Genomic DNA, 103,938 nt, shown 5'->3' with positions numbered 1-103,938 from the left:
CCTTTCGAACATTGTGGTAGTTTATTCAAAGACTGGAAAGAATTGGAGGGTGTTGGTTTTGTTTTCTACTTGACAAAGATTAATTCCGTGACGTAAGTGTTTGCTTCCTTATATTTATGTATCGTTAATGCACTGAATGAATACCAACATGTGAGAGATGGGTGTGTAAGACATCTGCTTCACTGCCAAATTATAAAGTGAAAGCTACATAGGATTGGTCGTTTCAATACGTAAAGTCAATAGCAACCTGTTTCAACAATTTTCCTTTCAAACATTCTGCGTTTCCCTCGCATGTGCAGTACCGGCAAGGCAAGAGATAGAATTGTTACGTTGTTTTATGCTTGATTTGTCATTCCGCAGTCATGTCTGCCTCCGGGCTGAAGCGCTTGTCGATTTGGCTGCGCCTTGTCTGATGCTACAACGAGTGATGATGAGATTCTACCGATACCGGTACGGTTGTGTAGACGTGCCTAGTTTTTACAGTTTTGAAACAAAATCTTATAATTAACTGCAAGTCGCTTCGAACCAGCAGTAGAAAAAGGCCGGTAACAGAATAACAAGTTTCACAACAACAGGAGCTCTATAAAATTTTATCACCGGTTTAAATTCTTCCTGTTGAATCTTTCACTTTGATGTCAACATTAGAGTTCCCGATTTCACCACTTTCGTTTTATCCCTATATGACCTATGACCTATGACCTATGACCTATCATTCATATTTTGCTGGCCCAGGTTTTAATTAAGTTTTACCAAAGTATATTGGTGAGCTTGTAAAATTTTAATATGTGCTGTTTTATGTGGACTCGCTGGCGCTGTGGTGGAAATTGATATTTTACTTTCATTGGCAAATATGGGAGGGCTTTTGTGACGTAAGTACTTACTCAATTATTTCTATATCTCGTTAATCTACTGAATAAATTCCACCATATATTAGATGTGTAAAACATTTGCTTTATTGTCAAATTTTAAAGTGAAAACAACGTTTTCATATTTTTCATAATCACACAAACTAGGCTCATAAAATTTACAGCAGATCATGCGTTTTTCACTGTGTTACAAATAAGTGTGATGTCGCATAAACGACTCCATAAATTTGACAAAATACCATTGTAACACATTTACACCTTTTTATTGCGTCACGTTACCAGTTTGCACTTTGCTAACACAAGACCTACGCTCTGAAATTGTCATGTTGCTACAGTATTAGTTACAGTTGCTACTGCTATAGTTGCTGCTGCAAACAATATTTGTTCCAACAAGGTGACACAATCTAACCAGTTTGCGATGTTAAACTGTGGAATTATATTAAATTATAGGCTGAACCATTTACAACGATTTATTTCAAGGCGTAAAACCTGATTTTATTAATATTTTTACACAGTAGTTGTGGCAATTACTGACAAACAATACAAAATCATATAAAACCATCTAAGGCAGCTTTAAAATTACAAGAGCGTTTTACAGCAAAAGCGATTGCGTTATATTTTAATCGAACACAAAAGATAACCGTTACTGACTTTGCGAATTACCGTAAGTGAATCACCCTCACCATTTACTCGGGCTTGGGACCGACAACCGGACACACATGTCCAGCAGGCTGGGTTATGGCGTCGGCTACGGTCAAGTCCCTCTCCATGTTAAAATAGCCCGGCACGTCATGTGAGGGTAGATTCATATTTACAGGCAAGTTAAAGTAAACAGACCCGATATTACCGGGGTGCGAAGGTGATTCTGATGGAGTTTGTTCTATATTGAAGTAAATATGATCGTCATCCTGGTGACAGGCTGCTCTATGCATAGATCCTGAGGATTCTTCTGCAAAGGTGAATGGTCTCGTATTTGGCGATATTTCTAAGTCCGAGCGATTGTTCTCCAATATTTCTAGCTCCGACTCTTTTCTTATTCTCTTTTTCTTGGTGAAACGAAAGCAATGAAGCGTCACAATTACCAGGGACAACAAAAAAGCGAACGCAACAACGAAGATGATTATTACAAGCAAGCTAGTATCAAAACCTGACAGTTTGGCCATTGACGTGTGAGCTGCAATGACCTGAGTTGACCTTTCTGCACTGGGAAAGTCATCAACGCCAACTTTAACTTCAACTTCAACTTCGGTGATGTTATCTTCGAGCGGAAATTCCACAACTTTTTCCTGATGAAATTTCTGGAAAATTTGTGACCTTGGTGTGATAAGAAATGCAACGGTTGACGTTCTTGAGTCAGAAGTTTGTATCCAGTCTATAAATGTTGGTGCATTTGTGCTTATGAGTCCATTGCCACTTAGAAGGAGCTCGTGTAAATGCCTGCAAACACAAAGTAGGTATTATACTGAGTATAAACAAATTGTAAATGCTGATTGTTACTTACAATTATTTCTCACCTCAGATGACTAAACAAACCATCAGGCAGAACTTTGACTTTGTTGTTTCTTAGATCAATGCTGTTCAGCATCGGCGTTTCATTGAATGCTTCTGATTCGATGTTGGAAATTCTGTTTCCCTTTAAACTGAGTAATCTTTACAGGAATATTGAAAACAATTGTGAATACATATTAACTACGTCATCATGAAGTCAAACCAAGTCCAACCCTCACCTTAGCTTGGTCAAGTGAGCCAAGTCATCGTCATGGATCGCTTGGAGCTCATTGTTGTCCAGGACGAGATTCTCAAGGCACAAAAGATTGCTGAAAACTCTTCGGTCGAGTTCAGATAACTTGTTATTCTTAAGATTGAGGCTTAGCAGACTTTTAACGCCTGCCAATGTTACATCAGATAAATCATCTTTTGATTTGAATCATTAAACATTGTACGTAACTTTCAGCTCTTCATAGCGTCGTTAATACGGTTGTAGCTTACCTTTAAAAGCTTTTGGTTCAATTACAATTATTCTATTGTGAGAAAGGTCGAGACGTTTCATTTCGGTTTGGTGAGAAAACGTTTCAGCTTTTACGACTTCCAACAGATTTTTTGAAAAACTCACCACCTGCAATCTCTTATATTGCCCCAACACCTCTAAACATAATCGAGTTCGTGGGGACAGTCACTAATTTTTATACTTTGTGAAAATCTAACTGATGCTCACCAGGACTCAAAGAAGCAACGCAGCTGTCGTTCATATAAAGCGATGCGGATTTGCTTGGAGGAGCTTGCGCTTTGATCTCATCCGGTCGAGGAAGCTGAGTGAGCTTTGTGAGGTCACACCACAACGTCATATCCCGGTAGTCCAGTGCGCAGCTGGAAGTAGAAATAGGCCTATGTATACGTATTTGAACATGTGGTGCATGTTTGCTTAACAATATCGAGTTAGAAACCACAGCAGTACATTGAGCCGTCATAAAAGTCGAACAATGCAATCTGCTTAAGACTTAAAAATACTTAAATCACAGAAGAGATTAAAGCAAGTTACAGGAAGGGATTGCTCATTTATGCCAAGCTGAATGATGCTTACCCTTCATATGTTGTCCTTGGGTGAGCCAGAGTGCATTTCTCTCCTTTCTGTTGCTTGTGTCTCTCATTCGAGCCGCTGACCAGACACACAATTAATCCCAGGTGTGACAAAGATTTCAAAATCATTTTTTTGTTTGTTTGCGAAAACTGAAATCTATAGACATCAACAACTACGTATAACTTACTATCTTTTCTCTGATAACTATTATAGGAAGGTCGTTGTAAAACTGCAGCTTCTGCTGTGAAAATAGCATCTGTCAGATAAATTAGTCAGTTTCTATACAAACCATAATGTTTGCAAAGTTTTCAAATACTTTGACTAATGTTTTTATTTCATGACAAGCCAGAAAATAGAGTAATAAATTAATTTCTGAAACGTATGTTGCAACAAAGGTCGCATCAGAACATTTATTTGAACAAATTTAAGTTGCTGGGCAAAGGACAGAAACGCAAATAAAAAGAAGGCGGTGTATGCTATTTCGGTTGTTTCCAACTACCAGCAGGAGCAACGTCGACAATCGGCAACGAAACGCAAAATGCCAAATGCTGCAACAAAACATTTTTCAGCCAACGTCATATTTCATTTTGCGCTAAATGTCAGCCTGTTGCGATATTTTTAATCTATATTAAAACACAATTAAACACAAAATACGCGAAGACCTTCTATGAGAGTCACCTGTTCGACCTAATAATTTGCCATCTACACTTTCACATATTGTTTACTTTGTCTCGCATGGGCGAGGAGTAAAGTAACCTAACGTCAATGGAAACAGTAACAGACCGACAGGCTTTGCTCATTAGCACATTTAATACAATAGAACAGAAGACGTAAAAACTTTTAGACCACTTTTCCAGACAGGATGGCATCGATTTTAAAAGGTGCAATTTACATTTCCTTTCTGTATTGAATCGTCCCACGCACAGCATAACAGCCTACAGTAAACAGCTATAGTTTTCTTCTATAGTATGCAGTGGTTTGTTCCTGTTTCTGAACAAATATTTAGTCAAACCAGCTATTCGAATACATATAAAATAATAGCAATGAAACGTTCTCAATATCGTAACAGTATAAGAAGTCATCGGCATTAAAAAGTAAACTATACAGTGCATCTGGATACTTTAGTTAAGGCTTCTTGAAGTAGTATTAGGTGCCATCGTCAATCTGGTCATCATTATAAGAAATTGTTGAGGGCAACAAATTTTTTATAAACCAGCTATGTTCATCGCGGATGACGAACTCGCGGCAAAAGGCGAAGTCGCCGCACGGACTTTTTGTGATGCTCGAACACTTAAAAATAAATATTGTTTGAACAAAGCTCAGGGTAAATATTTTCTTGGAAAAATGATTTTATTGTTATCATTGAAAACGTCAAGGGTTGGGCGGTACCGAAGCAATTAAATATATTGGACTTGCCATAAATATATCAGCATTGCAGCAAGTGAAGCAATAAGCCAAACATGGCTTGTATTTATACATTTATATATTTGTTATTGAAATCTGTTTTGCTTTCAACTTGTATGCAGCCTGTTTGTAATGTTTGTGCAATGATTTCATTTTTGCAGAACTAGTTCTTTATCTATCATTTAATTTTGGCATAACGTTATTCATCACACATACGCACACATAACGTAAAAACAAGCTAAGCTTTGCAAGTACTACTAGCGACAGTTTGTTTATTGGAATGTAAAAACAACACAAAAGCTAATATATATTCATGCACAAAAAGCTATAACTTTGGAATCAATGATAAAAAAAGTTTTATTTGAAAGATTTGAAGTAAAATGGTTTGAATTGAAGCAATGTGCAAACGGCGACACAAAACGATTGAAAAATAAAAGTAACAAATTCATATCGCAAAAAATACAATTTTAGAACTGTTTTAAAATCAAAGGCAAATTACCAGTCTGATTTTACCAACGTTAGCATCCAACTTCATCTACATTACAGACTATTTAATGCATAGTGGCTTTTATTATATGCAGTTTTAGCATGAAAATTTCTCAAGACATCAAGACATCAAGACACCGCTGGAACACATAATGCAGTTACTAAGTGCAGTTTCTATAGTTTGATTAAAAACAAGGCAAATTTGGAATGTAATAATATTGGTGAAAAGCTAATTTGAAATGAAACCTACTACAGGCGGTGGATGACATTTTACCGCCATCCCAACATCTTCGTCCAAGTAATTTTGTTCCCGGTTATCAGATTGATAAGAAGAAGATTCCTGTTTCTTTTCCTCGAGATAATCATTAATGTTCCCGGATGAGTTTTTCTCACAATCCTCTTCCTTCTCCTCTTCACTATCTACTGAAGAGTCCAGGGACTCTTTCTTCTTCATAAGACCCTGCTCGCTATCCTGTCTCCTCCTTGTTTCATCTTCAGGACGCTTGCGACGAATAAAAGCACAAAACGCAGCCAGACCCAGCAGCAAAGCAGCCGATACAGAGACAACTCCAATGATGACGACGGTCGGTGTATTTGCATCAGAATTATCCTCATCGTGAGCTTCCCGCTCGGTAGAATCACTTACTGTCGACTCATCGTTTATCGTTTTGGTTGTAGCCACAGTGTTATGAGTGATCTCGTGATACCTGATGTTTCTACATTCGTCGGTTACGAAACTTTGCAGGAAGTCGTTTTCAAAATCTGCCGACTTTGTTGTGTTCATCTCCGGGTAAGATGTTGTCGAATCAGATGCATCGTCATCGCAGAGCTCGTTATAGGAAAGATCGATCAGGTTTCGTCCGGAAACTTTTGCCGGAGAATGACATGTCAGGGCAAAGTATTCTCCAGGTTGATATTCTGCCTTATGACGTATTTGTTGCAGATACATCTAGGGATGTATGTGAAGCAGAATGAAAGCAAATTAGAAGACGAAAACCATAAATGAAGGAAAAGATAAAATGTTGAACGTAATTATGTTTACCCATAAGTCTTTCAATCCACATGAGCACCTCCAGTGGTTGTTTGCTAACTCATTTGCCATGAAACTGTCTTCGTTGTTGCGCAAAACATTAACAACCATCGATGGTTGAATTGTTGTCAGTCTATTGCCACCGAGTTTCAGTTCACGCAAATAACTGCAACGCATTACAAGCTCCATTTCAGCTGTGTTGGTTGATAAGTGGCCACTTAAAAATAAGATAAAGGCAAAAACCCTCACCACAGGTCTTTGAATAAACCTTCAGGTAAAGTTCCGAGTTTGTTGTCTCTTAAATCAATCGTCGTCAGCATTGAGCTTCCCTCGAAAGCGTCGTCAGCGATTTCTGAGATTCTGTTTCCTTGCAATACGAGCGTTCTGGGTGACAAGACTCAAGTTCAGGTTCAAGTGACAAGGAGTCAGCAACTACGTTAACACACACGGTCAAGGGTGAGCAGCCAAGCGGAAAGTTCACCTGAGTTTGCTCATTCTATTGAAATCTCCGCTGCTGACCCCCTCAAGTTTGTTGCCGCTCAAGTTCAAGGTTTGCATTTCTCGAAATTGGCCGTTAGTTTTATTCCAACGCTTTATTTTGTTCTCGGAAAGAGTGAGATGAAGAAGCCGCTTCAAGAAGTGAAGAGATGTTGCATCGAGCAATTGGAAGCGATTTCGATCCAGGAAGAGTTCTTTAAGATTTTCAAGATTGCTGAACACCATCGGGTCAAGCGAGGTCAACCGGTTCTTCATAAGATTGAGTCTAGCCAGTGTTGTCAATCCTGACAAAGCAGAAACTTAAAATATCAAAACGTTGAAAATACTGAGTTATACTTAATTAGGCTGTAGAAAGATTGCATATTGATGTTCATAACGTAATTTAATGAAATTTACTGTAAGTTTAAATGTAACTGTAAGTTACAACTCATATAAAAGCATTTCCATGTTATCAGCATGTTTGTGTGAACAAAAGAAAGGCGAAATCCCCTTTACGCACAAACGAGAGGAATTGTATTTTCCCCTTCCAGACAGGATGGCGCCGCTAATAAAAAGGTACATTTACACTATCCTTTATTTATGTCGTTTTTATTGCCTCAGTGCACAGGCAACAATCGACAACAAATAAAATAGTATTCTTTATGTGGGTAGAATAAATATCTCGTTCCTCTTTCTGAATATGTTATTGGTTAAAGCAAGTTGACTGACGTCGCGGCAAGTGGCGATCTCGCCGCACGTCGGTGAAAATTATTATCAGGAAAAAATAAGAAATGTTGCACCAGAGATGAACTATTGAGGAGATTAAGCTTCAAGTTTAGCAATTGACCAATATGCTGGTAAATATAATACGTATGGTATTGCAAAACCCTGTGGATGTATACGGCAGTTTACAAACTCAAACCAAACTCAAATTTGATGAAAACTTAGACTTATTATCACACCGCTTGAATCAACGTGTTGACCTCATTACTTCACCATCTCCTTCTGCATTGGAATATTCATAGGTAGTAGTGGCACGTTTGTGATATAACAAAGTAGCCTAAATTTGCACCATGGATGGTTATGTGGTGAAGCACAGACTACTTATAAATTAAAATTATCATTAGTCGTCCGGATGAACTCTGAAATCCAAGTGACTTTATCTTGTATGAAATCAATAAAAACCTTTCATATGACAAGCATCATATCACGTAAACAAGTGAGGTAAAAGGTAAAACACAACACGCAATAACACAGATAATAACAATAGGTCTCGTTTAATCTTTGTAATACTAACTAATGTATTGTGATGTAAAATTCTGCTAGACTGCATTTTTGCAAGTACTCTATTATGTTCACCGAGTGTCAATAAACTAAGTCCAATGAATGGGTTTCAGAAAGTGGAAATTTCTACTGCGTGCGACGGTCTTGTTATCGACAGAATCAAGCACCAATTGCAATTGATAAAATTCAAATATTTGTAGAACCATAAATAGATATGTCTCAGTTAAACAAACATTAAGGTTGAACAGGTGCTTTTTATAGTTATTGCTTGTAGACGACCAATGAACTGTGCTGCTGTAGAACATTTCACTTTTATTGAAACGAAGTGCAACAAAGCTTATACCATTTGCCACAAATAAAGTAAAAAACCATTGTTTTCACTTTTGATAATGAATGAAACTTCTGCAGTAGCGCTGGTAAAATTGAATTTTAAATTCATTTTATGTGACATTTGTTAATAAATGTATCTCAAATGCAACGTCAACAGAAAAAAGACCTTCTGTGTCATATTTTATACTCAATTTTGAAAGGTTAATTAACTTTATATTGGTTGTGTCTTGCACCACTTTTGTTAACTTACAGCAGGACGCCGTTTATAAGAGAGATGACTTCACAGTGCACACAACTGTACGTGAACAAAACTATACGTAGTAACGTTTTTTCAGAATAAGTAAATACAGCTGCCGCGTATTCTTCGCTTAGCTTTGAAGGTCTGCCAGCAATCAAAAGTTTATTGACTGAAAAGTAAATAATAAAATAAAAAACCATCTTTTTGTACTTGCGCAAAGATAACATTTACCACAACTATAAAACAGCAAATTGAAGTTTAGTTTTTATGAAATATAAGTGCTAAGCGGTGTGTTTATAAGTAAGGAGTTGAACTTTACGACTATGGAAATACAGTACTGTATAAAAGGATCAAAACATGGCAAAATGAACGGATAATATACACATTTACACTTGCCTTAAAAACGAACACAAGTTACACTTCACGTTGTACGTACACCGTCAATATCTAATTCTAATTTACATATAATTCGTTACAGATTACTCAATACATATTAGTCACATTTATATACGGTTTGAAGTTAACAGTTTCCCGAGACACTAAAGCAAGCTATGCAGTTTCTGCTTGGAGTTACGTATTGTTTCATTAGAAACGTCACAAAATCCGGCTTGTAATAATATTGTGAAACGCTAATTTGAAATGAAACCTACTACAGGCGGTGGGTGACATTTTACCGCCATCCCAACATCTTCGTCCAAGTAATTTTGTTCTCGGTTATCAGATTGATAAGAAGAAGATTCCGGTTTCTTTTCCTCGAGATAATCATTAAAGTTCCTCCTACTGATGGAATCGGGGTTGCTCCCGGTCGAGTCTTCCTCACAATCATCATCTTCCTCCCCTTCAATATCTACTGAAGAGTCCAGAAGCTCTTTCTTCTTCATAAAACCCTGCTCACTATCCTGTCTCCTCCTTGTTTCATCTTCAGGACGCTTGCGATGAGTAAAAGCACAAAACGCAGCCAGACCCAGCAGCAAAGCAGCCGATACAGAGACAACTACAATGATGACGACGGTCGGTGTATTTACATCAGAATTGTCCTCATCGTGAGCTTCCCGCTCGGTAGAATCACTTACTATCGACTCATCGTTTATCGCTTTGGTTGTAGCCACAGTGTTATGAGTGATCTCGTGATACCTGATGTTTCTACATTCGTCGGTTACGAAACTTTGCAGGGAGTCGTTTACAAAATCTGCCGACTTTGTTGTGTTTACCTGCGGGTAAGATGTTGTCGAATCAGATGCATCGTCATCGCAGAGCTCGTTATAGGAAAGATCGATCAGGTTTCGTCCGGAAACCTTTGCCGGAGAATGACATGTCAGGGCAAAGTATTCTCCAGGTTGATATTCTGCCTTATGACGTATTTGTTGCAGATACATCTAGGGATGTATGTGAAGCAGAATGAAAGCAAATTAGAAGACGAAAACCATAAATGAAGGAAAAGATAAAATGTTGAACGTAATTATGTTTACCCATAAGTCTTTCAACCCGCACGAGCACCTCCAGTGGTTGTTTGTTAACTCATTTGCCATGAAACTGTCTTCGTTGTTGCGCAAAACATTAACAACCATCGATGGTTGAATTGTTGTCAGTCTATTGCCACCGAGTTTCAGTTCACGCAAATAACTGCAACGCATTACAAGCTCCATTTCAGCCGTGTTGGTTGATAAGTGACCACTTAAAAATAAAATAAAGGCAAAAATCCTCACCACAGGTCTTTGAATAAACCTTCAGGTAAAGCTCCGAGTTTGTTGTCTCTTAAATCAATCGTCGTCAGCATTGAACTTCCCTCGAAAGCGTCGTCAGCGATTTCTGAGATTCTGTTTCCTTGCAATACGAGCGTTCTGGGTGACAAGACTCAAGTTCAGGTTCAAGTGACAAGGAGTCAGCAACTACGTTAACACACACGGTCAAGGGTGAGCAGCCAAGCGGAAAGTTCACCTGAGTTTGCTCATTCTATTGAAATCTCCGCTGCTGACCCCCTCAAGTTTGTTGCCGCTCAAGTTCAAAGTTTGCATTTCTCGAAATTGGCCGTTAGTTTTATTCCAACGCTTTATTTTGTTCTCGGAAAGAGTGAGAAGAAGAAGCCGCTTCAAGAAGTGAAGGGATGTTGCATCGAGCGATTGGAAGCGATTTCGATCCAGGAAGAGTTCTTTAAGATTTTCGAGATTGCTAAACACCATCGGGTCAAGCGAGGTCAACCGGTTCTTCATAAGATTGAGTCTCGCTAGTGTTTTCAATCCTGTAATTACGAAATATTATGAAAAAATAACATGGAAACCTTTTTGTGTCTTATGACATCACAATAATAGTCAACGTCATTTTACTTTCCGACCTTTGAATGCGTCTGGATGAATGGACGAGATCTTGTTCATTGAAAGGTCAATATCTTTCAGTTTGGGATGTTGAGAAAAAGTTCCGTCCGAAACAAATTTGAGCAAATTGTCGGAAAAACTTATGGATTGCAGCCGCGTGTACTCCCTAAGTACTCCTTAAATGCACAATTTTAGTTGCCATATCAACAGAAATATCTTTCTGGTGGAGCAGCAGCCGAAGATTGCAAGCTCACCTGGGTCTAAGGAAGCGACGCAACTGTCGTTCATGAAGAGGTAGGAGGATTTGCTCGGCGGGGCCATTGCTTTGATCTTGTTAGGGCGAGGAAGCTGGGTGAGGTTTGTGAGGTCACACCACAAGGTCATGTCTCTGTAGTCCAGTGCGCAGCTGCAAATACGAAAAGTGCGATGAGATAAAAATTGCCACGTAAGTGAAAGTAAGCTTGAGAATGTGAATGAAAAGAAGATGATGTAATGCGGTAGGTTAGATTGCGACACGAATTAAAATGTGCTCGTATGACGTGAAACGTTCTGGTAGTATTTTGTTTGAAAACATCGTTTAATTCACAAAACGTTTTTAAAGAAACGTCAACTGGGCAACCTGAAACCGCGCTTTGACTTTAATTCAATTTGATGTCTGTGGTGTAGTATCGTGTGTCAATTGACTCACCTTTCAAAAGTAATTCTTGGATCGTTGGGAGTGCACTTACGACTTCGCTTTGTCGATTCTCCAGCACTGGCCCTGGCCCACACAACGAAGAAGAGAAGAAAAATGAAAATGTGCATGGACTCGAGAAGACGCCGCATCTCAACTTGAGGCTGAAAAATCCCGAAGCGACAACAAAATTATAAAAACCTTTAGCTGGAACAGAATTCCGTAGAAAATTATGTTTTTTCATAATTTGCGGCATTGTTTGATTTAATATGAGCTCGGTTTGCTTTTGTCGTTCCATCACTGTTTGTATTCCTTGTTTAAATTAGAATACTTCAAAATTTAACGGAGCGTTTCAGGCGAAAGACGAGTTTCGCCCAATGTATTTTCAGTTCTGCTTTTTCTCTTTCAAAACCCACAGTTTAAATCTTAACGGTTGGCGCGCGATTATTTTGTATGATTGCCACCAACCTAATCTCCCTGAGTATAATATCTATCTTTTATCGACTAAGTAAATACAGTCAACGCTCAGCGATATGTTAAGCCCAACTCCAGCTGCTGTTTCATTTGTTCCATCGCTTTTAATACTGGCTGCTGAGTTCTTTTGCGTATTTTACATTGCGCTCTAATTTGTTGCAGTCTAGGGCCTAGGCTTTGAAATGTTTTTTCTGTCCTTTTCATGTCATGAATAACTGTTTATGACGTAACAGATAAAGTGTTAGTTGCACTTCTAAAGTTCCATATTCGGAAAGTTTCTGCGTTGCGTAGTTTTCTTGTTTACAAACAATCCATGTCCCTGACTTTACAACGTACGGCGCTGAGCCGCGTCAGCATTTGTCAAAGGCACATTTAGACACAGACTTGCGCAATACTTGGGTCGATAATTTGTCTGGCTCGAAAATAGAAGAGAAACATGAAGAAGATAAAGAGAAAAAAGCACCTAGCAGAGCATATATATATAAAGGTCGTGCTGAAAATCAAACCTATTCATCTTTGGCAATAAGCTGTAACCGGTGTGTGGTAGTCTGGTGGCATTTTTGAAACTGCGAGATAAACTTGACTCATATTTTTGGTACATGGATTAGATTTCGTGGTTTTGTTACTTTCGACACCTTTGTTGTTTCCAGCTGAAATATCCTATTTATTTAATAAACCTCATTTTGTTCCAACTCACAATAACCTGAGTGGAAACACTATAACTGCCACATATAGATGACGAAAATGTCTTCAGTATAAGATATGGTTTGACTTCAGATTATTTATTCAATCAACTACACCATTGACAATTTCATATTCGTCTTCACATCACGCTTGTAAAGTGTTCGTATTTGTATTGTCTTATGTATTGTATTATTGTATTTATAGTGCTCGTGATTCTCGCTGTGCTGTGTCTTTGTGTGCTGCAACTATTGACATAAAACTAAAACTATCCAAACTAAATAAATCGCTTTCTGTGTACGCAGTACAAAGTAGTTGCTTCTAACCTCATCAGCAATCTTTGTATTGTGTTTGTTGATCGTTTGACTTGTTCCTGTTCTGCTTAATTTTGTGATTTTTACAATTTTTATTACTTCCTGACATGAAAGCGAGTTTTATGCCACGTCGTCGTATTCATGAAGTGTTTTGTGATCAAGTTGTTTTTTACAATCTTCTACTATTCGACTATAAACTGAGCAGCAAACAAGAACATCGTCATCTGCAGTTGCTATAGTGTAATGCTATAGTTTGAGACAATTATTTTGATCTCTGTGAAGCACTTTACAGAAACTTGTTTACCATAGCAATAGTGATAGTGATGCATAGTGATGCACCATAGCATGCAATCACGAGTGAAGGAAAACTTGTTTAATTTTAGAATAACCGTTTAAGGAACCGAAACTAGACAAAGTCATGAGACAAAACATAGAGGTTTTCCTCGTCTTTGTTATGGGTCGTTTGTTATGTTTATAGGTAGCAAAGGTTGAGCCAGCTTGAATGAATTCCTGTCGCAATCCTTGTTCTTTGTCTGTTTGCTTTAGTTAAAACGATTTTTCGTTTCTCTTTTGTTTCTTTCAAAACAACTCAACTGGCCAAACAAGTTGCCCATAATGGTATGTAACAACCGCAGATACTGATACCAACGTAGTCGTAGTGGCTTGTTTGGTTAATTTGGAAAAAGTATTTTCACCACTTCAAGTACAGTAGTTGGATAAACATCCTCATGACAGATAAATTCGTGTTGTTCATAAGTAACCAGGAAGCCAGCATCAAACTGGAAGATCCTTTATGGTCCCATTTAGTAGAAAATATTTCGATCGGATCCGTTGCCAAAAAGTGTCGGCAACATCAGCTGTCTTGGGTCCTAGATGGGCTTTTATATTTGCTTCCTCCCACACAGAGTGATCTTTTTTCAATTTTCGTCACGCTAAATGCCATAGTATAAGGTTGAAGATGATGGTGACGCTAAAGAGTAAAATGGACCCAATTCTATCCTTTATCCAAATTTATTTATTTCTTTTTCTGTTGCAAACACACAGCACGCTCACATTTATCTTCGCTTTACGATTTCGTTTTTGCAAAACCGTAATATGATTATTACCGCAAACCTGATCTTGATCTGATTATTAAACAACAGCTTGTTATAGATTTAAACTTATATTGGCACCTTGCAAAATGCTCGGTTGTCAACGTAGACGAAATGTTTTTGTCAACTTATCTTTATTTAAGCCCAGTCCTGGCCAATAATTAAGTATTAGAGCTTAATAATGCTATAGCATAATAATAATAATCGTGCAATAATAGTATTGTATAAATGTATGCACATGTAAATGTACATGTATAATGTAAATGTAAATGTGTATGTAAATGTGTATGTAAATGTGTATGTAACGATTATACATAATGCAATAATAGCATCATGCTTTCATCTTGCGTTAAGGTTTTATCGCTAAATTGTTATCAATGCAGCAATTTTGCCGCGTCACCAAAAAGCGAGACATCTTGTCAGTTGTCGTTTCGTTGAAGTTTACGACCAGCAACAACTGTGTTGACATTTCTGCATTTGTTGACATTTCTCCTGATAACTTTTGTTGGCTTCTCTTAACTTGGTTTATCGCTATCGACTTTCTGGTTAATAACTGGTTTTAACGTGGACCAACGCATACTACAAGAATCCATTGTCACTAGCACAAGTTTTGTTGTTTTAGAATCAGCATAACATGTCATTCATATCACGTATCATTCATATCACGTTTCATTCATATCACGCCAGTGCATTTATTTATGTTGCTTGAAAACTAGTTTCATGACTATCAACTTTTTTACAAGTAAGAATATCACCTGCCAATATTTGAAATTATTCTGGTTATAGATTTTGACTACAATGTACTGGTTTTTGTAGTCAAACTTTTGTTAACACAAATTCCTCCAAAACAAGCAAATGTGTTTATTTTGCAAACTAAGTCGTAAATGCTAAGCCATGGAATAATTTATTATCACGTAATACTAATAACTTAATTTCTAGATTGATAAATGATTGAGAGTTTCAACGCAAGCACAATCCTAAAAACTTCACATATCATTAATTATTAACAGTTTTGATATTTTTAGAACATGAATTTTGCAAAAAAAATCCAGACAATTCATTTGCAGAATAACTGATAATTACAGTTTTTAGTAATTTCGACGAAGCGATTTTATCAGCTTAAAACTTGGTCATCTTTGCTTTGTCGACCACTGAGGTCAACAAAAATAAACAAACTTGTGTGATTCGATTCTGATCCTTTAAAGTAGATTTCAACAACTTTTTTATTCTTTATTCTATTTTCAAAGTTTATCAAATTGGTTGCATTGCTACCAACGTTCTGTTAAGCCTGATGCTGTTGTTTGTTTATTTGCTTCACAAACAAGGTTACAAGTCACCAGCTTCGAACACGACACGGCAACTACCAGTTGCTCAATTACTATTAATTGGCTCGTGCAAACAACACGTCTAAATAAAAATAATCATACAAAAAAGAAAATATTTATACAAGGAATGATAAGTAGTAAAATATTACAGTGAAACAATAAGTTCGCATTCTGACCAGCAGCACATGAACCTGAAAGAAAATGCTACAACAGCAAAAGAGTGTGCAATTGTTTTTGTTACTTCTACTAACTTTTGCAGAGTATACAATATTCAAGGCTCGGGTTCCAAATAGCGACTGTCAGAACAGCGACTATCAATAGAGCGACCACACGACAGCGATTCATTTAAAACAGCGACTGCCACAACAGCGACCTCACTTCTTTTATTAAATCCAAGGCTTACGCGCACACGCACTTCCATCCCCCACACCTCTCTACACACGTATGCACGCAGAAACAGGCAAATACTGCGTAGTGAAAGATTGAAACCAAAAGGGACTTTAAAACAACATTTTATTTGGACTATCCATAGTCACATGAAGTCACATGATTTAAAAAGCAATAAAATAAAATAAAAATGCAATAAAAATGCAATAAAAATCAAGACACGTTTATTTCTAAATTGCGAGCAAGGGCTCGAAGGAACTGCCGCAGATCATACTGGCCTCGATTTTGCTGTACAACAGTGATTCGTGTGTTCATTGTCACGTATCTTTTCATTCGCTGAGTCAGGTCTCTGCCTTGTAGTAGCAATGATAAACAACAAAAAAATTTGGAAAAATGGAAAGCCTAGTTAAGTCGCTATCATAACAGTCGCTGTTTTAATGCGGTCGGTATTTAGACAATCGCTGTTTGGAATGTCGCTCACTTGATTACGTCGCTATTATGAAGTCACCATTATGACAGTCGCTGTTTTGACAGTCGCTATCCGGCCTGGATGCCAATATTCAACAACTGCTTGGGTGGAATGAGATAAAATCTTTGATAGAAGTAAACTTAAACAGGCAACAAAATTCAAACTTGTTGTAGTTTGTACAACACTTTTACCCTAAATGGAAGCGGTTCTCTTTGAAGGTGTTTTCTTTTCTCTAAACTTGATTGTGTAGAATATATAAGCAATCACCACTGCTGCGATTGTGGTGGTAACAATTATGATAACAATGATAATGGTTAAAGGCACGTCACTGGTTGTGATGTCAGTTGACTTCACAGTGGACGTTTGAAAATCTAATTTCTCAAAAGTCTCCGGAGCCGGTATCGCTCTCACCGCCCTTAGCGCGGGATGTTGGACGACTTGAAGAGTTTCAAAAGATGAACTGGACGGCTTGCAGTCGACTGACAAATAACTTTCGATTGGATCAAATTTACCTTCTACTGAAGATGAAGACGTGTTTGTTGAGGGTGTCATTGTTGCGTCGGTTGTACCAGGACAGAAATCTTCTATCGACAGGGTCGAGAGCCTAACGCCAGCAAGTTGTTGAGGAAAAAGGCATTCTACGTCAGGAATATTGTCTCGTTCTTTCATGTCCTTAAGAAATTTCTGCGCAAGTCAATAAACGTGAGTTTACTTAAACAACACTTTGAAAGGTAGAATACTGAGAATACTCATTAAGTACCCAGTATTCAAACAGGTTGCAGCTGCAGTTCCAGTTGTTACTGGCCAGCAGTGACGTCATTGGTTTGGGGTTGTTTTGGATCACATTGATCACAAATTGGGGTTCTATTGTCGTTAACCTGTTTCCGCTTATTTTCAACTCCCGTAACTTGCTGAAACGTATACAGCAATATTTGTTAAGTCACCATAGCAACATGCATAGATAGAGTCTCTAAGAGCAATACCATAAATCTGTGAAAAGGTTTCGTGGCAGTGACTCCAATAAATTGTTCCTAAGGTCAATCGAGGTCATCAGTTGTTTCCCTTCAAATGCATTTTCTTCGATGTGTGATAGTCTGTTGTTCTGCAACGACAAAAACCTGCAAAGGAAAAGCGATCTCAATTAATTCTCTGAACCCCAGTCTCTTGTTGACCTTTTTAAACGCAGACTAACTTTAGTGCCGGCATATTTTTGAAGTAGGATGAGTCAATAAGAGTCAGATGGTTGCCGTCCAGGTTCAAGACCTTCAAGCGAGGAAATCGATGCTTATAGGGTTGTATGGAGCTGATGTTGTTCCTCGCTACACTGAGGTCCTTTAGCTTGCGCAGTGGAACAAACCAGCCCATCTCCAGAGATCCAAGATGATTCTGATCCAGGAAGAGCTTTTCCAACCAATGGATGTCCTGGAAGACTTCGGGATCAATTGAAGTGAGTTGGTTGTTTGTCAGGTTGAGCAACATCAATCTCGGAGCTCCTGGAAAGATCAAAAACAGTTGGATTTCGAAATCTACAAAATGTCGTTGTTGCTTCCTGCAGCTATTATTGTGGTTCTTACCCTTAAAGCCTTGCTTATCTATAAGTTCAATTTGATTGTTGGAAAGGTCCAGTTGCTTTAGTTTTTCTTTCCTGGTCAATGTGCCATTTTGTATGCTCTTGATGAAATTGTCTGAAAGATTTATTACTTTCAACCGCTGATACTTGCCCAGAACATCTGTAAAGTAATAACGAAGCTTTAGTTTCACTTTTCTGAGTTCACAAAGCTACAAATGATTGCAAAATTACCCGGTTCTACGTAATCCACACAGCTGGCATTCATGAGCAACACATGAGACTTGCTTGGTGGTGCGGGCGAGTTTATGCTCTCTGGTGGCGGCACTCTCGTCATATTGGTCAGGTCACACCACAACGTCATGTCCCGATAGTCCAATGAACAACTGTTTTAAAACAATTGCAACATCTTAAAGCTGAAATTATATAATTTTCAATAAATAACTAAGATTTGGCTTATTTTTTTGGGTTTATATTTTACCCGTTCACTAACAAGCCACACAGCAATGTTAAGTTTTGCTGAGAGTTCTTTGACTGTACGAACTCAGATTAATTCACTTTGTTACAAACCTGCCATACATTTTCTTGCCATCATGTCCAGTGCACTTTTGGCCTTGAACCGACATTTTTATGCAGCACAACATTTCCCACGTTGCAAGTAAAAATAATGCTATTATATTTGCCTTGGCAACCATTGCTGCAGTTACGACAATGTGCTCAAAAATACAGAAAACCTTAAAAAGTCTATACAATTTTCAAAACTTAAGTAAAAATATTTAAAATTCTCGTCCACAAAAAATTCTGCCAAGGAGAACTATTTAATTATTCTCGACATACGAATAACATCTTTTGCCTATAACCTATGTTCTGTACCCAGCTCTGTGTGTTATGTTATGTGCGCTGCTGCGATAGGAGAATGTTGACTTTCCGTTGCACCACTGTTTATTATATGATTGTCAATATTTGACTTGTGGGACCGAATGTTGACGCATTGTACGCCTCTTTTTTATATTTTATATTTTAAGTCACGTCTTTTATGATTTGGAGTGGAAAATTACTGGTTGAGTTGAATCAGCTTTACTATGTCAACTTGTTGCGATAGCTACAAGTTTATTTTATTTTCTAAATTAACGTCTGCCATAGCGATAGCTGTAAAGTTTACTTACCACACTATGATACAGACACGGCATCATTGTAATTGCTGTTTTAGGTTTAAAAACCTAAATAACACAATTTGCTTTTGTTATTACCTACTTTATGCAAGTTTTATCTTCTTGCTTAATTCTCAATGTCTTGACAATGCTGCCTTCGTTCACATTCTGCAGTCACATGATATAAAACTTATTAAATAAATTGCAAACTAAGTGTAACTTGTTGATTTCGCAGCTGCAGGAATAACGTACAAGCAAAGAATGCTCGATGTAAATTCTATGGCGGCAACTACCTTATCCTTGATGTGACTTTGTAGTTGGAATGTCTTTGTCATACAGTTTGCGTTGTTGCACCTATTTAGCTTATTGCAAAGTAATAGATGACTAACAGATGAAAGTAAATACAAAATTAGATTATTTCTACCAAGAATAAGTTTTTGTTCAGTGCAAAATATTCTGCTTAATGCTTGAGCCATTGATAATTAATAGATTTAGTGATTAACCAATTTATAAACATATTGATTCCAGGATTGATTAATATTTGACTAAATTATGCTGAGTTACCTTTCCCAGTAACCTTATTAACATTTCCCCAATCATGCGCTGCAGTGTTTTTGCATAGAACAAAGAACAGTAAGTTGCAGAAAGCAAATATTTTTGTTTGTGAAATGAGAGAATTATTAGTTGCTTTTTAATTATTATTATTATTTGCTTTGGCAGATTATTTTACAGATTAAGTTGCATAACTCGCTGACAAACAAACAAACAAAGTTGTTGAAATGCCGATGTAGCACAGAACAATGAATAGGGTAGATGGCATGTAGACATTGGCAGGTGACAAGAACAAACAAACTGATGCGACTTTAGCCCGAACAATTATTATTACCAGTGATGCTACAACTTATATTTGCATAAAATGTCAGACTTTGATTTTCTTCCTTTTTCGATCCGTGCTACCTGTGCTGCGCAAAAACAGGAACGAATTTGCAATGGTTGCAAAAAAACCAACTATACTCTCCAAATTGCATGTTCTGTTCAAGTAGCGCGAAGGTAGACTGTGTACAACTGGTACATTATGCTGCCGGCAAGAATTTCCACAAGAATGATAGGGGAGGTGGGAATGAGTATCTTTGTGCATTTGCAAATGGACATCATTAACATGAAAAATAGAAAATTTTTTTCGTTTATACGTTTTCAATATTTTCTGGCAAACTTTCTGCACTCGCTGCTGGTCCCCCCCGCTTATTATTAGCGACGCTGAAATAATCATTACAAACAAATTGTCTTTGTTAGCAAAAAATTTGAGGAGGACTACTTTGACGTCATTCAAACTTTTCTTTTTTTGCAAAGTACGTTTTGATCTGTTCTTTGTTTTGGAATCTGATCCCTCATCAATTTTAAAATTTATTGTTATTGGTGACCTTTACAGAGAAACGAAACATGAAAAAGGAAATATTCACAACATAAATAGATTAAGATTTGGCAGAACAACTTGCATAACAGTGATTAACCGCACATACAGACTTATTGTTGAAAATTTGATGTAATGCGGAAGAATAATGATAATAATGATAATGATGGAATGCATTTTGGCACTTAAACATTGGCACGTGATACAAAGAAACAAAACATGTCAGGTTTAGATGATATTCTACACAACTCGTCTTTCCTGTGTAACAACAACGAGAACTTAGCTCCTTAGAATGCCACCATCATTCTTAGACTTGTACTTTGTTCGCTAAGTAGTGCAAGGTACATTGGGCACATATGTTCCCGGCACGCTAGGAGTATGATAAGAAGGCGGCGGAGACGGGTATCTGCTGTGGTTTATGGCTGTGTTGTGGCTTGGCCCCGGGCAATGCCAATTGACCGGCATGGTTTGGTTGGACGTCACCACAGGATGTCTCCAGAAGTTTCCACAAGCACACGCATGAAAAGATGGACTGGCAACTGGATCTGGTATCACTATAGGTTGGTTCGGATTGGTACCATTGCAGTTACCTCCATGGTTTGAAATGCTGCAGTAAGTGTGGTTAGATGGAACCGACCAAGCTGGTGCTTGAAGTGCGTGGGCGTTTGTTTTAATATGCGCACACCCTGGCACAGCCGGGCGAGCTGTTTCATAATTATATATTTGCTTTGGAATTGTTTGCTCGGGGTCGCCTCGGGTATGAGTGCTTGCCACTACCGCCTTTGGCTGCGTTTCATCGCCGCAGGGCCATGAGTGGGGCCTCGAACGTCTTCGCTCTCTGCTGGAGTGGTTCAGGGTCGATTGGAAGTTGCTGCTTGTGACTGATCGACCTGTGTCAGTCAACGTATTGTACGATGACGCCTCGAACGTTTGCATGCTTGTGCTGTGCTGTAACGTGCAGTCGCACCTTGAGTGGCCGTTGTTGCTGGAAGTGTTTGTTGAAACAACGCTTGCTGTGGCTAGGTTCTGGTGATTTGCTTTTAACTTTTTTTTGACTCTCCTGAAATGCCAAAACGAAAAGACGGAAAAAATTATGAAGAGAAGTAGCACCGCAGACAGCGCTGCAATGATCGTGTTGTCCAATGTCCACCCTTCATTGGCTCCGTTTGCTCTTCCTGGTTGTTCGACCTCCTGCGGCTGGGGTAGGTCATCCATGACCGCCTCTGAAGGGCTACGAAGATCATCGGCAGATATCCAGTGACGCAAAGGCTTATTCTTCGTTAAGGTTTCTGTTGATGTTGTTGTGGCGAGTGTGGTAGTTGTTGAAGATAATGTTGTTGACATTGGCGATAAAATTTTAAAAGATGTTGGCGAAGTTTTTGAAGGAGTCGAGTCTTCTTCGCAGTTGTCCACATTTCTTGATAAGTCACATCCATCGATGCCAATAAGATTTCTATTTTCCTTTGCGAGTTCTCGTAATCTTTTCCCTTTCATCGACAGAGGGCTCTGACATTCTATGTCGAGCGTCATGGACCAGAATTCGTTGCTTTCCAGTTCTTCCAATAGAAAGGTCTAACATAGAAATCACAGAATTCATTGTTGTGATATGCCGGAGAAGAAAACAAGCTTGCACCAAAACCTGAAGTTCGAGGCTTGATAAAATTTTGATGCTGACGTTTCTTCAGATGCTTCTTACCTGATACGACATGATATTGCAGTCACAGTGCCATGGGTTGTTTGCTGTGATGGAGGAGTTTTCCTGATCAAAGTACTGTCTTCCGTCGTTCTTGTACATCTTCCGAAACCAACTAGCTTGCGGCACTTTCAGTGAATTGCCGCTTAAGCGAATGATTTGAAGCTCACTGCGCATAAAATTTGTTCATTCTTGCTCTCAAATAGCACTTTAAGAATTTAATGAAAACGTAAATTTTTTATCACCCTGCATGTATGGTATCGTCTGCTTTAAAGTTGACTCTTTTATTTCCCCCCCCCCACTTACGTTGCGTCAAAGACAGATTTCTTCAAACATCGAAGGGAATTATTTCTGAGATCAATTTCAACAAGATTTTTATATGACCAGTCGTCGATAAAAGCTGTCAGATGGTTATGTTGCAAATAAATTCGTCTGAAATAACAGGAAACTGGAAATAACTGGAAACAACTTGGCTTAGACAAGCATTGTGATGATTTGTAACACAAATGGTTTATTTACAATATATGCACAAGGTTATTAGCTGGTTATACTTCCTTGTTTCCCGGTAGTGTCACATACCTCAAATTGGTAAGGCCGGTGAAATGGTATTTATTGAAGTTAATGATCCGATTTCTACTTAAATCAAGTTCTTCCAGCTTTTCCAGATTTTCAAATAACTTCTCAGGTAGCTTCTCGAGCAAGTTTTCGTTCATCTTCAACACAGTAAGATTGGCAAGATTTTTGAACGTTTCTTGGAAAATACTTTCGAGCTTGTTGTGACCGAGATGAAGTTCTGTAAGGTCCACTAAGCCTAAACAACCACAAAAACAGAACTTGAACCAGCTTTAAATTTGTAATATTGACACATGAAATAGCCTGGAGAGCTTGACGAATAACTCATGCTCAGTGAAGACGCATTGATGTGCATCCTTGTGAATATTTAAGCATGACGTCGATGTGAATTACTTCCTGGTTGCAGGGCGTCGAAGCAGAACCGACGCTTGACCTTTAACCTGGTTTGAGCGGGTATTTTCGGCCAAACCACGATGAAATATGTTAACTTGGCTGAACTCACCAAATCCAAACTTGAACATTTGAAGGCGAAGAAGCAAAAACCCGAATACGTTAAAGCTTTCATGGCAGTGACCGATTGTTAAGTGCGGTAAAAAAATAAAAAAATAAAAATAAATATTGAAAACTTGTTTCTGGTTATTAGCAAAAGTGTCTATTCTTAATGAAAAAAGGTCAACCTAACAAATGATCAGTCTAAAAATGTTCCTTAAATTACAGGAAATGCTGCTACTTGAGAAATGAAAAGCTAATAATTGAACAAAATCAATATAAAAGGTCGTTTGAAGCAGAATTCGCTATAAAGTGAACTCGCGCATTCAATGCAAACTCGAACCAGAGTCGAAATGGTGAGATAAAGCGTTTTCAACTGCTTAGTGACATGCTAGACAAGGGGGTCATCTTACCTTGAAAACTTCCGTCTTTAATACTTTTAATGAGATTTTGGGAAAGATCCAACTTTTGAAGATGTTTCTGACTTGCGAAGGAATTTCTTTCCAACTTTCGGATTTGGTTTCCTTTCAACACGAGGGTGGTAAGATGCGTGTATTTGGCGAGGTCATCTACAAGCAAAATATGAAACGTTTTACTTCGGTGATTATTTGCTGCTAGCTCTAGCGTTGCGGCATCAGCATTACGTTTTGACACATCTTAAAGACTTCAACCGGTAAATTATAGAGTTTAAGGAAGTAATGAAATAGCCAGTGAAACCACTTTTGGTGCTTTAGCTACCAACTTGGTTACATTTCTCCCGTAAACTTTCATCGTTAACAAAAGGTAACTTTCGGTGTCACGGGTTTCCCCTCGCCTATCTTCAGCATCTGTGACGTAATCCTAAAATAAATCTCACCTTCTTTTACTTTCCGCACGCAGCTGTCGTTCAAGTAAAGAGAATAAGATTTCTCTGGCGGTGCACGAAATCTGCCCGACAAAGATCCTGGGTCCGGGATCGATGTAAAATTGGTGTCAAGACACATGAGGTGGAGGCGTGTATCTTGGAAGCATCTACAGTCGTCGTGTACAGAAAACGTTTTACAATCTGCTTCGCAATTGTTGCATCTTACTTTGCAACGACAACACTTAAATGATAATAATTTTTAATCTATAATTTCACGTCTTACCTTGTGTTCGTTGATGTGCTTTTGCACATTTGCTTCATGTATATGCACGGAAGTGACGTCAGCAGTAGCAATCCGTAACACAAACACAAATCCCTTTGAACGTGCATTTTACGCTGCTGAGAGGTTTAATTTTTTAAATAAAACTTCAAGGTCACTCTAAATACTTTGACCTGCAGATAAAACAAGCAACTTCGTTTAAATGTGTCTTTTCGAACAGAATTCATGTTAATAACATGCTCACATTCACCACCCTGTCAACTTTCCGCAACAACCTGGAACAACCTGAGGCAATCATTGCCGTGTTAGCTAGCAGAGTTTCACATCAGCGCGCACGACATCTTTGCTCACTCTCTGCGGATAAATATTGACCACATGACGTTACAAACACAACTTCAGTGAACCGCGGCCAGACAGCGAAGCTAACTTTGGAGATTTCGCGATTATACAAATAGAAGAAGCGAAACTTTTGTCGTAAAGCGACCGTGACAGCGATTCTGTCGACTATTTGTTATTTGAGACATGCATTGTTCTTCCTTGCTTGGTTATTCTTAGCGTAGTTACGCACAAAGCTTAACTTAGATCAGCAACATTTTGCAAATCAAAGCGTTTCTTGCCGGACAAAATGCCAAACTGTTTGCTTGCAATGTTGTTTAGTAAAAGCCATAAAGCTTCCTGACATTTTAATTGCAGCGATGTTTCTTTCCTTAATTCCTTTCCTTCTCTTACTAACTCATGTTAAAAACTTTAATAACTATAAGTTGAACTTGATGACCACGGGAGCATTGGCACATCTCGCAACTCAAGCTCTTGAAAAAAATGTCGAGACATCTCTTCCCGCTCTTTTCTCCTCACATCTTTGTCTGGAGTCGAATTCTCTGACGTCATTATGCAAATCTTAAAGGAACTATGATCAAAATATTTCTTGTGAGTTATTTCTTCACTTGTGGCAGGTGCTGGTTCTTTCTTACTTCAAGTTTACTTGTATTGCTTATATTAGTAGATTTCGTTTCACGAAGACTAAGACGCTTTTTCTTGAAACATCCGCCTCTATAGCACCGGCATACTTGTTGTAAATAATGCTTCAAACGTGTTCAGGCAACGTTTCAATCTCCTACATCACGAGGCAGACTCGTGTCTACTCAACTCGGCAGTTCGCGCGCTTTCGTATTTAACCGTGTCCAGTGTAACTACAGCGCTGTAGTTGCTGTTTTGAAGTGAGCTTCTGTTCCTTGATTTAGCTCGATTTCTTAATAGTTAATACACCCTCAGTTAAATATGTTTCGTTCATCGAAGGACGTGATGAATCCTTGCGGTGGGTTGAAATTTGAGTTGAGTAAACAAGTCGTGGTTGATGACATCACTGTAGTCGCATCTTTAAGATCTTAAAAATATTTTTGACGTTTTTGCTTAAATTTATAATTCACTGCTTAACTTTTAAGTTAGATTTTAAACAATTTGATTTCTGTAATAAGGGAATTTTATGTTGTTTGCAATTGAACTTCGCCTTCGTCATAAATGTTAAGTGGTTGGTTGCTGTTATAAAGCGTGTGTTGGCCCAAGACGGTTTATTACGTAAAACAAATATTAACTGCGGAACCCTGCCCGGCCTTATAAGAAAGCCCCCAAAGTATGTATTTCGCTGTTAATTTAAACCTCCTACGCTCCTCGTGGTTCTCATGCTGCTACGTCACGTACGAAAATCTTTTGTTACATTAAGCTAATTAAGATAAACCATTAAATTAACAATTAATCAAATATTTGGTCGCCGTGCTAACCTTCCATCGTTATAGCGCCATTGTATTAAGTTAACAAGTTACATGTTTTAAGCTTCCAGATCTTAACATTATTCCCCGATCGTTTATTGTTCATGATATTCATTGATGTTTTGTCATAATGAGGTCAGCAGCAATTATTTTCGCCTCGCTACAGTCAATGGCTAAAAATAAACGGCACGATATGAAAGCTATAACGACATCTTGTGTCAAGGCCAGGTTGTTTTGTGTTTCCCCTCTTTGGCGCTAACTTATTCATTTCGACAAATGTGTTGTGATCTGTAACTGCTTTGACTGGACATTTGTATGAACAGAGAGTTAATGGTTTAATGAAGAAGACAGAGTTTGTTCTTGACCAACCTTTAGTAAAACCTTGTCATATATTTTAATAATATTTGCTTTGATTTTATTTGCTCTTAGTTGAAATGAGTAACCATGCGTTAAAAAGATTTTATTAAAAAATTGTAAAAAGAAATTGGCGCAATACGTCGAACACTTAGTTTACAAACAGACAAACTTAAACAAAACGTGATAGATAATAACGGTTTGATGGACAGCACCGAGTTCGAGAAAGTGAGAAAGACGTAGACAAGGTCGTGTTGTGTGAATGTGCAAATGTGCTTTCGGCTTCACATTTGCAGACACTTATTATAATTATCATTTCAAGCGTGTCATAGTTCCTGTCCCTACAGCTATTTTCGGAGCTGGGACTTGAGTGTAGGTGTAATAGTAGAATTACGGGTTTAGTTTTAGTGAGCTACTGCCTTTTGTGTTGTGCTCGTACCATAATGTTGGTCTTGTTAATCTTATTTCTTAATCATTAAGATTGCGTTAAAGTTGGATGAACTCTAATTAAAAGTTGGATAAAAGATTTTGCTGCTATCGTCGCATTTTAATCGACTTCAATGCGACCTCGAGCATGTAAAGACCTTAGTCCATGTTAAAATATCCACAAATCTCCCCCCCTTTCACCAAAAGCGGCATCTTCGGTGTCTCGCTCCTGGTTGTACGGTTCAGGTTGAAGTAAATTGTGGTCATGGGTGTGCGGTTCACATTGAAGTAAGTTGAACCATCGCTCAAGCTCTGACCTGGGTAACTCGCTTCGATTTCTTCGTCCCTTTCCTGGAAGCGAACAATTGCTTGTCCACTATTTGGCCGCTGTTCTTGGTTTATGTCGTGATTGATTGATCTGTTAGGAGGAGCGGTCGCAGCCGCTTTTGCTTTATTCTTTATAAAGTACTGCACCTGCATCGTAATCGAGAAAAATATAATCAACATCGCAACCACGCCTAGAGTAATTCCTATTTTCTGAGCAATGAACAGGTTTTGTTTCTCCTGAAACTTGTCATGATGAGTTCCTGATTCATCTTCTCCCATTGTTCTCTCCTCAGCATCCGTGTCGTTCGGAGGAGGAATTCTGGAACTTGAAACATTCACTTTTGCTGGTTCCGCGATACTTGTCGACGTTAAAGAAGACGTTTGAAATGATGAAGAGGAAGAGGTAGAATTTGACCGAGGATGATGAAGATGACGACCAACTCGTTCTTTCCCGTTCGGACAGATTTCTTCCGATGAAAGCGAACTCAACTCTCTTCCAGTGAGTGCAGCTGGAGACGCGCATTCCAGCTCAAAACATTCTTTTCTTTTCGTTTGCTTATTTTTATCAAAACTTTTCAGAAATGTCTGTTAAGAACAAATGCAGAGTTATTTATTGAACCAACTCAATAAATCCAGGAATTTATACCCAATAATTCTTTATGGTGCAATCACAAGTCCAAGCATTGTCTCCAAAGATGTTTCGCTCTGGACAACTCAATGCAATATTTCGTGAAAAGTATTCGACCCATCTGCTGGGGATTGTAGTCAGTTCATTGCCAGCCAGCGATAAGGTTCTGAGTTCACTGAAATATCAAAAGAATATTTTTCAATTTTTTTGTTTGATCTGAGATTAGTTTAAGACGAAAGCACGAAAAGCCTCACTTTAGTCCCTTGAACGCATCTGGTGCGATGGTCTTTAGCTTGTTGTTACTTAGTTCCAGTTCAGTGAGATTTGCCAGCTTATTGAAAGCGCCATGGTGAATGAAGGTCAGGTCGTTTCCTTTTAATGACAACGTCCTAAAAAATACGTCATACACGTGATGAACTAATCCATGAGAATCAGAAGGTGTCGTAGCAAAAACTTACCTCAACTGAGGCAAGTTGAAAGTTGTGTCATTTAAAGTGGAAATCTTGTTCCCAGCCAGGTTTAAGGCAATCAAACAAGAGAGATCTCTCGCTGGAATGCCTGCCCAGTGCTTGAGCTGATTGTCCGACATCCCAAGGACTTTGAGCTTAGGCATGGAGCTGAAAATTTGGGAATCTAAACTCGTCAGTTGGTTATAATTTAGAAGAAGTTCTTCTAAACTTTCCAGTGATGCAAAATCTGCGGCTTCCACTCGCGTCAAGCGGTTGTGGGAAAGATTTAGGCGCGTCAGCTTAACGGCGCCTGCGTTTACACGGAACATATTATCCGCGGAACATAGAACACGGATTTTATTCATGTATATAGAGAGCTTGGACACATTACCTTTAAATGCGTTGACTTCAATTTGTGAGATGTGGTTGTAGGAGAGATCAAAAATTCTGAGTTTGTGAAGCGACGACAAAGTTCCGCTTGCAACTCTCTCGATCAAGTTGTCAGAGAAACTTAGAACTTCCAGCTTCGGGTAGATGCTCAGTGTGCCTTGCGTAGAACAGGAACTGGTAGCATTTGAATTTGTTTGACAAAATCTCGAGACTTGATAGTTGTCTCACCTGGATTTAAAGTGACCACGCAACTGTTGTTCATAAAAATCACAGGAACTTCGCCAGGTGCTGTCAAAGATTGGATTTCTTCGGGAGGTGGAAGTTGACGGAGATTCGTCAGATCACACCAAAGATACTTGTTCCGAGGGTCCTGGTTGCAACTAAATTAAAATCAGAGTTTTGTGATGTAACAAAACTGATGTTTTCTGATTAACCAGATCGACACTCCCGTGAACTCTGTCACCGTCCATCAAACTTCAACAAGCATTGTTAAATGCTTTGCGGTACATCTCACCCTTCGTATGTGATTCTTTCGTCAGTCGGAGAACATTTCTCCTGCTGGGCGCTAATTTCTGATCCCACATAGCGCAAGATAAGAAAGATGAAAGCAAGAAGGTAAAGCGTTCTTGAAGTATGAAGTGGCATTGACAAGTACTCGGTCTGTCAGAACCTTTCAACCAAATTATCGTCAAGGAGATGAAAATCTGATGTACTTTTGATCCCAGCAAAACTTTACAACTTATAAGCTATCTTGTAAAGCTGATTCATTTATCGAGTTAATTTGCTCCAACCTACCCTACCTGTCATTCACCTGAGGTCTCGCTTTATTTGTTCCTTAAACTTTTCACAAATAGCGCAAACATTGAATATGGAAATTAAGCTGAGCAAAGCATCTGCCTTTGAGATACCTCACGTTAAACGGTTCAAACTACAGACGTTTACACTTTAAAGAAGTTACAGAGTTACCCCTTTTCTTCTACTGTTTTTCTGACACTTTTAAGCGGAACTGAAACCACTCATACAAAGAACTCTGAAGCCAATAACGCAGGCGTAGCGACCTATAACCGAGCTTCTTCAAATATGTGTCAACCTGATTTGTTACTCCCTTTATTACCTTTGTAGAACAAAGGAGTCAATACAAAGAGATTGTTTACAATGTTCGATTTAAGGTACAGTACGCGTACAGCACAGTTGTCGAATCTTTCTTTCGACTTGTTTTGGTAATTGCTGGCTCATATAATTAACTGAAATGATGTGATTTGACACACTGGGCCTAACGAAATAAACAGAATAAGTTCCAACACATGTTGTATTCCAACACATGTTGTATTTACTTAATACAAAACTGCACTCTTAATAAAAAAAAAACAGAAAACAGTTTGCGATTCAAAAACACAGTAGGTTTATACAAAAATAATCATAAACAGGTTTCCTCATTTCGGAAACAAAGCAGTCAAATTTTGTGACTATATTTCCTTAAATTTTATTTCATCGATGTGGTTGTTTAACTGTGAATGCTTGCACGCATACTGCTCTTTGGTGCTTGCCATCTCAGAACGCATCATGCAACGAACCAGAGTTACCATCACAAGCAAACACAAGATAACAACAACAAATGTGAAATTCATGATCACATAAAGTGATTGCGTGTCTCTGTGTGATGCGTCGTTGCTCGTGGTGGAATGCTCAAGTAGTGGTGTGTGCTTTGACCAATACCTAGAACAATTGTGCGTCGAAGACATTGATGTAGATGACTTGTCTTCTTCATTCTCTTCATGGAGGATACAGTCACCCGTAGACCTGATGTCCTCCTCTCTCAGACTTGTGAGATTTCTGCCTGAGTGCTTCAACGGGAAGCTGCAAACCAGGTCGATAGCCATTGTTTCGTAAACAATCTTGTCACGCGACTCGTGAAGAAATTTCTGCAGCAAAGCACATGACGCATTTTATATCGACTGTTTTGATCTCTGTGAATTTAGGATTATACCTAAGATTATTTAGCAAAAACAAAGTTTCCTTACCCAATAATCGTACATTCTGCAATCACAAATCCATCGATTGTATGACATCACGGATGACGTAACTGGAGGGTATGAGTATGCTGCATTGTTACGTATGACGTTAATGAACCAATCACGATAAGCCATTGAGAGGCGGTTGTCGTTTAAAACAACTTCATGAAGAAAACTGCAAATTGTATTGGAATAATCAAAATGTTTACTTTGACGATGCGTGTTTGATTTGGATTCGAAAACGTCACCATGCAACTCATGTGTGGTCAAGAACCTTGTTTTCGACACTTACTAGCCAGTGTGCGCTCACCAGAGGTCTTTGAATATGCTCTGATGTAACTTCCTAATGCGATTCCCACCGAGGTCAATCGAGGTCAAATGTTGACTTTCAGCGAACGCACGAAGAGGCAGCTGCTTCAAAGCGTTGCCTCGTAACGACAATTTCCTGCAAAAATCAGAAGCTTCTGCGTTTAAATTGCAACACGCATCAACTCCACTGTGATACTCACTCAAGCTTGGAGATATGCTGGGTATATTGGATTCGTGGTGATTGATTTTGGGCTGGAACATTCTCCCTTGAAGTTTGCTGTGACGTCATCCAAGATGATATCTTGTTATAGGCGACACTGACGACTTTTAAACTTGTGACGTGGCCAAACCATCCGCCATCAATTGTCCTCAGTTTGTTGGAAGCGAGGTTGAGTTCCTGTAAATTGCGCAGAGCGGCTAAAGCTTCAGTTGGCAGGGAGGACAGGTTGTTATGAGAAAGGTCGAGGATTTTCAGTGCAATGGCTCCTGCAGCCATAAAGCAGTGTTATGTTGGTGATCGTTGGAACTAATCTTATAGCCAATATGCATGTTTTGCAGCTGCTTGATTTATACAAGGGGTCATAAAACAACGGATAATTTGCAATTTTTTTTATTGTAAACTGATCTATGAGCTTTGGTACCTTGAAAGGCGTTTTTGTTAATCTTTGAAATGATGTTGTTCGACAAATCAAGGACTTTTAACGTTGTTTGTTCCGCGAATGTTCCGTTGACCAAATGACTGATTCGATTTTTTGAAAAACTGATCATTTTCAATCGATTGTACAGACCGAGCACATCTGCAAAGTATGACGTCACCATCCAAATCATCGACAAAACTTTTAAATTACGATAAAAGAAAATTTTCCAACCTGGATTTATGAGATCAACGCAGCTGTCGTTCATAAAAAGCGATGCAGATTTGCTTGGAGGAGCTTGTGCTTTGATCTCCTCTGGCCGAGGAAGCTGAGTGAGGTTTGTGAGGTCACACCACAACGTCATATCCCGGTAGTCAAGTGCGCAGCTGAAAGAATGAAAAGTTTATCCTATTTCATGATTAGAGACTCAGAGAGAACTTTACGACAATTCACAGAAGACAAAAGCATGCGCTGACCCTTCGTATATGATTCTGGGATCTGATGCTGTGCATTTTTCTCCATCTTTAATCGCTGAAACCTCGATAAGTATGATGATGGTGAAGATGATGACAATAGCGAGCGCGAAAACTGAATGTTTCATGATGTTGAGATGATCGCTTATTGATCATGAACATTCTAAAGCTGAATATATCTGCACAATGCACAACATCAACATAACTCGATTCTAATCGTCTAAAACTTTCCTGTTTGAACTCGAGTCATTGAACGTATTGAATTCGCTTATCCGTGCTCAATCGGCCTTGTTTATACAAATTGAATTTAATTCTTGTTAAACTGCTGTAGCTGTAGTAACCATATATGCCAAGTTTGTTACAGACTGTTCCTGATTGCTAAAATATGTTTCTTATCTTACTTATCACAACCAAACATTGACCACTTTTAAAGATAGAAAGCAAATAACAACACTTCGAACTCATATATTTGTTTGCCTTCCATACTTGTGCAAATATTTTCAATTTATCAGTCGTATTTCTGCAGCCTTGTCTGCACTAGTCGCTCTACCTTGAGCAGTAAACAGCCATAAAGCTAGGGCAATGTATGAAACTATGCTGTGTTACGACATGTCATAATATTTTTGCTATCTGGTTATTCAGTTTCAGTTCCTTATTTTCATGCAATTAATATACTTGTATTATGCGACCATAACAGCTACAAAAACTCTTTCAACGCTTCAAGCATAACCACGAGAAGTCAATGTTGTGCTGCGGCGTCATGACAACCACAAATGCATTTGTTATTGCGCATATCATCCCACACAACGTGCACAGCAAGACATGTTGAGCGGCAAAACTTGCAAAATAAATTTAAGTAATAAAGCGCCAGCGGTAATTTCTTAAGTATTCCGTGTCATGTCTGTTTGTTCTGTTCTTTCTGTTCATCTTAGCTGTGTCCACTTGCATGCTCAAGCATTGTTGGACGTTGGTCAGAAGAAGAAGAAATTAACAAATTGAGGCTTTCTCTGCTCCTGCGTTATCCAAATACTTTGAAACTAAAAACCTTCCATGCCTTGGCTTAACATGTCTTTGGTTTGTTTTCCCTCCCACACAGCTGGCAGCCAAATAATCACAATAGTTTTGTCAGGTCTTTTCGCCCAGATACCGCCTGTGAGGTTTGCATCTGTGCAACGCTGTCACGTGTTTCCTTCAAGGTGAAAACTGGTTGTCAATGTGTGAAATTTAGACTTGTTGTTTGAGTTGCTGCGTTTTGTAGGATTTGGGTCGTAGTAGATGGTTATTAATTGTATCTGGCGGCCGTTTAAGAATATATCGGAGTCTGAATTAAGTTATTAACTGTGCTTTGTGCTTTAAATACTTTTGCGTCGAAAAAGTTTAAAGTTTTACTGGAAGCGCTATTTGTAACTTCACGTAAATATGTCGTCGTTGGAAATATTTCGTATTTCACATTTTATTAACATTTTTATATTTCGGTGTGGAGTGCAGCGTTGCAGCAATCAGGAATGCTGCAACTAGAGGGCGATAAACAAAGGGCTGGATCGCTTCAAGCTATGATATTTGTTGTCGATTACTCATCTGTATTGTTTTCGGTGACATGAAAGCAAACGTTTATGACGATTTATTCGATCTCTTTAAAGCTTTCAATCAGGCACCAAGCGGTGAATTGACGAGAAGGTTGTTGCTCTCGTCGTAAAGGAAAATATTGACCAAGAACGCAATGACGTAGAACTTTTGATTTATCTGCTTGAAACAGGAACCCTAATATGCACTAAATATTACCTTTGCTTTCCACTTGAGCAATAAAATCACATCAAATTAAATCCATATGACATTTTAGTTTCTTTCAAAGCACAATAAAAGTGACGTAATAGTAGTCAACATTAGGAGTCAGGACCGCGGGAGATTGGTGCACTGAACCATATGAACGCGGAATAAGCAACTTCATTTTCAATTCTGCACGTTAAGCCACATTAGTGACGACTAAATTTTTTCTAAACATAGAGTAAGCGATGTTATTCCACTTGGCACTGGATGCAACTGGTGCAATCGTCTCGACCGCGATTTGCGCGTGTTTGTCGTTAAGCAGTTTCACAGAGTTGAATTACTGCCAGACCCAGGTTAAAATAGAGAAAAAATACTTAAGACGTCGAGTTATATCGGTGTTGGTTAAAAAGAAACCTTAGATGACGTAATAAACGTATGAATGGTGAAGGGCTTAGAATCGTGATTGCGTTCATTTAACCTGCATTTAGGGAAAGTCTCAAGCTTGGGGAATCCCAGATGTAGATACTGGGGTAGCGGCTTCAGTGATTCGCGCATTTGCTCGACAAATATGGAAGAAGCGCGTTTGCAACCACAAGTCCTGCAGCATGAGAAATAAATTGATGTTGTCTGAATAATTCGGTGCTCGCCCGTCCATAATTGTTCCACATCACTGAGCTCCATGACTTCCCTGCTGTCTTATTATAACGATCCATGGCAATACGCTTGTCATCTTATGAGGCCTTAAACCTCATGCGGAGGGAATTCACGTCTGTTTGCATCTCGTAACTATTGACTCCACTTTTCGATTCCAAAGTACCATATAACTCTTATTATTGTAGTTATATTGTCGTGGTACTTGCTATAATATTGCGCAATCTTCGCAATTATGCAGAAAAACATTAAACACTGCGTCATTATTTTATCCCGTTAAAGATCTTCAATGATCAACTCCTGCAAAAATATTTACAAAAGAAACAAACAAGAAAGAAATGTTTGTAGATCGAGACCACAAAGGCTATAGCTCGGCAACCGTTGCTCAAACAATAACGAGGTTTTGGTCGTGCGAAGACTTGCCTCGGTCGGAAGATGAATATCAGTTATCGTTCCGCCTACTACCTTCGACCTTAGAATAAACATTGTTTTTTAGGTTTAAGTTTCAACTTTTATTGCTTTCTTTACTTGTATTGGGAATATTTGACCAGCACCATGAGCGACATGTGCGAGCTGATACGTTTGTTCTGCGCTTTTAATGTCATTCTCGCGAAATAGCAACGGTATCAGTGATTAGTACGTGTTGTATTTTCGACAGAAAGCGGCCGCTGTGAATTGTATCCGTAATCACTCAACCGTGTCATTACGCTTTGTTTATGACAGACGTCATACATCACCCGTAGTTTGTTGACGGATTTTGCGGGGAATTTATCATTTTACGGCTTCAAAAGATACGCTTTTGTTTAATGTCGCTTTAACGGGCGCCAGATGTGGACCAGCGCGGAAAACACCGAACGGTGTCAAAATGAGAATAACCGGTTTTTAATTTAAACACTTGCGTTACGCTTTTATTGACAATTAATTTGTTTGAAGGTCAAGGAAATAGTTACAAAAAGTTTTTCGCTATTGTTGTGATCTTGTCGTCACTACTCCTCGAACTTCAGTTGTTTTGCCAACAGCGGACAAAAATTTATTTTAAATTTCCCCGATTTAAAAGTTTGTTCGAGTTCTCTTCACGTTTAACTCAGTGGTTGTCCGGCTTTTTACCTCCGTTGCCCCCGACCCGGTATAAAAGATTTAGCGCAGTTGAATGTAACTCAACATAAAGGTTAGCAAAGAACTAATTCGTGAAAGACATAATGACGCTTAAAACGTGTTTTGTTGTCAGCAAGAAAAAATCTTGATTATGCAAAGCGAGTGGCGAGCGAGTGGCGGTTTCTTCCATGCTCTTGCAGCAAGCAGCACCCGCTTTCATGCATAGAACCATAAAAATAAAACCCTTTAATAAAACATTCCGCGCTTTATGACAAATTCATAAAAATTGGCTCAAATTTGTTTGACATTCAATATCTTTCACCACACAAGGAAGTGACTTCGTTTGTTCTTTATATGTCATGGCTCGTAATTGAACCTGCTATAAAGATATATTGCTATATTGAACCATAAAGTCCATTTCTATGCAAATTAAATTCAATATTCTCATATTCAGTTGTCAATTGCAATGAAAGTAAGTCACATGACTGTAACGACAGTATTTGATTGGTCAAGGCCTTTGACCGCAACTGTTGACTTGTGTACATTGTATATCAAAGAGCTTTGGTTAAAGTTATGTTTATTACAAAACAATCGCACAGTGTTGCATAAATTAATACAAAGAAAAAGCAGTTACTGGAATATTCGCAACGAACAAAAATTACGCGAAACACTTGAAAAGCAGCATCGTGTTAATTTGGCACCGGATCCGAACAAAAACTCACAAAAAACGAACAATGCATAAACAACAAAGGGCGCGAAAATCCTATTTCGGTTCATTCCCCGACGCTGGAAAACAGTTTTGAACTGGGGATTCCCCTGCATAGATACTGCAGTATCACGCAATACTTTACTCTCAACCTGGTTCGGTCAACAAGGAAGCAATTTAAAGCTCCATATTAGGGAATTGTTGGATGGCGTTGCTAGTTATTTAACGCACAAGTTACCAGGTTGCAAAATTTAATAAAGATTTAAATCAAACACGAAGAACAAAAACCTGTGAATCTGGACAAAGAACATGACACGAAAATAAACACTCAGTTGCAATAATTGAACAATTGAACACGCGCAATGAATTTGCCGAAGTAAATGCGTTCTTTAAAAAGTTAGAAATTATAATCGAACAAAGCGATTTCAGGGATTACGAAAAAGTGAGTTTTAATCTTGAAATAAAGAAAAATATGCTGATATTTATGGCAAGTGACAAGTTTACCATTAGATGGTTGACTTTATACTTTTGCATGAGACGATGGGACTTCCCCGCATGTTTGTCTCCGTCTCAACCTGTTCCCGGGAGTATATTTGACCGATATTGGAACGAGTGATGTTAAATCATCCCCACAATCGCATACGTCATGAATCACGTCATCTTTGTCGTCATGTTCGAAGAAGGAATGAGCGCAAAGAAACGAGGGATGGGCTCACAGAGCAGATCAGTTTTTGCCACTGGAGGCGATGCAACGGCGCTTCACCTTTTTGAGCCCTTAAAGCTCTTTGAACATCTTTTAGATATTTCACGCGACTCTTCATGACGTGGTTTCCGTTGAACACAATGCGTTTGGCGTTCTTTCAACGTCACTTCCCTGGGGTAAAAATGTTGTCGTGAGCGGTGACGTCATCTCCTGCGGGTTTATGCTCTCATAATCGTTGCACAAATTTGATTGGCTGGCAGTGCTTCTGTGGGGTTGGTTGTTGGGCGGAGGCGTAACACAATGTTTGGGACTTTTGGGGAATGTTTCGTGCGGAGAAATCGTTGAATCTACGGAGTTCCGGTTGGACGCTCCGTCTCCAAACGAGCCTTGATGAAAATTCGAGGACCCGTCAGGTATCATCCTCGGATGATGCTCATCCAAATACAAACTCCCGCTGCATCTCTTGCACACGCTGCCAGGGGTGATGACGTCATCGCGTGAGCTGGCCTGGTTCAAGTTGTCGTCTGAGAGGGTTGTGCTGGCGGTCCTCTCACTCAAACGCTTAATCGAGGAGTCTCGATCCGGTCTCTCGACCCGTTTGTTCGTCTTCATCCTGCAGCAAACCGCTGCTATGCTGACGATCAAAGCAACCGCTACGATGCTGATGAAGATGGTTTCAGTTAAATGCTCCTTGACGAAGTATTTGAGCGTTTCGATCGTGCCGTCACTCTCGTCATCACCTACGTCATTACCTACGTCATTGTGAGGAGATGGGGTTGGCGGGGGACTTGTGGTTGCCATAGTTCGCCGGGGCGGGGGTTGCTGGGACGGCTTTTTCGGGCACTCGGGATATTTTTGTATGTAGGGGCAAGTACCGTTGGGTGAAAGGTCACTATCGGACAACTCCATTAACATTCGACCTTTCAACCGCGCGGGGGCGCTACATTGGACGTTTAAGATGGAAGCGAGCTCGGGTTCAGAGCGAAGTTCATTTTGCAGGAAAATCTACAACAAACATCTGAATGATTTCTCTTTGCTTATGAATTGACTTCGTACAACATCACAAACATAAACTTACCAAGTATGGCTTGACGTCACAATTGCACACCCATTCGTTGCCTGACGTCAGCGAGGCGACGTCATCCAGCCTGTCATCGTCTGCTTTGAGTCCACGGAACCAATCAGGTTTCGGGGTTTCCAGTTGATTCCCGTTCAAGCGCAGAAGCGAGAGAAGTTTCCTGTCAGAGCGACAAGGTAAAATTTGATCAAGAATCCTAGTCAATGTTGGCGGGATTTGAGCGCTTCATTTCCGGCCAACTTACTTGTATTTAAATCGGAACAAGGAGTCGTCCAGGCACTTAAGTGTGTTGTTGCTCAAATCGATCTCCTCCAAGTGGGGTACGCTGGCCAGAGTCGCCCCAAAGTACTCGAGCTGGTTGTTGTGCAGATTCAAGACACTGCATGAAAACTCAGACTTGTTATTTTCGACAAATTATAATTAATAAAATTCGCAAAATGCTAAAAAATCTTCCAAAAACTTCGGCTTACCTCAGCTTGGACACTCCGCTAATCTGCCACGAATCGAACCTGCCCAGATGGTTCCCGCTCAAATCTAACTCGAGCAGATTTGTGAGGGCGGCGAAAGTGTGCGGGGAGATTGCGGACAACCGGTTGTTGTTGAGCTTCAATATTTGCAGGTTTGTGACGTCATGGAAAACGTCATCAGAGAGGGTGGTAAGAAGATTGTGGTCAATGTGAAGCCGCCGCAATTTGGTCAGACCTTGAACGGAAAATAGTAATTTTTGTTCATAAATGCCGTCCTTTGCTGGCGAACATGACAAATTGCATATTTATTATAGAGTTACATTTATGACACAACAATTAGATATCGATTAAACGCTTTTGCTAACCTGTGAGTGTTGAATCGTCAAAACGTTTGATTTTGTTCTTAGAGAGTTGCAAGCTTTCGAGTCTGTCCAATGTTATGAAGACTTCTTTAGGAAGTTCCTCGATGTAATTTTCGCTCAGCACAAGTTCCTCGAGGTATATATACTTCACTATGATGTCTATTATTAAAGTAGCGCACCGTTATTTTAGATACGTCATTCTGCGCTTAGTGGCACTTTAGTTTAGCCGAGTTTAAGCCTCGTAAAAAATTCCAAGCTACTTTCTGTATGGGCAAATTCTAAATATAGTTTGTGGATTTGTGAAGATTTTGTTTCAAGAAATTTTCTCGTCAATCTGACATTTACCTTTGTCCAAATGATCGACGCAGCTCTGGTTGAGATAGAGAGAATAAGATTTCTCTGGAGGAGCTCGTGCAAAAATTTTCTCTGGTTGGGGGATTGTGGTAAAGTTGCTCTGGTCACACCATAACGCCATCATGGTCAGGTTCAGCTTACATCTAAAGACGCCAGTTATAGAACTCCATTATAAATTTTTCATGACACAAAAATAAAAATAACGAATGTTGCAAAATTTACCATCCGTGGAAAGTTTTATTTTTCATTTATAAAAGTCGATGAAAACAACGTTTATTTGAAGCTTATTGTAGATAGTTCAGAATTAAATAAAAAGATGAAAGTTGTAAGTTTTTGTACATACACTGTCCTCGTGGGTCGATGGTTGCAATGCTTCGAAACGATTTTGATTGGGTTAGAAGTGGAGTGACGTAAACACACAACGAGCAAAAAGAGCACGCAAAAAAGTCTCACATTCACCATCTTATATTATTCACAAATACTTTAGTGTTCGATAAATCCTGCAACATATGAAGAACCAGATGGTTGCGAGAAGCTTTAAATGAATTAACAAACAAGTTTCGCTTCTGCCTAAAATACGATGACGTCATTCTGTTACGTGTCGGTTTCTTCTAAGCTGGCATTTACGTCAACAATGACATTATTGTCCGACTGATTTCAATCTATATCCAAGTTTAATCTCAATTTTCTTTCTCAAATTTTTCTCAAAGTTGCAGGTACTTTGAAATATCTCATCTCTTTCAGCGCCACAGAGATTCAACTGTTCGTTATTAATGGATTTTGGAATTTCTTATGATTTGCAATTTCTCGTGATTTGATTCGAATTATCTGTTAAGTTTACAACAACACTAATGAGGCAATAATACTTAGTTATTAGCTGCTGTTACATCTATCTCTGGCGCAGAAAGCGTAAATACATCATTGGCGGTCTGGTTGTTACTCAAGGAAAAGTAACTGGCAGTAGAGGCGGCAAAAAAGTCCACGACGTTATTTTTAGCCGATGTCGCTTATTATACCGCTTATGTTATTGAGCGCATTAATATGCGGTTGGTGGAGCTTTGTTTGATCTTTATCAAATATGTCAACAGTTTGATAACAGTCAGCCGCCTGTTGCGTATCCTTCGAATAAAAGTAAATATTAACTTTTAGTAACATTTTTGCAAATCAAAACTAGAACCCCGTCAGCAATTCAGCTTCATTTCACGATAGCAACATGCTATGCTGCAAAGACTCGTATCTTCTGGATGAAAATATTAAATGGACCCCGTATAAGTATTTGTCTTGTTCACTCCCCACAGATCGTTAACTTTGTTCGCGGCGAAAACGTTTTCTCTCATGTTGAAAGATTTCAGCGAGAATTCAGTTTCTACTCCATGAATGTTTTAAAACGACGAATTTTCAAGTAAACAACTTCGACTCGTTAATAACACTGGACAACAGCAAAATTATTCCTCAAATGAAAATAAACTGCCTAGACTAACTTTGGGACGCTGATTCCAAATCTGAAATCAGAATTGGTCTATCACGTCAGGTTTTCAAGATATGAAAATTCACGAAATTCGGATTTTGCATTGATTGGCACTATATTATAAGGTTCTACAGTACAAGGTATTGTGCAATTTTCTTTCCCAGCGAATTGTTGGTCATATTATGTCACAATGCATGTTATGTAAGATTAATATTGACATTATTTTGTAAATGCAATGTTCTATCTTTTCACAATTAATGCATTCTTGAATGTTCTTGGCCATGACTATAGAGGGGGGGTAAAATCGAAGACTCTGTGTGTTTTTGCACTGATGTTGATTCACTCATGTATGAGCTTGGCCACCAACACATCAGCACTGAGTGGAGACTGTTCATTGATTCTAGCAAAGCTAGTTTGAAAGCTGTCCTACTGCACAATGGGAATGAAAAGCCTTCTGTCCCTATTGCTCATGCTGTCGATTTGAAGGAGACGTACGAGTCTATGGAAACCATCCTACGGGTCATTAACTACCGGGCTTATAACTGGAACATATGTGGAGACCTTAAAGTTGTGTCACTTTTTCTCAGATTGCAGTTGGGTTACACCAAGCATATGTACTTTCTCTGTTTGTGGGACAGTCGAGACGATGCAAACCACTATGACACAACTGAATGGCCAATGAGAACGGACTACATTGTTGGAAGATATAATGTTAAGTGCCAACCCCTAATTGATCCGAGCAAAGTGTACTTGCCACCACTTCACATTAAACTGGGCCTGATCAAACAATTTGTGAAGGCAATGGATTTCAATGGAGATGGATTCCTGCATATAAAAGAAAAATTTGGTGCAATACTAAGTGATGCTAAACTGAGAGCTGGAATATTTGTTGGCCCCCAAATACGTGATTTGATCCGTGACCCAGTATTTCCATCCAAGCTTAATTCAATTGAATTAAAAGCCTGGAATGCATTTGTACAGATTGTACAAAATTTTCTTGGGAAGTACAGGGCAGAAAATTACTCGGAACTAGTGGACAATTTGCTGGAATCATACCGCGAAATGGGCTGCAGAATGTCGGTTAAACTGCATTTTCTTCATTCACACTTGGAATTTTTCCCGCCAAACCTGGGTGATGTGAGCGACGAGCATGGGGAAAGATTTCACCAAGACATCTCTGTGATGGAATCGCGGTATAGAAGTCGATTTAACCCAAACATGATGGGGGACTACTGCTGGTTTCTTCAGCGTGAAACTGACACTGAACATACTCGAAAGAGCAAGTGTATAAAGCACTTTTGAGGGAATATAATGTTATTTTTGTCTGATTTAATTATCCTGGGTTGTGTTAAATTGTGCAGTATGATAATGCTGTTATTTTCAATAGAAATTACTGGGTTGATTACATGTAATGTTTTGTTCCGCTCAGCCAAAATTAGCCAAAATCACAGTTATGGGTTGTCGTGAGCATATATCATATCTCAAAAACGTGACGTGTTAGAAAAAATCTAAGACCAGATTTGGATTCAGCATTGCAAAATTAGTCTAGGTAAACTTGAAATGAGCGAGGAATAAAAAATAAGTTGTAAATTGTTGTCCAGTGTAATCTGTCGAATGTGTTCTCATAGAAATGGTTTTGTCAACCGACATATACTTGTCGTCCCTGTACATTTGTTTCTTTAACAGCAGAAATCGGGTCAATTTCGAATAAAAAATCTACACCAGCGGGAAAATTCAGTAACTTTGCATTGAGCTTGATGCGAGTTGATTTCGGTTTAATTTTAACTACAGGGTCAATTAGTCGTTTACTCTGAGAATAAGCTGCACTTTCAAGGGAACTTAATTCAACGAAATGACAATAAATCGAAATACAACTAATAGTTTGGCTTATCGTCGACAACGTGGAAGGACAATGCTAACGGCTTCGTATCCTGTCTTAATAAAGTCTTCGACGAAATGTATTTCTTATATTTACGATCTTGGCCCCTTGGTGCTTCCCCTTTTGTCGACCTTTTAACACGAAGAAGTTTTACTTCGGCGAGTTTCTATGACGTCGTGCGTCTCGTTTAGTGCAACAAGTTGTTCATCGTCAAACAAGCTTGGGTTGTGTGAGCTGTCACTTATCGAGCTCGTTTCTATACTTTCCACTTTCTGGGATTAACTTTGCAGTTTCTTCCTCATTTCAGACTCGCAATCGCCACCACATCTGTGAGACGCATCGCTGCCGATGTCTCCACCGCGCCACAAATTCTTCATAAAATTTCCACAATTTGTGTTTTCCTGCCACAGCTCCCGCATCAACTGTGGTGAAATGTTTGCGCAATCTCACGTTTCGTCGGCACCAGTCAACTCACTGGAACAACTTCACTAATCACTTGTTGTTTGTTCTTAAATAACCCGCCTAAGGGTTTCCTACGCTGTAGTAGGCGACTGTGTGAAGTGCGCGACGACCATTGTGATGTCATATTACTCAGCGACGAAAGAGGAAAAGATCGCAACGACCATGTAGAAACGAGCTTTTCCCCTTAAAATTCTCTTTTTATTTTGAATGAATTTACCGACAAACTCACGCGCTCTCAGACGCGTTCAAGTCACGTCAAGCACACTCATTAACTACGACTGTGAGTAACCGCCGGTGATTTCACGTAACTTTTATTGAAGAGTCACAATTCTCTTTTGAGCGATACAAACTCTGCATAATTTGCGCGATTGGCGACTTTTGACGCGTGTAATGTCAATCTAGGTAATATTTATCGCTCAAAGCAACATTCAAACCAAGCTATAATTGACTGTCTTACCTGTAGTTGGAGTTACTTCTGTTGAACTAAACCGCCGTTTCTAAAACAATGTTTAATTCGGAGTTAATCAGCCAAATAGCGACTTGGCTTAGCGCGTCGATACTTAAATTTCGCATCTGTTCCGCTTCATCGAAACTTTGGTTCCGCTATTGCTAGGGGATTGTCTTTCGTCGTTTCTCTTTGCTATAGCGGGACTTTTAACGCGCCTAAATTTAGCTCTGTGACGTCATAATACAACAGAACTAATCCTATATGTATATTAGAGGTGTTTTTTTGGTCGTAAGTCAGGGTTCGAATCACGTTGAGATCGCCAGTGTTAAGGATTCATATTCAGTTAATTATTACCTAAATGCTAAATTCTTATCAAACCAACTACACTAAAGTCTGTCGCTATATATTACATGTTTAAGATTTCGATGATTGTACACGTTGGACAACGGCAAGCTTTAAAGCTGAGTGATTGCCGCCAAAGCCCGATTGCTTTCAGATGCAGAGCAAAGGCGACTGCGCAAAAATGATTCTTTCCACCTTGAATGCGCGTCTTGTCTTTCCCCGAATCTCTACCAACAATGGGGGGTTTCTTTCGAACTCAAGTTGTGCCAACAATAGGCAAGCGAAGCGATATACGCGACGATAATTCCGAATTAAACACTTCGCTGCATAAACGGCAACTGACGCTACCTTCAGTGGGGGAAGTCCCCTGGTGCTACTACAATCCGATCGATAAAAGCGGTTGAGACGACGTAATTTGAAGAAGTTTTCACGATTCTGTAATTGATAAATTTTAAAATAACTTTATTGCGACTGTCAAATAATTTGCAAATATAACTGTCAATTCTAACTCCACATCTCCATGATAATATCCTTTGGTTGTAGAAGGGAAGTGATAACGAGCCAAAGTTGATCATTAACTAATACTCACACTTCTTACTAGGATGTGGAATTGTTGCTGAAATTTCACGGAAGGTCAAACATCTTTGTTAGTTAATTATCGAATTGTTTACGACATAGACTAATTGCTTCGTTAAAACAAGACAGAGGCCGGATTATGTTTATATATTTACTCTATGCTGATAGTTATAATTAATAAGCAACTTGGGACTTACTCCTGCGTATTTGGTCGCTTGAAATCGTTGTTTATTTTGATAACGTTGTTTGCTCATTTAAATAGGTCTAAGTTCTTTGAAATATGAATTTAAGCCTTGAACTGACAAAAGAAAACATTATTTTTTGTTCATTTATTACGTTTTCTTTTGCTCAAATATGTACCAGCAGTTCTTAGAATTTTAACTCCACTGTTTGTTTAGATATTTATAGAGCCCACGAAAATCCCCTTATATGATATGACGTCATGTTTTACTATAAGTGGCAGTTTCTAGGCAGACTGGGTTCTATAAACTTTTATTTACACAATTCTTTTGAAGGTTGCCTTCTATGGGGAACTTGGAGTCAACTTTGTGACCTGCAGTGGGGGGGTCTTGAAATACAAAGAAACTTGACTGGATTATTTCGCCAACGTTGAAAAAGTCACGAATTAATCCGAACAATCAAACTCGCTTTTCAACTGATGGTAAATATTTAAAGGAAACTGAAGCAGAAAGTTTACTCTGCCATTGTGACGTAATCATCACCTTATTATTTGTGAATAGATATACTTGACAATATGACTTCTCTACCCTATAACGTATTTCATTGTTATTAAGGCTGAACTTTCTCTTTGTTATTTATCTACGATCAAGTTCTGTTCACGCAAATATATGAATTAATAAGATCTTTTATCGCTAGTTAATAATAAATTAATAACGCTTCTATAACCTATTGATGGTTATTTCAAGATATTTATTGTTTTTTCTTGGAAAGCATTATGACATCATAGCGCAACTACTTTGCTGTTATCGATGTCCTCATTTGACACCCCGTGGTCGAGAATTGAAATGACGTCACTGAGCACCTGCTCATAGCAAGAAAGTAAAAAGCTTATTTGGCGATTTTTAAATTAACTTCATTCGAGATTGTTGCTCGATTGTTCTCATCACGAGCGAAAATGTTTTTTTCTGGAAACTGAAAATCAGGAACCAAACGTCAACATCCATTGAAATACGCCGCTGGTGGTCGAACCGCGGTAACCCAGGATATTGTAAAACAAAAAGCCGAATATAGAATAACACTCTAGGGTTAACTATTATTTTTAAAATCTATACACAAGCTTTCGCTGTTAGTGTAGTATGACGTCACTATTGCGTTTATTGTTTCCAAGCAGACTTTAACCAAGAAACTTTGGAAGAGTTGGCGCAGAAAAATTACAAATAAAAGCTACTGCTATAGAGCGCCATCCAATGTTCCGCGTTTTGTTTTACTACGTATTGATTGAAATAGAAGAATACCTGTCAATTCTTTTGGCGTCATATCCGCTCCCTATCACCGGAATGCTATTTCTGATCCCTTACAAGTCTTGATCACATGAGCGCATTCTATTTTTTGCCAAAAAATGTCAGTTTCTGCTGTGCAACGTCATAATGCTCAAATGCTTAAGATCAAATGCACAAGTCTCAACCTGATCGAACTCTTATCACGACACGCTAGTGGTCGCCAACGAGTTTATTATGAGATAACGGTTTCCGGATATTCATCTCATTACAAATGTGCGAGCTGGAAGCAACTCTTCCTAAATCGTATTACGTCATCAGCTAGTTTTCGTCACCACTTTTGACCCGACAAAGATGCTTTTTGTGACAGTAAGGCGGCAATGCGACACTTGGATAATGAACTTGATATCAACTTCGATATGGTTTGTGAGCTAACAATGGTCATGAGGGTTCATGTAGGATTGTAGGGTCAAGTATGGAGAGCTTGCCATGGCGGGTCCGCTCAAGCGAAACGAAACTAAAGCTGCGATTTTCGGTTCAAGTTCAAGGCAAATATTTTAGATCAACGCTTCTGCATATCTTCGTATTCCAGGCATGAAAATGTCCGTTTCACTGAACAAAGTTCTAGAATGTGGTAAGCCCTCAACTGAGGCCGCATATTTTCATGCAAGAGCAGATTATATTTTATTGCTCCAAGCCAAAGCAAATATTTTCAAGCGAAGTGGCTGGTCCTGTTTTTGTCTCATAATCTCGAAGCTCTTGTCCTAATAAAGCCGATGGCGAAACAGTTGTTGTTAATGGTCCTGATTATGTGAATGTTATTCATCGGATCTGTGAGGAATTCAAGATATTACTCAGTTCATTGGCAGAAGTTTCCTTTCATAGCAGTAAGAAGGGCCACGAGTTACAAATAGCATTCACCAAAAACTATGACAACGGGAATTTCTTGTCTTATGCAACCTCGCAAATCGCACTTTGGTGAAAGTTTAAAACTTGCTACAATTTTAATATCGATGAGAATTTGCGTATAAATTTGATACTTTGAAAATGCTATAAAATATCAGGAGCTTTTTATAACGTCGCAATGTTCAAATCCTTTTCTTAGCTTTGTCGTAAATTTAGTTTTGTTTCAATTGAGCACATTTTAACTGGGTACCAGCACCCGATGAAACTTGGTCATCCGGGTTCTTTTGAATAATTTTGTGGCGGGTATGACGTCAGCTGAGCTCAGTCCACGGCCTGTTGTTGATTTTCCTTAAAAATTAACCAGATTAAGTAAAACTGGAAAAAACCGTAAAACGAAATTCATAAAATCGTCAAACTTCTGATAATCCAGAAACAGAATACGCCACAATTTAAAACTGAATTTTATTTTATTGAGCATTGTTAGGAAGACATCGTAATCGAAAATGCTGTGGATTGCGCATGGATTGGATTAGAAATAAAAGAAAATACAAACAAACAAGTTATAAAAATAAAAACAGCTGGAAGCGTTAAAAGGTCGTTGTAAAATCAAGGCATTTGTTAGCATTCAGTTAATGCTGGTTAGGGCATAGAAAACATAAAAATCTCGGTGTAATATTCAACTTTCATTGGTATTTTTTGATCGTTACGTTTAACCAACACAATATATGAAGAGAATCGCATTCACGGATAATTAGCAACTGCACATTCGGAACTTTTCAACAAAGGTAAAATATAAAATAGCACCATGTTCTCAACACACATTTGGCGAAAACCTTATACGTCATTGATGACGTAACAGCTTCACTCTTTATTTGCCATTTGTCCTTCGCGTTTACAGTACGATACGTCATCACCTTGTCACAATCTTTTACCGAACAAAGACAGATTTTGATTAAAGCTTCAAAGTAGTTTGAACTTGATTTTGGCACATTTAGCGCGAGGAGAAGTTAGAAAAGTGCATGGTTGGCATATACAAGACATAACCTGGAATTTTAAAACATTTAATGTCATAATACCCTGTGTGACGTGGACTTGGTCTATCCAACCTCGGACTCTACATGTTTAGTGACGTCATAACAAAAACGTCATGTACGGGGTCAACAGTTCACACCGAAGTGACGCTTTTGAATGGCAGCTGGCAGTATGACGAGTCCTGGAACTCGCAGTGGACGTGATGCTTGCCCTCGGAGGGGCCGAAACTTTCCTCCGATATCGCGTCCATATTGTTGGGGGGCTGCTCTTCGGAGGAGTAGCTGAATGTCCCGCTGTCCATCCGCGATCTCCCCCACGGCAATTTGGGGCGGGTATGGTCGATGAGCGTAGTTTGTGATGACATAGATGAACTTCGCGCCGAATCTGTTCCCGTTTGTGACGTCAGAGAAGATCTTGCTCCTGGTTGGTCCCCAAATCCACTGTCGTTATCGTCATTTCCGGAACTGTTTCTTTTTCTTTCTTTACCTTTAGATCTGCGAGTGACGTAGCCTCCGGTTAACAGGATGCAGAAAACACAGACGACTATTCCTCCAGAAATGATCACAACGTTATTCAGGGAAAGTCCCCCTGTTGGCGGGCCCTGGAACAGCGGTTGATCCTCTGGAGTTTGCGGAGTTGTTGTCGATAAAGTTGCTGTGCTTGACGATTTCGTGGATGTGGTGGTGACGTAGGGACGGGTAGACGGAGCTAGGTCATCCTCGGCGCCAACATCTTTGACTATCGGATCGCTGGAGTCTTCATCGGGAGGAGTTTTGTTTATTTGTCCGGGGCACTCTTTGCTGGACTCTGCCGGACACGCAGCGAACTTCCCGATGAGGGAGGACATTTTTTTTATTTCTTTCGCGTCAGGAGGCGAGCACCAGATGTCGAGCATTTCCTCCCATTCATCGTCGTCAATTTGCTCATTAAGGAAGTCCTGAAATGATGTCATAATCATAATTCGTTGACAACAAACAGGTAAAGCGACGTCAATCTCACCTCGTATTTGTGGCTGTTGCAATCGCACAGCCAGGGATTCCCCGAAAGCGAAACTGCATTCTTTCCAGGTCGGGGCTGGCGTTTGATCAGATCTCGAAACCAATCTTCCTTCGGTTGCTTGAGCTGGTTGTCGTTCAACTGGATCCGAGTCAAGTGACTGCGCAAAAACAAGGGAGTCAACTCGTGACGTCATCGTAAGTGGTTGGTGTAAAACACACGTCACGTCCCCTTACGTGTTATCCTTAAAGAAGACTTTATCTAGACAGGAGAGATTATTGTGACTCAAATTTATGGACTCGAGTTTTTCCAAAGGCACTAAAAAGTCTTCATCCAGCAGCGAGATAGAATTTCCGCTCAAGTCTAAAGTTCTGTGAAAATATAAACTCATCAATCGCTTTTCATCCCGGTTGTTTCAGACTTTAAGGTTCTTGGGGCGCATATGAGGCGCGTACCTTGTATCGCGCGTATTATCGCCCATGGTCAGCGATTTGCGCGGAACTAACTGAGTACACAACAATTAAACATTCACCCAATCACAGTTAACTAAAGTTTAGTTGCTTTGTTTATTTAAGTTGATCTGTGTCGTCACAATGCAATAACTCACTGCAATTCGTTGAGGTTGATGAAATGCCTTGAAGTAACCTCGGTCAGCTGATTGCCTGATAAGATCAAAGTCTGGAGCAGAGTCAATTTGCGAAAAGCTTTTTCGCTCAACTCCGCGATGTTGTTGTTGGAAAGATCCAGAACCTCAAGGTGACTCAGAGGAGCAAAAACGTCCTCATTAATCTCAGTCAGTGAGTTTCCACTTAAATTGAGGACTCGGAGATCCGCTAAGCCTGAACAGAAAAGGGCGGGAAATTTGAAATTTGTAGAAACCTTTTGTTTGATCACAGAGTCCGATCTGACATCAACCAACCTGCGAACGCATCGTTGTCCAGAGTCGAGATTTTGTTCCGGGACAAAACGACCTCACCAAGTCTCCTGCATTTCTTGAACGTGTTCGCGTCGATGGTCGCAAGGTCGTTGTTGTCCGCGTTGAACGTCCTTAGCTTTGAGTAGTGGCTCATGGTTGCTGCGAAGTCATCAAAATATCATTGATAAGTTTTTCAAGATAAGTTACTGATGCTTTACAAGCTCCCTGTGTACAAGCTATGTCGAGACAGATGTTTACATCGAAGAGTTTACTTCATGGCGCAATGCACTTATCACATGAAGTAGTTAAGTTTGTTTGCCAAGATTCGAGAATTGTTTAATAGACTTGTCACGTGGTAGACGCCCACGCATGTTAACGACGTAATAAACCACATATTGGAAGCCCGTGATGCGAAGCAAAACTTTCTAACACGGAAGGAAAACAAAAAACGGAAAAAATATACTTTCGCAAAAAATGCTCCAGTTTCACTTGATAGGTTTTACCTGGGTCTATAGACATCAGACAACTGCTGTTGAAATGCATGATCTTTGCGCTGCTAGGTGGAGCCTGGGACTTGATGAGCTTGCTCGTGTGCTTGTCCATTGGGTGGGGCACGGCAACCAGGTTGGAGTCGTCGCACCACATGCTCATGTCTCGCCATTTCACAGAGCAACTGAAGAAGATAATATGAGTTGGTTTCCACCACAGCAACCAGATGTATTAATTATATGACATTTTATGACGAAACTATGGTGATTGTTTTAAATGAGAGACGACGCCCATGGTGAAGTGAGCCAATACAAACATCGCAGCTTCGGAGTATTTGATCGTCGTCGTAACTTATAAATGATTGCTCAAGTTTAACTCAAGCAAATATAAATCAGCAGGTTATGATTCAAAGGTTGTTTTGCAAAGTAAACTCGATGCTGATTGGTTGCAATAACCAGGATGATTTATGAAGAAACAAACATCTTATCTCACTTTTTGTGACTTTTTCCCTCTGCGCATCTCACTGGAGCTTGGATGCTGAGTTGGACGAACCAGACTTCCAACACCACCGTAGCTAGCACGTGCTTTAGAATGACAATCTTGCAAATCACGTCACAGCGCATTTTTCCTAACTGGGGCAATGCGCAGTCAGCAGGCAACGTTAGTATTTACATGATGATATCTGCTCGCAACCAAAGCTATGACCCTGATGTAAATAAAATAATTGATATGATGTGAAATTTTCCTCGTGATTATTGCCAGGGTTTATAACTCGGTGTAAAACTCTACACTTATTGTTCCAACCAGACATTAAAAAACTAACATGTTTCAACTGTGGTTGATAATGAGTAAAACATTAAATTTCTTTTCTTATCATTGCACCGAATCAGACAACCAGCTTTCTATCTATCTTTATGTTCCTTGCATAATACATCTGGGCTTGCGACAACAGCGAACAAGCCTTAACCCCAGCCCTAGTCTCCATGCTCGCCGAATAAACGCTAAGTAAGACAAAATATCACCGCTAGTTGTTCACGCTCGCTTAAACCTGTATCAGAGCTAAACACAGTTGGGTATCAGACAAGTCACTAAGCTAAGCGAGCTAAGCCCGGTGCAACGCTGCAATGAAACCACGAAGCTCGTAAACAACCTTTCGCTTTTTTTCTTTGTCTCGTTTCTTTGCCCTAACTCCTGCGATATTTCCCTCTTTGCTTAGAGAGAGATTATTCTGACCTGCTTTCTTAGCCTGTCTTATTTTGTTTGCTTGCTGTGCTATTTTGTTTAAGATCCTGTTTAAACAAAAAATCTTTGTTAGCGCCCAAGTCAAGCGGCTGATTGCGGTTCCTCTTTCAGCAGTTGTGCTCAGGTTGATCTTGTTTGTGGACATTGCACCGCAAACTTTTTAATGAACCTTTTTGAAAGCATGAATCTACATAAGTCATTTGTTTGAATTCTGTTGCAATTGTTCGTTAATAATCGACATCTCAGTAAATGTTATTTTGAGTTAAATGTGTAACTGACACCGCTTGAACAAGCCGCGAGCAAAGGTTAAGACGTCATCGCTTTTCAAATATGAATCCAAGTTATAGAGACAACAAAATATCTGAGCATGTCGGATTTTCATTGTAACTGAAACTTCATATTACAGTCGAAGCGTCTTATCTCTTTGTCGATTGAAACAACGACGTCATTACACCTATGTCCAAGCGACAACTTAAGAGACGCTTTCAGCAGTGAAATATTTTCTTACTCGAAAGGACTCAAATTTCTTGCGTTTTGCATATTTCTATATTTGTTGTCGAGGTGTTTTTCAACGAAGTTTTAACCATTTGCCAAAACAATGAGGCACAAAAACGACCACCTCAGCAATTCGATTCGACTCAAAATAGGTCGATCTAAGATCCTGACTTGTATATGAGGTCAAATATCTGCGCATTTCCGCAATGTTTCACCAAACAAAGTTCAAATGGGCTTTTAATAGTTTTCAATACGTTTAGTATCTGCCAATAAAGACGCAATATTCTGCTAATATCTTGGTGTGGTTGCTGAAGAGAACGTTTTTGGCAAGTTGCAGGAAACTTTGCAGCAAACTGCAGCACAATTTTAGGATCGACGAAAGTTATAAAAAACAGATTTTTATTGCGAAATTTATTGCGCGTTAGTAAAACTCTTTACACTTTCATTTTGAAATTACAGCCCTTTTGTGTAAAGCTTTGTGTTGAAACAGCTTAGACGTGATTGTATTTTCGCCCGTCCGACCTGTAAGTCGCAGTGGAAAATTACAGCGAGCGAGAGAATTGCCGCTCGCCTTTCGGAAATTCCCCTGTGACGTTTGCTTAAACACCAAAATCAGAGAAAGATTTGTAGCTTGAGAAAACAAGTGGCGGAACACGAAGGTAGCTGTGAAGAGAAAGTAGGATTTAGGCCGAACGTCGCAGGGATCAAACCTAATGGGATGGAACTTTTGACAAACGCGTTAATGTTTGTGCGAACCCAGTGCAAATATGCTGAGTTTCGTCCCATAGATTAGTTTAATTCTACTTTGAATATGTTTGTCGCACTTGGTCCTAAAAATAACATTTATTTAAATCACTTTCGTTTTGGCCCCATTGTAGTTATTTGATATAATAAATACTTTCTTACCTAAAACAACACAAGTAACATTGACAATGACGTTGTATGAAAGACCTTTGTAGTGAAAGTTCTTAGAAGTCGCGCCAATGTTTGGTTGATTTTTAAAAGTTTGACACAAACCACTTCACAGACTTAATCCTTATTTTCCTAGCTTTTGAAAAGTTTTAAAATGTGATTTTAATGTCAGAGCTTTTAAGTCGAATTATTTATTTTATGAAAACTGAGATCTTTCTCGCAAAAGCAAACCTTCAATTTTCGTAGAAAAGTTTGTTTCGAAATGTTTTGCCAAATTTTATTTTTTGTTGGCATAATATTTTATTAAAGTTAGTTCCTTACAATTACAGAATTTCTGATGCTCAAACTTTCTAACAAGGTAGAAATATCCCATTTACAAACATATCTCTCTCGTCATGTGCGTAATTACAATGCCGCAAGTTGGCGTTCTAGAGCTATCCACATGAAGTTCTTTTCACTTACGCTCAGGCGATGACCCGGGTTCTAAAATGTTTTTCATTCCGATTACAAATTTTTCTTATTGTGCAGGAAATATTTCTAACACGCACTCAATCTGGGAAAAGTATCCGAGTGGTTGCAACTATCTGCGCTTGAACAAACTCACAGTTTGTGGCCCGATATGCTGAGACATCGTTGAGTTCAAATTGTTGGTGTTTGTTGGTGTTTTTTATTGGTGCTAAGTGGTTTAAATATTTTTTGTTGTAATTAACAATTAACTTTTGTTTTAGTTAATGATCAAGCTTTCGGACTTTGACGCTTTTTCCATTCGTTTTCAGTGAGCTTCTTCTTTGACCAGTCTATAATGAGGTTAGCTCTATATTTTTCGCTCCCAACAGCCAGTGGTGAAAAATAAACAATACAGCAGAAGATTCTGCACAAGATTCTCAGACGCTGCGTTTGCTCGTGACCGACCCGACCCACATGGGGCGACAATAAATGCTTTGATTACGAAGTAGGACGTATGAAGAAGCTTCTTTATCAATTCACTTTCATAATTACTTCATACTAATTAGCTACAGCAATGTTGTTGAATCCCATGCGACTGTGAATTCCTTCTCAACGACTTGTTCTAAGAAGTCACACAAAGTTGTAAATTGGAACGTGTGGCGTTGCCAAGAAAATGGCTTCATAAGAGCAACTGGCGCCCAGCCACGCCAGCCAAACGCGATGATTCCGTTCAATGTTCTCCTCACAACTTCTTCTAATTTCGTAACGTACAAGTTGTCAAGAAATTTGAATCCGCGAAGCTCTGTAGTGCTACCACGTGCAAAGCATTCCAACAATTTTTGCTCAGAAGGTGGCGGATTGATATTTTTCTGTTCGATTTGCGCAAACTCCGAGCTCTTTAATCAAAACTTCTCGTAACGGGAGAGTGCTCGGTTGGACCCGAGTTATTGTACATCGCCGTCAGATTTAAATTGAAATTCCCATAAATTTGCGCCAAATAGTTGTTGTTTTCCAGCCAGGCTCAACATTTAACCTTATTTGGTCAAAGCGTTCTCAGGATTAATCATTCCATGAAAAGTTATAAATTGCCCATTGTTAATCTGTCGCACCCAGCAATGTATACCAACACAAAGCTGACGTAAGATACCCCAGCCTAAAAAGACGTCACGGTAAACCCAGAGAAAGAGTTCTCGTGACGTGACGCGCAAGGCGGGCGCCCTTCAATCACTCGTGCTTGGGGCGTGGCTTCTGGCAAATGGCAAATGGATCGAATTAATCCTTCAATGAGACTTATCACCTCGCGTCCTAATTTGGTCGAACTGTTGATCAAGTCTCACTTTCTTGTGCGAATTGGAATTTCTTTTCATTATTTCGTTGAAAGGAGAATTCGTCAGCTGCTACATCCAGGGTTGTAGTTATTTGTAGTTCCCGCGGTGAAACCGCATCTCAGCATTTTTAACCTGAGACTTCCCTGCTTTGCATAAATTAACGCGGTTCAACTTCGTTCACAAGATCAACCTAAAACAGAACGAACACAGATAAGACCTAAACATGTTCCACATCTGCCTGGTAACATCACGGCGACATGAATTTGCTGTAAGTTGAAAGCAAGCAGAGTTCGAGAAGTGAACCACAAGCAATGTTGGCGCTACCTCTGCACAGCAAATGTATATTGAATGTCGCGGACCACTTCAAAGCCACGACGACAACGACCAGTGACGATCTCTGTCCAGTTTACTGAGACTTTAGACTCCGAGTTGTGTTTAAGCGGCCACAAGCAGATGTTCCTGTGGGAGGATGCCTGGTGTCGATCAATCCCCGTTAGAGCTTCACTTTGTCAGGATTAATGTGTTGGGAAGTTTTTGTATTTTTAGCTGAGTTCTTGAGGAGCTTTCTCCCAGACAAAGTGTCCAGTAGATTAACAAAGTCGAATTCAAGTTTGTTTGAATGAGGCTGTGACTGGAAGTTCACGATCAATACAGAAATGACGTAACGTTCACGCAAAATAATCAGATTCATGCTCGAGAGGAGACCAAAATGCGTGGGAGAGGGCGAAGTGGATGCAATTGTGTGATCTCTGGGCGGTGTATTTTGGCCGATAGGGAGGGTTTATAGACGTCGGTGAAATCGCGACACGGTCTATGAACTTGGCTTCTGCATTTACTTTGAATTATCGATCGAATTGTTGACTCAACCGATGACTTAACTTTTGCAAGTTGTTTGTTGTCCACATTTCTCCTCCACACTTCATTATCAGATAATGGAGTGCACGACAGTAAATGGCTAAACCATGTTCCCACGTTGTAGAGATTCGCTTGCATGCCAATGGTTGAAGGAAACCAAATAACTTCGCCCTGTTGACTGCCCAAAATATTGGTCTGTACCAAACAGAGTCTGATAAAGTTCTGATAACTCGGCTCATTTACGTAGAACATGGTCTCGAGTTCATGTATTTTGTTCAGTGTTTCGCGACATTTATCCTTAACGTTCAGAATATTTGTCGAAGCGGACGGTCTTTCCACAACGTATGCAGTCACATGACTTTTCACCACAAGCCAAAGCCTGATTTGCCATCTGTGTTATGCCGAGTTCCTTGAATGGAGTTTCTTTCTTGTTTCGAATTCATTTTTTGTAAATCAATATTTTTTAATCTGATTATGAAAAACATTATTCATCATTATCATCGCTTTGTGACGTTTAATTCACATCAATATACATGAATAAAGGAGGGTTATTTGACAGTTCATCAATGTAGCTCTTGTATCCGTTGCCTCTATATTCCGTGCTTTATTACGTCATTTAGATTATTGCAAAATTTATTGATGCATTTATAGATTTGTCGTGTAAATTACGCCCTCATGCGCCGTTGCTTGATTTAATGTGATTTTGCGAAGTTTTGAATGAGCTTGCTTGACTTTGATAAACTGGAGTGACCCCTGGTTGATTGTGACGTTGCATTTTTGCAATGGTCGTTACAAAATCCCTAATAATTGTGGAAGCATAATTAGAACAAAGTTGCAACGAAAATAACTTTTCATCGTGTTTCATGGCCGGAGCTTCCGGGAAATTTAACGATGGATAATTGGACCTCACCCCTCAATATTTCTCAAAATATCAACTCGGGGGATCTCCCATGCGTGCCGCTATTTCGCGCAAATGTTTGTCATGTTTTGACGCAATTTTGCAAGATTTGCTGCTCGTCGACCGCCGCTCGTGTTTATGAAACAGCTGCGGAGTCACGATTCGTCCCAATCTTGCATCACGTCTCTCTCTCTCTGTCTCCACTTGGGTTCAATCTTTTGCTGCTTTACTCTCCTATGCTGAACGTTACTGCGGGGAGATATCTCACAAAATAGCTTTGTAATGTCACAGTGCTTAATGAGTGACGCAACAGTGTTAAAGCAGGAAAGTAACAGAGGACAGGGTGAGTGTGTAATAGAGCGTTGTAGTCGCGCGCACAACAACTGATATTAATTCCACATTTCATGACTCGTGCTTGTGGTCAAGTTCAAGAATCTTTCCCGGCCCAAGTCACGAGAGCACAATGCAGTGGTCGTCGCTTCGAGGCTGTAAGGGACGGGTATTCCCCTTCATCGGCTGACCGCCTTCCATGTTAAGATGACGTAACACGGAGAACTGTGATGAAACAAAACAATGTTAAAATACTTTAAAATTATTCCATTGTCACCCGATTCAATCCACCTCACCTGTGCGAACGACAGAGTGATCGCTCTGGGATACACTGTCCATATGACGTCATCAGTACACGGGGGCTGGGTCAAAGAACCCCTGTAACGAACCGCAGCTCCAGTGACGTATTCTTCGGACCGGTAGTCGTTCGATCTTGCGGTGTCGCCAAGCAGACTGGAAAAAACAAGAAAAACAGTTTGTGACAGTTTGAAAATGTGGAAAGAATTGGACGCTTGAAAGAGACGAAAGTTTCGATCGTTTTCAAAGAAATTATTCTAAATATAGTCGCAGGACGCCAAAGTCGTTTTTTAGTTTTGAGATTGTTTCAAATACTCCGGTATCCGAACGTCATAACAATTAATATTCGTAGTCTGCCAAATTTCGATGCGTGCAGAAAAATATTTCCACTTACTATTTAAAATGTCCTTCCGGTGACTTCATTACTGACGTCATATCTGCCTCCTGGACCGTATTAATGTGACGAAGTAGCTTGGACCAACGTCGGTTTGGTTGAAAGTAACGTTCCTGGAAAAAATAAAGTTTTTAAATCCGGAGAATGACCGTCAACATCGTTATTGTTCTGAGAAGTTATCCGATGATTCAGCGATGGCCCTCAACTATATATCAACCTGCAACATTGACGCAAGAACAAAAATAACTCGAGATAGATGCGTTGATATGATGCGACCGCGCCATGGTCGTGACTTTACTGATCAATTAAAGCGGTTTTGAGCAAAGCACGAAGCTATTTCTGGTTTACCTGAAAATCGTTCGTGATTTGGGGGGTTCGTTAACTTTGCGGTTGATCGCGCGAATATTTCTCTTGACCGTCGTTTGTTGCATCTCAAAGTTAACCCGATTTTTTACTGAAATGTCAACATTTTCGTCGCTGTTTTAACGACTTTTATTTCTAAATTAGTTCGGGTCTTTTGTACCGGTGGCCGTGTTCTCAAATATGCTCGTTGATATTTCGATTCAAGAGTTTCTCATCCAAACGTCGTTAAAGTTTACCACAAAATATGCGTCAGTCGCCAATTTAGATTGAACAAACAGCCATTAAGACGAGTATTTGGAATCGCTGTTTTGCGAACGTCACAGAATTGACAAACGACACCGATTGTTACATTACTTGCTGCGATTATGATTGAACAATCGCTCCGTTCAAAAACATCGAAAATTTTTAAAACAGCGAAAGTAACCGAACTCTTTAGATCTTATCATGTGAGATTGTGATTCTGTTACATTTGTCGGTTTGGTTGATTGATTGTTACGTCACAATTGACACTTACCTGGAGCATAAAGGACAGCGCGTGTCGCTCTTCTGTCTCCTCCGCGGGATGGTGGAAGATCTGCAACTGTAAAAAAAAGAATTTAAATTGCCGGCATCTTTAATCTGTTCCATTATATTGTTACGTCACGTGCAGAAACGTGTCCCTTGTGATCACGTGATTTGTTGTCAGCAGCCGATTTGAAATTTCACTTTCAATCAATTAACATATTTCAAAATGACTTCGCGTTTTTTAACCATTAGGGAATTTCGATGGTCACGTGGCGCAGTGGAAAGTTTTCAATCGAAATAGAATCACAAAGAACAATTTCCATTTTCTTTATGACGCAGCGGGAATAAAACAGCAGCAGGAGCGACAAAAAAGCGACATTAACGCGCGTGATCTGGAAGTTGGACACGAAATTCTTTAAAAATCTCGCGCTCTATTTGCTCTCGACCTCAATCGTTCACTAGAAATGAGGTCACGCGACCAAATTATAAATATTCTTCTTATAATTTATACAGTTATCGATAGTACTGGGAAATATTCTCCGACGAATTAAGCACGGGTTCGTGTCTTTATCGACGATCACAAAAATCGCGATGTCGCGACCTTTCTTGATAAACATCAATGTTTATGTTGAAAGAAAGCGAGAAGGATAAAATTGTTAAACCCGACCAGACGTGACTGGTTCATCATCTCGCCGAAGTTTTTAGAACCGCCCGGGGGTGCTTGTGTTTGGGATATCATGAATTCCTCTGGGTTATGTTTGAAAAAGCGAAATCTTTGACACAGTTTTAGGTCCTCACCTCTCCCGCGTAAACTTTCCCGCCAATCGAGTGCTCGGATCCTCTGTATCCGCTGTCTCCGAACTTTATATGGATTTTTTCGACGTAATGCTTTACGTCACTTCCGTGGAAGGTCGAGTAGAGAGACCGCTCAGGTTGGAGTCGAATTTCAACTGAAAATGAACAAACGCTCTCCGTTACGTAATAAACAAGCTTTGTTGTCCTTGGCTGATTACTCAAGCGTGTCGAAACCGTCAGGTCCCCTGATGACGAGTTGTTAAAGTTGAACTTACGATTTCTTCCGGTGTTGTGGACGACCCATTGAACTTCCTCGCTGTGCTCAGTCCCCCAAGAGGTCACAGTTGAAAGGTCATTGCTGCAGAATCGATTGGTCGTGATGTCCACGTCGACCGGTGATTGGTGACTTCCACCGCACGTCACGTACTTGTTCGGCCAATCGCTGGGCAGCACTGAAAAGGCAACGACATCACTGAAACTAGTCCAAAGGAGAAAATCATCAAAACTGACTTGTTTTAACTCACGTGTATGAGCGTTGTTCGGGAATCCCCAGCCGAAGTCACTGTCAGGCAGATCTAAGGCAAACAACACGAACGTTTGTTTATTAAACACTGGAATGTTTATATTCGTTCTAATTAGTCAGGAATGTGATTATCCTCATTCGCATTAAACTATTAAATGCAGTCGTGATTTGCCATTATTACATCACAAACTCCGGAGTGTGTCAATTATCAACTCACCTCTCTCGCAAATAAAGAACATTTTGACGCTACAGAGGTGGTCAATCCACTTGCCTCGCTCGTACCCAATCAAGCCGGGGACTCCCCGGAGCAACATGGACATGCAATCCTCCCCCTCCCCACTGAACCGCCGCCAGTCGTTCGGTTCGAAGCGACCCCAATTGCTGTAGCCGGGTTTCTAGAAACAGTTTGTTGATCAATTTTTTGTTTTCACGTTTTTTTGCAGAAAACTTGACAAATATTTATGAAATCCTTTTTTGTCAAATCACGAGTTTTTAAAGGAGTATGATTGTGACGCCACAAAAATATCCGCTGATTAGTGCGGATGAAGCTGGTGACGTGAGCAAGTTTGCTTCAACAAATTTTCTTCAACTCTTCTCATATCCTGTTTTCATGTTGCTTGACTTTGACACATTTCCTTTAACATTATTTATGTGACGTCACAAACACATGCCAAAGTGTATAATGGTCCTTATAAGGTGTTGGCATTATGAACGACAAGTTATGACTTGAACCAAACTTGTTCATTTTGCCAACATAATCGCATTATTATGAGGTTTACAATCACTATGTTATTACATAACAATATGCGACAACTTATCTGGGGCAATCTCTTGTCATTTCGTGAAGCAAATCAGACATCAGTGTTATGTAATCAAGTCTTATGACGTCATACAAGCCAAATTATGCGGCAAAAGTGCCACAAAATGCTAGGAATTTGTTGCAGAAACACACACAAGTTGTTGTTTTGATCTGACCCTGAGTGCCTGACCACTTATCGGACGACTTATAAGGTCCGGTAAAGAAACTGTATCGCGATGTCGCGAAAATCACTTGTTTGTTGTTGCCGCTCAAAACATGATTGTGAGGTCATAATGCGATAAAGCCTTGACATTAAGAAGATTTCATAGATATATCTGTACCTTTCCCCTAGTGTGGATGGGATCCCCGGTCGCCCATTTCCAGCTCCCCTCCCGTTGGTCGGTGCCTCCGATCGTGTACCCGATCTCAAAGGGGGGTTGTCTTCTCCAATCCTTTGGTTGATAATTCCCCGGGCTTCGGATCATGTCGCTCAAACACTCTTGCGTCTCCTGATCCGGTATAGTGGCCAGTGATGCCCGTGCGCTCATCCATTTTGCTCCCCACTTCTCACACTTTACTTTGGCTTCGTCGTAATTCGCCTTTTCGTTGAAGAGTTGGTATTCCTTCCCGTTTATAATCATAGACGATTTGCCGAAACATTCTAAGCAGAAAATGTAATTGAAAAGTTGTAAAACGCTATGAAAAAAATCCTGGAATCATCTTTATTTTGAGCTTATTTTATGGCTTCGCAGAATGCAGTCACAACAAATTGCTCGTGTTAATATTTCGCGCGCGCTCAAAACGTTATTCACTTTCAAAAACTGCTGCTTTAATGTCACGATTTTCATAAGCGAGGTTAATTTACAAGGAAATTGCCAAACAGCCTCCACCGATGATATCGAGATAGCCGAGTAATTGAGTCGCCCGCAGCAAAATGCAACTAAGGCCTTTCATGTGTTTTGATGCTATGAGAAGGTCACGATTATTATCTGGCTGTTAAAATGTCTTTAAAATTACAAGCTAGCGAAGGTCATTATCGAAATTGTTAGTTGAACGGTTAACTCGCCCGAATAATTGTGATGTCACACTATGCGCTTGTCTCAATACATGCGTTCAGGTGCGAGCAAGTAAAGTTGGAAATAGTTAGACGAAATGGTTTGAAAATATTTCTCGGAAAAAAAAAATTATTTTAAACCAGAGTTCGTCGAGAAGTAAACACATTGATTAAGATCGATCGTCGTCACCTGCCACAGCCATAACTCGCACTCGTGCGACCCCGAGTAAGTATTTCGTCATAGTTCGTGTAAAACTTGTTTCTTACCTTGACCTCTGTGCGTGTTCATCCTTCTCACTTTATCTGCTGATTTTCCCAAACTTGTCAAACAAACCAAGAGAAGAAATGACGTCATAAAATTCCTGACTTCCATGATGGGATTTGCTTCTTGAATCTCGATATGTCGCTTGTGAACCAGATAATAGGTTTTACCAGAACTGAGTCAGGCGCCGCTTTATATATACCCGCGACTCGAAGCATTTTTTCTAGTTGTTGATCGTCGACGCTCGTGATTGGTGGGCTGCCAAATGCAGGGTTGGTCACATGTCTGTGGTTTATGTGATCGAAAGCTGCCATAGAGCTCATATCTTTTCGTCTCGAATTTTTATTCAGAGTCTGTTTCAAACCACTCTCGATTCTTTAATTTTCCTTCGCTCGAATTGAGGCAAGTTTCTTGAAACAACTCAGCAAGCGGTCACCGAGCGAGATATTAATTTTTTTATGGGTTTTTGTCAATATTTGAGAAGACATTATAACTTATTTGTGAAAGTTAATGCCGTGATCATTGCATTGCTCAATAAACCCTTTTAACAAAATTATTTGTCCTCTTCTGCGCCAACGTTTCATACCTGATATAGTGTCAGGTCGTATGTGATGCCCGTCCGGTCTTATTGTCCTCAAAATGCTATCTTGGGTGGAATGTAAGTGCGCTCAAGATGTTTCGTAGGACTTAGAGTGGAGACGAGAGCCTGTTCAGACAAGTCCAAGTGTTCAAATTCTGCAGGTCTGGGTGAAAACCCGAACTATTTTATCAGCCAGCTATAAACATGCTCACACTAATTTCCTCAAACTCGTAAGAACTAAACCAAGAACACTAAAATAAGGCCAAGTTTTCCCCCGGACAGTATGAGATCAAGCCAGGAATGTTATGGCGAGTACTGTGCAGGCTTGGTACGACCATTATCCTGGGACCGATAAAGTTTTGCACGACCGATGATTTAGTTAAGTGTAAACATATATGAAATCGTTTGCATTGATGGGATCATTCGGATAATTTTGAACTTATACCAACGATGATGTCATTGCGTCATGGAAATGGAAACGTCGCTCTCCTGCTGCTGGTGTGTGGAGAGCATTGATAAGAAATCAAATGTAATCGGTAGAGGTTGATATCAATGTGTGTAGGCGGAGTCTGTTATGACGGACTGCTGTTTCTGGATTCATGAACCCTGTTGATATAAGAAATGTCCAGCCAGTGTGATGTCACATTCCTCGCCAGTAACGCAATTTGGGAGTATCTTGTAACGTCATTTGAGAATTTCAAAAATTTGAAGTCAAATGTATGTTGATGTGATTCTAAAATTGTTGCTGCGTACTCTGCCTGTGGTATCCTCGCCCGTTATTGGCTTGCAACGTTTTACGTCACAATCCGGGTCTTTTCAACCTTCTACTCCCGGATTTCCACGACCGTTCCAGATTTACAGTTTTTAATTTTCACACAACAACGTACTTAATTCCAAATAATGATATTTCCGGGCATATCCGGCAGCTTCAATAAACATCGTATAAACGTGATTTTCGGGATAACTTCGCTCGAGCAAGTGCTGTCGATTACGAGAAGTGCTATATTTGGGGAATTTTTGCAAAGTCATAAATCGAAATATTCTCCAAAGCCATCAGACGATTCCTATAAACTTGTCGATTTTAGTTCTGAGAATTATGAAACCAAGGAATGACTCGGGGACTTTTCAAATGAGAATGTTGGTTTGAATAAAATTTCATTGAAATTCTTGGGTAGGGTCGATCACAGTCACTTTCCTCTATTTGCAGATTGCTCTGGTTTGGTTTGTATGAGAACTCATTGGAGTGATAATCCCCAGATTTTCCGAAATTTTATTTCAGGATCAATAGATACTCCGACCCCCATTTCATTCTTGGATTTCAATACCGGCCAATTCTCCTTTGGATCGAGAAACTGTCTCAAACGATGTTGTGCTAGAGAAATGATCAACGCTTTGTTTAATTAGTCGTTTTTATTGACATTATAACTCACAGAAATGTCACCAGCAATCTCGTTAAAAAGGAGTGTTTAAAAAAACACTTTGGCAGCGCCCGTCGTCTGAAACGTGAGATTTGAAACCACATTTCTTTAAATAACTTGCGTCGTGCGTGTCTCTGCCTGTGAAGGCTTGCGTGAAATCTTACGTACGTCAACCCCCAAATTAATCTCGTGTTCCGTTTTCGCATGTTATAAATAGCATCTCACAATGTTTTTGAAAACGTGATAGTTGATGTGTTAAAAATTAAATATCGAGACATTTTAACAATCAAAGTTGCGCACGTACGTTAGTTATTCATGTGCTTACTCAAGTATATAGCTTTTTTTCAAAGTCTAAAATTATCAAAAAAAATCAACAAAACTGCCAATTTTAAACCACAATTAATTACAGCAATAGATCGGGTTCCATTAAATTTTTTGACGTTGAATAGTAAATATAAATTTTGCGACAAAAAAAGGTTATGAAAACATAGACATCTTATTTAAAATCGTTAAATACCAACATGTTCAATGACAGAGCAATTCTGAATTATTTTAAAACATAATTATTAAGATGCAAGTAGGCTTATAACGCAGTTTGTAGGTCAATCGAATTGAAAATAGTCTGCTTATTGCACAACACAGTTTACTGCTTGAATTGCAAGTCAGGTCGGACACTTTCCAAGATTTTTGCAATCTGACTTACGCCCATCGTCATTATGTGAATTATAATTAGTGAGAGAAATAGGACCGTTGACACGTCTTTTGCTTTGTAGCTGCGGACATGAGTCATTAGATTTGTGCAGCTTATATTTTTAACCTACTTCTGTGTAATAAAACCCAAAAAACTGGTCAGACATTTTTGGTGTCTTATTATTTTTGTAAACGTTTAATTCTTTTACTATAACTTTCTGCGTGGGCCAGCAATAAAAACTGTACTTGTGGGAAATTGCATGAGCCAACGCATGAGCACTGCGCCGACAACTGATAAACGTCCAGGATTGTTTGTTAAATATTTTTTGTTTAATACTTTCTCCTACCTCACGGGAAATCCATGTCTATAGTCAGCCTTATTCTGTGCCTACCTGCCTCGTAGACATTGAAATGTCTTTGGTTCACCTGGTGTGCGGGCTTCTCTCATAACTTTGCCCGCTAAGTAGCGGCAGGTTTGTTAACGCTTCATTCCTTCCGCTTTCACTCAAGGACAATTTTCATCAAATTGTCAGGTACAATGAAAAATTAATATTAACTCACCGGTAAAGCTTAGTAACTAATCCCGACAAGTCAAATGTGTTTGATTGTATTCGCAGTGATGTAATCAATCAAAAATATGAGTTTTTATTGATTATATATAATATGAGATGCAATACAATACAATTACAATACAGTACATATAATATGAGATATGCAATAGCAAGAAAAATCGTTATTCTTAATGAAAAGTTTAAATTCAAGTGAGGTTTATTGCTATTACAACGCAGCGTTAAAAGTCGCATCTGTAGTTTAATACGAGCAGTACCTACATGTTAGTCTGTAAATGCAAGTGGTAACTTTCTGCTAACTTTGAACCCCACATCGTACAATTGTTCTTGTTATCAAGTAGTACTTCTATTGTACTTTTTAGTTCAAAATAATTAGAATTACCTAAAATTTAGAAACATGGTTTTAATTTAAACGCTAAAACACACACTGTGGTTTCAATCCTCGCTTTGGGTAAGTTTGTTTAATTTGATGTCTATGATTTATCTACGTCATTTTCATGTTTCGGCTGCATGTTGGAGCGCGAGGCTAGCATCTTTCTTTTCTGACAGGCGTGCGAATATGGTGGGTAGTGCTGCTAACTTTACAAGTTTATGGTTGTTTATTTGCTTTTAATTAGCTTGCGGGGTGAATTTTTTGTTGCATTTTTTGTTGTTTACTTGCTTCTGAATGGCGTTGTTTCTATTTTGTGGAATATTTAGTGGAATGGCTTGCTCTAGGGCCTAGGCTAAGGTATATTTTGCTTAAAATACCGGTATCTGACTTATGACACAATTTTCAGTCTGTAACTTTAGCTTTAATCTGCTTTCGTCAAGTTGTTCAAACCGCTCTGTAGCCCTAAAATTACTAAACCAGGGCTCGCAAGTCTCTTGGATTTAGATAACTATGTTTACAGAAATTAGTCTAAATCATGAACTTACACTTTGTGCTTGGGCGTGTTTGTATGTTCCATGAAATTGTTCAAAAGTGCCAGGTTCCGTTTGTTGTGTGCCACGTATGGCAAATACATTCAAATTTTTATCTCTAAACCACGTGCAAGAGGTTATAATGTTGAGTTATTTGCACATTGTATTTGATTCTTTAAAGATGTCTGTTGCTCCACTTAGCAAAGATCATGCTTTTCGATTGTTTTGACCACATACAGTAGTAAACATATGTACACTAAGCTTGCTTCGGTTGATGTCTTATTTTTTACAGGGAGTTGACATTCGCCACAACAAAGACCGAAAGATTGTTAGGAAGTCGACGAGAAGTGATGACATCTACGTCAAACTTCTTGTCAAGGTATCAGCATAATTCGACTGGTTTTCTTAGAATTGCACTCACGTAAAATTTACATAATTGAAAGTTTAAAAACTTTTTATTTTAATTTCAAATTTTAATCAGGCCAAGATAATAACTAAAATTAAACAAGTTAAAGAGCATCGAGCTGACTATATTGTCATTTTCCGCAAACATTTTGCTTGGTGCAACCTCATGATCACCAATTAGATAACGTTTTCAAACTTAGCAATACTTTTAGCTTTCTTTGCTTTTATCGAGCTGACTATATTGTCATTTTGCAGCTTTATCGCTTCCTTGCTCGTCGGACAAACTCTAATTTCAACAAGATCATCTTGAAGCGATTGTTCATGAGTCGATCCAATCGCCCACCGCTGTCTGTTGCCAGATTGGTCAGTCTTATTGTCATTGCTTTCGAGCAAAATCAAATATGCAGCCGATGATCTATCAGACAAAGTCAAGCGAAGGTGGGAATTTAAGCAACAGATTAAATTATATTGATTTTCATGACCAGGTGAGAAACATGAACAAGAAAGGTCGCGAAGATAAGACTGCGGTCGTGGTTGGCACCATCACAGATGACAAGAGGATCTTCAAAATACCAAAGCTTAATGTGAGCAGGTTTTTGAGTTTGACTTTGGCGAACGTTAAGAAGTTTTAAGCAACAGCTGCTACCAGTTCTGCTAATTCTCTGCTGCAGTTGCAGAAGTATAAGTTTTTGAGAGATCGTTTGGGTTCGCAAGTGCACCAACAAATGCACTAAGTGCGAGAGATGAAACTCATTTGTGATCAAAACATCCATGTTTCATAAATTATGGCAATTTGAAGGCTGGTAATTTTATCTTTCTAAAAACGTTTTTATGTAAGGACACTCATTCTGGATAATTCCTGTATAACCAATTTTCAAATATACAAAGCATCACGAGCCAAGCAATACCAGGTTTAAATCAAAGTGAATTGAGTTGTATTATATCACTTGGTGTAAAGATTAAGCACTTTTAAATGAATTCAAGGATTTGATGTAGCTTAAAAATTGTTCTAAAGTAAGTTATCGTTTTCCCTTGCACATGTTGTTGTTATGCTGCAAAGTTGTCAATGTTTTTTTGTATATTTAGAGCAGTGGCTTCGAATGTTGCAGCGAGTTTGTTGTAGTTTTATTTGATGATTGAAATAATATCGGTTATGCAATAATTGAAACTCATCCGAGTCAAATCATTTGTGCGTGCAGGTGTGCGCCTTGCACGTGACGAAGGGTGCTCGAGCACGCATCCTCGAATCTGGTGGAAATATCATCACATTTGATCAACTTGCACAGCAGGCACCGAAGGGACAGAACACTTGCCTCATGCAAGGTATGTGATGTCTGTGTTGTTTATTTAGTGTTTGACGTCTCACCACCAATGTTCCCTCTAAGCTGCGCGCGTGCGCAAATGCGCACTGCTTACACGGTCTCCGCGCACAGAAAATCTGTGTTGCGCACAAGAAAATAAGCCAACCTGAATTAAAATAGAATAAACGCATAATAATGGCCACAGTGCGCACGTGGCACGTCTGATGTTGCTCACAGTGGTCCAAGGGACCGCTCAGGGAGTTAGTGTGTTTGCTCAGACTCGTGAAAAATTAGAGGGAACATTGCTCACCACTTGTTCTTAATTGACCTTCTGCTTGAATAAGCTGATGTTAGCTGCTGAAAAAACTTATTTGGTTCCACTTACGAAATAGAAATGTTTGTTGTACGTCATAGGACCAAGAAAGGCACGCAAGGTATACCGTCACTTCGGTCTTGCACCTGGCGTGCCCCACAGCAGCACAAAGCCCTATGTTCGCTCGAAGGGCCGTAAGTTTGAACGCGCCAGAGGAAGGCGGGCAAGCCGTGGTTACAAGAACTGAGGATAAACTGCTCATTTCTGCGACTCAATAAAATGAACTCGTATTTCACCAGAGTCTTGCGTGTCTCTTGTGCAGATGCAGTGATGTTGGTCCCGTCCACTTTCACTTTCAAATGATTCTTGACTGGTTCAAAGTAACCGTTAGTGGTTTTTGCGTTAAAATGCTGAGGCTTGTTCCTGATAGGCGCAGTAACAGTAATAGCAAATTTTGAATTCCTAGGCCAAACAATTAACTCTATCACACCATTGGTTTTGTAGTTTTAATGGCAAGGAATGTAGCCAGTCGTTGGCTTAATACGCCACATAGTGGTTAGGGTCCAATGTCTTCGTTTTCCACAAGGTGGTGGTATCGATAAATCATTACAAATGCAGGTTACTAGATCAGGAATTGGTGCACATTAAAATGGTTTATATCACATGACAAAAACCGCATTAACACCTCCATCGAATCAAATAAGACCCAAAGCAAATTTAGTTCAGTTTACAAAAGATGCTGCAGTTATTCATTAAATAAAATTATTCTTTTTATTCCAGTCATTAAACATAAATTGTTCCTGATATAAAAAGAAAGATGCCGCTCTTCTATGAACTGGGTATCAGGGAAGTATATTCTATGATAACTTCTAATATTATGCCCATGAATGCTTTCTTGAATCGTATGTGCAGCAGTGGTTTTAGGGTGGTTGGCGATCGCCTCTACCCCCTCCAAGGGTCCCCCTGTTTGTTTATACGCGTTCTCAGAAATCGAACATTGCGAGTATTATTGTGCACTCGTTGAACTGTGCATGGAACAGTATTTGAGGAAAGTTGCGTAAATCGAACCTCCTTGTCAATGGGGACCTACTGGTTTGAGGTTACTTTCATATGACTTGATGCTCAAGCACTAGCGTGATCCAAGACATCTTGCCAAGATAAAAAAAAAGTCGTGTTCTGCTGCAAACCTTAGATATTAGAAGCTCGATAGCAACAAAGAAATGGTGACATCATGGGCGCCAGAGAGTAAAATTTATTCAGCTAAAAACTGAGAAGAAATCCTGAAAAAATCTTGGGCAGTTTATTTTTTGAAAGAAAAACAAAATTTTACGTATTTTCGACCATCATGTAAATTCAAAATTTTCCAGGGGACCATGCCCCAGGACCCGCGATCTAGGATGGATCGTTACGTCTCGCGTATTTTTAAGGCCCCAAACTTAAGTTGCACCATACCTCGACTCGGGCACCCCAAAACCTGAAGCCATCACTGCCTATTAGTAAGTAGTTTTGGTTGCAGACTTTTCATTGACGAAGTTTTGGAGCATTTCATGATTTACTTAGCAATCACCTATGTCTTATAACCTGAGGCCATGACACAGGAAAGTTAATTGTCACGTAACCTTTTGAAACCTAGCTTCATGCCTGCTATCAAGTATCATGCCTCCTATCACGTAGTACAAAAACTGACTGCTAGGAACAGAAGTAGATCATGCTGCTGGTGGTATTGCACACAGGTGATTATTACACAGTCATCACGTAACAATACGTACCACTTATGCTAATTATAAAGCGCTGTTATGGCATGGTAGGAAAAATTTCGCTCGTGAATAACAGATAGCACAATTATGACGTAACAATAAAATGGCGATAAAAGGTTGGGCATAAAACTCGCTGAAAACTTTGAACCAGAAGCAAACACCCCAGCCTGTGACTATGAAGACAAAGCGCGGGAAAAAGCGTTTAAATATCAAAGCGAATAACAAGTAATAAATAACTCTCTGACGAAGGCATGCCATCTGTGACGTCATCGTCAAGCAAGAGCAGTTTTTTGCAGGAGCAAGTTACGAATGGCGTCACTAGACACCATGTCCTTCATACCTCTCTTCTGGTCCTTTGCATATCGACCTAGCGCTTTGGTTTCTCTGACCTGGCGTTGACAAGCCTGCCTGCCATTTGCCATATTGACACCTGGTGTCTTCTTGGTGTGAGGATTTCTCGCGGATGGTTCTCCAGTGACGGTGAGTTTTGACTTGAGCCATTCATTCAGAGTGTCTGTGTTGGCTGGCTCGCTTTGTTTTGGCACGTACAAAGCTGGCGTATCGGATCCTGGCATCTGCACAAGCCAGGCGCCACCAATGCGCTTGGAACGCACCATGCGCCACTTTCCATCCGGGCAGCAAAACGGGAGGACATTGCTTCGTTCGTTTGGATCGCAACAATCTGTATCGCGTATAGCTTGCTCTAGTGACCTCAGACGGTCACCGTCCATGGATTGTGTCACCGCTGGTTGGCGCTGAGAGATCACCTTGGCTGCCGGTCTGCTTTCGAGTTGAGAGAACTTGTTGTTTAGTTGTTGCTGCTTGCGCTGAGTTGGCGGCGACGGTTTTGACGTCAAAGCCTTCTGGTCCGCTTTTGATGACTTTATCTGAGTACCACTAGAGGGCGTTGCGGGACTGGAAGGGAGAAATTCCGCAACGGATCGTCGCTTGCTCGGAGCGCAGGATGTTGGGGGGGAGCTGACGGCTTCCAGACTTCGCTTCGGCGGCGACTGGCTCCTCTCCTTCCTGTTCTGGGTTTCGACGCTTAAAATACTTGTGGCGACGTCAGACAAAGTTGTGAGGTTGAGGTGGCGAGACCCTTCTGCATCATAAGGTTGTGGTTTGGTGTTCTCAGGGACAGGGAACGACAGTCCGGGATAGAATGACGTAGGCATTGGGAACATCGGGTTGGGCAACAAACCACTGACGTAAGGGTTGTGTAAAAACACGCCCCCGGCCGCCAGCGGGAGACCCTTCTCCAGGGCATATTGGTTGTAGAATGCCGCTTGAGGGAGAAAGGCTTGCAGGGGGTGCTGAGCTATCATTGTGCCCATATTTGGTATCGGGGACACATTGCTGGGACAGATCGGGGCACCCGCGGGCGACAACGTGTATCCGTGCGACATTTTCTGTCCTTCAGCAAGCACGTCGTTAAGGCTCCCACTAGCGGCCGGGATAAGATTGCTCCATGCTGCTGGTGGAGGTGAAATCATCCTTGGCTGCTTGGCCTCTCTTGTTTCCGCCACAGACGTATCCATGGCAACCGGATGACCTTGAGACGACACAGTCACGGCCGCTTTGGCGAGAGTGTTGAGACCCGGCTGAGTGGTGACCGCAGGCGATGCGAGAGGGCCAGTGGGGTTCAGCACCCTGTAGATAGAATTGTGGGTCGTGAGATAGGATAAGGGCATCAGCGTTTGCGGTGAGGCTCAAACACGCGTCCAAGCTAGAAGGTTACAAATGGCGAATTGCTTTGAACCTACCTTGCCTTGATACAGTCTGCCGTCTGCTCACTACACATATCCGCCAGTGGCGCGGCTGCGATGCCATTGATCAGTGACAGACTGCACGACCGCGCCTCGTTTCTTTTTTCGTTTTCACGCTTGAACGCGGACGCGTCGCCTGTTGCAACATAAAGAGAGTTATTATGACGTAGGTACGAGGTTGTTGAAGTTTACTTTGCACTAGATGACGCAGTCGCTTACCTAAACTGTTAGTCTTGCGGTGGCATTCTACGATTGCCTGCAGAGAAGAAAGAAACAGCAATTTGAGTGATTGAATATGACGTGTTAAAATGTCACAATAACGCCTCGTTACGTCATAATTCAACTCACCTTGACATGGGTTCGTTCCCCCATTTCTGCCGAGTTGACCCTCCTAATCTGAGCTGGGGGTTCGCGAACCGCCAAGTCGCTCGATCTTCCACTGGTCTCCTTAACCACGTCATCAGACGACGACCGTTTCTTCGCCATGACGTCACAAATGTCATCGCTTATCTTGGGTTCTTCCGCAGACTCAGAATTGGGTCGTTTTCTCCCCTGTGACCTCATCAAATGCTGCTTACGTCGTGTTAGTAGGGGATGCACATCCCAGCGGTGACGTGTCATTTCTGATGACGAATTAGATACGTAATCACAGTGTGTGCACGTCATCATCTCGTCACCGCTCGATACGGCGGAATTTTCACCGGAGGTATCGCTGTTCTGTATTGTTTGGTCGCTTCCATTGTTGAAAATTCTGTGCGACAAGGGTGATGACGTCATAACGGCATCCGCCATGTTCTTTTCGTCACAGTACATTTGATGATGAAACAAGTTAGCAAAATGAGATGACAAAGTTACTTCACAACTTATGTTCCACTCTGGATCTTAAAAATCTGTTAAAATAAGTACAAAGCATGGTTATGGAATAACTGATGGAAAAGACGGAAAAGGGCTCAATACAATGAATAAAACATGGCGAACTTTTCTTTAAAACCGTCACAATATACTGCATAGCAATGTACATATGAAACAAATGCCAGTCCAAATACAACACAACATGGATGCAACACGGTATCGGTTCTCGCGCACACGACGTGACCGAAGTCACCGGAGCAAAGTTTTTTCCCAGAAATCGATAAATTTTATCGCGGTGGCAATTTCCCTCCAACCGCCGCCTTCGAACCAGAGCAAACACGTTGGCTTCTGCCGCCTATTTCAACCTCTTCTTCAGCTGAGCGCGCGTTTCATCGCTAACCTTCGAAATCTTGTTTTGTCTCTCTTCTTCTTCGATTCCAGCAAGCTCCTCATCTGTAGTTGGCTTCCCAAAAACCTTCGTCTTCGCGTCTTCGTAAGCGGCCCTGACCACGTTTAAATCACTGCGCGTTTGCGCGTTCAAAGTCTCTCTCTCGGCCCCAGTTCCATGCGCCAACCTGTCAATGCCCTGCATAATGCTCCGGACCAAATCTTTCATCACCTCCTTCGCTTTCTCGTTCGAATCTTCCACTGTCGATCTTTCCGCCTCCTCTTGCGTCACAGGAGGGGTCTCTATCTCGCTGACCTTTACCGGGGTCGGTTCTCGAACGGAGGCGGGCTTGCTGGGTGATGGGGTGACGGGACTTGCTGCGGGACTTTTTGGGGCTGTTGCAATAGACGGGGGTGGAGGTATTCCCCCTGCGAGACTGGAGCTTTCACTTTCCTCGTAATCAGGTCGAGAGAGTCCAAACAACTGAGCATCATGTGACGTCACCACTGTAGATCGTCGCTTCCGGTAAAGATCCAATTTTTTCTTCAGACGTTCGATCTCGGTCTCCGCTCTATCTTCTAATTCTTCCTTTTCTCGCGATCTTTCAGCGATCTGCTTCCTCGCTTCCATCAGTTCTTCCTTCATCAGGTTTAACTCCTCGATCAGATGCTCGCGTTCGCCGCGAAAATTCCGGAGGGATTTGGTGGATTCGACGTCTTCCGTCTCCGGGGCCTCCTGTATGGCGGTGAAATGAGCCCGCTTCGTAGCCCGCTTCTCGCTGAAGTGCGCCACCAACTTGTCGCTATACCAACACCGCCACGCCGGCAGCGACTTCAAAGCTGTTGCCGTGGGAACAGGATAGTGACGGTGAAGTGAATTTTCGCGATCTAGAACGTCTTCCAATTTCGTGTCGAAGTTATTCTGGGCGAGTGTACCGCGCACGGGGGCCAAGTCTTGAGTTTTCAGACAAGATTTAAAGTTATTTTCCAAAGCTCTCCAAGACGAACACTCCTCAATGCTCTCCCTCGCCAAATACAACAGCACAGCGCAAACGACTGGCAGAGGGTTGTATTCTTTGACGTCATAGCCGACAATAATCTGATCCCAGATGAACATGACTGTGACGAGCGGTAGATATCCGACGAAAAATGTTCTCAGAAGCGGTTGGAACAGAATGGCAATCGCCCTTACCGCGACATTCTCGGTAACCTTGAACGTTTTCCCATAAACTTCGCTGATTGACGTCATGAGGTTTGTGTCCATTTCTTTCAACGCCTCAATCGCTTCCATCGCAAACGCGTTCATGCTTCGTCCAGGTTCGGGCGATTTCGCGAAATCCGGTCTTTTCTCCCAAAATAGTTCGAATTGTTCGATCAACGTCGCCATCGCCGCCCGAGTAAGCGTTTCTGGTTTCTTTAAATTTTTCCCGGATGAAAACTTGGCCAAGGTGCAATAGACAAGAGGCACCGCAAGCAAGTATTCGACGTCGGTCAGACTGCTCTTCGACATTGACTGGGCGTGGTGATAGGACAACACATGACGCAACACTGACGATGAAGGCTTCAGCACTTGCAGAGGCTTTAAGCTGTCATCGTCTCTCAACAAAGACTGGCACTTCTGAGAAATCTCTAAATCAAATTTGGAGACGAGTTTCTTTGGCGAATTTTCAACCAGCTTCAAGTAACTTTGTCGGACTTGTGGGTTTTCTAACTTCGCTTTCCACAAAGTGTAGCGCAAGTTCGCGTCCAGGGATTTATTAGCGCATTGTGATAACTGGGCTTTGGTGTGAGGCGATTTTGACAGAATGGCCTCAATAGCAAATTGAAACTTCTCTGCCAACAACTCAGACTTAGCATTAGGCTGGCAATGACTGCTACCTTGCAGCTCATGTCTAAGCTGACCATCTAAACTGGCAGATATTTTGGCCAGTATGTCCTTATATGACGTCTCACCCTTCATAGCATCCACTGCCTTTAGAATAAGCATCGTTTTTTCGCTCGGACCTAACGTGGCGAATGATTTGATGCCATTTTCGTGCAAATGAACGCTAACCACGTCATAAAGGGCTTTGGAAAACGTCATCCATTCGTCAGAACGCTGAACCAATAATTTAGCTTCTTGTAGCCATTTGGGAAGGGTGCTGTATTCAGCCATGCTGCGAGCAACCGCGCCTACATTCAACTGTTTAACACTGGGAAAGCAAATACCAGCACTGGTACTCCGTTGCGCTTCGCTTCGTAAACTTTATTGAGTTTACTTTATTGGCCATTTCAAGTCTGGCTTGAAAGCGTCCTTCAAGCGAGAGGTAATTTGATTACACTCCAACATTGTGATGTCACACTGGTTCATTGTTTTACGTGACCACCCTTTCTTGCGCAATAGAAGTCTAAATATTTGAGTTGTTAAGTTCTGGTGAAACTGTTTCACAAACTTTGGTTACAGTATTAACTTCTGAGACCTGACATGGCTTGTACTGTAATTACCTGTAATTCCTGCGTGTTACGAGGTGGCTAAATACAACTTTCTGCACGAAATGTGTCTGATAAACATTTATCACGTGTTTGGGCCATAAATTCTTGCATTATCCCCAAACAACTGATCACAAGCCTAACGACCTCAGTCACCTCACTGTTTGTGCGATCTTTGCTCGCTTCGAGTGAACTAACATTCCAGACCATCTTTGAACTGGGGTCGTCTGAGTGCTGTTGAAAGCAAAGTCTACTGTGACCTCAATATCGGCAAACAATAACCAACGTCACACTCAAATATTGCGATTATGACTCAATAAAGAAGAATAAGTTTGAACCGCGTTAGAGTTGGCAGAAGAAGGGGCGGGCCTCACTCGACATTTCCAACTGAAATTAGCACTAATAGATCAAAAAAGCTTTTAAAGAAGAACAAATATCAGTTGCGCTTTGTTCCTTCATACTGGGCCTATTATTACGTCAACAGTTTCAAAAGCGCTAGAATAACGTCCCTATGTTTACCGTCGTGGCGGTTCCAGAACAATTCGCTCTTTCCACACACATCGTGTCATTTGACGTCACGTACGACCTAGAGTAAACCCGGTTTTGAGAGATCCGCATAATCAATAGTCGGTTAATAAACGACCGCCCGACTGAATTGCGCCAGCGGGCTCACAATTGAGTATTTGAACATGTTACTGGAAAGCGCTTGGGATCAACACCTACGGCATTGCACTAAATTACCCTTCAACTTTGTAACTTGCGCGAAACACGAAATTAACCGATACAAAACTTGGGATTAGCATACTTCAGTCCGCTATAATTACAACATTGGTTCCATATAAGGATCATTGCTTCGATGGATAAAACTGCAACAGTTACATGTTATGCTTTAAATGTAAAAAGTGAATGACAATAAATAATTTGGGTCTTGTCTTTCGAAATACTTGGAAACCTTCGCTCCAAATACCAGACAGACAAGTCGGTTGTGTACCAACGTGACTCGAGTACAATTTGTCCTGTAGTAACTTATGGCTTCACGCGTGACTGATTTCAACCACTCACTTGCGTATGAGGTCAATGAACTGGAGTTAACACGAGTCATGTGAGCGGTTTTAACAATTTACAAAAATTTCACATCAAACCAAAGAATTTTTATAAAGTCCATATTTACAATTTTAAAACAATATAGTACTGTATGTGTTATATCCATCCAAGCAGGCGGTTGCAGTTGTTATACCTGAATTAAAATAATTATTACCCAGCTTTAAAATATTTTGTGGAGTTGACCGTGGTGACCTTGACGGGAGAACATGCGCTGTTTAGCCAGAAACCATTTGCCGGCTTTATCAAAAAGCTAAGTTTCTCAGAAATATGTCAGACCGCACTAACGCCGAAGGGCAATTGTGATGCAACACAAGAACAAAGTCATGTAACAAACGACCAAAATTTTTAACAGAACACATTAGACCAGAAACGTTTGTCAAAATATTTTAACGGTCTTTGAATTCACCAACAAATGAGGCCACAAAAATGCAGAGATTTTGTGACTTTTCGCCGCATTTTACGCGGAATTGGCTGATTCCAAATCAACTGGAACTCCATAAATGCTCGAGATCTTCAGGATTCAGTATTTTGGCAGAGCTAACTAAACCTTAAAATTTACAAATCTAATTTACAAATTATCAAGTAATAATCTAGCCTGCGCCCTAAATACACAACGTATAGTCGTATACTGCAGAAATAGTTTCTCTAACCCAAGGTCAATAGCGACCTGCGCTAAGTGTACCTCTCTCAGTCGTTTAATCGGGAGGGACAGCGCCGAAGCGCTTAGACTAAATCGCGCTACGTTTCCGGTTTAAAGTCGGTTCTCCTGGTAGACATTGACAGTTTAGCACGATGTGGTGTGACGCTATAAACGCGTTGAAAACACGTGTGTTATGTCACAATTACCGCTTAGTTTGAAAATATTTACCGGTTTAAATCAAACCTTGGTCTTGGTGGTGTGGTCGGTTGGAGACGAGTTCAATCAACGAAAGTGTTGTGCTGGTGCATGTTTATGTTCTAACAAGACCCGATAAACACCACCGCGACCTAATTGAGTTCTTTCTTGAACTTTGTTCCTTTTTTACCGGAATGAGTCAGGCGCAAAGTCCACAGTTTTTAAGTGGCGACAGGTTTTGAAGAAGAAAAAAATCATAAACGAACCTTTGCCCACCATGTCAGGCTAATCTTGCGTGTACCGAAGCCTACGTGCAAAGTCCACTTTGAAGCGACCTTTGTACACAAAACATCACGCCACCAGAATTACGCGCTGAACTTTTGTGACGTCACTGTTAGCAAAAAACGTGCTATATAAGCTTGGCCGGGTCTAGAATTTCAACGAAATGGCGGTAGGTGCGTTGGTAAATATTGGCTGTCACCATTTCACTGGAACATCTTCCACTTTCAAAGCTTTTTTCACGATCTCTTCTTGAATTTTATAACATACATAAACTTAAATCAAATATTAATTAAAACTTAATTCGCTAAAATTAACCCATCGCACGTCCGTTCTCCTCAGGACCTGACCTGTGCGAGCTACTTGTGGTCAATTAGTCGCTGTTTGTCGGTTTTTCGCGGTTAAGTATTTGTGCCACGAATTTTGATTCATCATATATTTATCTTTTGATAATTTTATTCAAACATATTTGACATTTAATTTTTTCCTCCCTGACCGCGGTCGATGTTCGCTTTAAATCGCGTTCGTTTTTGGAAAGTCATCGATTTTCTGCCAAAAACATGTTTTCTACATCTCATGACGTCAGACGCCTGACAGTACCTAAAATAAATTGGCGGAGAAATAAAAATCATTAATTCATTGAAAACCACATCTTAGGCCTGAACACGTTCACTGGCTGCAAAATTAATTCGCATTCTTGGATTTCACGTGTTTTGTGGTTTTTCTATAAAATTTTATCTTGAATTCTTTTCTTTTGTTGTACCAGTGATATACCTCTTGAAGCACAAGATGATGTTATGTGATGACTGATGAGTGATGAGTGATGACACAATGGCATTTTATTACAAAACAAAGACTATTATGACCTCACCTGCCTATTGTTGTTCGTCTTTATGACTGGTTGCCAAGGCAAGACGTAAATAAACGAGAAAGACATATTCACATTCTAAGCATGAACTAGATTACTAGACTAGATGGACTGAAACTGAACGATTGGAAAATCGGTCACGCCTGAACAGTCAGACTGACGTGGAGCGATGATTGTCATGACGACAGCAGGAGACGATGCTTTGGAAATTGTTTTGGAAATTTAACTCAATTTCAAGAACTTGACTTTGTCTGGCACTGACGTTGAAATAATGGCTTTGGTAGTGGCGTAATGGTGGCGTGGCTCCCCAACAGTTGAAACGTGACTTGTCTAATACGGCCCAAAAAAATTAAAGCAAGTCTTACGATCAATAAAATCCTTTAAGTAAAATGACCAAAAAATCCTGAAATTAATCGTATTTAAACAAGCTTAATCTTGGTATAAATACAATTATTTTTTACGTTTCTTTTGAATTTCATTGATTGAATTTCATTGTTTTGATCACGTGACAAGTCTTTAGTCCATCTTACAGTTGTCTTTGGCCTAAACCAGCGGCTAATTCTTTTTCTTTATTTAGCTTCTCCGGAGTTCCCCCATTAAGAAACCAAGCTTACGTAACGATTTTATGGGCGGTCACGTGGATCCTGTAAAGAAACTAAAATCAAGTTTTCTGTCAAGTTTTACTTCATGGAGAGAATAGAAATCCGACTGGGTATTGACGGCAGGTTTGCGCTCTGCTGCCACCATTCGGTAAAATTCAAACTCTTCTCAAGCGCAATTTCTGATTTTGGAGAAACTAAAATTACTTTGTCGTGATTATAAGCAAACAGTTTTCGGAAATCTTCATCCTAAATTTTTAATGAATTAAATGTTTCAAAGTAAATAATTCCTTGAATGACTCGATAAGTTTTTGTCATGACCTGCCCCACAAACTAGGAAACGTTTGATACAAACGTCACTGCGCGTGTTTCAAAAAGTTTTAACGATTTAATTTGCTTTGTGACAACTCGTGACGTCATCGCTCGTGGCGAATATTTCACCGAGCCACAGGTCTGAATCGAACTGATTTGACTTAACCGAGAAGCTGATTTGCACTGAGCTGCGGCAAACGCTGCATAATGTCTGATCAATTCCAGGCTGAATTGATAGCAATAAGCATTGTAACGTCACAGTTTCCCGCTTCCTCTAGCCAGACTGTTGAAAGATGATCCGTTAGAACACGCAGCATATTTGGAGCAGGTTGTAATGCAGGCGGCAATCATGAACTACAGAAACCTCTTCCAGTTTGTTTTTTAAAAGACCGATGCTTGCTTTGCTTTCAACTGTTTTGAGCAAATTAAGCTCAGCCCGTCTTTATAGAAGAGAACGCCAACAATTGAAAAGTTTAGTAGAGCAGGATATGACGCTAAAGTATTTGAACAGATTTGAATAGAATTGAATAGACTAAGTCACTAATTCAACAAGGTTGAGGTCTTCAGTTCAGGTGAATTTGTTAATTTTTTCACTTCACAAGGTCAAAACAAAATCAGTTTGAACAAAAACATTCTTCCGGTGAAACAGTCGGAATCAAATGAAGGTTTTGTAGAAACATGATGACCGGGTTCTAATACGAACTGGAAGTATTTTATGCAAATCAGCAATGGTAGAAATTTACGAAGCCCCGTGCCAAAAAAACTGTGCATCGCTCAGGATATCGAGGCAAGACGATGGCTACTAAGCGGAGGTAACAATCGGTCAGTGTGTGAAGTCACGTGTGTCTATGGTAGGGCATAAGGAATAAAATTCGCTGTGAACCGGTAAAAATAGTGTTTCTATGGTACCTACAAATTACACTGGTTCGCTTGAATCACTTGATCGGTTAATTAGATGGTTAATAAGACAACTTGAAATCGCTTCTAGGTTTGCCCATGAACAGCCCACAGGATCTCAGAACTTTAAGCGATCCAAGCAAACCTGTATTTTCAGGCGTCTCGCTTCTTCCTTGTTGTGATATTTATCAAATCAAAGGCAAGCGCGACACTTTTCAGCATCCAACAACAATCGCTTATTTGTGACAGATAAATACGTCATTATGCTTCGACGTAAGCGTCAAGTTTGGCTGCGCACCATCTCCCGGCCGCATTATGACGATTACAGGTGAGAACAATTCGTCATTGTTTGTGGAGAAACGAAACTAAAATTCCAACCGTGACAGAGAAAAAATAACAACTTCGCAAACAAAGAACAAACCGGAAAAATTGGAGATTATTGATGTTGATGACGTCAGTCGTGTTAATATGTTGCACCGACAAACCAGTTCATAAGATTATTAACTGTGGCACGCGGCATTACTTTGTGTGCAGAACCTGTCCTTTACCGTGGTTTAGCGATCTCTCTATTGCAAATTAATTCGCTCAAATCAGATAAAAAGATGAAATTACTTGATCCAGGTTCGCCTAACCGAAGCGCGTCATCGGGCAAAAGATGACGTCATTTTTAAAAAGCGGCCTCACATTGAATAACTTAAAACACTTGATTAAGTTTAATTATTGCTCTCTTAATTCAAGCGGTGGTATATAACTTGTGCAATATTTAAGCAAATAGCTGTTGTAACCCGACACCCGATAATTGTGCATTATTCAACGGTTGTTAAACCAGGGCTGGCGATCATATTCGCTGTCGCGGGCCACTTTGTCAGTTACGTCTGAGTAAGCGGGCCACCCAACTTTTTAGTAACCAGTAAAAGTTTGCGTAATAATTAACATTCAAGCGCAAACGTTTCATTGGGCAGGTTTTTAGGCCACAAAAAATACGTCGGTTGAGTGCGGCAATCTATTGAAGACAAACTGCTGCGACTCATTGGTGCTATCAGCTTTTGATATCGCATTGCGCAAAGATTAGAAACAGGTCAAATTAAGTTCAAGACTGCTGGTCTCGAAGGATTGCTTCGCCATGCAATAGCGATTGTCAAACGATTTGCGGGCGGCACAAAATTCTTCGTCACCTCTGTTCTAGATGAAAGAGGTCTGCTTCGGTCACTGGCGGCAGACCTGGAGTGCTCTACACAACTATTTTCTGCTTATTTTATTGAAGAGTGAAATTGTCATAACTGGACTTTTACATAAAAACAGCAGCAAATGCAACGCACACATGAACAAGAAAACCAACTGCGCCCCTTGTAAATCTCACTTAAAACAACTAAATTCGAGGAAAGTGTAGAAATGTTTTAGTTTATTCTAAAGTAGAGCGTCTTGTTAGCACGGTACACCCTCTCCGTTGCAGCGTGTTGGCCGTCCCTTATTTCCGTGTGTAGTTGCTCCTTCTTCATTGTCTGTCTTTGCAGCCTTATCAACTCCGTTCTCTTATAACTCATAGTTTTTATTGAATTCCTTTTAATCTTTGTGACGTCACAACTCGCCATTATAGCGATATCGAACCAGGTTTTACCATAAAAAGGTTTTCTGACGCGCAAGTCTTGTTTATTTGAAAGGATATTCTTCATTACTATAGTTATATAATTTATAATTATGACCCATGCCATAATACTTAATGTGTAATTGCAGAGGTCATAATTAATTTCATAATTGCTTGAAGTATAAAAGATAGCCTTAGCCTTAGCATTTCATATCAAGCGTAGGTTACGGCTTAAGCGTCATCACTTCTTAGCAATTAGAAAAGTTTTTCGGTTTCTTAAGAAGTTTTTGCGCTTCTTTTCTTCATATGACGCCGATTGCTGCGCGGTTTTGATGACGTAATACTTTTGATATGGTCGCTTGGACGATTTGGTCTCGTGCAAGTTCGTGACCAAGTCAATTTGTCATCACTATCCTGAGGCGCTCGTAATTATTCCACGAATTTCATTGTTTTTAAAGATAACACAATTGTTGTTTCTTCAAAGTAATTAAATCATCATTGACGTCACACCGACATTTTGGGAATATTATGACGTATAAACGTGGCCAGGTTGATAAGTGATTGTACTAATTTCAATTTCTGGAATGTGGATTTTTGCAGAATAAACGGTCAGTGTATTTGTCGATGCCGCGATGCATTAAGTTTAATTCAATTTCGTTGCAATTACATTTGCATTTTTGTCATTTTGCTAAAACCATTTGACAATTGTTGCAAAAATGACCGCCCAAACTTGGCTTGGGGCGCTCTTTATCGACCTCATTTTATCAAAAAAAGCATCATTCGTCGATCATCCAATAATGGTAACTCGATGCAAGTATTACGTCACAAAGCGATTTATTCTCACTTTCAACGCTGTCCGGGCTCAGTAAATTCAGTAAGGTCGCGCTTCAAAGCAAGCTACAAGCTTTTAATAGCGCTGCAGGGAGATGAGCTGTCAGAGGGAAAGTCATTGCTGATTCGAACAGGGCTGCAGCTGGTTCAGAGGCCGAGGTTTGAATAAACAGTGGATGTTTTCCATAGAGAGCATAATCTTTCGATTAAAGGTTTAATTTCCTTTAATATATTCCAAGTTATTTCTTTGATAACCGGATGCCGCGCTCGTGTCGATTGTTACAGATGAAAGGCCGCTTATTTTCGGGAAACGGCGGCGGAAAGGTGTAATAAGTGTTCAAGTAATTGGTATAATCACAGTTTCCAGCGTTACGGCGCAGTACGTAATTAACCTCCCTAGCCAGGCACTCGATGTCAAGTGTGCTTGCTCGCACAGTGATAATGATGATCACACAACCACAAGTGGTTCGTTGTTACATCTGTTACACTTCGAAGCCCGTGTTTCCGAATATGTCGAGACTAGATCGTACAAGGCCGAGCCCAATTTGGGGTAATTAAGCTTTTTGCCAAATTACCGCGGTTTCAACGAAAAGTGGTGATTTAGGTGGAAATTTCTTTAATATAGTTCGGTTGAATCGATCGTAGTATCAGAAGCTGCGCCTGACATAGGATATATGCGAAGGTTGCATAACAATAGAAGACAGATCAGAGCCTTAAAATGTTTAGAAAGTCTGTAAGCGATACCACAGCGAGAACCTTCTCTGACCCGTCGTAACAATAGAACATAACGAGACAGCAACGATTCTTTGCTTTGTTTTACAGCGGCAGACAGCGGTTTAGGTTCTTTGTGTAGCCTGACTATGAACACGAGCGCGCGGAATTATTCGGTTTATTTGTATTATAAAAGGCCTTGGCTGAGGGATGAGCTCTTTGCAGCGATTTTGACCGTGATCGCGTTCTACCTCGTAGTTGCTCTCTCCATCTTCGAAGTTCGTTCCAGGAGGAAAGTTGATCAAGGGAAAAAGAAAGGATTTGGGCAGAAGTTGCTTGATTTCTCGTCAAAAGGGTCGCTATGTCTGGTCGCCGTCATTTTCGCTTTCATAAGATGTCTATGCGAACAGATAGAGCTCCGTCTCGGAAGAAAATCGGATCTCGCTTGCCTCATTTATTTACATCAGCTCGTCGAAGTCTTCCATCTCGCCCTGACTTCCCTCTACCTCATTCTATGGACACGGCAGTTAAAGATGTACCGGCACCGTGCTCTTCGACATTTGGGATCGCCTTTCTTGCGCGCGATCAGCGTCCTCGTACTCTTCGGCATCCTCGGAACGTCGATAGCATCCGCGGCCAGTTACCTGAGCACGTTCACCATGATCAGTTCCCCGGTAGGATGCGTCTATGATCTCAGCTACCCCAACGGCGTTCCATCCAGTCTTCCCGGCTATTTGCTCTTCGCTATATCGTTCATCTTCCAATCCTGTCTCCTCGCCTTGCTCGTCTATCCGCTGGCGAAGCACTACCACCTCCAGATCTGCTGTTGCAGGGTCGAGATGCCGCCCAAGCAGGAGAAGATAAAGAAGACGATTATCCGCCTCTGCGTCTGCACCTTGGTCTGCGTCCTCTCCGATCTCGTCTCCTCCGCTTTGCTCATCTTTCTCCACGACGGGATTTCCCCCATATTCTTCTGGGCGAACATCTACACGACCAACCTGCTGATCAACATAGTGGCGGTCGTGATCTCCTTCGCAGATTGGAAGAGGCGACTCTTCCCTTGCTTCTCGATCGAGTACGATGGCGTGACGGCGACCGGCAGCGGTCCTACGTCAAGCTCAGCGGTTTAGTGGAAGAGACTTGTACCGAGATGTCTCGTGTTTTGATGACGTTTGGTTTGTTGGACTGAATATGCAAGCGTTTGTCTTATATTGACAACTTTTTCTTGAATATCGCCTTTTTACGCGCTCCACTATTTCCATTGTATTATGTTTAGCAACTTACTAAAAATCGCGTGAGTGTTGATTATTATCTTATTAAATCGATTCTCGATGATTTTGCGTTCGTACTCCGATAGTTGTGCATGATTCTTGTGCTTGAGTTGAATGTAGGAAGATTTTCACGCAACTCATTTGTACAGAATTTATTTTCTTGTCGCATTATTGAACCTAAAAGCTCTCGCACTTTGTTATTCTTCGTATGCTCTCGGTCCGGGCTGGAGTTTGCAGTGAATGGGAATTTTTTGTTTTTTCAATTTTTCGAACAGCAGCAGTAGTTTTAATATTTTCTTTCGGTGATTTCTTTCTGTTTGATTCCTTTTGAGCGCTTTTAATCCTCAAGAGAGTTGTTTTGAAATGACGATAGCTCCCGGTATTTCGTTGGTGCCAAAGTGACCACAAATGAAAGACGATCAATAAAAATTAAATTTATCTGAGAAAGTCGCTGATTTCGTCACAGTACCCGAGTGACATTGTTTGTATTTCTTAAGATGTTTCGAAAAAAGTCATTTTTCAAAAACTCTACAACGAATTGAATTAAAAAAGGCTTTTCTGTTGTGCATGTGTTTGCTATTTACCAATAAATGTCCTCTTTCTGACATTATAAATTGAATTGTTGCAATCATACAGCCTAATAATGACGTCACAGAAAATAAAATTACTTTCCATAATTTCCAGTTTGGCAGGGTGTGACGGTGATAAGCGGAAAAGTGCCGAGTCATTACGCAACGTTGCCAGGTTGAATGAGTCAGCTACTCTTCCGCAATATCAGAAGCCTAAAGAGTTTGACATTTTTATTGGAATTATTGAAGAATCGCTCCAAGACGTGTTTCATTGTAATAAGATCCGTCAATCACAATTTTTTTTTTAATATCCTGTCGACCACCCTAATGCCACCACCTGCGGTTAAGCATGTCGGACCTATCCCTGTATCTTGCGCCAGTCAAATTAAATTTCTCTCAATTTAGCGCCGACCTTGATCCAATTATCTGGCGCTCGCACGCACTGGCGGGAAATCCCCTCGTACAAGACAAGGATGACACAATGATCATGGTTGTTTATTAAACTGACTAAGTTTCAGAAATAAAATCAAATTTTCCACATGAAAGCGGCGTCACAAAGGCGATGTGACATCACAATATCGGTTTGTTTTGGGTGTTGGGATATTTGGCGACGTGCTTCAGCGTTTGCTGGGTGACCACGTTCTGCAAGACAAAACAAAGTTATGCTGGGCTCAGCACACTTGACCGCTAGAACACGACAAAACGCTTGCTTTAATAACAAGGTCTTCGTAACTGAGCTTGTGTCTGGGGGCAAGAACGCTTGTCAATATTGCACCGACCTGTACATTGGGGTGATGACGTTTCACTACGACCTTCATTCTCTGTGACGATCTCGGCCTCTCAGCGCCCCCAGTGGGGAAAACTCGCATGTTGGAATTTTTCGATGACGTTCTTTTCGTAGCCTTCTGCGTCACTGGCGGGATCTGAGCCTGGAAAAAAAAGATTACAGATCACGCGCGAAAATCACCATGAAAACATCAACGTCATTAATGACGTACGTATGACGCCGTTTCCAGGGTCTGCACAACGTTTGTCTGCGGTATCACGTGATTTCTAACACCGTTATCACGGGTCGGTATGACGTCAACCCTGTTCATATGAACGCGCTTCACGTCAATGCTTGAGATGTTTCGTGATGTCTCCTCGGGTTCACATGATAAGGCATCAACAGCGGCAGCTAGTGTCTGTATCTGGCCAGGATCTACTTGGAGAGAAAACATTTGAAGAGTTGCAAATAACTGACTATTGTTATCTAACAATTGAACGTCATAATGCAGAATTAACCTTTGCCTTCTCCTTCAAACATTGACATAGCTTCAAGGTTGAGTGCACATACGCCACGCATGAACGCCTTCTTCATAGTTTCTTCGTACTTCTCACGCTCGCCGTTGAGACGAAGAACCTCATCCCTGGATGCTTGCAGCGCATCGTTCAACTGATGAGAGAAAGAAGATGATGATGGATAATTATCAACCAGACCAACACATGCTCGTAATATGCAGTGAACACTCGGCAGGAGTAAGAGCATACCGAGGCAATTTTTGCTTCATAGTCATCTGTGAGAGTCACGCAGACTTCCTGCGCTTTCTTCTGGCAAGCTCTCTCCACCTTCTCTCTCCACTTCCCTTCCACGACTGCTCGCCACGACTGCCACGCTCGAATCGCCACCACCCGATCTCGATGGCGCCTGGCGATGTTTGAAGTGAAAGCCTGAAGCAGCATTAAGAATAACACGGTCACAACGAAACTTGTGCTGTTGAAATCAGTTGATATTTTCACTCACCATTCTCTTCTCGTCGCTCAAACGCAACTTCCACATCGACAACGCTCTCATCATCTCCTGCTTCTCTTTGTTGGTTTGCAGAGTGCGGGTCAGATTGAGGATGACAGAATCCTTCCTCGCGAGTGACGTCTCGCACGTGTGAAGAAGTTCTTTCAGATCTTCTACCTCATTCTGGAAAGCATTTATTTCCATTAGAGCTCAAACCAGAAGTGGCACTAACAACACATGAGCGATGCTAATTTGTCGTCGCACATCATCGTCAACTTCCCACCTGGAGTTTGTTCATGCTGGCTTCGTGCTCCTTCTCCTTTGAGTGGAGCATTTTCCGATACTGCTCCGTGATGTCAGTCTTCGTCTGGCTCATCTCCGCCTGCACACACCAAACATGACTTTATCAGTATGATGACGTCATAAAATATGCTCGGGGGCGTGGAAGCGAGGCACGAGTGAAAATAGCAACCCACCAACACCATCTTGTTAAGCTTAATGTTCCAGTTCTTTAGCCGTTGATCTATTCTTTTAAAATCCGGGTCAATGTAGCTGACATCGTGAATCTGAACTGGGGTTTTGTGATAGGACGAAGCCTGAATTTCCAATGGCTGGAAGTCTGTAAGAAAAGTCAAGTAACAAAATGTTCAGCTCATTAATTTTTTTAGTTCAATTTAAAGTTTTACCAAGCTGGATGATAGCGCCTACCAGGGAGGTGAGGAGGTTCGCGGAATGTTTTTCGATCTGAAGTCAACTCGTCGCTTCCCATTGCACTGTCCCTTCCGTCGTTGCTTCTGCTGGAACTACTCACTCCTGCATCGAACAATGGTAACTAAGTTGCCTCATTTTTACAACATGGCACTGGAGCATCTATTCACTTAATATCAAGACTTTGAATAAAAAAAATCAACCTGAAAATTCATCGATTGTTGTGAGAGGAAGATTATCTGGTTCCGTGAGCTGCAGTTGGGGCAGCGGCATGTTTGTGTGCTGGACTTCAGGATCCCATTTTGGTGTTACTATGGCATATTTCAGCAATTCGTTGTATTCTTCCTAAAAACACACATTAATTTTTAGTGAGCAAGTAATTTAAAGTTGTTCACCCAACATGACCATTTAGGAGTGTATTTGTAAGTTTTTTAACAAAAAATTCGCTCCTACTATATCTGTCAGAAAGGAAATTACAGCACTAAAAATGTCAAAATCTTGAGTTATTACTGGTATAGTTGCTATTTTTCTTTTTTGTGCTAAAACGCCAATTTTCTTAACTTTGTAGTATTCCCAATCACCATCAACCCTTGGCAACTACAAGAAAGTTGGACTTCTTAAACCTTATTTAAAATCATATTTAGATCAAAGAAATTGGCTTCTAAATGCAATGAGGCCACGGTCACTAAAGTGCTCTAACTTCGTTTATAATAAAAATAGTTAAACAAACTTTTCACGAAATCATGAGCAGCATACATGGCTCTCAAACAGGCAAAATAACATACTTATAGCACTATGCTTACTTATGTTTGTGAAAAAAAGAATTTGGATGAATTTTCTTAAAACTATGGACCACTTGGGCAATTAGTGCTGTTATTTCTACATTTCACAAAGAAAAATACCGACCTTTTCAGGAACGCTACTGGTAGTAGAAAACTGAGGTATCCTAACTAAAAAAGAGTCAGGCTAAAAGCAACAGAACTATTTTCATTGCTTCAATTGATACAATATATAGTCTTAAAAATAGTAAGCCTGTGCCATCATCAGCATCGTGCCAACACTTGCGTCCTTGCACGATTTTATGATTTCAAATGTGATGAGAAATGATCAGTCAACACACAGTCAATTGTCAAAAACTTGCAGTTGGGAGAAAATATCTAATGAAGCTAAACTTGTTGCGCCAATGTAAATTAATTGCAAAGTGATAAAATTGCTTTTTATATATTTATAACTAAATCCACATTACTCCAACAAATTAATTTAAAAGCTTGTGCCGCATACCGTACAAAAATATAAAGTTTTTGATTTGTTTGTAATCTGTGGTAAAATTCCTTTAAAAGATTCTGAATTTATTACTCTGATGTAACTGCAAAGTAGTCGAGCGCCTGTAATTATAACCATAAATCGTTTTTATTATAAACAGAAAAATGTTTAAAATCAACATTTTCTGGAGATCACATGCCACATAGCCGACATTATTGCAAAGCAGTCATTCATTATGTTGTCCAGTGCATATAAATATTACATTCCATGTACTAGTATACAGGAGTGTGGCAGTCCGTAGCCTATTCGGCATACGCTATTAGCCTAGTCTGGTCAATACCGTATATTTAATCCTTACTTGCAGTCCGGATGATACCGAGCTTCCCTTTGAAGTGTCAGAATTAATTAAAGGGTCACCGTCTCCGTCTTCGCTTGTATAAGACATTTTGATTTGCAGTTTGCACACAGAAGACAAAAATTTAATATCCTAAACTTTCTTCGAGTATGAAACTAGACTAACCTCAGAAGTCCAAAATATTTCGATTTTGATTTTACCGGATGATTTGGCATTGACATGCTTCAATGAGCACCGGTTTCAAAACAAACGCGAATTCAAATTTTAAAAAGGTTCGACAAATCTAGTAAAGTAAAACAGTAATTATTAACGTTTTGTAGCTTGCTGTTGAATGTGTTGGGGATATTATGCAATTATAAAATTGCAATAAATTAAACCCGATCGTTATCCTTGCCAATACGACAATGATGTGCGGTAATGTGACATTTTTTCAATTTCTTCTTGAAAACCCAAGGTACAGAATTGTCATTTTTCTGTTGGCATGTTAGCAAGGTTCGCAACTGAAGATTTTTTTGTGGAAGTTCAGGTTCATTTGTTATTCTCCTGTAAAGATCATACATAGGCATTTTTTCTTCAGGACAAACGATGTAAATTGATAGAGCCTTGGCTTGACAGCATCAGCAATTGAGCATATGATAGGAGCGAATTAAACAGTGTGTTTGCGTTGTCGTTGACGGTTAATAAATAATTATTTAACCCGTGTACCGTATAGGTCTGATAGCAAATAAAGTTTTGCAGGTAGTCGCCGTATAAGCATCGACAATCATCTGCAACAACGTTTTTGCTTGTTCAATCTTTTCAAGTTTCGAGCCTGACAACCTTAGCTTTGGTTGTGTGTGTGCCACAGCACAACGATGCGAGTTTGTGTTATTGGGTGTGGAGCAAGTGGTTTGACTGCGATTAAATGCTGCTTGGATGAAAACTTGGAACCAACTTGCTTTGAAAAAAGCCATGACATTGGAGGTTAGTTGTTAGCATGGGCTTCCCAAGCATGCTTCAATGCCAGATATTTTTGTATAAAACGCATTTCATTTCTTGCTAAACTAAACCATAATTTGCCAAGTATATCTGCACAAACAAAAGTGATTCAGATATTTGGATTGTAGCAGTGTTGCATTTATTAAATTATCTATAATTCTTCATAAAGGATTATGGCGATTTGAAAAAAGTAGTAAAGATGGTGCAACAGTGTATCGTTCTACCGTTATCAACACAAGCAAAGAACTGATGTGCTTTTCTGATTTTCCAATACCCGAAGATTGGCCAAATTTTATGCACCATACCAAAGTCTTGCAGTATTATCGCAGCTATGCAGAAAAGTATGTTCTACTATGCTGCATATGGGATATGTATAATGCTATAACTAGTTGTAAAACCTAATATAATACGCATCATTTGTATCTTGTTAATTATCTTATTTCATGGAAACCCAGGTTTTAACCAGAAAATGGTCTATACCCTCCCTGTATAATTATGACTTACATCAAACTAAGTTCACCAAAGTACTCGCCACCAATGATCAAGCTGCAAAGTGCAACATTTTCGAGATGTGATAAAGACCTGATAAGGAAGTGTATCACATGCATACCTTACCTGCACCAGGCTGGAAATGACAACAGGCCAGCTTTCAATGGGAAATTGTGCGATGAGGCAAAAATTTTGCTTGATAGCACGTTTTGTAAATATATTATAAATTGATGTCAAAGAGCCAACCAAAGTGTTGGGGGCAACAATCATCTCACCTGGTTCCTTAAATTGTAAATCATTGTGAAATCATGAAATCATTTAGCATGTGCATGTGTTTAACATTTATTGTTATTAAACTTATTACTATTTAACTATATATATATATAGCATGCGTTTCGAAAAGTACTGTGCATTCATCTAGGTTCATCTTCCATTATAGATTGCTTGCATTCATTGAAATCAGTTTGTGGATAAATGTGTTTGAGATAGAAAAACATCTTGTAGTCTATTGCCATGTCCATGCTTATATGGATTATTTGCTTCTTAAGGTTGAGGCATAGGAGCAACTCCATGTAAGTTATGACAATTAAAATTTTTATAACACTGACTTTGTTGTTTAAATTCATAGATTTGGTTTGCTGAAACACATCACATTTTCCACAGAGGTGCTCTCTTGCAAGCCTTTGCCTGGAACTGAGAAAAACTGGTAACTATTTGTTGCGTCATAGTTGCATATTGTTACTGCACACAAATTACTTTCCAAGATTTTTTTCATATTTATTTGTCATAGGGAAGTCAAGACTCGAAACAACGTCACAGGTGAAGAAAAATGTTATGTCTTTGATGCTGTTCTTGTCGCTGTGGGACATCATGCGGAACCACATTTTCCTGTTGATGAATTCGAAGGTGGTTCTGTGTTTTGTTTTTTATGATGATTTCAATTTCATTAGAAAATATTTTTTGTTTCTGTCAGGGTTAAAAACGTTCTATGGAAGAGTTTTGCATAGTCATGATTTCCGCGACTTTCACGGTTTTGAAAACAAGAATGTTTTAATTATTGGGATGGGAAACTCTGGCGCTGACATCGCTGTCGAGCTTAGCTGGCACGCCAAGCAGGTATTTTAACACAACTCACTAAACATTGAAATCTGTAGTTGGGTTAAAGTAATTTTCTGATTTGTATGTCGCAGGTGTACCTGAGCACAGGAAGTGGTGCCTGGGTCCTCCACAGGGTCGGTCCTCACGGTGTCCCAATCGATTTTGTTGGTTTGACCAGGTATTGGTATAAATGTAAGGCAAAAGAGTTTCTACGTTTAATTGAAAGTTTTTTGAAATAAAAAACATACGAAATAAAAACGCTGATATATTTTGTCAAGATATCAAGACTTTTTGACGAAACTTCTTCCCAAAAAGATGATACAAAATGTTTTGGAGAGGATGCTGACAGCAAAGATGGACCATGCTCATTATGGACTGAAACCAACATTTGCCCCGACCGAACAAGTAAAAATGCATGTCTTATTTTATTTGTTGCTATGCAGGTGCTGTGTGCTGTAAATTTAAGCTTACTTGTTGCCTTCTAAGCTTGCTTCATTCTTCTTCATTCAATCAACTTTACTCGAAAGTTTAAGTTAAAATATTTGATAAAAAATAGCACCCACTAGTTAATGACGATCTACCTAACCGCATCATAAATGGATCCATCAAAATCAAAAGCAACGTAAGTGGATTCACTGGTGACTCAGCACTTTTTGTCGATGACTCAGAGGAAGTAGTGGACGTTGTGATTTTTGCGACCGGGTATAAGTACAGCTTCCCTTTCCTGGACACATCAGTTTTGGAGGTGACTTGAGTTATTTTGTGTTATGAGAATAGCTTCCGGATTTGAATTAAGCAACTCTTTCATTTGTTGTCTTCAAATGACTTTGTAAGTAATGTTCATTCATGTTTGCACATTTCATTAAAAATATATCTTTGTTTCTGATTTCTTTATTATGCGGTAATAATGCAGATATTATGATGAATACCAGGTGAAAAGAAACACCGAATGCTCTTTGTACAAATATATGTGGCCGCCCCACCTTGATCGCAGCTCCCTGGCTGTCATAGGCCACATACAAGCCTTAGGGGCCGTCAATCCAGTATCAGAGATGCAGTGCAGATGGGCCACCAGGGTGTTTAAAGGTAGTGACATCTTGCTCTCCCCAATAACGTTTTGATATAAAATATATGAAGAATGTCAATCTTAAGAATGTTGTTGTAAAATGAATTGTTTTCTTTTACTTGATAAGGTTTGGCAAAGTTACCACTAGAGGCAGAAATGATGAGAGACATTGAAGAAAAAGCCAGATCCATGAAAAATGATTTCTATTCAACTCAACGTCACACTCTTGAAGTATAAACTCATATTTTGCATAAAGTCAAGATATTTATTATTCCTTGGACATTGCTCCACAACCTTTCTCACCTGGGCCGGCCTGAGGACGATGCAACTGCATTGACCTCTCATCGTCGAATAACAAAACAAGAATAAAATAATAGTAGAGCTTTTAGTTTCGCAAATGTCACGGTTACTATTGAATTTTTCTCGAAATAAAGTGTCCTGGTGGGAACACGGCATGAAGCGAAGCTTCGTTAGAACTATTTTGCACGAATTTGTTGCCTTATTCACGTCATTACCATTTTAATAAGTCATTCAAAATCGGCAAGTCGCCATCAAGCATCAGCCCTTGCATTGTGCCTTGGGCTTACTTAGGCCGGCTCTGTTACTCATTGCTGATGTCTTGGCGTGGCGTGCTCATAGCTGTCAATCATGGTATGACACTATTTTCCATTCCAGGTGAAACATGTTGATTATATGGATCAGATTGCTGAGAAAATCGGTGTCAAGCCAAATCTGATAAAATTGTTCCTCACAGACTACAAGTTGGCTAATAAGGTGAGTTCTATAGATTGACTCTGCTGCTGATGTTTATTTGAATGGTTTAGTGAGGTTCTGAACTCAATTGGAGACGTTTCACGCAATTAACAATAAGGACGCAGTCCACTTAGCACTAAATATCAAGTTATAGGGAGCCATGAACACATGTGACCTCTCTGAAATGCTCAAACCTTGTTTAATATTTTAGCGACTTGCACCGTAATTACTCGAACAGAAGTCTTGGCTTTTATTCATTTCTTGAAATCATTTTGTGCGACGTCCAGTTTTGCCGTTGCCATAATCAATTTATTTGACCACGGCCACGTGCACTGAAATCACTGAGCTGCTAACCATGTGCGTATTTAGTCAATTGTCGGTTGTTTTTGGTGACATGACAACATCTCCACTGACTAGAAACACTCGTAATTTTTTTATTTCACTTCTTGCGCTTTCTCATCATGCAGAAGCCTCTTGTTATGACGTCATATTTATGAATGAAAACTTCGTTTGAGGTCAAGTGCGCCTTGAAATCATCCGCGAAACGTGTCTGTTTTTAAGGTCTTCTTCGAGATTTGCTCTTCATACCAATTCCGATTATCTGGCCCGGGCAAGTGGGGAAAAGCGCGGGAAATGATTATGACGCAGAAGTCCCGGATGTTTCGTCCCTTCCACACCCGACCTCTTCCTAAAGAAGTTCTAAAACCAAAAACATCTAATTTCAGCATCTATGTCGTCATAATGATGCTTGCGATTGTCATTTACTGCTGGCTATAGGCTACCTTATTTACGTGGAAACATATTCTCAGTGTTATAATTTGAACTTGCCTGCAATATTTTATGCAACTTTGTGACCAAATGAACGCACGTGCAATGAAGATAACTTTTATTTCTGAAAAATGAAATCAGTAAAATGCTACAATTTGATCGATATTTGTTCAAAAGTAGCAAAAGTTTTTCAGAGAAGTACAACTCATTAAAAGGTAAATCAACATTGTTAGGTAAAGACGTCACAATGGCATATTCCGGCACCGTTTTACGATTATAGTAATTTTGTGACGTCATTAGTTATGTCACAATAAAAAAACTCGTGATTGTCGCAGCAGATCTTTCCTATAGATTATTACGTCACAAAGGTGCTCTCGGATGTCTACGACAACGGCTGCGCTTCCTCACAGCTGATGCGGACAAACAAAGTCGTTCTTCGAATCGGAATGCTGCTGCGGTCGAGGAAAGGGATGTGTCGATAACCTGGAAATGACTGTGCATGTTAGACTAAGACAGCAACAGCGAACACACCAAGCACCGACCTTGCATTGTGCTCGCAAAGGGGAGCGAGAACTGACCGACTTTTTCGCGGTTTCGGCTTTTATCTCGCAATATGAACCTCACCATGGCCAGCTCGGGCTCTCTTATGAGAAGTGTAAAGTCCTCGTTCCAATCGCGGAAGGTGTCTGTACAAATATCCATGTGAGCAACATCGACCACAATTTGGACTCGCATTCGAGAGGGCAAAGGTCATACTGAATGTCTAGAAGTGCACACAATGACGTTAACGTCACTTAGCCTTCTAAATCTTACCCCCCGTTCTATCACGATCGGTTGATCTTTTCGTGTTATCTTCGGCCGCCCCGCTCACCAGGATCTCCACTACAGGGCAGCACCGACGCCTCTCCTCACCACATACGTCACCTGTCATAAACACTCCATTGTGACGTCATAGGGAATAGGTGAGTATAAGATATTATGACAACTGAGATTATAGTTTCTCTCACCGGCGAGATGGTAACCACTGAGGATGCGGATTTTAATCAGCTTCGGGCTTGAGCTTGCGGCGGATCCAGCTCTCCGTTGAAACTCCGGCTTCAAAACGTACCCGCAGTTTCCGTTCTGGCGGAATTTTCCGCTGTAAATTTCCATCTCATCACACTTGGTCTGGTAATTCAGCGCAACTGCGAACAGTTGTCAATGAAGTCACAAATTGCGTCTGTGTGTGTGTGTGTGTGTGTGTGTGTGTGTGGGACCACGCATACCCATCTGGAATCCCGCGTTCCACAGGGGTTGGGGGTCGTAGTTGCTCGAGTCTGTTCGCGTTCCAGAAGGATAACTTCTGCTCAACTTGAGTTTGTGGAACTCAATCGCTTCATCGAGGTTCGACTTGGCCAGTCTGGGGAAGAAAAAAGATTCCAGAACGTTCCGTCAATCTATTTTGACCTACTTATCTTCACACCTCATCGCTCGCTTCTCTGAGAACGATGACATCTTCCGGAACGAATCGTCGTGAAAATTGGAGACGTCGAAGGAGGTGAATTTTTCGCTCTGGCAATAGACGATCATGTCCGACAGACTCGGGGATAATCTTTGTTTGATCTGCGGAGATCGAACCGGTTGAAGTCGCTGATCTACGAGGGATTATTCTGCCGCTTATTACGTCATCGGTTAAAAGCATTTTCCTCAAATAAACCGAAGATTACCGAATTATTTGTTGATGAGTCATTGGCGGATGAATATGACGATGCAGAAGTAGACCTAGTGGAGCGTGACCAGGGCCAGCTCGATCGTTCTTTGAAGAACAATCGGGATCGTGTGTTCTGTAACAGCCATCATTATTTCTAATCGATGCCGACGACAACTTGACTTAGTTATTGTCGAATAACTCAGAAAGTTTCAAACAAATGCTTTTACTCCTACCTCTTGGTTTTGGTTGATTATTACGTCATTATCATCTTCTATCGCGTCATCTTTCGCAACTGCGTCACTCGAAGAATCGTTTTTTATTTTCTTTCCTGTAACAAAACTTAACGTCATAGTTCATCGAACTCATTTATTTCAACAACCGCCTACTACACGACATACGTCATAATCGAGAGCAAACAGAGCTTGATTGTTACGTCAAAATAAACCTTTGCGTTTCAAACTTACCTTTGAGGAGAATTTTTCCTCGCAACGCTGACGGAGACGGCAAAACATATTCTTTGTCGGCGGGCAATAGCGGTGACGTCAATAACTCGCTTCCAAGAATAGTCTGGAATATTACGTCATAATAAGGAATGCATTTAATTTCTTGTAGAAATTTTGGTAACTTGGTCTTTAGTTTCCCCAGTCTGGGCAAATATTTTACATTCAACCTTTCTCAATTTATCAAAACATTAACTTGATTTTAACCAAAGTTCAATGCGCAAAGAAGGAATTAGGAACAAAATATCAACGCACAGATAATCCAACTATTCTATGTGTTATCAACTACTACCACTAATTACCTAAATTATATTAATAATTACGTTATATATAATCACACGGTGGCGCACCTTCAGATAATAAGCCATCTTGGCCTGCTGTGGGAGACTGCAGTGATTCTCGATGCTCAGTACGAGTGGGTACAAGGAGGCCTCGAACGCGTATCTGCCAATGACCTCGACCACGTCCTTGAACTTGAGCTTGGTGGTGAGAGTGTATCCGTGGTAGATGAGCGGTTCCCCATCCGGACCATCCCAGCAGTCCAGCTCAACGCACCTGCAGCCTTTCAACAAGGCGCTGCGGTTGATAACAAATCGTCACAAACTGCACATGCTTGGTTGTGCTAGGAGTGCGGGGTAGCACCTAACACGACCACAGATACCTACTTCATGTAAGTGTCGGTGCTGCTAGGTTCGGTCAGCTGATCGCCGGTCAGATAGGTGTTATGTGATGACGCAATGTAGTAGTGACATAAAGGCTTCCGCATGTCCTGGTATACCTGCACAGAAGCAACCAGTGAGTCGTTTTTTTTACTTTCAATGGATGCAAGCCCGAGGAGCGTGCGTCATGATTACGTCACCTGGTCGTGTCTCCTGTTGAAGATCTCGCAATACTCTGACGTCAAATAAAGGTGGAATCCCCTCAACGTCATCAAACGTCGATTGCGCGATTCTTCGTTCAGTTCAAAATCGAGAATTATCTGTTCACATTTTTGCTCGTTGACATCATTTTCTTTTTGAGTAACCTGCAAAATAAACAAACAAAGAAATAAGTGCACAGCAAATCAGTTCCATTGCGGACAAATATTTGCTCAAGCGGGCAGCAGTTCAGCCTTTATATTTGCGTTGGGTCGATTTCTGAAGCTGACGTCGATTGGTTAAATGGTAAAATATCAAACAAGGCGACAACACCTGGATAAATTTATAAAGCTCCCGGGAAGTGATTGAGTCCTTGTCGGCCGACACCGCGTTGAAAATGTCGCAGATCTCTGGTCGAATGCTCACCGTCTTGTAGGCTTCGAAGAAAGCGTGGAAATGCAGAGCTGTATTGGCCGGGTTGGATCCATGCTGTGCAACAACGAACTAGCGCCATGTCGTGACATGGTTATTAAATATTTGATGTTGTCGCGGCACTGGGTCAGGATATTTGCCGCTTTCTCGTTTTATTTTCAACCAACATGTCTATAATTTATGGGCTTAGAATAACTTCCGACACAAACTACCAGCCTACGTCTACAAATTTTATTAAATTATTCCCATTAAAAAACTTTTCAAATTTAGAGATTCTTCTAAATCGCCCACTATGACGTCATACACGTCGATTACTAAACAACAAGAAAAACAAGGGTTTCTAAGTTTAGCTGACTTTTGGCTGCAGTGTCACTGCTCTATGACGTAATAACTCTCAATTATGACTACTTCATACCGGAAACATGGCCATTATTTCACGCTTCGATAAACATCCATTTTTGGCCAAAATCTTCAACGCTTCCGATCGAGTCACGTGTCCGTCTCTGTCAGCGTCGGAAGTGTTAAATAATTCCCACACTGATGTGACGTCATAGTTGCAACTTGTTAAGGCATAATACAGCAAGTCACTCCATGGTCGAAATATATTAATAGAAAGATTTCCGAAATGCAGTTCAACGTGATGCCTGGTCATAACACGCAGTCGCTTTAAACAAACAAAATGAAGGATATAGCTCATATTGAAGGCGAGGTTGCAGGGATTTGACATTCTTGATGAGGTAATTCAAGCCACAGACCCACAACTTTGCCGATTCTTCATCGATTGTTATGAAATTGAGCGGCAATTGTGACGAATTTGTGAAGATCATTGTGAAGTAATTGCCGCGGTTCAAATCACCAGAAACGGAGCGGTTTTCGACACGCGCCGGTAAAACTTGAATATGACGCAAATCGACTGCAATAAAAGTGTTTTGAGGTTAAGTGTTGATTTGTTACCTCATAAATATGTCACAAAACTTCAAATGGTACCTTTCTTTGTTCTTAATCCCCCGATTATGACATTACCACATCCCAGGGCTTCGTACCGGAAGTAGAGCAGGTCGTCCTCGAGTCGACAGAATCGCGACTGAGCGCTAGAATTCCATCGTCTTCTGCGCGTCGTGTACAAGATTTCACCTCCACGGACGCGATTCAAGGCTTCTGTGACTTCATAAAGAGAATTTATAAGCGTTGAATTATGGTAATGTGATGTTTATGTTATCGTCCCAACTGGCGACCAGCAAGCTAGTTAGCCCCAACCCTGCGTATAGGCCTGTGTTATGGTGGTAGATATTGCGTAATGTATAGAACATTTGTGCTTCTAACTTGCTCGTAGATGATTATTGCGTGTGACAAAGTGTTCATTGTTACATCAGACCATGAAATTAAAATATAGGTTCCTGGAGTAACTAACAGGCAACTAGCTACAAATATTTGTTAACATAACAAAGAACAGTTAGCTTGTTGTAACCACGGCCTCGAAAGGCTTAGTATCAACTGTTTTACTGATACGCTTATATTAGGCTGGCGACTGTACAATGCTCAACATCAGCGCGTGCCATAACACATGACCCATTGACTTACTGTATCTGTTCTTTGTGCAAGTCAAAGCGTCTTCAATAACCTTAGGCAATCTGTTCTCGCCGGTTTTCTGGGATTTTCTTTTGCTGACCATCCTCTTCATTACGCAGACTTGAATCTGAACTAAACTAGGTTGTCATTTCCTGCCAATACCGTGCCTGGGTCCAGGATCTTTAGAAACTAAAATTAACCAAGTTCCTTTTGAAAACTACTCATCCGAGGCAAGCCTGCTTGTACTGTCGTTTATGACGGAACAACCACGATTGTGTCGTCGCCAACAACGAGTTATACGAGCTCGGTGAGTGTTGGCAGTCTATTTGCTCAAAGTAGTCCCGCCATAAAGTAAATTTGTCAAAGATTTGTGCGCGTCAGATGCCGTGATGAAATGGCGGCCTGGTTCTGTTTGTTCCCCCGCCCCCCCATTTATTAATTCTTTTCGCTTCAGCGACTATTTCGTTTTAAAATGACAAATTACCCATCGAAGAGAAACGTCGAAATCTATTGACTTAAAAATCTTTTTATGAAAACCTTGTTGACGGAAAAATTTGCGTTCCTGTTTAGCACCATAGAAATTTCACAAGATCATTGAATGATGGGGGGAACGCATAGAAATGCAGCAATCTTGCAAATCAATCGCGGCTTGATAAGAATATAGCTTGCACGTTTATTTGAAACGTCACAAAGCAAAACGCGTCGTGGGAATCGACCTGTTTGGTATTCTGGGTAAAACAAAATCGTTTCAGTAAATTGCTTCTCGTTCTTAGAACTTTGTTTCTTTGTGAAGGAACGAAACTTCACGGCCCAATGCAGCAGACTAACAGTTCACAAAGAAATCTTAAAATGTTTGATAATTGCGCAAAATTGAACAAAAATTTCACCTGCAACACGATTATGACATCACAGATGTGTGTGATATGTAGCGTTACATTGGTGGCGTCCTGCAACCGGATGCGCTTGAAATCGCGTTCAAACCTTACTTGGCTTGAAGGTAACTCTGATGAGCAACCATCGATAAGTGCTCGGTTTTAATGCGCAGGATGGCAGACGTCTGGTAAATCACGAAATTTTAGTCAATTCTCTCTGGTAATTGATTCTTTTTAGCGGGATAATTCAAAGAAAAAATCTGGCATAGACATCAGCATAGTAGGACTAAATCGGAAGTAGGGCTTCATATCATGTCACGTGTTCATTCGTGATGTGACTGTCCAGCCAGATAATAAATTGGAGGTTGCGCGCGCTTTGCTCCGCACTTTAGCTTAGTGAGCTCAATGGTTGGCTGCAATCTTGGTTAAATAATTTCAAGTTCCATAATTTTTTTACAAGATTTTAAAATTTGCTCTGAGTTGCTTGAAAATTATTTGGAAATGGCCAGAACCGACGTCATGGAACAAGCGGAATATGATTGCTGGCAAGGGCTCAAGACGGCCTCGAGAAACATGTCGACGTTCACCGCAAATTACGGGAAAATTTCCGGCGGAGTAGAGGATATTTACTCGAAGATCGAAGAGCCAACAAACGATGCCAAGAAAGTAAAAGAGAGCGCGATCGTTGGACTTCATAAGCGGACAAGACCGAAGAAAGCTTTTGTGAGAAGAAATACTTGTTGTAAGCTTCGCACCGGTCGGTTGCAAACTTACCTGATTTTATGTGATGTCTATTTTCAGCTTTTCATTTTTATGGTCACCTGGAACGACGGAAGTCACGTGACAATATACCGGAAGTTGAGCGAGATTCGAAAATTTCAAATCGCTCTTGACAAAGTACGTTTGTTGTCGCAATAGAACGTAATACAGTGAGACCTCGTTGATCCGAACCCGAACAACCGGAATCCCCGCTATCCGACACAAAACTGCCGGGAACGGATTTCTTCCTATGATGCATTTTAGCCCTTAGTCGGAAACGTCGCTGTCCGACTCCGACATAAACGTTTTGGAACAAATGTGCAAATAAATAGCAATAAAATCCGATAAACCGGATTATTAAGAGTGAAGGGAAAAGGAATCACGATTGTCCTAGATACAGTAGTTAGTTGACGAAAACAATAGCCCATTATCTATGCACAATAATGTTGCAATTTCATTCTTTAAACTCCTACGCATACTTTGAATTGGAGTAAGGTGCATACTGCTTTTTGAATACGGTGCTGCATTTGCAAGATTGATTGATTTTTCGCTTTCCGGTAATCCAGATTCCCCGCTAAACCGATATTTTATGACGAAACAAAGTGGTCCGGATTAACGAGGTGTGACTGGTAATTACATTTTCTGGTAAATGCGTGTTACGTCATAAGCGCATCGATTGTTGTCGCAGGAGATGGGCCAGGACGGGGTGGCGAAGGAAGCGAAATATTATTTGATGAAGAGACGTCGCAAGATCATCAGGGGCTCTATGAGGCCATCTAGCGGGACAATAAAATACCTGAGGATGATCGACGAACTCAACATTTACTTTCAAGTGAGTGCAATAAATAATTCACCGTAGCTTCAACTTTCCATGCGGTCGTCTATTTGGTCACGCGACAAAGCAAGATCGCGTGATGCTGTATGACGTAATTTTTGCCCAAACCTCGTGCTAAATATTTTTATTACTAATTGCGGTTGAAATGTTTGCAATAGCCCACTTATAAATAACCCTGTTACGAAATCTTAGACACACAAATTATCATTAGAAGCATTTACTTTCATGAGATTGTGTTGATCGTTGTTTGGTTCTGGCAGGTTTTTATCTACTACCTTCGACTTACTCAAGATCTCGAAGCCACCAAAGCGTTCTTCAAACTTTCTTCGGAAGATTTGAACGCGTCTAATTGGAGGTGGGTTTAATCAATGGTTGGAATGTTTCTATCTGTTCGTCTGGTTTAAATTTATTGACCTCTAACTTGTGACCTGGTTAAAATATTTTGTCGTGCTGTTTCAGCAAAAGCGGGAAAACTTATTTTTACGTCATAAATTCGATGATGACGCAACACAAGGTAACAATAGAGGATCGTGAAAGAACAAAAAGAGAAAAACACGATGACATCAGAGCGACTTTGAGTAGAGTTCCATCAAAAGCGGTAAATTTATAAATGATATTCCGTAGTAAAGTGTCGCGATTCGAAACATGTCGCTCGGGACACTTATGACTAAATCTTACGTCATTTAATTGTTCTACAGCTCCCCTTGGTGGCACGAAGAAACTGCGAAACTCGCCAGCAGGGGGCAGCATCAAAACATCAACATATTTACGTTGCCATGGAGAATCATGCACCGTGTGACGTTGAACGACGTCATAACATAATTGAACTACTCGCCGGTGAAAAAGTTGAAGTTTTGGTTAGAAGCAAAACCGGTAAGATGACGTCATAATTACTAGTTTGTTTTGTAGAGAATGGGCCTATTGTATTTTGAAATCTCTTTATTTAATTTAGGCTGGTGGTTCGTGAAACGTTTGGAAAGTTGCGAAAATTCTTACGGCTACGTCCCAGCCTCGTTTCTGACTGAAGAATACTCTGCTATTACGTCATCAAAACGTCACAATGAAAACGAAGCCAGCTCAGGGAAAAGGTTGCGAGCAATGACGTCACCAGATGTGTGGGCTCTGAAAGCAGTGAAAGGTCATCCAGGGGCGGCGAGCAGACCGGACAGGCAAGCAGAAAGGTGAGACGAGGTCATCGCATTCATCTTGCTCTGAATTAACCAGGATATTACTCGTCACTTTATAGGAATGATTACGTCACCACCAGAGCTTACATCGCGCAAAACGATGACGAACTTAGCTTCGGTGAAGACGTCATACTACAAGTCATCGACAAAAAAGATGATGGTTGGTGGTTAGCAAGGTTTGTCACGTTATAATACCTTCATTTGTTACGTAATAATTTGTACGCTGATATAATTTGTTATATGGCAGGTACAAGAACAACGAAGGTTTAGTTCCGGGAATATTTTTGAAAAAATTTAACGACCCAATCCGGAAACTCAGCCTCGAAGTCTTTAATATAAGATGACGTCATTTTAATCTTGTCTGACCAAACTTTAGACTTTGGCTTTTTCCAGTTTTAAGATTTTTATTAAATCTTTTTTTTTACATTCTATTGATTGAAACCGTTGCATTGAAATTTTTATCGTGATTTTATCTCGCGAAATTTTTTACTGCCTGCGTTTATATAAAAACTTTTTAAAATAAAATGTATTAATTGTTGTGTCTATTTTGCATTGTTCTGTTAAATGAATTACCTCAAATAACAAACTAAGCTTTGCACGTGTCGCCAATCAAGGATTGAACTTTCTCCGAAATCCAGAAGTTAGCTGCTGTTTTTATATAAACCACTTTCTGCGAATTAGGATCAGTGGAATATAACGAATACAACAGTTTTCTTTTATTGGAATATCACTCTTGTCTATTGCTATATACGAAGCCTCTGTCACATGCCTGGATCGCATGGATTTTGTTTATGGGCTGATTGCTTTACACGTGGAGCAACTTGATGCATTCACTTTTGACGCCATTATCGACGGTCAATTACCACAGG

General features: G+C 40.2%; 16 protein-coding genes across 22 annotated transcripts; 3 read left to right on the top strand and 13 right to left on the bottom strand.

Moving 5' to 3' along the window:
- Nucleotides 1-1,336: 1,336 nt before the first annotated feature.
- LOC143468730 (uncharacterized) lies at nt 1,337-4,615 on the bottom strand. Its single transcript, XM_076966095.1, has 6 exons — nt 3,448-4,615; nt 3,082-3,233; nt 2,856-3,011; nt 2,594-2,753; nt 2,381-2,515; nt 1,337-2,303 (listed from the first exon to the last, which is right to left on the bottom strand). Exons 1-6 carry the CDS (start codon nt 3,570-3,572, stop codon nt 1,553-1,555), a joined length of 1,479 nt encoding a protein of 492 aa, XP_076822210.1. The 5' UTR covers nt 3,573-4,615; the 3' UTR covers nt 1,337-1,552.
- Nucleotides 4,616-5,187: 572 nt separating this feature from the next.
- On the bottom strand, nt 5,188-12,933 carry LOC143468727 (uncharacterized). 2 transcript variants are annotated; one of them, XM_076966089.1, is made up of 7 exons: nt 11,694-12,933; nt 11,260-11,411; nt 11,026-11,181; nt 6,846-7,146; nt 6,614-6,748; nt 6,377-6,530; nt 5,188-6,283 (listed from the first exon to the last, which is right to left on the bottom strand). In XM_076966089.1, exons 1-7 carry the CDS (start codon nt 11,828-11,830, stop codon nt 5,564-5,566), a joined length of 1,755 nt encoding a protein of 584 aa, XP_076822204.1. In that variant the 5' UTR covers nt 11,831-12,933; the 3' UTR covers nt 5,188-5,563. The 2 variants fall into 2 exon arrangements, with proteins under 2 accessions (XP_076822204.1, XP_076822203.1); XM_076966088.1 differs by lacking the exons at nt 5,188-6,283; nt 6,377-6,530; nt 6,614-6,748; nt 6,846-7,146 and adding exons at nt 8,839-10,069; nt 10,163-10,316; nt 10,400-10,534; nt 10,632-10,932.
- A 3,126-nt stretch (nt 12,934-16,059) lies between these two features.
- On the bottom strand, nt 16,060-18,825 carry LOC143468729 (uncharacterized). Of its 2 annotated transcripts, none has more exons than XM_076966093.1 (7): nt 18,557-18,825; nt 18,221-18,402; nt 17,994-18,149; nt 17,612-17,912; nt 17,403-17,537; nt 17,180-17,330; nt 16,060-17,103 (listed from the first exon to the last, which is right to left on the bottom strand). In XM_076966093.1, the coding sequence occupies exons 2-7, from the start codon at nt 18,348-18,350 to the stop codon at nt 16,612-16,614; spliced, it is 1,365 nt and encodes a 454-aa protein (XP_076822208.1). In that variant the 5' UTR covers nt 18,351-18,402; nt 18,557-18,825; the 3' UTR covers nt 16,060-16,611. The 2 variants fall into 2 exon arrangements, with proteins under 2 accessions (XP_076822208.1, XP_076822207.1); XM_076966092.1 differs by having other exon boundaries at nt 18,221-18,372; nt 18,557-18,823.
- Nucleotides 18,826-20,528: 1,703 nt separating this feature from the next.
- Nucleotides 20,529-25,873, bottom strand: LOC143468724 (uncharacterized). 2 transcript variants are annotated; one of them, XM_076966083.1, is made up of 7 exons: nt 24,431-25,873; nt 24,160-24,314; nt 23,717-23,872; nt 22,821-23,052; nt 22,548-22,673; nt 22,245-22,410; nt 20,529-22,120 (listed from the first exon to the last, which is right to left on the bottom strand). In XM_076966083.1, the coding sequence occupies exons 1-7, from the start codon at nt 24,535-24,537 to the stop codon at nt 20,876-20,878; spliced, it is 2,187 nt and encodes a 728-aa protein (XP_076822198.1). In that variant the 5' UTR covers nt 24,538-25,873; the 3' UTR covers nt 20,529-20,875. The 2 variants fall into 2 exon arrangements, with proteins under 2 accessions (XP_076822198.1, XP_076822199.1); XM_076966084.1 differs by lacking the exons at nt 24,160-24,314; nt 24,431-25,873 and having other exon boundaries at nt 23,317-23,850.
- A 733-nt stretch (nt 25,874-26,606) lies between these two features.
- Nucleotides 26,607-29,729, bottom strand: LOC143468726 (uncharacterized). Its single transcript, XM_076966087.1, has 8 exons — nt 29,568-29,729; nt 29,282-29,437; nt 28,996-29,147; nt 28,769-28,924; nt 28,387-28,687; nt 28,183-28,317; nt 27,947-28,103; nt 26,607-27,885 (listed from the first exon to the last, which is right to left on the bottom strand). The coding sequence occupies exons 2-8, from the start codon at nt 29,410-29,412 to the stop codon at nt 27,133-27,135; spliced, it is 1,785 nt and encodes a 594-aa protein (XP_076822202.1). The 5' UTR covers nt 29,413-29,437; nt 29,568-29,729; the 3' UTR covers nt 26,607-27,132.
- A 333-nt stretch (nt 29,730-30,062) lies between these two features.
- LOC143468731 (uncharacterized) lies at nt 30,063-33,424 on the bottom strand. The gene is made up of 7 exons (XM_076966096.1): nt 32,200-33,424; nt 31,958-32,109; nt 31,730-31,885; nt 31,289-31,574; nt 31,090-31,224; nt 30,789-30,954; nt 30,063-30,689 (listed from the first exon to the last, which is right to left on the bottom strand). The coding sequence occupies exons 1-7, from the start codon at nt 32,322-32,324 to the stop codon at nt 30,234-30,236; spliced, it is 1,476 nt and encodes a 491-aa protein (XP_076822211.1). The 5' UTR covers nt 32,325-33,424; the 3' UTR covers nt 30,063-30,233.
- Nucleotides 33,425-36,219: 2,795 nt separating this feature from the next.
- On the bottom strand, nt 36,220-43,708 carry LOC143469219 (uncharacterized). The gene is made up of 8 exons (XM_076966836.1): nt 43,646-43,708; nt 39,723-39,879; nt 39,371-39,522; nt 39,029-39,184; nt 38,667-38,898; nt 38,441-38,575; nt 38,197-38,356; nt 36,220-38,123 (listed from the first exon to the last, which is right to left on the bottom strand). The coding sequence occupies exons 2-8, from the start codon at nt 39,839-39,841 to the stop codon at nt 37,233-37,235; spliced, it is 1,845 nt and encodes a 614-aa protein (XP_076822951.1). The 5' UTR covers nt 39,842-39,879; nt 43,646-43,708; the 3' UTR covers nt 36,220-37,232.
- A 3,657-nt stretch (nt 43,709-47,365) lies between these two features.
- Nucleotides 47,366-51,368, bottom strand: LOC143469244 (uncharacterized). Its single transcript, XM_076966880.1, has 7 exons — nt 50,843-51,368; nt 50,365-50,534; nt 49,865-50,020; nt 49,553-49,784; nt 49,182-49,316; nt 48,949-49,105; nt 47,366-48,886 (listed from the first exon to the last, which is right to left on the bottom strand). Exons 1-7 carry the CDS (start codon nt 50,971-50,973, stop codon nt 48,083-48,085), a joined length of 1,785 nt encoding a protein of 594 aa, XP_076822995.1. The 5' UTR covers nt 50,974-51,368; the 3' UTR covers nt 47,366-48,082.
- Nucleotides 51,369-56,787: 5,419 nt separating this feature from the next.
- LOC143469763 (carbonic anhydrase 4-like) lies at nt 56,788-62,003 on the bottom strand. The gene is made up of 10 exons (XM_076967573.1): nt 61,854-62,003; nt 60,874-61,193; nt 59,951-60,128; nt 59,735-59,785; nt 59,486-59,662; nt 59,214-59,365; nt 58,426-58,491; nt 57,549-57,661; nt 57,154-57,310; nt 56,788-57,082 (listed from the first exon to the last, which is right to left on the bottom strand). Exons 1-10 carry the CDS (start codon nt 61,957-61,959, stop codon nt 56,978-56,980), a joined length of 1,425 nt encoding a protein of 474 aa, XP_076823688.1. The 5' UTR covers nt 61,960-62,003; the 3' UTR covers nt 56,788-56,977.
- Nucleotides 62,004-65,566: 3,563 nt separating this feature from the next.
- LOC143469614 (large ribosomal subunit protein eL18B-like) lies at nt 65,567-68,327 on the top strand. Its single transcript, XM_076967365.1, has 6 exons — nt 65,567-65,667; nt 66,301-66,387; nt 66,669-66,776; nt 66,899-66,997; nt 67,613-67,736; nt 68,129-68,327. Exons 1-6 carry the CDS (start codon nt 65,575-65,577, stop codon nt 68,272-68,274), a joined length of 657 nt encoding a protein of 218 aa, XP_076823480.1. The 5' UTR covers nt 65,567-65,574; the 3' UTR covers nt 68,275-68,327.
- Nucleotides 68,328-69,729: 1,402 nt separating this feature from the next.
- Nucleotides 69,730-72,363, bottom strand: LOC143469402 (uncharacterized). Its single transcript, XM_076967083.1, has 4 exons — nt 71,899-72,363; nt 71,770-71,806; nt 71,548-71,686; nt 69,730-71,434 (listed from the first exon to the last, which is right to left on the bottom strand). The coding sequence occupies exons 1-4, from the start codon at nt 72,361-72,363 to the stop codon at nt 70,057-70,059; spliced, it is 2,019 nt and encodes a 672-aa protein (XP_076823198.1). The 3' UTR covers nt 69,730-70,056.
- A 76-nt stretch (nt 72,364-72,439) lies between these two features.
- Nucleotides 72,440-77,079, bottom strand: LOC143469400 (uncharacterized). Its single transcript, XM_076967082.1, has one exon. The coding sequence runs from the start codon at nt 74,942-74,944 to the stop codon at nt 72,758-72,760; it is 2,187 nt and encodes a 728-aa protein (XP_076823197.1). The 5' UTR covers nt 74,945-77,079; the 3' UTR covers nt 72,440-72,757.
- Nucleotides 77,080-78,959: 1,880 nt separating this feature from the next.
- Nucleotides 78,960-103,614, top strand: LOC143469399 (flavin-containing monooxygenase 5-like). 3 transcript variants are annotated; one of them, XM_076967079.1, is made up of 20 exons: nt 78,960-80,067; nt 80,402-80,480; nt 89,955-90,179; nt 90,364-90,535; nt 91,312-91,389; nt 91,474-91,589; nt 91,657-91,799; nt 91,874-91,959; nt 92,060-92,186; nt 92,338-92,526; nt 92,714-92,867; nt 92,975-93,078; nt 93,523-93,621; nt 101,736-101,879; nt 102,143-102,237; nt 102,342-102,480; nt 102,581-102,755; nt 102,835-103,063; nt 103,129-103,245; nt 103,317-103,614. In XM_076967079.1, exons 3-20 carry the CDS (start codon nt 90,071-90,073, stop codon nt 103,411-103,413), a joined length of 2,373 nt encoding a protein of 790 aa, XP_076823194.1. In that variant the 5' UTR covers nt 78,960-80,067; nt 80,402-80,480; nt 89,955-90,070; the 3' UTR covers nt 103,414-103,614. The 3 variants fall into 3 exon arrangements, with proteins under 3 accessions (XP_076823194.1, XP_076823195.1, XP_076823196.1); XM_076967080.1 differs by having other exon boundaries at nt 80,310-80,480; XM_076967081.1 differs by lacking the exons at nt 78,960-80,067; nt 80,402-80,480; nt 89,955-90,179; nt 90,364-90,535 and adding an exon at nt 90,592-90,866.
- Nucleotides 81,131-84,997, top strand: LOC143469304 (uncharacterized). The gene has a single exon (XM_076966955.1). It carries the CDS (start codon nt 83,429-83,431, stop codon nt 84,407-84,409), a length of 981 nt encoding a protein of 326 aa, XP_076823070.1. The 5' UTR covers nt 81,131-83,428; the 3' UTR covers nt 84,410-84,997.
- On the bottom strand, nt 85,599-89,398 carry LOC143469303 (centrosomal protein POC5-like). The gene is made up of 11 exons (XM_076966954.1): nt 89,220-89,398; nt 87,802-87,943; nt 87,599-87,703; nt 87,367-87,509; nt 87,174-87,272; nt 86,903-87,073; nt 86,650-86,829; nt 86,404-86,554; nt 86,118-86,320; nt 85,899-86,048; nt 85,599-85,761 (listed from the first exon to the last, which is right to left on the bottom strand). Exons 1-11 carry the CDS (start codon nt 89,304-89,306, stop codon nt 85,690-85,692), a joined length of 1,503 nt encoding a protein of 500 aa, XP_076823069.1. The 5' UTR covers nt 89,307-89,398; the 3' UTR covers nt 85,599-85,689.
- On the bottom strand, nt 94,470-99,838 carry LOC143469398 (1-phosphatidylinositol 4,5-bisphosphate phosphodiesterase zeta-1-like). 2 transcript variants are annotated; one of them, XM_076967077.1, is made up of 17 exons: nt 99,429-99,838; nt 98,835-99,011; nt 98,538-98,760; nt 98,263-98,389; nt 97,749-97,919; nt 97,418-97,582; nt 97,224-97,336; nt 96,909-97,134; nt 96,523-96,625; nt 96,292-96,386; nt 96,075-96,191; nt 95,831-95,970; nt 95,634-95,767; nt 95,376-95,552; nt 95,182-95,292; nt 94,911-95,054; nt 94,470-94,851 (listed from the first exon to the last, which is right to left on the bottom strand). In XM_076967077.1, exons 1-17 carry the CDS (start codon nt 99,526-99,528, stop codon nt 94,751-94,753), a joined length of 2,424 nt encoding a protein of 807 aa, XP_076823192.1. In that variant the 5' UTR covers nt 99,529-99,838; the 3' UTR covers nt 94,470-94,750. The 2 variants fall into 2 exon arrangements, with proteins under 2 accessions (XP_076823192.1, XP_076823193.1); XM_076967078.1 differs by having other exon boundaries at nt 97,749-97,904; nt 99,429-99,836.
- Nucleotides 103,615-103,938: the final 324 nt, after the last annotated feature.

Source organism: Clavelina lepadiformis, chromosome 8 (genome assembly GCF_947623445.1).
Source record: "Clavelina lepadiformis chromosome 8, kaClaLepa1.1, whole genome shotgun sequence".
In the NCBI taxonomy this organism is placed as follows: Eukaryota; Metazoa; Chordata; class Ascidiacea; order Aplousobranchia; family Clavelinidae; genus Clavelina; species Clavelina lepadiformis.
The sequence above is the reverse complement of the archived record's forward strand: the minus strand, read 5'-3'. Positions and strand labels throughout refer to the sequence as shown.

Coding starts and splice junctions, on each gene's coding strand:
- LOC143468730 (XM_076966095.1), bottom strand. CDS start 3,572: ATGATTTTGAAATCTTTGTCACACCTGGGATTAATTGTGTGTCTGGTC. Junction 2,516..2,593: donor GCTCACTTGACCAAGCTAAG/GTGAGGGTTGGA, acceptor ATTCCTGTAAAG/ATTACTCAGTTTAAAGGGAA. Junction 2,304..2,380: donor GGTTTGTTTAGTCATCTGAG/GTGAGAAATAAT, acceptor TTGTGTTTGCAG/GCATTTACACGAGCTCCTTC.
- LOC143468727 (XM_076966088.1), bottom strand. CDS start 11,830: ATGCGGCGTCTTCTCGAGTCCATGCACATTTTCATTTTTCTTCTCTTC. Junction 10,535..10,631: donor AATAGAATGAGCAAACTCAG/GTGAACTTTCCG, acceptor CTTGTCACCCAG/AACGCTCGTATTGCAAGGAA. Junction 10,317..10,399: donor GGTTTATTCAAAGACCTGTG/GTGAGGATTTTT, acceptor AATGCGTTGCAG/TTATTTGCGTGAACTGAAAC.
- LOC143468729 (XM_076966092.1), bottom strand. CDS start 18,681: ATGGTTGCCAAGGCAAATATAATAGCATTATTTTTACTTGCAACGTGG. Junction 18,373..18,556: donor GGCAAGAAAATGTATGGCAG/GTTTGTAACAAA, acceptor GTTTTAAAACAG/TTGTTCATTGGACTATCGGG. Junction 17,913..17,993: donor AGATAAGCAAGGCTTTAAGG/GTAAGAACCACA, acceptor TGATCTTTCCAG/GAGCTCCGAGATTGATGTTG.
- LOC143468724 (XM_076966083.1), bottom strand. CDS start 24,537: ATGCACGTTCAAAGGGATTTGTGTTTGTGTTACGGATTGCTACTGCTG. Junction 22,674..22,820: donor ACCGGCCTTACCAATTTGAG/GTATGTGACACT, acceptor CTGTTATTTCAG/ACGAATTTATTTGCAACATA. Junction 22,411..22,547: donor AAATCTGTCTTTGACGCAAC/GTAAGTGGGGGG, acceptor TTTTATGCGCAG/TGAGCTTCAAATCATTCGCT.
- LOC143468726 (XM_076966087.1), bottom strand. CDS start 29,412: ATGCCACTTCATACTTCAAGAACGCTTTACCTTCTTGCTTTCATCTTT. Junction 28,104..28,182: donor GATGCGTTCAAGGGACTAAA/GTGAGGCTTTTC, acceptor TTGATATTTCAG/TGAACTCAGAACCTTATCGC. Junction 27,886..27,946: donor GCACCATAAAGAATTATTGG/GTATAAATTCCT, acceptor TGTTCTTAACAG/ACATTTCTGAAAAGTTTTGA.
- LOC143468731 (XM_076966096.1), bottom strand. CDS start 32,324: ATGAAACATTCAGTTTTCGCGCTCGCTATTGTCATCATCTTCACCATC. Junction 32,110..32,199: donor CCCAGAATCATATACGAAGG/GTCAGCGCATGC, acceptor TCATTCTTTCAG/CTGCGCACTTGACTACCGGG. Junction 31,225..31,288: donor CAGCATATCTCCAAGCTTGA/GTGAGTATCACA, acceptor TGATTTTTGCAG/GAAATTGTCGTTACGAGGCA.
- LOC143469219 (XM_076966836.1), bottom strand. CDS start 39,841: ATGGTGAATGTGAGACTTTTTTGCGTGCTCTTTTTGCTCGTTGTGTGT. Junction 38,899..39,028: donor TGACGATTCAACACTCACAG/GTTAGCAAAAGC, acceptor TTTCCGTTCAAG/GTCTGACCAAATTGCGGCGG. Junction 38,576..38,666: donor AGCGGAGTGTCCAAGCTGAG/GTAAGCCGAAGT, acceptor GTTTTCATGCAG/TGTCTTGAATCTGCACAACA.
- LOC143469244 (XM_076966880.1), bottom strand. CDS start 50,973: ATGCGCTGTGACGTGATTTGCAAGATTGTCATTCTAAAGCACGTGCTA. Junction 50,535..50,842: donor GAGGGAAAAAGTCACAAAAA/GTGAGATAAGAT, acceptor TATCTTCTTCAG/TTGCTCTGTGAAATGGCGAG. Junction 50,021..50,364: donor TCTGATGTCTATAGACCCAG/GTAAAACCTATC, acceptor ATGACTTCGCAG/CAACCATGAGCCACTACTCA.
- LOC143469763 (XM_076967573.1), bottom strand. CDS start 61,959: ATGGAAGTCAGGAATTTTATGACGTCATTTCTTCTCTTGGTTTGTTTG. Junction 59,786..59,950: donor GTTCTTTATTTGCGAGAGAG/GTGAGTTGATAA, acceptor TGTTTGCCTTAG/ATCTGCCTGACAGTGACTTC. Junction 57,311..57,548: donor CCGGAAGGACATTTTAAATA/GTAAGTGGAAAT, acceptor TGTTTTTTCCAG/TCTGCTTGGCGACACCGCAA.
- LOC143469614 (XM_076967365.1), top strand. CDS start 65,575: ATGTCTATGATTTATCTACGTCATTTTCATGTTTCGGCTGCATGTTGG. Junction 65,668..66,300: donor CTGACAGGCGTGCGAATATG/GTGGGTAGTGCT, acceptor TATTTTTTACAG/GGAGTTGACATTCGCCACAA. Junction 66,388..66,668: donor ACGTCAAACTTCTTGTCAAG/GTATCAGCATAA, acceptor GTCATTTTGCAG/CTTTATCGCTTCCTTGCTCG.
- LOC143469402 (XM_076967083.1), bottom strand. CDS start 72,363: ATGTACTGTGACGAAAAGAACATGGCGGATGCCGTTATGACGTCATCA. Junction 71,687..71,769: donor CCGCAAGACTAACAGTTTAG/GTAAGCGACTGC, acceptor ATGTTGCAACAG/GCGACGCGTCCGCGTTCAAG. Junction 71,435..71,547: donor GCAGACTGTATCAAGGCAAG/GTAGGTTCAAAG, acceptor TTCTATCTACAG/GGTGCTGAACCCCACTGGCC.
- LOC143469400 (XM_076967082.1), bottom strand. CDS start 74,944: ATGGCTGAATACAGCACCCTTCCCAAATGGCTACAAGAAGCTAAATTA.
- LOC143469304 (XM_076966955.1), top strand. CDS start 83,429: ATGAACACGAGCGCGCGGAATTATTCGGTTTATTTGTATTATAAAAGG.
- LOC143469303 (XM_076966954.1), bottom strand. CDS start 89,306: ATGTCTTATACAAGCGAAGACGGAGACGGTGACCCTTTAATTAATTCT. Junction 87,944..89,219: donor CGGTATCATCCGGACTGCAA/GTAAGGATTAAA, acceptor GTGTGTTTTTAG/GAAGAATACAACGAATTGCT. Junction 87,510..87,598: donor CGAACCTCCTCACCTCCCTG/GTAGGCGCTATC, acceptor CTTTTCTTACAG/ACTTCCAGCCATTGGAAATT.
- LOC143469399 (XM_076967079.1), top strand. CDS start 90,071: ATGCGAGTTTGTGTTATTGGGTGTGGAGCAAGTGGTTTGACTGCGATT. Junction 92,187..92,337: donor CATTTGCCCCGACCGAACAA/GTAAAAATGCAT, acceptor GATAAAAAATAG/CACCCACTAGTTAATGACGA. Junction 92,868..92,974: donor GGCCACCAGGGTGTTTAAAG/GTAGTGACATCT, acceptor TTACTTGATAAG/GTTTGGCAAAGTTACCACTA.
- LOC143469398 (XM_076967077.1), bottom strand. CDS start 99,528: ATGAAGAGGATGGTCAGCAAAAGAAAATCCCAGAAAACCGGCGAGAAC. Junction 97,583..97,748: donor AGCTTTATAAATTTATCCAG/GTGTTGTCGCCT, acceptor TTTATTTTGCAG/GTTACTCAAAAAGAAAATGA. Junction 97,135..97,223: donor AGCACCGACACTTACATGAA/GTAGGTATCTGT, acceptor TATCAACCGCAG/CGCCTTGTTGAAAGGCTGCA.